Source organism: Ornithodoros turicata, chromosome 4 (assembly GCF_037126465.1).
Source record: "Ornithodoros turicata isolate Travis chromosome 4, ASM3712646v1, whole genome shotgun sequence".
Taxonomy (NCBI): Eukaryota; Metazoa; Arthropoda; class Arachnida; order Ixodida; family Argasidae; genus Ornithodoros; species Ornithodoros turicata.
Window position 1 is genome coordinate 66,104,056 of NC_088204.1, and position 142,566 is coordinate 66,246,621.

Consider the following 142,566-nt stretch of genomic DNA (forward strand, 5'->3'; position numbering starts at 1 on the left):
GATGAAGGACGTCACTGGAAATGTTAGCCAGCTGTAGGAGTCGAACCCACATCTTCTGGATTCTCACCACATCTCTTACCAGTTGAGCTAAGCTAACATACCTCCCCAGCGACTTCCAAGGTTGCCTCAACTGAAGAGACAAACCAACCAATCTCTCACTCATTCCACTTTCAGTCTTATATGTTTTCTCACTCATACACACGGTAATCCAGAAGATTTGGGTTCGAGTCGTACAGCTGGCTCACCTTTTCAGTGACTTCCTTCTTCATGACAGACCAATGGTGGTAGTGATGGTGGAGGTCATAGTTAGGAAACATAGTCACGTTTAGACAATAATTTAGCCCTGGCCATTGGTGGATGACAGCAAGAGACGAAAGAAGAAGAATCCAGTCAACATATGCTCACGTTCACCAGCCATTACGGAAGAAGAAGTTTTTCGTAGTTCTATCTCATTCCATTCGAAGCGACCGTGGTGTCGGTGCCTATGGATTCAGCTGCTGATAAACCGGCGAAAAAGCGCAAGGCTTCGGCTGCTTCCAAGAGCTCGAAGGCATCCTCAGGTTCACGGAAGAGCAAGTCGTCCGAAGCTTCGACGAAGCCTGACGATGTGCGCGGAAAATTGGCGGATCCTGCTCAGGTTAGACAGGACACCCTGACTGCAGCTGCATCGCACAAGAGTGAGTTGCAGTTGGCGAGGTCTCAAAAGTTCCTGTCGAAGGAAACGGGCCAGGCAATTCGAAGCAAAATGCAGAAAAACCAGCTGGAGGAGACTTCGAAACTGAAGCAAGTAGAAAAGCGCTTTGAACGCAAGCTCGGAGAACGTAGTAAAGAGGACCATACCCTTTCGACTGTCTCTACTCGTCACCCAACAGACAACACCGCTGAAAAGGAAGGCCGTAAGTTAGATTGTTTGTCAAGGTTGGTGTTGCAGAGGGTACAGATTCTCCTTCGGGAAACATTTCATACGATGCTCACATACATCGTGTGCGTGAGACGCCAGCGTTACGATAGGAGAAAAATGGCGCTCGGTATACCAAGGCCGCCTAGGTAAAGAAACATGGAGGAAACATGAAGTAAGGAGCAGATGTAATCGACAGGATTACATTCTGAGTCACGCTATCAGATTGTTGGTCAACGCTAGTGACATCCCTCGTTGTGGTCGTGCATAGATTTAGCGTCAACCACTCAGTAAAGCTCTTTGGGAAGACGTTCGCGTTACTCTCTCACACCCTTGTAAGTGTAAGTATACCACATAGCGCGTAGATGGCATGATATAGGGTGCTTTCACATGACGTCAAACAAACGCATTTGACCGCCATCGTGGTGGTCACCTTTCTGGCCCAGCTGCCGACATTATCTAGAATTGAATAGAAAATGAAGCCTCCCAAGCAGCAAAACCCACCAGTCGAGTGCAATAAGGGTGGACGTGTAGGTGAAAGGCCTTGAACAGATTCGTGAAGCTGAAGAACATTGATAAGACCATACCGTGCACCCGTATTGCACTGCATGGTGCTCCGTAACTTTCTTTTATCCCGAACACAATTCATTATCGGTCTGAAAGAAAGCTTCACTGTTAGCGATACAACCCAAGCAACACAGTGTACTGAAAGTCCAGTGCAATACGGGAGGACGGGTAGGTGGAAGGAACAGACTTGTGAAACTCGAGAACACTAATAAGACACATACCGTACACGCCTATTGCACTCGAACATTTCAGTACATTGTGCTGCTTGGGAAGTACACGTCAGCTGAGTGAGCTCTTAACACGTGTCGTGTCATCTCGTAACAGGCAGCAAGATAAGCAAGGTACCAGGGAAAACTCAGTTCTTCATATGCGTTCTTTTTGTGGCTGTCGTCATCTCGGTCACCATCACAGTTGTTCTTCTCTACCGATGGTTCTTCCCAGAAAAGGGCGTTCTATGCAACACAGACGAATGCAGGCACGTCTTATCCAATATCGAGCAGCTGCTCAGCCATAACATCGATCCTTGCGATGATTTCTATGGTTACGTCTGTGGCAAGTGGGCTGACAAATCCAATTCCGGTTTCCTTGGCGACGTCATCAGTATATACAACCAGACATTGATAGACGCCCTCTTTTCCCAACAGTCCCTGGAACGATCGAGGCTTGGAAGACACGTGTTTTCCGGAATTTACCGCAAGTGCGACGATTACATCAAGAGAGGTAAAGGTTCCTTCCAGGATGCCATGGAAGATATCAGCAGATTAATCGACATTGACAAGTTACGAGAAGCCAGAGACGCCTCAGCTTTATTCGCCTATCTTACGGGTCTTGTTTTGAAGACTGGCGTTTATACATTCTTTACAATCGAATTTGATATAGTCGGTAAGGTATCAACCATGTATATCTGCCTCGGTCGTTCCATCCAACAAAAAATTTCCGCCGGGCATGATTTGTCTGTCATCGACGTCACCACCATACCGAATTTGACTCGCAATTTTCTGGACAGGACCGTATTCGGTCTCAACCTGACTAACGAAACAAATGCTGACGACCTATTCAACATCGACGAAGAAGTCCATCAAAACTTGCTGAAGCCCGCCCTGTTGCCAGAAAAAATACGTTTCAGGAACATAGGCGCAGTGACCTTGATAACAACTCTAGTAGACGTCATCAACAGGATTGTGCCTTCAGAGCTTCGAGTAGGACTCGACGATGTGGTTTTGGTATCTGGGATTGATTCCATACAGAGTATCAACCTTGCCTTCAAGCGCCGACCGTTTCCAGAGCAGAAGTACTACTGCATCGTCAACCTGCTTGCCGAATTCCTTCGGTACAATATCTACAGGGAACATTTCCAGCACGACTACAAGCTCCACACAATGGTCTGTCTCAGCGCCACTAAGGCAGTCCTTATCAACACCTGGCAGTACTTGGTCGCCCAGTTGGCTGTGGAGTACAGCTACGCGGAGATAACGAGAGACATGGCGGTTATGGCGAAAAATGCTATAGCCAACGGAAGAGAATTCGATATATTTGACAGTTCCTTGCAATCTACCGTCAAGAGTATATTAAGCGACATGAAGATAGCCGTATACGACGGCCTGGGTTTAACGCGTTCCGACATCGACTACAACTCGTGGAACCCGCAGGGAACATTTTTTCAGGCTCTGATGGACGCGGCACGTTGCACACGGGCAATACTCTACAAGACGTTTTATAATCGGAACACGGACGTAGCGGCACAGTATCAGTACAACGCCACAATTGCGTACGCAGATCCCTTCTTGTACGTTCCGACGGCTTACCAGCGTAGTCCACTCTTGCACGCCGGCCAGGGGCTCCCCTTGTACATCAATTTGGTCTCTCTCGGTCCGTTGTTGGTGGTGGAGATGCTGCGAGGAATTGCTGGACCCCTTCGAGACTCAGCGAGGGCGGAAAAACAGTTGGGTAACGCGATGTCTTGCACGAAGAAAGTTGGTTCACTAATAGGCCTCGACATGGAGAACTTCACAGAGGCGCAACCTTGGGACAACGATGTTGTGCTGTGGTACTTTGCGTTTCGCTTCCTCTACTTAGAAGTGCAGAACGTGGTAATGTCACGGGGCAATGATGTCTTCAGGGAACACTGGCCCACTGCCCAGTGGTATTTCTTCGTTCGGTTTTGCATGATTTCTTGTACGTCGCGAGATGACGGTTCAAGCCGAGAGCCTCCAAGAAGCTTCAAGGAACGATGCTTGGTTCACCTGCTTGCACACAAGGATTTTTCAGTCCGTTTCAGATGCTCGGCGAGACCTAATTTCAGAACTATGGACTGTGCCAACGACTAGAGGTTCTCTAGTTTCTAGTTTTTGCTGTAATAATCCTGAGATATATTTGCTTGTATATATTTGAGATATTGAGACTTCGACGTTGAGACTTCGTGTTGTGTCTGTCCTTTCTTGATTCCTAGTCTCGGGGTTTTACATTATGCATATATTTGCTGTCCGAAAAAAAAAGTACATAAACTACAAACAGTACAAACTTTCCGTTTCGTTTTCGTTTCGTCTTGTTTATTATCAGAACAGACAACACTACCAGTCAGCGTGTACTTGAGACTTATTCCCATTATACATGTACGGGCCTGCTTTCTAAGAAAAGTCCTGGTTAGAGCAGCCTACAGTAAATTAGTTCTTGCTAAAGAGTCATGGCTGACATCAACGGCGTGTTCGCTCAGAAAACGAGCAGTTTTAGCATAGCCCTCGTGTACCAGGCATTGCTTGTGCGCAGTTCCTCGACATCCATTTGAAAACAGTGTTTCAAACTTTTAAAGACTGCCTTTGAATTTGTTCAAAGGAAGAGCCGCAAGACGTGAGAATCTCAATGCAGTCGAGAGAAGTGAGAATTTCCACGACTAGCCTAGAGCCGTCTTAATAGCAGTCTATAGGCGAGAATTGGATCGAGACTAAATGGCGGCAAGAAGCTATATATCCGGGAGTATTGGAACATGTATTAAAACACACCCAACGTGACCCAGTCGATAGACTTTTGAGGTTGGAACCGCAATCGCGCGCCGAGATGGACTCTATTAAACAATGTGTAGAAAAAAATGTTGCTGAAAATATTTCGACTGCTTTTTGTGAGATAGTACTGCTTGCGACACGGTTGTCAGAAATCATTGTCCCGCTGGTTATCACATCCTAAATCTCCTTTTGTTGCAAGACCATTCGTTTTGAGTAATAAACATGTGCAGGATGTGGCCTGCCTTCAAATACAATACTGACACAGCATTTCAGAGGGCAACCAACGAAGCGTGTACTGTGGACACACTGATCGGCAGTTCCAGACAACCGTCTCATGAAGCAGAAGCTACCCAAGCAGCACAATGTACTGCAATGTAGTGCAATAGGGGTGGACGGGTAGGTAGAAGGCCTTGAAGAAACTCGTGAAACTAAAGAACACTGATAAGACACATACCGTCCACCCCTATTGCACTTGACTTCCAGTACATTGTGCTGCTTGGGCATTGGAAGTACATAATACCAGTATAGGCCGCTTCAACCGGCAGCACCGGTCTGAAAACTCGAGCTCCTCCCGATCAAGGTTGGGCACTTATTTTTTCTCGTTCGTTTTCTTTCTTCTTTTCTTCTATTATTTTCGTGTCTGGGAACGTGCCCCGCACCAGGAAGTCGGGGCCTGGGCCTCAGTAGCACGTTCTTTACTGGCACTGTGGTACATAAGGGTAGCTTGAAACAGCATTTTCACCAGATTTTTTTCATTTTGTCTGGTAGTTTACCCACCTCCGTTACTTCAGCGACATGAAGGCAATACGGATTCTTTCAGTTTTGTTTGGTGACGGCACACGCATATTATGACGCCTCTCCTGATAGCACAATAGGTAAAACAGACAGAACAGCCCTTTTCTCGTCTGCTGATCCGGAACATACGTACCTTTGTTTACCTGCAGCCACACTTTCTTTTTCTTCTTCCTAGCATTGACAACTGCCGGGCAACTGCAATCATGTACTGCAGAATTGCAAAACTGCGGAAGATCGAACAACGTTTCTTGACCCCAACGTTGGAAACCAGTATAGCTTATCGTAAACCCTAGCAGCACCGTAAACAGCAACAACAACTTTATTGGGTGGCGACACACCTGGGGCGGCCACCAAGCTCTCGCTGTTGGTGTTACTGGTATTAGAACGCGCCCTCATCGGACTCTGCACTCGGCCAGCGGTGACATCGGCGAACGGCCTCCTCAGTTCATTTGTTCGGAATAAATTTAAATTTCCGATTTTCATTCGATTTCCACTTGCAGTATTTTTCGGCACTCGGGAATTTCATTTGTTCGAATTGGACGCGTTCCTTGAATTACTGCATTTTGGACATTGGCGTACGGCGTTCTTCCTAATCATATTACTTAATTTCAGAGTGATGATGTACCGTTGGTCGCCATCACGGTGTAAGATAAAGGTGTATCTTTATCTTACACCGTGGTCGCCATTACCCTCGTCAAAACTGCGAGGAGAAATCAAAAAGGTAATGCCTACTATTTCCAGCAGGGGCAGAGAAGTGGTGGGAAGACGGTGCACCTCATCATGGGCGTTCCCAGGATTTTTTTCAGGGGGTGGAGGGGTGGGCAAAGTGCTTCTAGGGGAGGCAAGAGTGCCCCCTATCACGTCTTTTCTGGAGGCGGCCTTTGCGCACTGTGTGATGGGGGGCACAGTCCTCCTTGCCTCCCCCCCTCCCGGTACGCTCATGGACCTCAGGTCCTTGAGCGTACCGGGAGGGGGGGGGGGGGGTAACAAGACCTCAGGTCCTTTTCTACCACCTTGAAGATCACATCGAGATCGACAATTGTGTCGATTTCATGCGGCTTAGTGCGTCTTGTTACTGGTTGTCGTGGAACAGTGGTAGCGACGTCGGGAACCGGCACTCGGCCGTAGGAAAGTGGCTACAGAGCAGGAGCGGCATAGTTAGGGTAGTGACCTCTTGACATTAAGAAGGGGCAAGAGGGATTAAGAGGGGTCTATTACGAAGCCATGCTCAACGAGAGAAGAAATGCTGAAAGGGAAAGTTCTTTCCGCATGGAGTGACTACGTCAACCACTCAGGCGGCTGGCCTGATGCAGGGACCATTCGAGGAGGCTATCGAGGAAGTGTAGTGGATTCAGGGGTGTGGAAAGGTTGGGCGATAGCCTTCTTTCAAGACGATGGCATATACGCTGGGCTCTCACCTACTTCCACTAGGCGCTAGACGAAGGACCGTTCACCTAAAAAAAAGAAGGTGAGTGTCTGGAGCCGCCCCTGCTGAGCGATGGATTCTGTGCTGGATAGATCTACGAGGGAACCAGAAACCCAGAGCCAGCGGAACTGCATCACCACTCCCCCTCCTGCGCCACCATTGTCATTCCCCTCCATTTCCTCCTTTTTTTCCCAGGATACATGGAGCCGCCAATTCCGAGTAGGCTGGCCGCATCTAATACCTCCACGTCCCATCGAACAAGCGCTTCAGAAACGACTTCGTGATGATGTTATCAAAACACGCGCAGTCACTGTAGAAAGTTCGGAACTGGGAACGAAGGTCTGGCTAAGAAGAGTTAAGGGAAGTGACGCTCGCCGACAACGACCAACGCCATCTACATACAGGAGGCCTGCACTGTAGAAAGTACTCAATAATAATAATAATAACAATACTACTAACAATAATAATAATACGTCCGCCAGTATGATCTGCCTATCCGACAAGGCTCCACCATTTATAGTATGAACTGATGACGAGGTCGCACTGTTTCACGGACACAGTTACAGTTCCACTTTTTTAAGGGTCCCGAATAAAGGATACATGGGCAATGCAACACTCTGTCCCATGCCTCATTGTGCATCACGTTCCCCTATTCTTCTGCCAGTGAAAGTGTAATTAAATCTAAGAGAAATAGAAGACACGCGCAAACAGACAATTTATGGAACACTGACAGCTGGTTCGCCCATTATATGTCGAAACCGAAACTTCATTCACGAGAACTGTATTCTCTAAAACGCAGTCGATGAAACGGGCCTTATACCTTTCGCTGACATGTAATTCGCGAAAGTATGACCTCTTCTCTAAAACGTTTTATCCACTAAGACCGGGCTCGCTAAACAGTAGGGGAACATTACGGGTTGTCAAATGTAGTCAGAATGTGAAATACAATGCAGGCACATCCAAACAGCTTGGTAAAGAGTAGCCTGTTTGATTCTCTCTTCTCTGTTATTCCGGCCTAAGCCTAGCTCGGTAAGGCCACCAACAACAACCTATCTCTCAAGTGGCATGCGCGGTTAACAGAAAAAAAGGCGCGCAGGTTGCCGTGTGTGTGGAGAATAAAATACGGGAATAGTGTTATTCAATACCACGTTATGTACAAGAGTCCTGTCAAGCAATGAATAAAGCTGCACGCATGCTTTCTTTGTGTAGCGAACGTTTATTCGATATCTGCATCCCCGTTCAACTGCCTGTACGCACAGATTCATCAGACAGACCATGTTGGTGGTGTTGAAGGCGGAGGCCACAGTTAGAAAACATAGCGACGTTTAGACAATAATTTAGCCTTGGCCATTGGTGGATGACGGCAAGAGACTGAAGAAGAGTCCAGTCGACACTGCTCACGTTCACCAGCCATTACGGAAGAAGAAGTTTTTTAGTTATCTCTCTCATTCCATTCGAAGCGACCACGGCGTCAGTGTCTATGGATCCAGCTGCTGATAAACCGGCGAAGAAGCGGAAGGCTTCGGCTGCTTCCAAGAGCTCGAAGGCATCATCAGGTTCACGGAAGAGCAAGTCGTCCAAAGCTTCGACGAAGTCGACCGATGTGCACGAAAAATTAGCAGATACGGTTCAGGGTAGACAGGACACCCTGACTGCAGCTGCATCGCACAAGAGTGACTTGCAGTCGGCCGCGTCTCAGAAGCTCCAGTCGAACCAAACAGGCGAGGAAATTCAACGGAAAATGCAGAAAAACCAGTCTGAGGAGACTTCGAAACTGATGCAAGTAGAAAAGCGCTATGAACGCAAACTCGGAGAACGTAGTAAAGAGGACCATACCCTGTCGACTGGCGCTACTCGTCACCCACATGACAACACTGGTGAGAAGGAACGCCGTAAGTGAGATTGTTTGTCAAGGTTGGTGTTGCGAGCCCAATTCTGCGACCCTACCTGTTGCAAGATGGCAAGTTTCGAATCTGTTAGGGTTAGCATTCCCGTGTTTCTCCTGCGCTGAAAGTGAATCAGATGGGGATGTTGAAATGCATATCAAAAACTTCTAGCCCACAGAATTTTATAATTCTTACATTTTTAGATTCAGTATATGACCTTCTTCCACTTCTATGCAATATTTACCTTCCGAACCCTTTCACTAATTTTGAAAAACGAGTGGTCCCGATACGGAACTACACCCATATAATATGGTAAGCTTAAGTGCAAAGTATTGTAGAAATCGGGGAAGCAATGATGGGGCCAATGAGTCCAAATGCGGCGCTCTGAAGGGGTGCCAATGGCATGGTCGCTATAATCTAGTAGGTCGCGTTTTTAGAGCATACTGCGCGTGCACGCACGTGTCACGCCATGGAACTGCCTTAGTGAAAAACGTAGCGTTGCGAAGCGGACAGGCGTCGCTGACCGAAGGACTTGAAGATAAATGTCAGTGGAACATTCGCGAGAACTCAGTGGCGTCGCTAGGGTACGCGTAACCCGGTGCGGGAGCTCTTTGCGTCACCCCCACCCCCACCCCACGCCCCCACTAACGGATACCAGGATTTCCGTAGCAGGCGATTCACGATGAATAATCATATTCCACCACACTCACAAAAAAAAGAGGCTCGCAGAAGGCTCCTCGTGTTATTTTTGGCGTCATCGTGCACAGAGAACGGGAGGAAGCGGCAGTATTGGTGCGGCGCGTCACCCCTTTCGTCGCTTCACCCGGTGCGGACCGCACTCCCCGCACCACCCTAGTGACGCCATTGCGAGAACTGCTGTGGGAAACGGTTCAGTGAATGGGTAATTGGAAAATGCAACAGCGCGCATCATCCCGCGCATGTACGGAACACTACAACCGGACCCGTTACGAATCTGCACGGCCACGATTGGTATACGCGCGCGTCTCCCGCTGTCTCATTGGATTCCAGCAACCTTTGCCTCCTGTGGATCCCGTTCCTTGCCGCCAAAGACAGCTGCCTTTACATTGTATTTCTCTTCTAAACCGTAATGTTTTGTGAACTACATTTGTTTGAACTCTACGAATTTGCATGTGAGGGTCAGTTGTTTTTGCATCTTAGTGCCCCTGTAAGTAAACATGCACTTGGAGCACCCAGACTGCTCTTCTAGTTTGCTGCGTTTTTTTCTTCTTCTTTGTTTTGTCTCCTTACTTTTCAACCGTGTAAAGAAAGCACGCCTCGTCTCACTCCTTCGATACGTTGCTGGGAAAGAGTCGGGACTCCTGCCGCGATTATCTAGAATTGACTTTAAAATGGAGCCTTCCAAGCAGCAAAATGCACCAGTCGAGTGCAATAAGGGTGGACGTGTAGGTGAAAGGCCTTGAACAGATTCGTGAAGCTGAAGAACATTGATATGACACATACCGTGCACCCCTATTGCACTCGAATTTCAGTACATTGTACTGCTTGGGCTTGAATGGTGCCCATCCGTAACCTTCTTTTATCCCGAAGGCAATTCATTATCGGCTTGAAAGAAGGGTTCACTGTTAACGATACAAGTACATGCCAGCTGAGTCAGCTCTGAACACTTGTCGTATCATCTCGTGACAGGCAGCAAGATAAGCAAGGTACCAGGGATAACTCAGTTCTTCGTATGCGTTCTTCTCGTGGCTGTCGTCATCTCGATCATCGTCATTGTTGTTCTTCTCTACCGATGGTTCTTCCCAGAAAAGGGCATCCTATGCAACACAGGCGAATGCAGGCACGTCTTATTCGAAATCGAGCAGCTGCTGAGCACTAACATCGATCCTTGCGATGATTTCTATGGTTACGTCTGCGGCAAGTGGGCTAACAAACCCAACTCCGGTTTCCTTGACGACGTGATGACTATATACAACGAGACGCTGATAGACTCCATCTTTTCCCAACAGTCCCTGCAACGATCGAGACTTGGAAGGCACGTGTTTTCAGGAATCTACCGCAAGTGCGACGATTACATCAAGAGAGGTAAAGGTTCCTTCCAGGATGCCGTGGAAGATATAAGCAGATTAATCGACATTGACAAGGTTACGAGAAGCCAGAGATGCCTCAGCTTTATTCGCCTATCTTACGGGCCTTGTTTTGAAGACTGGCGTTCATACCTTCTATACAATCGAGTTTCATCTAGTCGATAAGGTAACAGCAATGCACATCTGCCTCGGTCATTCTATCCAGCAAAACATTTCGGCCGGGCACGATTTGTTTGTCATCAATGTCACCACCATATCAAATTTGACTCGCAATTTTCTGAAGAGGACCGTATTCGGTCTCAACGTGACAAACGAAACAAATGCTGACGACCTATTCGACATCGACGAAGACGTCCATCAAAACTTGCTGAAGCCCGCCCTGTTGCCAGAAAAAAATATGTTTCAGGAACATAGACAGAGTGACTTTGATAAGAACTCTAGGCGACGTCATCAACAGGATTGTGCCTTCACAGCTTCGAGTAGGACCCGACGATGTGGTTTTGGTATCTGGGATTGATTCCATACAGAGTATCAACCTTGCCTTAAAGCGCCGACCGTTTCCAGAGCAGAAGTACTACTGCATCGTCAACCTGCTTGCCGAATTCCTTCGGTATAATATCTACAGGGAACATTTCCAGCACGACTACAAGCTCCACACAATGGTCTGTCTCAGCGCCACCAAGGCAGTCCTTATCAACACCTGGCAGTACTTGGTCGCCCAGTTGGCTGTGGAGTACAGCTACGCGGAGATAACGAGAGGCATGGCGGTTATGGCGAAAAATGCTATCGCCAACGGAAGAGAATTCGATATATTTGACAGTTCCTTGCAATCTACCGTCAAGAGTATATTAAGGGACATGAATATATCCGTGTACGACGGCCTGGGTTTACCGCGTTCCGACATCGTCTACAACTCGTGGAACTCGCAGGGAACGTTTTTTCAGTCTTTGATGGACGCGGCACGTTGCACACGGGCAATACTCTACAAGACGTTTTATAATCAGAACACTGACGTAGCGGCACAGTATCAGTACAACGCCACAATTGCGTACGCAGATCCCTTCTTGTACGTTCCGACGGCTTACCAGCGTAGACCACTCTTGCACGCCGGCCAGGGGCTCCCCCTGTACATCAATTTGGTCTCTCTCGGTCCGTTGTTGGTGGTGGAGATGCTGCGAGGAATTGCTGGACCCCTTCGAGACTCCGCGAAGGCGGGAAAACAGTTGGGGAACGCGATGCCTTGCACGAAGAAAGTTGGTTCACTAATAGGCCTCGACGTGGAGAACTTCACAGAGTCGCAACCTTGGGACAGCGATGTTGTGCTGTGGCACTTCGCGTTTCGCATCCTCTACTTAGAAGTGCAGAACGCGGTAATGTCACGGGGCAATGATGTCTTCAGGGAACACTGGCCCACTGCCCAGTGGTATTTCTTCATTCGGTTTTGCATGATTTCTTGTACGTCGCGAGATGACGGTTCAAGCCGAGAGCCTCCAAGAAGCTTCAAGGAACGATGCTTGGTTCACCTGCTTGCACACAAGGATTTTTCAGTCCGTTTCAGATGCTCGGCGAGACCTAATTTCAGAGCTATGGACTGTGCCAACGACTAGAGGTTCTCTAGTTTCTAGTTTTTGCTGTAATAATCCTGAGATATATTTGCTGGTATATATTTGAGATATTGAGACTTCGACGTTGAGACTTCGTGTTGTGTCTGTCCTTTCTTGTTCCCGAGTCTCGGGGTTTTACATTATGCATATATTTGCTGTCCGAAAAAAAAAAAAAACTACAAACAGTACAAACTTTCCGTTTCGTTTTCGTTTCGCCTTGTTTAATATCAGAACAGACAACACTACCAGTCAGCGTGTACTTGAGACTTATTCCCATTATACATGTACGGGCCTGCTTTCTAAGAAATAGTCCTGGTTAGAGCAGCCTACAGTAAATTAGTTCTTGCTAAAGAGTCACGGCTGACATCAACGTCGTGTGCGCTCAGAAAACGAGCAGTTTTAGCATAGCCCTCGTGTACCAGGCATTGCTTGTGCGCAGTTCCTCGACATCCATTTGGAAACAAGAGTGTTTCAAACTCTTAAAGACTGCCTCTGAATTTGTTCAAAGGAAGAGCCGCAAGACGTGAGAATCTCAATGCAGTCGAGAGAAGTGAGAATTTCCACGACTAGCCTAGAGCCGTCTTAATAGCAGTCTAATGGCGAGAATTGGATCGAGACTAAATGGCGGCAAGAAGCTATATATCCGGGAGTATTGGAACATGTATTAAAACACACCCAACGTGACCCAGTCGATAGACTTTTGAGGTTGGAACCGCAATCGCGCGCCGAGATGGACTCTATTAAACAATGTGTAGAGAAAAAATGTTGCCGAAAATACTGCTTGCGACACGGTTGTCAGAAATCATTGTCCCGCTGGTTATCACATCCTAAATCTCCTTTTGTTGCAAGACCATTCGTTTTGAGTAATAAACATGTGCAGCATGTGGCCTGCCTTCAAATACAATACTGACACAGCATTTCAGAGGGCAACCAACGAAGCGTGTACTGTGGACACACTGATCGGCAGTTCCAGACAACCGTCTCATGAAGCAGAAGCTACCCAAGCAGCACAATGTACTGCAATGTAGTGCAATAGGGGTGGACGGGTAGGTGGAAGGCCTTGAAGAAACTCGTGAAACTAAAGAACACTGATAAGACACATACCGTCCATCCCTATTGCACTTGACTTCCAGTACATTGTGCTGCTTGGGCATTGGAAGTACATAATACCAGTAGGCGCTTCAACCGGCAGCACCGGTCTGAAAACTCGAGCCCCTCCCGATCAAGGTTGGGCACTTAGTTTTTCTCGTTCGTTTTCTTTCTTCTTTTCTTCTATTATTTTCGTGTCTGGGAACGTGCCCTGCACCAGGAAGTCGGGGCCTGGGCCTCAGTAGCACGTTCTTTACTGGCACTGTGGTACATAAGGGTTAAGCTTGAAACAGCATTTTCACCAATTGTTTTTTATTTTGTCTGGTACTTTACCCACCTCCATTACTTCAGCGACATGAAGGCAATACGGATTCTTTCAGTTTTGTTTGCTGACGGCACACGCATATTATGACGCCTCTCCTGATAGCACAATACGTAAAACAGACATAACAGCCCTTTTCTCGTCTGCTGATCCGGAACACACGTACCTTTGTTTACCTGCAGCCACACTTTTTTTTTCTTCTTCCTAGCATTGACAACTGCCGGGCAACTGCAATCATATACTGCAGAATTGCAAAACTGCGGAAGATCGAACAACATTTCTTGACCCCAACGTTGGAAACCAGTATAGCTTATCGTAAACCCTAGCAGCACCGTAAACAGCAACAACAACTTTATTGGGTGGCGACACACCTGGGGCGGCCACGAAGCTCTCGCTGTTGGTGTTACTGGTATTAGAACGCGCCTTCATCGGACTCTGCACTCGGCCAGCGGTGACATCGGCGAACGGCTTCCTCAGTTCATTTGTTCGGAATAAATTTAAATTTCCGATTTTCATTCGATTTCCACTTGCAGTATTTTTCGGCACTCGGGAATTTCATTTGTTCGAATTGGACGTGTTCCTTGAATTACTCTGTTTTCGACATTGGAGTACGGCGTTCTTCCTAATCATATTACTTAATTTCAGAGTGATGATGTACCGTTGGTCGCCATCACGGTGTAAGATAAAGGTGTATCTTTATCTTACACCGTGGTCGCCATTACCCTCGTCAAAACTGCGAGGAGAAATCAAGAAGGTAATGCCTACTATTTCCAGCAGGGACAGAGAAGTGGTGGGAAGACGATGCACCTCATCATGGGCGTTCCCAGGATTTTTTTCAGGGGGTGGAGGGGTGGGCAAAGTGCTTCTAGGGGAGGCAAGAGTGCCCCCTATCACGTCTTTTCTGGAGGCGGCCTTTGCGCACTGTGTGATGGGGGGCGCAGTCCTCCTTGCCTCCCCCCCCCCTCCCGGTACGCTCATGGACCACAGGTCCTTTTCTGCCACCTTGAAGATCACATCGAGATCGACAATTGTGTCGATTTCATGCGGCTTAGTGCGTCTTGTTACTGGTTGCCGTGGAACAGTGGTAGCGACGTCGGGAACCGGCACTTGGCCGTAGGAAAGTGGCTACAGAGCAGGAGCGGCATAGTTAGGGTAGTGACCTCTTGACATTAAGAAGGGGCAAGAGGGATTAAGAGGGTCTATTAGGAAGCCATGCTCAACGAGAGAAGAAATGCTGAAAGGGAAAGTTCTCTCCGCATGGAGTGACTACGCCAACCACGCAGGCGGCTGGCCTGATGCAGGGACCATCCCAGGAGGCTATCGAGGAAGAGGAGTGGATTCAGGGCCGTGGGGAGGTTGGGCGATAGCCTTCTTTCAAGACGATGGCATATACGCTGGGCTCTCACCTACTTCCACTAGGCGCTAGACAAAGGACCGTTCACCTAAAAAAAGAAGGTGAGTGTCTGGAGCCGCCCCTGCTGAGCGATGTCTTCTGTGCTGGATAGATCTACGAGGGAACCAGAAACCCAGAGCCAGCGGAACTGCATCACCACTCCCTCTCCTGCACCACCATTGTCATTCCCCTCCATTTCCCCCTTTCCTTCCCAGGATACATGGAGCCGCCAATTCCGAGTAGGCTGGCCGCATCTAATACCTCCACGTCCCATTGAACAAGCGCTTCAGAAACGACTTCGTGATGATGTTATCAAAACACGCACAGTCACTGTAGAAAGTTCGGAACTGGGAACGAAGGTCTGGCTAAGAAGAGTTAAGGAAAGTGACGCTCGCCGACAACGACCAACGCCATCTACATATAGAAGGCCTGCACTGTAGAAAGTACTCAATAATAATAATAATAATAACAATACTACTAACAATAATAATAATACGTCCGCCAGTATGATCTGCCTATCCGACAAGGCTCCACCATTTATAGAATGAACTGATGACGAGGTCGCACTGTTTCACGGACACAGTTACAGTTCCGCTTTTTTAAGGGTGCCGAATAAAGGATATATGGGCAATGTAACACTCTGTCCCATGCCTCATTGTGCATCACGTTCCCCTATTCTTCTGCCAGTGAAAGTGCAATTAAATCTAAGAGAAATAGAAGACATGCGCAAACTGACAACGTATGAAACACTGACAGCTGGATCGCCCATTATATGTCGAAACCGAAACTTCATTCACGAGAACAGTATTCTCTAAAACGCAGTCGATGAAACGGGCCTTATACCTTTCGCTGACATGTAATTCGCGAACGTATGACCTCTTCTCTAAAACGTTTTATCCACTAAGACCGGGCTCGCTAAACAGTAGGGGAACCCACACAGCTCGCTAAACCGTAGGGGAACATTATGGGTTGTCAAATGTAGTCAGAATGTGAAATACAATGCTGGCACATCCAAACAGCTTGGTAAAGAGTAGCCTGTTTGATTCTCTCTTCTCTGTTATTCCGGCTTTAGCCTAGCTCGGTAAAGGCCACCAACAACAACCTATCTCTCAAGTGGTATGCGCGGTTAACAGAAAAAAGGCGCGCAGGTTGCCGTGTGTGTAGAGAATAAAATACGGGAATAGTGTTATTCAATACCACGTTATGTACAAGAGTTCTGTCAAGCAATGAATAAAGCTGCACGCATGCTTTCTTTGTGTAGCGAACGTTTATTCGATATCTGCATCCCCGTTCAACTGCCTGTACGCACAGATTCATCAGACAGACCATGTTGGTGGTGTTGAAGGCGGAGGCCACAGTTAGAAAACATAGCAACATTTAGACAATAATTTAGCCTTGGCCATTGGTGGATGACGGCAAGAGACTGAAGAAGAGTCCAGTCAACACTGCTCACGTTCACCAGCCATTACGGAAGAAGAAGTTTTTTAGTTCCCTCTCTCATTCCATTCGAAGCGACCACGGCGTCAGTGTCTATGGATCCAGCTGCTGATAAACCGGCGAAGAAGCGGAAGGCTTCGGCTGCTTCCAAGAGCTCGAAGGCATCATCAGGTTCACGGAAGAGCAAGTCGTCCAAAGCTTCGACGAAGTCGACCGATGTGCACGAAAAATTAGCAGATACGGTTCAGGGTAGAAAGGACACCCTGACTGCAGCTGCATCGCACAAGAGTGACTTGCAGTCGGCCGCGTCTCAAAAGCTCCAGTCGAACCAAACAGTCGAGGAAATTCAACGGAAAATGCAGAAAAACCAGCCTGAGGAGACTTCGAAACTGATGCAAGCAGAAAAGCGCTATGAACGCAAACTCGGAGAACGTAGTAAAGAGGACCATACCCTGTCGACTGGCGCTACTCGTCACCCAAGAGACAACACTGGTGAAAAGGAAGGCCGTAAGTGAGATTGCTTGTCAAGGTTGGTGTTGCGAGACCAATTCTACGACCCTACCTGTTGGAAGATGGCAAGTTTCGAATCTGTTAGGCTTAGCATTCCCGTGTTTCTCCTGCGCTAAAAGTGAATCAGATGGGGATGTTGAAATGCATATCAAAAACTTCTAGTCCACAGAATTTTATAATTCTTACATTTTTAGATTCAGTATATGACCTTCTTCCACTTCTATGCAATATTTACCTTCCGAACCCTTTCACTAATTTTGAAAAACGAGTGGTCCCGATACGGAACTACACCCATATAATATGGTAAGCTTAAGTGCAAAGTATTGTAGAAATCGGGGAAGCAATGATGGGGCCAATGAGTCCAAATGCGGCGCTCTGAAGGGGTGCCTATGGCATGGTCGCTATAATCTAGTAGGTCGCGTTTTTAGAGCATACTGCGCGTGCACGCACGTGTCACGCCATCGAACTGCCTTAGTGAAAAACGTAGCGTTGCGAAGCGGACAGGCGTCGCTGTCCGAAGGACTTGAAGATAAATGTCAGTGGAACATTCGCGAGAACTCAGTGGTGTCGCTAGGGTACGCGTAACCCGGTGCGGGAGCTCTTTGCGTCACCCACGCCCCCACTAACGGATACCAGGATGTCCGTAGCAGGCGATTCACGATGAATAATCATATTCCACCACACTCACAAAAAAAAAAGTGGCTCGCAGAAGGCTCCTCGTGTTATTTTTGGCGTCATCGTGCACAGAGAACGGGAGGAAGCGGCAGTATTGGTGCGGCGCGTCACCCCTTTCGTCGCTTCACCCGGTGCGGACCGCACTCCCCGCACCACCCTAGTGACCCCATTGCGAGAACTGCTGTGGGCTACAGTTCAGTGAATGGGTAATTGGAAAATGCAACAGCGCGCATCATCCCGCGCATGTACGGAACACTACAACCGGACCCGTTACGAATCTGCACGGCCACGATTGGTATACGCGCGCGTCTCCCGCTGTCTCATTGGATTCCAGCAACCTTTGCCTCCTGTGGATCCCGTTCCTTGCCGCCAAAGACAGCTGCCTTTACATTGTATTTCTCTTCTAAACCGTAATGTTTTGTGAACTACATTTGTTTGAACTCTACGAATTTGCATGTGAGGGTCAGTTGTTTTTGCATCTTAGTGCCCCTGTAAGTAAACATGCACTTGGAGCACCCAGACTGCTCTTCTAGTTTGCTGCGTTTTTTTCTTCTTCTTTGTTTTGTCTTCTTACTTTTCAACCGTGTAAAGAAAGCACGCCTCGTCTCACTCCTTCGATACGTTGCGCGGAAAGAGTCGGGACTCCTGCCGTGATTATCTAGAATTGGCTAGAAAATGGAGCCTCCCAAGCAGCAAAATGCACCAGTCGAGTGCAATAGGGGTGGACGTGTAGGTGAAAGGCCTTGAACAGATTCGTGAAGCTGAAGAACATTGATATGACACATACAGTGCACCCCTATTGCACTCGAATTTCAGTACATTGCACTGCTTAGGGCTTGAATGGTGCCCATCCGTAACCTTCTTTTATCCCGAAGGCAATTCATTATCGGCTTGAAAGTAGGGTTCACTGTTAACGATACAAGTACATGCCAGCTGAGTCAGCTCTGAACACTTGTCGTATCATCTCGTAACAGCTTCATTGTTGGCGATACAACCCAAGCAATGCAGTGTACTGAAAGTCCAGTGCAATACGCGAGGACGGGTAGGTGGAAGGCCTTGAACAGACTCGTGAAACTCGAGAACACTGATAAGACACATACTGTACACCCCTATTGCACTCGAATTTCAGTACATTGTGCTGCTTGGGAAGTACGCAGCTGAGCTCTTAACACGTGTCGTGTCATCTCGTAACAGGCAGCAAGATAAGCAAGGTACCAGGGATAACTCAGTTCTTCGTATGCGTTCTTCTCGTGGCTGTCGTCATCTCGATCATCGTCATTGTTGTTCTTCTCTACCGATGGTTCTACCCAGAAAAGGGCATCCTATGCAACACAGGCGAATGCAGGCACGTCTTATCCGAAATCGAGCAGCTGCTGAGCACTAACATCGATCCTTGCGATGATTTCTATGGTTATGTCTGCGGCAAGTGGGCTAACAAACCCAACTCCGGTTTCCTTGACGACGTGATGACTATATACAACGAGACGTTGATAGACTCCATCTTTTCCCAACAGTCCCTGCAACGATCGAGACTTGGAAGGCACGTGTTTTCAGGAATCTACCGCAAGTGCGACGATTACATCAAGAGAGGTAAAGGTTCCTTCCAGGATGCCGTGGAAGATATAAGCAGATTAATTGACATTGACAAGTTACGAGAAGCCAGAGACGGGTCAGCTTTATTCGCCTATCTTACGGGCCTTGTTTTGAAGACTGGCGTTCATACCTTCTATACAATCGAGTTTCATCTAGTCGATAAGGTAACAGCAATGCACATCTGCCTCGGTCATTCTATCCAGCAAAAAATTTCGGCCGGGCACGATTTGTCTGTCATCAATGTCACCACCATATCGAATTTGACTCTCAGTTTTCTGAAGAGGACCGTATTCGGTCTCAACGTGACAAACGAAACAAATGCTGACGACCTATTCGACATCGACGAAGACGTCCATCAAAACTTGCTGAAGCCCGCCCTGTTGCCAGAAAAAAATACGTTTCAGGAACATAGACAGAGTGACTTTGATAAGAACTCTAGGCGACGTCATCAACAGGATTGTGCCTTCACAGCTTCGAGTAGGACCCGACGATGTGGTTTTGGTATCTGGGATTAATTCCATACAGAGTATCAACCTTGCCTTAAAGCGCCGACCGTTTCCAGAGCAGAAGTACTACTGCATCGTCAACCTGCTTGCCGAATTCCTTCGGTATAATATCTACAGGGAACATTTCCAGCACGACTACAAGCTCCACACAATGGTCTGTCTCAGCGCCACCAAGGCAGTCCTTATCAACACCTGGCAGTACTTGGTCGCCCAGTTGGCTGTGGAGTACAGCTACGCGGAGATAATGAGAGGCATGGCGGTTATGGCGAAAAATGCTATCGCCAACGGAAGAGAATTCGATATATTTGACAGTTCCTTGCAATCTAACGTCAAGAGTATATTAAGCGACATGAAGATAGCCGTGTACGACGGCCTGGGTTTACCGCATTCTGACATCGACTACAACTCGTGGAACTCGCAGGGAACGTTTTTTCAGTCTCTGATGGACGCGGCACGTTGCACACGGGCAATACTCTACAAGACGTTTTATAATCAGAACACTGACGTAGCGGCACAGTATCAGTACAACGCCACAATTGCGTACGCAGATCCCTTCTTGTATGTTCCGACGGCTTACCAGCGTAGTCCACTCTTGCACGCCGGCCAGGGGCTCCCCCTGTACATCAATTTGGTCTCTCTCGGTCCGTTGGTGGTGGTGGAGATGCTGCGAGGAATTGCTGGACCCCTTCGAGACTCCGCGAGGGCGAGAAAACAGTTGGGTAACGCGATGTCTTGCACGAAGAAAGTCTGTTCGCTAATAGGCCTCGACTTGGAGAACTCCACAAAGTTGCAACCTTGGGACAGCGATGTTGTGCTGTGGTATTTCGCGTTTCGCATCCTCTATTTAGAAGTGCAGAACGCGGTAATGTCCCGGGGTAATGATGTCTTCAGGGAACACTGGCCCACTGCCCAGTGGTGTTTCTTCGTTCGGTTTTGCATGATTTCTTGTACGTCGCGAGATGACGGTTCAAGCAGAGAGACTCCAAAGAGCTTCAAAGAACGATGCTTAGTTCACCTGCTTGCACACAAGGATTTTGCAGTTCGTTTCAGATGCTCCGGGAGATCGAATTTCAGAACTATGGACTGTGCCAATGAGTAGATGTTCTCTAATTTCTAGTTTTTGCTGTAATAATCCTGAGATGTATTTGCTGTCCGAAAAACAAACTATCGGGACTTTCGTTTCGTTTTCATTTAGTCTTGTTTAATATAGAACAGACAACACTACCAGTCTGCGTGTACTTGAGACGTATTCTCGTTATACATGTACGGGCCTGCTTTCTAAGAAATAGTCCTGGTTAGAGCAGCATACCGTAAATTAGTTCTTGCTAAAGAGTCATGGCTGACATCAACGTCGTGTGCGCTCAGAAAACGAGCAGTTTTAGCGTAGCCCTCTCGTACCAGGCATTGCTTGTGCGCAGTTCCTCGATATCCATTTGAAAACAAGAGTGGTTCAAACTGCCTCTGAATTTGTTCAAAGGAAGACTCGCAAGATGTGAGAATGTCAATGCCGTCGAGAGAAGTGAATTTCCACGACTAGCCTAGAGCCGTCTTAATAGCAGTCTATAGGCGAGAATTGGAACGAAACTAAATCGCGGCAAGAAGCTATCTATCCGGGAGTATTGGAACATGTATTACAACCAACGTGACACAGTCGATAGGCTTTTGAATGTTGGAACCGCAATCGCGGGCAGAGACGGTGTAGAAAAAAATGTTGCTGAAAATATTTCGACTGCTTTTTGTGAGATAGTACTGATTGCGACACTGTTGTCAGAAATCATTGTCCCGCTGGTTATCGCATCCTAAATCGCCTTGTGTTGTAAGACCATTCGTTTTGAGTAATAAACATGTGCAGCATGTGGCCTGCCTTCAAATATAATACAGACACAGCATTTCAGAGGGCAACCAACGAAGCGCGTACTGTGGACGCAATGATCGGCAGTTCCAGACAACCGTCTCATGAAGCAGAAGCTAGCATTGAAGTACGTAATACCAGTAGGGCGCTTCAACAGGCAGCACCGGTCGGAAAACTCGAGCCCCTCCCGATCAAGGCTGGGCACATATTTTTTCTCGTTCGTTCTCTTTCTTCTTTTCTTCTATTACCTTTTCGTGTCTGGGAACGTGCCCCGCACCAGGAAGTCGGGGCCTGAGCCTCAGTTGCACATTCTTTACTGGCACTGTGGTACATAAGGGTTAAGCTTGAAACAGCATTTTCACCAGATTTTTTTCATTTTCTCTGGTACTTTACCCGCCTGCATTACCTCAGCGACATAAAGGCAATACGGATTCTTTCACTTTTGTTTGCTGACGGCACTCGCATATTATGACACCTCTCCCGATAGCACAATACGTAAAACAGACATAACAGCCCTTTTCTCGTCTGCTGATCCGGAACATACGTAGCTTTGTTTACCTGCAGCCTTTTTCGCAGCCTTTTTTTTTCTTCTTCCTAGCATTGACAACTGCCGGGCAACTGCAATCATGTACTGCAGAATTGCAAAACTGCGGGAGATCGAACAACATTTCTTTACCCCAACGTTGGAAACTCGTATAGCTTATCGAACCCTAGTAGCACCGTAAACAGCAACAACTTTATTGTGTGGCGACACACCTGGGGCGGCCGCGAAGCTCTCGCACTGGCTCGCCGTTGGTGTTACTGGTATTAGAACGCGCCCTCATCGGACTCTGCACTCAGCCAGCGGTGACATCGGCGAACGGCCTCTGCAGTTTGTCCAGGCCAGGATTTGTTCGGAATAAATTTAAATTTCCGATTTTCATTCGATTTCCACTTGCAGTATTTTTCGACACTCGTGAATTTCATTTGTTCGAATTGGACGCGTTCCTGGAATTACTGCATTTTCGACATTGACGTACGGCGTTCTTCCTAATCATAGTACTTAATTTCAGAGTGATGATGTACCGTTGGTCGCCATTACCCTGGTTCCTTCAGAAGCGACCTTCTCACTTATTGTATTGCCCGTGCAACATGTTGGATCCCGTTAAATCCATTGGAAAGCAGTTTCTCATTGATACACATTAGGTCGATTCCTCCCACTGACTCCTCATTAAATCAATTGGAAGTCAGAGTTTCTCACTGACGACCATTAAACAAACGGTCATTTGGTTCCTTACTCCTTGATGTGGTCTTCGCCACGCAACACGGCAGAGCGGTTTCGCGAAGGCAGTTCCCCTGCTTATCTTCCAATTCAGTCAACGTGAAATAGTCCGCTTTGACATGTTGAACGAATTCGTAGTGAATCTCATCAAAATTGCGAGGAGAAATCAAAAAGGTCACGCCTGCTATTTCCAGCAAGGGCAGAGAAGTGGTGGGAAGATGCACCTCATCATGGGCGTTCCCAGGATTTTTTTCACGCCCCCCCCCCATGAAAAGTGCTTCTAGGGGAGGCAAGAGTGCCCCCTATCACGTGTTTTCTGGGGGTGGTCTTTGCGCACTGTGTGACGGGGGGCACATTCCTCCTTGGCATATACGCTGGGCTCTCACCTACTTCCACCATAGGCGCTACGACAAAGGACCGTTCTCCTAAAAAAAAAAAAGGTGGGTGTCTGGAGCCGGCCCTGCTGAGCGATGTCTTCTGTGCTGGATAGATCTACGAGGGAACCAGAAACCCAGAGCCAGCGGAACTGCATCACCACTCCCTCTCCTGCACCACCATTGTCATTCCCCTCCATTTCTCCCTTTCCTTCCCAGGATACATGGAGCCGCCAATTCCGAGTAGGCTGGCCGCATCTAATACCTCCACGTCCCATTGAACAAGCGCTTCAGAAACGACTTCTGAGGATGTTATCAAAACACGTACAAACACTGTAGAAAGTTCGGAACTGGGAACGAAGGTCTGGCTAAGAAGAGTTAAGGGAAGTGACGCTCGCCGACAACGACCAACGCCACCTACATACAGAAGGCCTGCACTGTAGATAGTACTCATTAATAATAACAATAATAATAACAGCAATACTACTACTACTAATAGTGATACCTCCGCCAGTACGATCTGCCTATCCGACAAGGCTCCACCATTTATAGAATGAACTGATGACGAGGTCTCTCTGTTTCACGGACACGGTTACAGTTCCGCTTTTTTAAGGGTCCCGAATAAAGGATATATGGGCAATGCAACACTCTGTCCCATGCCTCATTGTGCATCACGTTCCCCTACTCTTCTGCCAGTGAAAGTGCAATTAAATCTAAGAGAAATACAAGACACGCGCAAACAGACAACCTATGGAACACTGACCTCTGGTTCGCTCATCATATGTCGAAACCAAAGCTTCATTCGCGAGAACCGTGTTCTCTGAAACGTCCCACCTATTCTCTACAACGTAGTCGATGAAACGGGCCTATTTCTCGCTAAAATTTAATTCGCTAAACTATGATCTCTTCTCTAAAACGTTTCATCCACTAAGACCGGGCTCGCAAAACAGTAGGGGAACATTATGGGTTGTCAAATGTATAGCCAGAATGTCAAATACAATGCTGGCACAGTTCCCACTGAAGCCATCCAAACAGCTTGCTAAAGAGTAGCCTGTTTGATTCTCTCTTCTCTGTTATTCCGGCCTTAGCCTAGCTCTGTAAAGGCCACCAACAACAACCTATCTCTCAAGTGGTATGCGCGGTTCACGGAAAAAGGGCGCGCAGGTTGCCGTGTGTGTAGAGAATAAAATACGGGAATAGTGTTATTCAATACCACGTTATGTACAAGGGTTCTGTCAACTAGTGAATAAAGCGGCACGCATGCTTTCTTTGTGTAGCGGACGTTTATTCGATATCTGCAGGCTTCGACGAATACTTGGCGATGTCATGGCTGTAGCAGTGGTGCTACAGCCATGGAGGTCTTCAGTCGTGTGCACTATCACTACGGCGAAGCAGGAGGTATACACGTGTCGATATTTATGGACTGTTGATGGGCTTCACTTTGAACATCCACTTGTCCTGCAAATAGCAGCGAGAAAATTTGGTGTCAAGGTCGCGAAGAAGTTGTAGGCCTAGTCCGCAGCGGTTTAAGCCATTCGGAACGTTCGGTTCGATGTACGGCGTTTGCAGAATGCCAGGTGATATCGTAGGACGACGTTGTCGACAACGTCGTTCAGGAGACATTGACGCGGATTGGATCTGTACAGGAGCACATCTTTTCTCGTTGCAGGAAAGATATGAAAGTCCGGGCCTTTGAGGTTGATGCTGTCCGTTTATTGATATTTCCTCTTCCCGCGCTGGGAACTTGCAATGAGCTCCGCTTGGATTTCGAGGGCCCGGAAGCCTTTGTTCGCGAAGGGTGCTCTCGCGTTCACGAGCAAGGATGCTGTCCATACTAGTTGGGGACACTGACACGAAGTGGATCTGTACAGGAGCACATCTTCTCTCGTGACAGGAAAGATGTGCAAGTCCGGGCTTTTGAGGTTGATGCTGTCCGTTTATTGATCTTTCTTCTTCTCGCACTGTGTAAAAGCGATGAGCTCTGCTTGGATTTCGAGAGCCCCGAAGCCTCTGTTCGCGAAGTGTGCTCTCGTGTTCACAAGCAAGTCGAAAAAGCGGGCGTTTTACTGATGGAGAGAGAGACGGTCGTAGCAGGTCATTGGGGAGAAGGATATCGTTTGTCATCCTAGGTGGTATGCTGACCATTGTTCGGATCGAATTGACGTGGCCGTAAATGATCTGGTGTTCCCCAATAGTGATGCAAGCGGTTTCGAAGAGCAGTTTGAAACTAAAGAGTACACCACGTGCCAGTCCATTGGTCTTAACGACTATCTTGACTCCAGTCTGCATTTTAACGTGTATTGCACCAACAGCCACGTCTGTGACTCCATAGTTCTCCATGATACGCTCACTCTGCCCACGTCGTGCGATGTCTCCGACTTCACTAATTGCTCCGCGTACACTTGACGCGCTCGGTGCACAGAAGCGGATAAAACGCCAGCCGATGTAGTTAACAGCCCGTGTGTTCTTAGATCCTTGTCTCAAGCAGACCACGTGGGGTATGTAATTATTTGCCAGTACAAGTAAGTTGGTCCTTGTAAGCAGCTTAAACGATGACCCCGTTCTAATAATCTCATTCGACAAAGAGAGCAAGGTGATGACATGTATGTTGTTACTCAACCGAGTAACGGTGAGTTGCTTGATGGAACGTTTATGGACGACACCCTCGCCCTCCTGGACCGGTAGCAGTGTATATCTATTAGCTTCACGGGTTCCCATGGTGCATCTGCTGATTCCATGACGCGTGCAGGAATAATAAAGATAATGCGTGCTCTGCAATTTGACCTCTGTGTAAAAGTACTGAGACATGTGGAACGCAAGGCTATTCAAGGCGAAGTCCGCAGGTTTTAAGGCCAAACGTCTACTGTCTTGGATGTCACGTAGGAATACAGGTGCAATGCTGATAATACCGCAAGCAAATGCTTTGTATTGCCTATTTTCTAGACAGTGCACACTGAGGGGTATTTCCGTTGGATTCTTGGCTTCGTACTCCACCCTGTGTCGAAGGCAGCTGTGGTAGAGTCCAGGTCTCATATGAGTGGTGCTTAGAGTGCCAGAAACAATGGCAATGTTCAACTGTGGTTTCCCAAGGAGCTTGAAGGCGTCACTTCTTTGCATACATCGTAGTTCGTTCCATGTTTGCCCTTCTGGGATGGCCTGTGTCGTATGAGCCACTGTAGCTTGATGGTCGTAGCGAGAGCGGAGGAGGATGAGAAGCACGACGGCGAACGTGCTCCAGAGAAGGGGTGGGAAGAGGATGGACCACAGGTCCTTCGCTACGACGTTGAAGAACACGTCGAGATCGACGAGGGTGTCCTCGTCGATCTCGGGCGACCTGGTGCGCCTTGGTACTGGCTGTCGTGGAACAGTGGTGGCGACTGCGGGAGCCACCACTGTCCTCCTCCTGTTTCTGCGGGCGCGGCAGTGTTTGCGTCCCATGACTGTTCGTTCTTAGCAAACGTCGTCGTTTATTACGCTATCTTCTGCTTCTTCTTCGTAGTCCTTTACGACTTCGTCTTCTTCTTCCGAGATTATCGGTAATACGGTGAGCTGGAATGGAGCTAACCACATATAGGAGCGGGATACAGTAATGCGGGGTAATAGTAGTAGTAGCGGGTTTGTAATGGGCCATCTCAGGTCAAGGTAACGACGCATGCCCGAGAAGGTGGCGGGTCGTAGCGGGATTTCGCCGAAGCAAATTGGTTGACACATGACGGAGAAGATAGCGTTCGGAGTAGGGCGCTGCAACAGACACCACTGGCCCGAAAGCCCGACTCGATTAGAGTCGGGCACTGATTTTTTTTCGAGTCTAGGAAAGTGCCGCACATAAAAGAAACTAGAGCTTGCTGGTCGGATTTTGATACCACAGTTATTTTGCCCATGGACGCGGACCAGTCTCCGGTCTAGACCCAGGACACTTGTCGTCAATTCTTTATTGCACAATTTTTATTCCCAATTAACTTCGTGCCTTTTAATTCGTCGTAGTGTCAAGATCATTGATAGGTTGAAGCGCTGTCGTGTTGGTGTCGACAACATCAACGCCAAATTCTTAAAAAAGTTCCAAAGTTTAGACATCCTTGCTGCTGTTTGAACAGCGGGTGAGTTCCCAGACGCTTGGAAGACAGAGAAAGTTGTCACAATTCGCAAAGGTGGAGGTATAACAGCATAACTTGTAACTACCTCCCATATCGTTCACCAATGTCTTATGGAGCACATAATCTATCCGCACTTAATTCGTTATCTTGAGTCTTTCTTCACAGCTTACCAGCACAGTTTTCGTAAGCACTTCTCGTATGAAACATATATTGATAATTTAATCACGATGGTCACTCGACGCCCGCTTATAGAAGCTGACTGCATATTTCCGGTAAGCTACTTATCAAGCTTTCGATTCTCAACATCGACCCCGCGATCCTCGCATGGATTCAAGCATCTCTTATATCTCCCGGTCGCAGTTAGTCGCTGTAAATGATACTAATTCTGCACTAACAGCGGTACCAGCTCCCGTGGCATAGTGGTTAAGATTGGATCGCTTTCCAAGCCGAGACTGGGAGGTGACACGGGTTCGGGTCCTGTCACCGGCTGTGCTGTTTGAGGTTTTCCCTGGGTTTTCCGAAGACTACAGATTAGGCCTCAGGGGTCCTGTCAATAGGGCTTGTACGAACACCTACCGTAGATTCGTCCTGCGTACCTGCTGACTGGAAAGGTGATATACAACTACTTGCCCATGCCATGACTGATGGTGAGGCTGCTGAGTGGTTTCTCACCTGAAATGTGAACAGAATAGAACACGTTAGACATATCGAGATGGAATACTTGAAAAAGCATTATTTCATTCAGTGCAATATCATCGATATTTCCAGACGAATGTCGACACCGTAGCCCCTGAAGTCGGCCCAGGACGCTGTCCCCTTCCTGCTGTCCCCTCTGCATCTGTCCACGTCTGTACGCCGCTCATAGCCACAGCTGCTTCGCGGCGCTAACACGGAACTAAAAAAATCGAACAGGGGTCTCAACTGGTGTACCCCAAGGATCCGACCTTGTCCACGGCAAGTAAAAATCTGGGCAATCGTGCCAGCGCAAGCAACCGCCAATCTTTCTACTTGGAAACATATACTTCGGTATAATGGTGTAAATATTTAAATCCCTGAGAGAATTTTGATAAGCGGAAGCGTTAACGAGTTAAGAGGCATAAAACTTCCTCGTCCACCGTTCCTGCACAAGGAACCTGCGGTTTTCTACCTATAGAAACGAATATATTGGTAGAATGGTGCAAATATACCTCTAGCACATAAATCATCAAACTTGATAGCCTTACCCACGGCAAGTAAAAATTTGTGTAATCGTGCAAGCGCAGGGAACCGCCAATTTTCTACTTAGAAACAATTACTTCGCGGATACTTTTTAAAATAATACCTAATAAAATAACACTTTTGCTTACCCCTTTTCACCAGTAGTGTGAATAAACTTATTATTATTATTCTTAAAAGCCGAACCGTCCACGAGTTAAGAGGCATAAAAGTGGGTGTCCTCGTCCACCGCGACTGGACGAGGAACTCGCGGTTTTCTACCCACAAACGAATATATTGGTAGAATGGTGCAGGTATGTGTGAATATATTGGTAGAATGGTGCAGCTATACCTCTAGTACTTAAATCCTGGAGAGAGCTTTAATAAGCGGAAGCATGACAAAGGGCATGAGAAACTTTTCGAAAATGGGTATTTGTTAGCACCCCTAACCGCACATTTTGCTTCCACAACACTCAGAATGCGTACAACGCAACGATAGAACCCCCACAGTTTCTATGCAGTTATTTTCTGTGTAGAACAATGCTTTGTTGAACACGAAAGAGTGATGTAGCACAGAGTCTGCGGTTTCAACTTTTTAACAGGCCCTTGTAGAGTGACACTGCGCGCAGACAACATCGTACCGCCCCTGGATATGGCACTCTCTGATCCTCGTTCCGCAGGTATTCTTCAAATGTCACTCTGAAAAGAACTTCCTTGTCGTATCGTCTACTTCAGACTCAAATAATAAATAAATAAATAAATAAAATAAAATAAAAGGTTCGTAGAACTCGTGTTCACCGAGTCATTGCTGTAGATTAGGCAACATAACAATAGCCTGTTGTGTCAGTTCACACTCGAAATTGATGGGGTACTAATGTAGCTGAGATTACCGACCATTTCTGCTAAGTCCTGACGTGAGCGAACGCCATGAAAAAGCAATACTGCCTGTCAGATTATGCTAGAATCAGGAACGCTCTTTTTGCACTTAAACTCAACTCAAGTAAGACACACTGTATATGACAGGTATGCCGCAGGGATATCCCAATGAGCCCCTTGGATCCTGATATGTGCCTGTGGATGCTATGACCTTAACGATGATGGCCACGGGCGGTTTCTGCTTTTCTGGGAAAGTGTCGGAATTCTCTTGTGATCAGAAACAATACCTGTTCCAGAGATATTTCCTTTTCTCTAGCAGGCTGTTGGCGTAAATTGAACATACAACGGGTATTTTTTGGCTTAACAACTCCTGACGCTCCTAAAGGTGTCACACGCGTTGCACGTCACACGCGTAACACGCGCTCTGTTGCCGCCATGTGCGCCTACCCTAGTTATTGCAAAATTCGTTTGGACTGCATGCGAATGACACTTACATTACTTAAACTGCGAAAGCCCAGTCTGGAACTGTGTAGTGTGCACTCCAGACAGATTTTATCCAACATATAGGTTACGGCAAATATGCCGGGAACAGAGTTAGCAGTCACTTGCACAGTAAAATTGCGGAATTCTTTTCTTACAGCGTGCACCTCTGTTCTCAGTTGCATCAATCATGGTGAACTCCATTGGTATATTTCACTTGAACGTAAAAGAGGGTGCTGCGTTGAGGATACTCCAGGCTATGTTGGCGTGTCATCTACATCGCTTTTCCAATCACCTTGTAATTGAAACAGAACAGACTCGCCTGTGTCAGAGGAGCGGGCTGGTTCGAGCCGCTGTTTTCCTCAGTTAGACTTCCAGCTTCCCCTACGCGGGGCCGGAGTGAGAAATTGAGGGCCACGGAAATGGGTCATGCCCGGGTCCCCTCCTCACGTCTCGATAACATAGTCCAAATATTTATTCTTTAAATGATTACGACGGGCCTTGGGTCGTGCGGTCCCTTTAAGAGACTCCGCAGAGACTACAGCAGGCCCCTGGTAACTTTGGGCAACGCACACTTGCTGTTAGATTCCCTGTCACTAATATCTGCCACCTCCAGCTCCTCAAACGTACATTTTTGTCTCTCATACCCAGTCACACATGGGTCCCCGTGGGTTTCCCCTCGAAATTCCACAGCGGACAGCGAAATATACTGCCATTTCGATGACCGCCATATGCCTCAGTCATCCAGGTCCCCGCAGGCAACATGAGGTCTTTGTTGTATTCGTCTGTCTCTTTCGGTGCCATTTAGTTCCGCTCAGTTTCTACATGCATAGTGCAGGAACTTGCACATTTCCCATGTGCACAGACAGCGGGCAGAATGAGACAGTCGAGCATATCTTACCACACTGTAGAACATTTGATCATTTGAGGCAGTTCACACGGGAAGGTGGAGTCGGTCCGTGGCATCTTGCATCAGATCATTAATTATTCTTCGCTTCTATACGTCACATACAGAGGTGGGGAGTAATGCATTACTTTTGAGTAGTGAGTAATGGCAATGCAGGGTGGCATTACTCATTACTTTCGTCGATTGTTCATTGCGCCACGTGAAGCTTGGGAACATCCACGTTTTTTTCAACCCGCCTTTAGCAACGAGCTCAGGGCAAGAAAGACAGAGAAGGGCTCGTTCTGGGGAATTCTGCAACTGCCGGCGGTGTGTGTCACAGGTGTCCACATTATGACATCACCGACTTTCTCCTGTACGTACCTATTTGGGATAAACGAGAATCAACGAAACATACTGTGGGTCATTTCTTGTAGGTCGACGTGTAAGCGAATCATGGACTTCTTGGAGAAAAATTGGTTGATTACCATGAACAGTGAAATTCAAACGGCTTCGTAACGGATATGTATTTTCGTCTATGATGTCTTTTCCTGAGACCTTAGCACCAGTGCTCGTTGGTGTCTGTTGCCGTGTAAATGTTCGGACTGCCGGCGATTTGCCGTGCAACTTCTGTGCCCCGTAGCTTGGCAAGTTTGTTTCCTTGCAAGGTATCAGCTTTTAGTCCGTTGCGCAACTCGTATCAGCAGCGAAGAGGAACGACAATTTCTTCTTTGTCATTGTTGTTGCGGCTGGCACTATCATCAATGCGCATAGAAGCCAAGATGCGGTACCCGGCATGATAAGATGTCTGCGTGATTTCGGGTGGAGCGAACCATAGGGTGGTATATCTATATGGATACATATCTCCGCGAAGTGTGCTTCCGCGCTCACGCGAAATCTCGTAAGCGCGAGCTCGTAAGCGCCAATCTCGTATCGGGAAATCTCATGAATTACAGGGGAGTGGTTGATAAAATTCAGGGGGAGTGTGCACCTCCCTGGGGAGTGGGGGTAATGAACCTGGAAAGGACCGCAATTATAGCAAAGTACCATAGCGTAAACAGCTGAGCGGTATAGTTATTAGGCATTCGCATATACAATTCGTCAATGAAAACTCCACTTGACACACCAGCAGAAACAAATGAGCTTCTTTTCCAAATGATACATTGACAATTTGAAAGGCGTTGCAAGTTCTTCGTACACAGTTCTTCACGAACGATTATCCCAACGTTCAGGAGCACTGAAATTGTCGGTTTACACACTGTATTGTTGATTTTGCTTGCATTTTCATCGTGAAAAAGAAAAAAAAATCAGGGAAAGAGAAATAATTAAAAATTTTCACACAATGACCCTCGTACATAACTACTCCATCGATTTCTTTTTCTTTTTTTCTCTGCGCCTCTCTGTGCTCCGTATATAGTTTTTCGCGCATGATATCCGGAGAGGCTTCTGCTATGCTGTAAGCCCATAAACTTAGTGTAATAATTAAGATGTCATTCTATGCACTTGTCTCCACTATTACTTCCCAGTTATCATATTACTTACAGTGTAGTTTATCAAAATACACGTTCAGACCACATCGCTATAACTACTTGCTGAGGTTCATGAGTCACAAGAACTGCTCGAATGTGAATGTACTTCCTAACGTTGACAGGAGCAGCACTACATCGAGCAAAGATAAAAACAATGCCTGAAAACCTGGTTTCACTCCAAATTCTTCAGTATTGGTGTGTGCGTGCGTGTGTGTGTGTGTGTGGGGGGGGGGGGGGGCAGCTTTATTCTATTTAGTGGTCAAGAGCCCTCGGAACACAGAATAACTAACTTAAAGCCATGCACATGCGGCCAGCGTGTGTGAGAGCCCTGATCTAAGCATTGATTCATCTTAAGCGAGAAATAAATACTGTACCCGAGGGCGCGTAGCACTTGTTTAGCGTTATCTCCAAATATGGTATTTAGTTCTGCTGTTCTGAAGAAGTCGCGTTTGATCAAATCATTGCCACTCGCAGACGCCAAATTGTCCATATCTTCCATTTCATTTAGTAATAACTCTGGATATAAACATGATATCGAAGATGTCATCACTTAATTACGTAGTCTGTATATCCATGCTTAATAGCTATGAGTCCGCGGCCCATACCTGTTTCCCTAGCTAGAACCTGCGAAGTAGCGTTTGGTCAAATCAATCATTTTCAAGCGACCAAAGGACAAACAGAAGACAAGATCACACACAAGTCGCTCTGTTGTTGTTTCGTGTTTGTTCTTTGGTCGCTTGTGGATTTACACCAACCAGCCCAATCTATATACTTGAGACATTTTGCCAAATCGTCGCCCAAGTGGCACTCAATGGCGCCAATTTGTCAGTTTCCTCTATTTTAGCTTGTAATAACTCTTGATACCAGTTTGATACTGACGGTATCATCATAAAATTACGCAGCCTGTGTGTCGTCTGCGGACCGTAGCTGATGTTCTTGCTGCACTCTTAGAACTCGCATTTAGTCAATTTGTCGTCCAGAAGGCTATCACAGGCGCCAACCTGCCAATTTTATCCGGCAATCTCCCGATGTCTGTCTGGAAAGTCTCATGCTCGTTCCCACAGTTATACATCACTTCTTATTCTTTATTTACGCGAATGCTCCCGGGCGCGCTATCGGTGTTGTTATCAGGTCGGGGCGCGAAAAGGGAATTATTCGCCTCAGATATGTCCTCCTCTCCCTGCCCAGATCTGTTCCTCCTCACGTACTCACGCACCACCCTGTAAACTTAGCTTCCTTGCGTAGTCATCTGCTGTCAGGTCAAGCCGAGTTTCAGAGGGGGGTGTCCCTGAATGCTGCTCTTATAAGGCATATATATAAACAATGAAGAACACTCATGCGTTGGACGTGTGAGGCTTATGCCTTGAATCATAAATGTAATGCCTTCGATAATGTAACTTCGATAAGGTAATTGGATTACTAACCTCGAAAAACTAATGATTAATGTAACGCATTAGTTTTTATAGTTAGTTTTTATTTCCCCTATAGTCCATGTAACGTATGTACCTTCTGGTTTTTCACGTGCTCTGTCTCACACTCACACACACTGCTGTACTGCATCTCAGTTCCTCTTTTTTCCCCACTGCCTCTACGCACATATTCATCAGACTCGTAGAACAGGATGGCAGTTGATGTTCCGAGGTTGGAACACATAGAAAGGACAAATACATACAAAGCCTCTAGTGTCAAAGAAATTAATGATGAGGGAAGTCACTGGAAATGTTAGCCAGCTGTAGGAGTCGAACCCACATCTTCTGGATTCTCACCACATCTCTTACCAATTGAGCTAAGCTAACATACCTCCCCAGCGACTTCCAAGGTTGCCTCAACTGAAGAGACAAACCAACCAATCTCTCACTTATTCCACTTTCAGTCTTATATGTTTTCTCACTAATACACACGGTAATCCAGAAGATTTGGGTTCGAGTCGTACAGCTGGCTCACCTTTTCAGTGACTTCCTTCTTCATGACAGACCAATGGTGGTAGTGATGGTGGAGGTCATAGTTAGGAAACATAGTCACGTTTAGACAATAATTTAGCCCTGGCCATTGGTGGATGACAGCAAGAGACGAAAGAAGAAGAATCCAGTCAACATATGCTCACGTTCACCAGCCATTACGGAAGAAGAAGTTTTTCGTAGTTCTATCTCATTCCATTCGAAGCGACCGTTGTGTCGGTGCCTATGGATTCAGCTGCTGATAAACCGGCGAAAAAGCGCAAGGCTTCGGCTGCTTCCAAGAGCTCGAAGGCATCCTCAGGTTCACGGAAGAGCAAGTCGTCCGAAGCTTCGACGAAGCCTGACGATGTGCGCGGAAAATTGGCGGATCCTGCTCAGGTTAGACAGGACACCCTGACTGCAGCTGCATCGCACAAGAGTGAGTTGCAGTTGGCGAGGTCTCAAAAGTTCCTGTCGAAGGAAACGGGCGAGGCAATTCGAAGCAAAATGCAGAAAAACCAGCCGGAGGAGACTTCGAAACTGAAGCAAGTAGAAAAGCGCTTTGAACGCAAGCTCGGAGAACGTAGTAAAGAAGACCATACCCTTTCGACTGTCTCTACTCGTCACCCAACAGACAACACCGCTGAAAAGGAAGGCCGTAAGTTAGATTGTTTGTCAAGGTTGGTGTTGCAGAGGGTACAGATTCTCCTTCGGGAAACATTTCATACGATGCTCACACACATCGTGTGCGTGAGACGCCATCGTTACGATAGGAGAAAAATGGCGCTCGGTATACCAAGGCCGCCTAGGTAAAGAAACATGGAGGAAACATGAAGTAAGGAGCAGATGTAATCGACAGGATTACATTCTGAGTCACGCTATCAGATTGTTGGTCAACGCTAGTGACATCCCTCGTTGTGGTCGTGCATAGATTTAGCGTCAACCACTCAGTAAAGCTCTTTGGGAAGACGTTCGCGTTACTCTCTCACACCCTTGTAAGTGTAAGTATACCACATAGTGCGTAGATGGCATGATGCTTGGATGATATAGGATGCTTTCACATGACGTCAAACAAACGCATTTGACCGCCATCGTGGTGGTCACCTTTCTGGCCCAGCTGCCGACATTATCTAGAATTGAATAGAAAATGAAGCCTCCCAAGCAGCAAAACCCACCAGTCGAGTGCAATAAGGGTGGACGTGTAGGTGAAAGGCCTTGAACAGATTCGTGAAGCTGAAGAACATTGATAAGACCATACCGTGCACCCCTATTGCACTGCATGGTGCTCCGTAACTTTCTTTTATCCCGAACACAATTCATTATCGGTCTGAAAGAAAGCTTCACTGTTACCGATACAACCCAAGCAACACAGTGTACTGAAAGTCCAGTGCAATACGGGAGGACGGGTAGGTGGAAGGAACAGACTTGTGAAACTCGAGAACACTAATAAGACACATACCGTACACGCCTATTGCACTCGAACATTTCAGTACATTGTGCTGCTTGGGAAGTACATGTCAGCTGAGTGAGCTCTTAACACGTGTCGTGTCATCTCGTAACAGGCAGCAAGATAAGCAAGGTACCAGGGATAACTCAGTTCTTCATATGCGTTCTTTTTGTGGCTGTCGTCATCTCGGTCAGCATCACAGTTGTTCTTCTCTACCGATGGTTCTTCCCAGAAAAGGGCGTTCTATGCAACACAGACGAATGCAGGCACGTCTTATCCAATATCGAGCAGCTGCTCAGCCATAACATCGATCCTTGCGATGATTTCTATGGTTACGTCTGTGGCAAGTGGGCTGACAAATCCAATTCCGGTTTCCTTGGCGACGTCATCAGTATATACAACCAGACATTGATAGACGCCCTCTTTTCCCAACAGTCCCTGGAACGATCGAGGCTTGGAAGACACGTGTTTTCCGGAATTTACCGCAAGTGCGACGATTACATCAAGAGAGGTAAAGGTTCCTTCCAGGATGCCATGGAAGATATCAGCAGATTAATCGACATTGACAAGTTACGAGAAACCAGAGACGCCTCAGCTTTATTCGCCTATCTTACGGGTCTTGTTTTGAAGACTGGCGTTTATACATTCTTTACAATCGAATTTGATATAGTCGGTAAGGTATCAACCATGTATATCTGCCTCGGTCGTTCCATCCAACAAAAAATTTCCGCCGGGCATGATTTGTCTGTCATCGACGTCACCACCATACCGAATTTGACTCGCAATTTTCTGGACAGGACCGTATTCGGTCTCAACCTGACTAACGAAACAAATGCTGACGACCTATTCAACATCGACGAAGACGTCCATCAAAACTTGCTGAAGCCCGCCCTGTTGCCAGAAAAAATACGTTTCAGGAACATAGGCGCAGTGACCTTGATAACAACTCTAGTAGACGTCATCAACAGGATTGTGCCTTCAGAGCTTCGAGTAGGACTCGACGATGTGGTTTTGGTATCTGGGATTGATTCCATACAGAGTATCAACCTTGCCTTCAAGCGCCGACCGTTTCCAGAGCAGAAGTACTACTGCATCGTCAACCTGCTTGCCGAATTCCTTCGGTACAATATCTACAGGGAACATTTCCAGCACGACTACAAGCTCCACACAATGGTCTGTCTCAGCGCCACTAAGGCAGTCCTTATCAACACCTGGCAGTACTTGGTCGCCCAGTTGGCTGTGGAGTACAGCTACGCGGAGATAACGAGAGACATGGCGGTTATGGCGAAAAATGCTATAGCCAACGGAAGAGAATTCGATATATTTGACAGTTCCTTGCAATCTACCGTCAAGAGTATATTAAGCGACATGAAGATAGCCGTATACGACGGCCTGGGTTTAACGCGTTCCGACATCGACTACAACTCGTGGAACCCGCAGGGAACATTTTTTCAGGCTCTGATGGACGCGGCACGTTGCACACGGGCAATACTCTACAAGACGTTTTATAATCGGAACACGGACGTAGCGGCACAGTATCAGTACAACGCCACAATTGCGTACGCAGATCCCTTCTTGTACGTTCCGACGGCTTACCAGCGTAGTCCACTCTTGCACGCCGGCCAGGGGCTCCCCTTGTACATCAATTTGGTCTCTCTCGGTCCGTTGTTGGTGGTGGAGATGCTGCGAGGAATTGCTGGACCCCTTCGAGACTCAGCGAGGGCGGAAAAACAGTTGGGTAACGCGATGTCTTGCACGAAGAAAGTTGGTTCACTAATAGGCCTCGACATGGAGAACTTCACAGAGGCGCAACCTTGGGACAACGATGTTGTGCTGTGGTACTTTGCGTTTCGCTTCCTCTACTTAGAAGTGCAGAACGTGGTAATGTCACGGGGCAATGATGTCTTCAGGGAACACTGGCCCACTGCCCAGTGGTATTTCTTCGTTCGGTTTTGCATGATTTCTTGTACGTCGCGAGATGACGGTTCAAGCCGAGAGCCTCCAAGAAGCTTCAAGGAACGATGCTTGGTTCACCTGCTTGCACACAAGGATTTTTCAGTCCGTTTCAGATGCTCGGCGAGACCTAATTTCAGAACTATGGACTGTGCCAACGACTAGAGGTTCTCTAGTTTCTAGTTTTTGCTGTAATAATCCTGAGATATATTTGCTTGTATATATTTGAGATATTGAGACTTCGACGTTGAGACTTCGTGTTGTGTCTGTCCTTTCTTGATTCCTAGTCTCGGGGTTTTACATTATGCATATATTTGCTGTCCGAAAAAAAAAGTACATAAACTACAAACAGTACAAACTTTCCGTTTCGTTTTCGTTTCGTCTTGTTTATTATCAGAACAGACAACACTACCAGTCAGCGTGTACTTGAGACTTATTCCCATTATACATGTACGGGCCTGCTTTCTAAGAAAAGTCCTGGTTAGAGCAGCCTACAGTAAATTAGTTCTTGCTAAAGAGTCATGGCTGACATCAACGGCGTGTTCGCTCAGAAAACGAGCAGTTTTAGCATAGCCCTCGTGTACCAGGCATTGCTTGTGCGCAGTTCCTCGACATCCATTTGAAAACAGTGTTTCAAACTTTTAAAGACTGCCTTTGAATTTGTTCAAAGGAAGAGCCGCAAGACGTGAGAATCTCAATGCAGTCGAGAGAAGTGAGAATTTCCACGACTAGCCTAGAGCCGTCTTAATAGCAGTCTATAGGCGAGAATTGGATCGAGACTAAATGGCGGCAAGAAGCTATATATCCGGGAGTATTGGAACATGTATTAAAACACACCCAACGTGACCCAGTCGATAGACTTTTGAGGTTGGAACCGCAATCGCGCGCCGAGATGGACTCTATTAAACAATGTGTAGAAAAAAATGTTGCTGAAAATATTTCGACTGCTTTTTGTGAGATAGTACTGCTTGCGACACGGTTGTCAGAAATCATTGTCCCGCTGGTTATCACATCCTAAATCTCCTTTTGTTGCAAGACCATTCGTTTTGAGTAATAAACATGTGCAGGATGTGGCCTGCCTTCAAATACAATACTGACACAGCATTTCAGAGGGCAACCAACGAAGCGTGTACTGTGGACACACTGATCGGCAGTTCCAGACAACCGTCTCATGAAGCAGAAGCTACCCAAGCAGCACAATGTACTGCAATGTAGTGCAAAAGGGGTGGACGGGTAGGTAGAAGGCCTTGAAGAAACTCGTGAAACTAAAGAACACTGATAAGACACATACCGTCCACCCCTATTGCACTTGACTTCCAGTACATTGTGCTGCTTGGGCATTGGAAGTACATAATACCAGTAGGCCGCTTCAACCGGCAGCACCGGTCTGAAAACTCGAGCCCCTCCCGATCAAGGTTGGGCACTTATTTTTTCTCGTTCGTTTTCTTTCTTCTTTTCTTCTATTATTTTCGTGTCTGGGAACGTGCCCCGCACCAGGAAGTCGGGGCCTGGGCCTCAGTAGCACGTTCTTTACTGGCACTGTGGTACATAAGGGTAGCTTGAAACAGCATTTTCACCAGATTTTTTTCATTTTGTCTGGTAGTTTACCCACCTCCGTTACTTCAGCGACATGAAGGCAATACGGATTCTTTCAGTTTTGTTTGCTGACGGCACACGCATATTATGACGCCTCTCCTGATAGCACAATAGGTAAAACAGACAGAACAGCCCTTTTCTCGTCTGCTGATCCGGAACATACGTACCTTTGTTTACCTGCAGCCACACTTTCTTTTTCTTCTTCCTAGCATTGACAACTGCCGGGCAACTGCAATCATGTACTGCAGAATTGCAAAACTGCGGAAGATCGAACAACGTTTCTTGACCCCAACGTTGGAAACCAGTATAGCTTATCGTAAACCCTAGCAGCACCGTAAACAGCAACAACAACTTTATTGGGTGGCGACACACCTGGGGCGGCCACGAAGCTCTCGCTGTTGGTGTTACTGGTATTAGAACGCGCCCTCATCGGACTCTGCACTCGGCCAGCGGTGACATCGGCGAACGGCCTCCTCAGTTCATTTGTTCGGAATAAATTTAAATTTCCGATTTTCATTCGATTTCCACTTGCAGTATTTTTCGGCACTCGGGAATTTCATTTGTTCGAATTGGACGCGTTCCTTGAATTACTCTATTTTGGACATTGGCGTACGGCGTTCTTCCTAATCATATTACTTAATTTCAGAGTGATGATGTACGGTTGGTCGCCATCACGGTGTAAGATAAAGGTGTATCTTTATCTTACACCGTGGTCGCCATTACCCTCGTCAAAACTGCGAGGAGAAATCAAAAAGGTAATGCCTACTATTTCCAGCAGGGGCAGAGAAGTGGTGGGAAGACGATGCACCTCATCATGGGCGTTCCCAGGATTTTTTTCAGGGGGTGGAGGGGTGGGCAAAGTGCTTCTAGGGGAGGCAAGAGTGCCCCCTATCACGTCTTTTCTGGAGGCGGCCTTTGCGCACTGTGTGATGGGGGGCAAAGTCCTCCTTGCCTCCCCCCCTCCCGGTACGCTCATGGACCTCAGGTCCTTGAGCGTACCGGGAGGGGGGGGGGGGGTAACAAGACCTCAGGTCCTTTTCTACCACCTTGAAGATCACATCGAGATCGATAATTGTGTCGATTTCATGCGGCTTAGTGCGTCTTGTTACTGGTTGTCGTGGAACAGTGGTAGCGACGTCGGGAACCGGCACTCGGCCGTAGGAAAGTGGCTACAGAGCAGGAGCGGCATAGTTAGGGTAGTGACCTCTTGACATTAAGAAATGGGCAAGAGGGATTAAGAGGGGTCTATTACGAAGCCATGCTCAACGAGAGAAGAAATGCTGAAAGGGAAAGTTCTTTCCGCATGGAGTGACTACGTCAACCACGCAGGCGGCTGGCCTGATGCAGGGACCATTCGAGGAGGCTATCGAGGAAGTGTAGTGGATTCAGGGGTGTGGAAAGGTTGGGCGATAGCCTTCTTTCAAGACGATGGCATATACGCTGGGCTCTCACCTACTTCCACTAGGCGCTAGACGAAGGACCGTTCACCTAAAAAAAAGAAGGTGAGTGTCTGGAGCCGCCCCTGCTGAGCGATGGATTCTGTGCTGGATAGATCTACGAGGGAACCAGAAACCCAGAGCCAGCGGAACTGCATCACCACTCCCTCTCCTGCGCCACCATTGTCATTCCCCTCCATTTCCTCCTTTCCTTCCCAGGATACATGGAGCCGCCAATTCCGAGTAGGCTGGCCGCATCTAATACCTCCACGTCCCATCGAACAAGCGCTTCAGAAACGACTTCGTGATGATGTTATCAAAACACGCACAGTCACTGTAGAAAGTTCGGAACTGGGAACGAAGGTCTGGCTAAGAAGAGTTAAGGGAAGTGACGCTCGCCGACAACGACCAACGCCATCTACATACAGGAGGCCTGCACTGTAGAAAGTACTCAATAATAATAATAATAACAATACTACTAACAATAATAATAATACGTCCGCCAGTATGATCTGCCTATCCGACAAGGCTCCACCATTTATAGTATGAACTGATGACGAGGTCGCACTGTTTCACGGACACAGTTACAGTTCCACTTTTTTAAGGGTCCCGAATAAAGGATACATGGGCAATGCAACACTCTGTCCCATGCCTCATTGTGCATCACGTTCCCCTATTCTTCTGCCAGTGAAAGTGCAATTAAATCTAAGAGAAATAGAAGACACGCGCAAACAGACAATTTATGGAACACTGACAGCTGATTCGCCCATTATATGTCGAAACCGAAACTTCATTCACGAGAACTGTATTCTCTAAAACGCAGTCGATGAAACGGGCCTTATACCTTTCGCTGACATGTAATTCGCGAAAGTATGACCTCTTCTCTAAAACGTTTTATCCACTAAGACCGGGCTCGCTAAACAGTAGGGGAACATTACGGGTTGTCAAATGTAGTCAGAATGTGAAATACAATGCAGGCACATCCAAACAGCTTGGTAAAGAGTAGCCTGTTTGATTCTCTCTTCTCTGTTATTCCGGCCTAAGCCTAGCTCGGTAAGGCCACCAACAACAACCTATCTCTCAAGTGGCATGCGCGGTTAACAGAAAAAAAGGCGCGCAGGTTGCCGTGTGTGTGGAGAATAAAATACGGGAATAGTGTTATTCAATACCACGTTATGTACAAGAGTTCTGTCAAGCAATGAATAAAGCTGCACGCATGCTTTCTTTGTGTAGCGAACGTTTATTCGATATCTGCATCCCCGTTCAACTGCCTGTACGCACAGATTCATCAGACAGACCATGTTGGTGGTGTTGAAGGCGGAGGCCACAGTTAGAAAACATAGCGACGTTTAGACAATAATTTAGCCTTGGCCATTGGTGGATGACGGCAAGAGACTGAAGAAGAGTCCAGTCGACACTGCTCACGTTCACCAGCCATTACGGAAGAAGAAGTTTTTTAGTTATCTCGCTCATTCCATTCGAAGCGACCACGGCGTCAGTGTCTATGGATCCAGCTGCTGATAAACCGGCGAAGAAGCGGAAGGCTTCGGCTGCTTCCAAGAGCTCGAAGGCATCATCAGGTTCACGGAAGAGCAAGTCGTCCAAAGCTTCGACGAAGTCGACCGATGTGCAGGAGAAATTAGCAGATACGGTTCAGGGTAGAAAGGACACCCTGACTGCAGCTGCATCGCACAAGAGTGACTTGCAGTCGGCCGCGTCTCAAAAGCTCCAGTCGAACCAAACAGGCGAGGAAATTCAACGGAAAATGCAGAAAAACCAGCCTGAGGAGACTTCGAAACTGATGCAAGTAGAAAAGCGCTATGAACGCAAACTCGGAGAACGTAGTAAAGAGGACCATACCCTGTCGACTCGCGCTACTCGTCACCCAAAAGACAACACTGGTGAAGAGGAAGGCCGTAAGTGGGATTGTTTGTCAAGGTTGGTGTTGCGAGCCCAATTCTACGACCCTACCTGTTGCAAGATAGCAAGCTTCGAATCCGTTAGGCTTAGCATTCCCGGGTTTCTCCTGCGCTAAAAGTGAATCAGACGGGGTTGTTGAAATGCATATAAAAAACTTCTAGTCCACAGAATTTTATAATTCTTACATTTTTAGATTCAGTGTATGACCTTCTTCCACTCCTATGCAATATTTACCTTCCGAACCCTTTCACTAATTTTGAAAAACGAGTGGTCCCGATACGGAACTACACCCATATAATATGGTAAGCTTAAGTGCAAAGTATTGTAGAAATCGGGGAAGCAATGATGGGGCCAATGAGTCCAAATGCGGCGCTCTGAAGGGGTGCCTATGGCATGGTCGCTATAATCTAGTAGGTCGCGTTTTTAGAGCATACTGCGCGTGCACGCACGTGTCACGCCATGGAACTGCCTTAGTGAAAAACGTAGCGTTGCGAAGCGGACAGGCGTCGCTGACCGAAGGACTTGAAGATAAATGTCAGTGGAACATTCGCGAGAACTCAGTGGTGTCGCTAGGGTACGCGTAACCCGGTGCGGGAGCTCTTTGCGTCACCCCCACCCCACGCCCCCACTAACGGATACCAGGATTTCCGTAGCAGGCGATTCGCGATGAATAATCATATTCCACCACACTCACAAAAAAAAAGTGGCTCGCAGAAGGCTCCTCGTGTTATTTTTGGCGTCATCGTGCACAGAGAACGGGAGGAAGCGGCAGTATTGGCGCGGCGCGTCACCCCTTTCGTCGCTTCACCCGGTGCGGACCGCACTCCCCGCACCACCCTAGTGACGCCATTGCGAGAACTGCTGTGGGTTACAGTTCAGTGAATGGGTAATTGGAACATGCAACAGCGCGCATCATCCCGCGCATGTACGGAACACTACAACCGGACCCGTTACGAATCTGCACGGCCACGATTGGTATACGCGCGCGTCTCCCGCTGTCTCATTGGATTCCACCAACCTTTGCCTCCTGTGGATCCCGTTCCTTGCCGCCAAAGACAGCTGCCTTTACATTGTATTTCTCTTCTAAACCGTAATGTTTTGTGAACTACATTTGTTTGAACTCTACGAATTTGCATGTGAGGGTCAGTTGTTTTTGCATCTTAGTGCCCCTGTAAGCAAACATGCACTTGGAGCACCCAGACTGCTCTTCTAGTTTGCTGCGTTTTTTTCTTCTTCTTTGTTTTGTCTTCTTACTTCTCAACCGTGTAAAGAAAGCACGCCTCGTCTCACTCGTTCGATACGTTGCGCGGAAAGAGTCGGGACGAGTGCCGAGATTATCTGGAACTGAATAGAAAATGGAGCCTCCCAAGCAGCAAAATGCACCAGTCGAGTGCAATAGGGGTGAACGTGTAGGTGAAAGGCCTTGAACAGATTCGTGAAGCTGAAGAACATTGATATGACACATACCGTGCACCCCTATTGAACTCGAATTTCAGTACATTGTACTGCTTGGGCTTGAATGGTGCCCATCCGTAACCTTCTTTTATCCCGAAGGCAATTCATTATCGGCTTGAAAGAAGGGTTCACTGTTAACGACACAAGTACATGCCAGCTGAGTCAGCTCTGAACACTTGTCGTATCATCTCGTAACAGGCAGCAAGATAAGCAAGGTACCAGGGATAACTCAGTTCTTCGTATGCGTTCTTCTCGTGGCTGTCGTCATCTCGATCATCGTCATTGTTGTTCTTCTCTACCGATGGTTCTTCCCAGAAAAGGGCATCCTATGCAACACAGGCGAATGCAGGCACGTCTTATTCGAAATCGAGCAGCTGCTGAGCACTAACATCGATCCTTGCGATGATTTCTATGGTTATGTCTGCGGCAAGTGGGCTAACAAACCCAACTCCGGTTTCCTTGACGACGTGATGACTATATACAACGAGACGTTGATAGACTCCATCTTTTCCCAACAGTCCCTGCAACGATCGAGACTTGGAAGGCACGTGTTTTCAGGAATCTACCGCAAGTGCGATGATTATATCAAGAGAGGTAAAGGTTCCTTCCACGATGCCGTGGAAGATATAAGCAGATTAATTGACATTGACAAGTTACGAGAAGCCAGAGACGGGTCAGCTTTATTCGCCTATCTTACGGGCCTTGTTTTGAAGACTGGCGTTCATACCTTCTATACAATCGAGTTTCATCTAGTCGATAAGGTAACAGCAATGCACATCTGCCTCGGCCATTCTATCCAGCAAAAAATTTCGGCCGGGCACGATTTGCCTGTCATCGATGTCACCACCATATCAAATTTGACTCGCAATTTTCTGAAGAGGACCGTATTCGGTCTCAACGTGACAAACGAAACAAATGCTGACGACCTATTCGACATCGACGAAGACGTCCATCAAAACTTGCTGAAGCCCGCCCTGTTGCCAGAAAAAATACGTTTCAGGAACATAGACAGAGTGACTTTGATAAGAACTCTAGGCGACGTCATCAACAGGATTGTGCCTTCACAGCTTCGAGTAGGACCCGACGATGTGGTTTCGGTATCTGGGATTGATTCCATACAGAGTATCAACCTTGCCTTAAAGCGCCGACCGTTTCCAGAGCAGAAGTACTACTGCATCGTCAACCTGCTTGCCGAATTCCTTCGGTATAATATTTACAGGGAACATTTCCAGCACGACTACAAGCTCCACACAATGGTCTGTCTCAGCGCCACCAAGGCAGTCCTTATCAACACCTGGCAGTACTTGGTCGCCCAGTTGGCTGTGGAGTACAGCTACGCGGAGATAGCGAGAGACATGGCGGTTATGGCGAAAAATGCTGTAGCCAACGGAAGAGAATTCGATATATTTGACAGTTCCTTGCAATCTAACGTCAAGAGTATATTAAGGGACATGAATATATCCGTGTACGACGGCCTGGATTTACCGCGTTCCGACATCGACTACAACTCGTGGAACTCGCAGGGGACGTTTTTTCAGTCTTTGATGGACGCGGCACGTTGCACACGGGCAATGCACTACAAGACGTTTTATTATGAGAACACTGACGTAGCGGCGCAGTATCAGTACAGCGCCACGATTGCGTACGCAGATCCCTTCTTGTATGTTCCGACGGCGTACCAGCGTAGTCCACTCTAGCACGTCGGCCAGGGGCTCCCCTTGTACATCAATTTGGTCTCTCTCGGTCCTTTGTTGGTGGTGGAGATGCTGCGAGGAATTGCTGGACCCCTTCGAGACTCCGCGAAGGCGGGAAAACAGTTGGGGAACGCGATGTCTTGCACGAAGAAAGTCGGTTCACTAATAGGCCTCGACGTGGAGGACTCCACAGAGTCGCAACCTTGGGACAGCGATGTTGTGCTGTGGTATTTCGCGTTTCGCATCCTCTATTTAGAAGTGCAGAACGCGGTAATGTCACGGGGCAGTGATGTCTTCAGGGAACACTGGCCCACTGCCCAGTGGTATTTCTTCGTTCGGTTTTGCATGATTTCTTGTACGTCGCGAGGTGACGGTTCAAGCCGAGAGCCTCCAAAGAGCTTCAAAGAACGATGCTTGGTTCATCTGCTTGCACACAAGGATTTTGCAGTTCGTTTCAGATGCTCTGGGAGATCGAATTTCAGAACTATTGACTGTGTCAACGAATAGAAGTTCTCTAGTGGTTTCTAGTTATTGGTGTAGTGATTCTTATATAGCTTTGTAGCTCAAAAAACAAAAACAGTACAGAAGTTTCTTCGTTTCGTCTTGACTCATAGAACAGATCACACCACCAGCCACCGTGTGCTTAAGATGTATTCCCATTATACATGCACGGGCCTGCTTTCTGAGGAATAGTCTTGGTTAGAGTAGCATACAGTAAATTAGTTCTTGCTAAAAAGTCACGGCTGACATCAACGTCGTCTGCACTTAGAAAACGCAGGACGTCGAAAGCTCAATGCCGTCGACAGACGTGATAATTTGCAGCATGCTGCATGCTGCATGCTGCATGAGAGCCGTCATAGTAGCAGTCTAGGCGAGAATTGGAACCAGACTAAATGGCGGCACTTCCGGTTAGGCCGCCAAGAAGCTATCGCATAAGCTATCTATCTGGGAGTATTGGAACGACCGGCTGTTGAGGTTGGAACCGCAACCGCAATGTGTAAAAAAAGTTCTTGTAAACAATGTTCCTGAATATGTTTCGACAACGTATTGTGACATAGTACTGCTCCCGACACGGTTGTCTGAAATTAGCGTTACGCGGTTTATCCCGTCCTAAATCTCCTGGTGTTGCAAGACCATTCGTTTTGAGTAATAAAGATGTGCAGCATGTGGCCTACCTTTAAAGAACCAATCGCTTCTATAGGTCACATACAGAGGTGGAGAGTGATGCATTACTCGCCAGCAAGTAATGAGTAATGGTACATTTCGACTCAGTAATGCAGGGTGGCATTACTCGTTACTTTCGTCGAATGTTCATTGCGCCACGTGAAAGTTGGGAATATCCAGATTTTTCAGCCCGCGTTCAACAATGAGCAAGGGGCAAGAAATACAGAGAAGGGCTGAGTCTGAAGAATTCTGAAAGAATTTACCTAGTTACTAATACTCCTAGTACTACTCTAATTTACCTAGTGACTCTAATCTCTAATCTAATTTCTACTAATCTACTAATCTAATCTCTAATCTCTAATCTAATTTAACTACTATACTACTCTAATTTACCTAGTGACTCTAATTTACCTCTAATTAGCTATTTAGTGACTCTAGGGTAAATGAGAATCAACGAAACAGAAACATGGCCTCAATGTGGGCACAAGTGACAGATCCACTAGTGAATGGTTGTTTTGGTATGGTACCGTGTTGGTTTCTCTTGTGCTGTCAGAGGAGGTCATTTTTCTCCCAGCTCAAAGCTGGGTATAGTGGAAAGGCTTCATGGAGCAGGCAGGTGGGGACTTGTCTCATTTGTGAGCCGAATTGAGTGGGTATAACGAGGCAGTTAGTTGCGATGGGAGACATATACGGTTTGGTGAAAGTTATAAGGATCTCAGCCGCTAGATGATTTCCCCGGCAATCAGGAGACTGTTCGTGCAGTGCGACACGAAAATTCCGTCATCCGCTTCTGCTGAGTGTTCAGAACGGCAAAAGATGCTGATGACAACTTTGAGCATCTACTGCTATACTACGCTGCAATTAATCTTATTTATAGTTCTTGCCTGTACCAGACCCGTTTCTGTAGCGGCACCCATTTGGGGGATACTCGGGTGAGTATCGCGTATATATATATAAACACTGAAGAATACTCATGCGTTGGACGTGTGAGGCTTATGCCTTGAATCATATATGTAATGCCATTACTTCGATAAGGTAATTGCATTAAAAACCTCGAAAAACTAATGATTAATGTAACGCATTAGTTTTTATAGTGAGTTTTTATTTCCCCTAGTCCATGTAACGTATGTACCTTCTGGTTTTTCACGTGCTCTGTCTCACACTCACACACGCTGCACTGCACTGCATCTCAGTTCCTCTTTTTTCCCCACTGTCTGTACGCACATTTTCATCAGACTCATAGAACAGGATGGCAGTTGATGTTCCGAGGTTGGAAGACATAGAAAGGACAAATACATACAAAGCCTCTAGTGTCTAAGAACTTAATGATGAAGGAAGTCACTGGAAAGTTCAGCCAGCTGTAGGACTCGAACCCACATCTTCTGGATTAGCGGTCCAGGTCTCTTACCAACTGAGCTAAGCTAACATACCTCCCCAGCGACTTCCAAGGTTGCCTCAACTGATGGGACAAACCAACCAATCTCTCACTCATTCCACTGTTACACTGTCTTACATGTTTTCTCACTCATACACACGGTTATCCAGAAGAGTCGTACAGCTGGCTCATCTTTTCAGTGACTTCCTTCTTCACGACAGACCAATGGTGGTAGTGATAGTGGAGGTCATAGTTAGGAAACATAATCACGTTTAGACAATAATTTAGCCCTGGCCATTGGTGGACGACAGCAAGAGACGAAAGAAGAAGAATCCAGTCGACATCACGTTCACCAGCCATTGCGGAAGAAGACGAAGAAGAAGAAGAAGAAGAAGAAGGTCGTTTGGATCCTCCAGCACTTCCAGTGGGGTATGTCGGTAGCGGTTGGGCTTGCATACTTCCTTTCTCGCTCGCGCCGCTTCTAGCCCACATTTGCATCATCCCACCTTTGCATCCACCCATTCACCGTCAAGTCATAGTACCGTTGGACATCCTCATAGCCCTGGCCGATCTCCCTTGGGGCTAATGGCCATTCTCCGCGGGACGAAGTAGAAGAAGTTTTTTTTAGTTCTCTTTCATTCCATTCGAAGGCGACCGTGGCGTCAGTGCCTATGGATCCAGCTTCTGATAAACCGGCGAATAAGCGCAAGGCTTCGGCTGCTTCCAAGAGCTCGAAGGCATCCTCGGGTTCACGGAAGGGCAAGTCGTCCGAAGCTTCGACGAAGTCTGCCGATGTGCGCGGAAAATTAACGGATCCTGCTCAGGTTAGAAAGGACACCCTGACTGCAGCTGCATCGCACAGGAGTTAGTTGCAGTTGGCGAGGTCTCAAAAGTTCCTGTCGAAGGAAACGGGCGAGGCAATTCGAAGCAAAATGCAGAAAAACCATCCGGAGGAGGCTTCGAAACTGAAGCAAGTAGAAAAGCGCTATGAACGCAAGCTCGGAGAACGTAGTAAAGGGGACCATACCCTGTCGACTGGCTCTACTCGTCACCCAACAGACAATACTGCTGAAAAGGAAGGCCGTAAGTTAGATTGTTTGTCAAGGTTGGTGTTGCAGAGGGTACAGATCCTCCTTCGGGAAACATTTCATACGATCCTCACACACATCGTGTGCGTGAGACGCCAGCGTTACTGTAGGAGAAAAATGGCGCTCGGTATACCTAGGCCGCCTAGGTAAAGAAACATGAAGGAAACATGGAGTGAGGAGCCGTGGCGCTCGCTTTGCCTCGCTCGGAACCTACGTCCCCGGAGATCGCTTTGAGGCAATGCAATGTATTTCCGCTTTAATACTCTATGCGCTGAAGCGTCCTGGAGTCGTCCTGAAGTGTGGAGCTTGTTAAAGGGGCACTAAAATTCAAAAATAAGTTCACTTCAATCTACTTTACACGCTATGTTAATTTCGTACTTACTATAATTCAAAACTTTGGATTCCGTTACAAAGCTACAATCGAAATTATACCGCACTCTTTCTTGCTTCGGCGCTAAGCAGTGAACGTCGTTTCAGCACATGCATCGTGGTGTTTTTTGTCAACACCTACTAGATTATAACGACTGTCATAATCGGCAACCACTATAAGGAGCCCTTCCGCACGTCCACGTATAGGACGGCAACACATCGACTCCGAATATCTACTCCATGATTGGACAATGGAAATTTGAACTTTGAACGCACAGAAGCAGACGTACGATTACAGTAGCAGACGACAGCTCCAGCTTCTATGAAAATGTGTAGAATTATGATGATAATCAACTTTATAAAGAAGCACCTCTCCTGGGACATCCACCGCTTGTACAAATATCATACGGTAAACTGCCACCAATCTTTGCCTCCTGTGAATCCCGTTCCTTGTCGCCAAGGACAGCTGTCCTTACGTTGTATTTTTCTTCTAAACAGTAGTGTTGTGTGAACAACTTTTGTTTGAACTATACCAATTGAAACACGAACTTTCATGTGACAGTCAGTTGTTTTTGCATCTTAATAGTGCCCTTCTAAGTAAGCATGCACTTGGAGCACCAGACTGCCCTTCTAGTTGGCTGCGTTTTATATTTTTATTTTTTATTTTTTGTGGTCTCCTTACTTCTCAACCGCGTGAAGAAAGCACGGCTGGTCTCACTCCTTCATCCAGTTGCGCGGAAAGAGTCGGGATGTCGTGTGCCACGGCATAAACGGCTCTGCCTTCGGAAAAACACCGCAGACGATTTCAAACACAAGAAGCTCTCTTTCTGGCTACCAGTAGCTGTCTGCGCAGCTGGTGGGGTCTCGCTTGACCAACAGAGAATATAGATCGTTGGCAAGGGTTGCAGATAACACTGTCGGGATTGACGAATTGTTACTGCATCCGTCATATACGTCAATTGCTACCGTCACATCGCTCAAGCGGTCAGGCCCTCTTTGCTCTAGGTGGCACTGGCAACGCCAGTGCGCACTTGTTAGAAATAAGCCACGCATAAATTTTAGTGAATCGACAGGATTACACTCTGAGTCACGCTATCAGATCGTTGGTCAACGCTAGTGACATCCCTCGTAGTGGTCGTGCATAGTTTTAGCGTCAACCACTCACTAAAACTTCATCCGAAGACCATTCGTTTTGAGTAATAAACATGTGCAGCATGTGGCCTGCCTTCAAATACAATACTGACACAGCATTTCAGAGGGCAACCAACGAAGCGCGTACTGTGGACACAGTGATCGGCAGTTCCAGACAACCGTGTCATGAAGCAGAAGCTAGCATTGGAAGTAATACCAGTAGGGCGCTCCAACCGGCAGCACCGGTCGGAAAACTCTAGCCCCTCCCGATCACCGGCTGGGCACTTATTTTTTCTCGTTCGTTTTCTTTCTTCTTTTCTTCTATTATTTTCGTGTCTGGGAACGTGCCCCGCACCAGGAAGTCGGGGCCTGAGCCTCAGCTGCACATTCTTTACTGGCACTGTGGTACATAAGGGTTAAGCTTGAAACAGCATTTTCACCAGATTTTTTTCATTTTCTCTGGTACTTTACCCGCCTGCATTACTTCAGCGACATGAAGGCAATACGGATTGTTTCACTTTTGTTTGCTGACGCCACTCGCATATTATGACACCTCTCCCGATAGCACAATACGTAAAACAGACATAACAGCCCTTTTCTCGTCTGCTGATCCGGAACATACGTACCTTTGTTTACCTGCAGCCACACCTTTTCTCTTTTTTTTTTTCCTTCTTAGCACTGACACCTGCAGGGCAACTGCAATCATGCACTGCAGAATTGCAAAACTGCGGAAGATCGAACAACATTTCTTGACCCCAATGTTGGAAACCCGTAGCTTATCGTGAACCCTAGCAGCACCGTAAACAGCAACAACAACTTTATTGGGTGGCGACACACCTGGGGAGGCCGCGAAGCTCTCGCACTGGCTCGCCGTTGGTGTTACTGGTATTAGAACGCGCCCTGATCGGACTCTGCACTCGGCCAGCGGTGACATCGGCGAACGGCCTCTGCAGTTTGTCCAGGCCATGATTTGTTCGGAATAAATTTAAATTCCGATTTTCATTCGATTTCCACTTGCAGTATTTTTTGGCACTCGGGAATTTCATTTGTTCGAATTGGATACGTTCCTCGAATTACTGCATTTTCGACATTGACGTACGGCGTTCTTCCTAATCATATTACTTAATTTCAGAGTGATGATGTACGGTTGGTCGCCATTACCCTCGTTCCTTCAGCAGCGACCTTCTCACTTATTGTATTGCAGGTGCAACATGTTGGATCCCGTTAAATCCATTGGAAAGCAGTTTCTCATTGATACACATTAGGTCGATTCCTCCAACTGACTCCTCATTAAATCAATTCGAAGTCAGAATTTCTCACTGACGACCATTAAACAAACGGTCATTTGGTTCCTTACTCCTTGATGTGGTCTTCGCCACGCAACACGGCAGAGCGGTTTCGCGAAGGCAGTTCCCCTGCTTATCTTCCAATTCAGTCAACGTGAAATAGTCCGCTATGACATGTTGAACGAATTCATAGTGAATCTCATCAAAATTGCGAGGAGAAATCAAAAAGGTCACGCCTGCTATTTCCAGCAAGGGCAGAGAAGTGGTGGGAAGATGCACCTCATCATGGGCGTTCCCAGGATTTTTTTCACGCCCCCCCCCCCATGAAAAGTGCTTCTAGGGGAGGCAAGAGTGCCCCCTATCACGTCTTTTCTGGAGGTGGTCTTTGCGCACTGTGTGACGGGGGGCACATTCCTCCTTGGCATATACGCTGGGCTCTCACCTACTTCCACCATAGGCGCTACGACAAAGGACCGTTCTCCTAAAAAAAAAAGGTGAGTGTCTGGAGCCGGCCCTGCTGAGCGATGTCTTCTATGCTGGATAGATCTACGAGGGAACCAGACACCCCGAACCAGCGGAACTGCATCACCACTCCCTCTCCTGCACCACCATTGTCATTCACCTCCATTTCCCCCTTTCCTTCCCAGGATGCATGGAGCCGCCAATTCCGAGTAGGCTGGCCGCATCTAATACCTGCACGTCCCATTGAACAAGCGCTTCAGAAACGACTTCGTGAGGATGTTATCAAAACACGTACAGTCACTGTAGAAAGTTCGGAACTGGGAACGAAGGTCTGGCTAAGAAGAGTTAAGGGAAGTGACGCTCGCCGACAACGACCAACGCCACCTACATACAGAAGGCCTGCACTGTAGAAAGTACTCATTAATAATAACAATAATAATAATAACAATACTACTACTACTAATAGTGATACGTCCGCCAGTACGATCTGCCTATCCGACAAGGCTCCACCATTTATAGAATGAACTGATGACGAGGTCGCACTGTTTCACGGACACAGTTACAGTTCCGCTTTTTTAAGGTTCCCGAATAAAGGATATATGGGCAATGCAACACTCTGTCCCATGCCTCATTGTGCATCACGTTCCCCTATTCTTCTGCCAGTGAAAGTGCAATTAAATCCAAGAGAAATAAAAGACACGCGCAAACAGACAACCTATGGAACACTGACCGCTGGTTCGCTCATTATATGTCGAAACCGAAACCAAAGCTTCATTCGCGAGAACTGAAATGACCCCCCTATTCTCTAAAACGTAGTCGATGAAACGGGCCTTTCGCTGAAATGTAATTCGCGAAAGTATGACCTCGTCTCTAAAACGTTTTATCCACTAAGACCGGGCTCGCTAAACAGTAGGGGAACCCACACAGCTCGCTAAACCGTAGGGGAATATTATGGGTTGTCAAATGTAGTCAGAATATCAAATACAATGCTGGCACAGTTCCCACTGAAGCCATCCAAACAGCTTGGTAGCCTGTTTGATTCTCTCTTCTCTGTTATTCCGGCCTTACACTCTTAAACCCGTACCTTTTATTGTAACTTTTAGAAACATGTAACTTCTGTATAGACGTAGATTTCGAGATTTCTTATAGGTTACACCACTGTAAAGTATATTTAGAGGTTAAAAGCGACCAAGGTCATGTCTTTACAACACGAATAGAAGTTACATCTCGGAAAAAACAAAAACAGCTTGTTGTAACTTATAAATGTACCCTCTACTCCGACACAGTAACTTCTAAGCGAAATCTCCAACGATAATCTCTTTGTTAGTTTCTTATCGTTTGTTTTCCTTTTGTTTTTCAGCATAATGCCGCGTTTCAGCCTCCCATTCGAGACGACAGTTGCGAATCTACGCTGTTATTTTTTATCTGTTTCAGCGTCACCTATACGTCAACTACATGTTATCAATGCTGTATGAACACAGATTATAAGTTCGCAGTCTGAAATACTGATAGTATGTTTCTTTCTAAAGGGTGGAAAACAATTGTCAATGCCGCAACCACCAAGATTTCCGATTTCGCTGCGTAGCCGAGCCTGGTCTAGGTCTATCCACACTGAGAGCGGTTTCCTTGAAACGCTTAACGCTCGTCGTCCGTCCGTTAACAAGTGTAATCTGTTTTAATCAGTGGTTTTCCTCGCGTTTATCATAGTGTCGTCAGGAACAACGGAAAAGCTAGATGTCGCTAGCAAACAAGTATATTTTCGGTGTTCTCAGGGGAAAGTGTAGTGAGTGCGAAGATTGCAAAGAATATATAACCGAAAACGAACGTCACCACCGCAGCCCTAATTCACACACTTCATACACTGGGTAAGTGTACATTTTGTGCTAGGTACGTGCGTTATTTTGATAGCAAGAGCTCTTAGCGCAGGTTTGTTGTGATTATGGCAAGCGTTTTGCGGTCCTGCATATGAACGCCACTTACGCTTGCTACTTTTCTGCTCTTACTTGGTCGCCAAGTCAATACACCGGCGTGCATTTTGCGAGCTGCTGATATATGCATCAAGATATATAATTCGCAGCTTCCTACTTGTTGTATTCTTACGATATTCTAAGACTCAATCGCGGAGTGAACGCCTTCCCGCATTTATGCTGCTTTGTACCTTGTGCTTTGTACGGATTTGAATGGTTCCGTAAATGTTACTCTCATTGCCCAAACTTTTGTTCCCAGGATCCCACATGCAGGTTCACATACCGTCACCAGCGCAATGCAGTACCTCACAAACTCGTCCCAGAGCGCCTCCAACGCTGATAACGCAGTAATGTAGTGTCTCCTGCGTTATTGTACACTCATATTCCTCAAGGTTGTGTGCGTTTTATGTAATACTGTATTGCCATTTGCGCTCGCCTCTGCAACACGAATGTGGAATAAATTTTTTTCTGCTGCAGTTCTCCATTTCGTTGGGTGTGTTCAGCTTAGCAAACATAGGTCAGTTGTTTTGACTCGCTAGCTTCCTCGCACTTTTATGCATTGCTTCTCACTTAGAAGATAGTTCTTTTTTCCACAAGCATGGTAAAGCGACCATGGTTTCTCCTCACACCAGAATCGCACTTGTGCACAATGTGTCACCTCTCGACAGACTTCTGTTTTTGTAATATACATATGTTCAAGATCTCCTTTTCTGCTGGTTCATTTTGGTACCTTGGTGTGTTCTGTAAATGTCTGTCCATATCCCACGCACAGGGTGTTTGTTTTTATTCGCATCACACCAGCGCTCATTTGACAGGTGGGTTATGTTAATTTTCGCAAATTAACCCATCCGTAGTTACAAACATTTCCGACATTTCCTGACGCATGTGTTTGTAACTACGGATCGACTAATTAGCAAAGATTCACATAACCCACCTGCCAAATGAGCGCTACTCTGTTGCGAATAAAAATGAACATCCTGTATAAAAAGCCGCACGTTGGCGTAACCTTTACGGGCAGGTGCTGGATTGAAGGCCGTAACCTCTAGTTAGTGGGTTTCCTTGTAACTTTTATAAAAGGTGTCACTCAGAGGGTACCTGGTAGCTTCTGAAATAGAGGGTAAAATATTGAGATTTTTTACCCTTTACTAAAGGGTACGGAGTTAAGAGTGTAGCCTAGCTCGGTAAAGGCCACCAACAACAACCTATCTCTCAAGTGGTATGCCCGGTTCACAGAAAAAAGGCGCGCAGGTTGCCGTGTGTGTAGAGAATAAAATACGGGAATAGTGTTATTCAATACCACGTTATGTACAAGGGTTCTGTCAAGCAGTGAATAATGCCGCACGCATGCTTTCTTTGTGTAGCGGACGTTTATTCGATATCTGCAGGCTTCGACGAATACTTGGCGATGTCATGGCTGTAGCAGTGGTGGAGGTCTTGAGTCGTGTGCACTATCACTACGGCGAAGCAGGAGGTATATACGTGTCGTTATTTATGGACCGTTGATGAGCTTCACTTTGGACATCCACTTGTCCTGCAAATAGCAGCGAGAAAATTTGGTGTCAATGTCGCGAAGAAGTAGTAGGCCTAGTCCGCAGCGGTTTAAGCCTTTCGGAACGTTCGGTTCGATGTATGGCGTTTGCAGAATGCCAGGTGATATCGTAGGACGACGTTGTCGACAACGTCGTTCAGGAGACATTGACGCGGATTGGATCTGTAGAGGAGCACATCTTCTCTCGTTGCAGGAAAGATGTGCAAGTCCGGGCCTTTGAGGTTGATGCTGTCCGTTTATTGATATTTCCTCTTCCCGCGCTGGGAATTTGCAATGAGCTCCGCTTGGATTTCGAGGGCCCGGAAGCCTTTGTTCGCGAAGGGTGCTCTCGCGTTCACGAGCAAGGATGCTGTCCATACTAGTTGGGGACACTGACACGAATCGGATCTGTACAGGTTCACATCTTCTCTCGTTGCAGGAAAGATGTGCAAGTCCGGGCTTTTGAGGTTGATGCTGTCCGTTTATTGATATTTCCTCTTCTCGCACTGTGTAAAAGCGATGAGCTCTGCTTGGATTTCGAGAGCCCCGAAGCCTCTGTTCGCGAAGCGTGCTCTCGTGTTCACAAGCAAGTCGAAAAAGCGGGCGTTGTACTGAAGGAGAAAGAGACGGTCGTATCAGGTCATTGAGAAGGATTTCGTTTGTCGTCCTAGATGGAATGCTGACCATTGTTCGGATCGAACTGACGTGGCCGTAAATGATGTGGTGTTCCCCAATAGTGATGCAAGCAGTTTCGAAGAGCAGTTTGGAACTGAAGAGGACACCACGTGCCAGTCCATTGGTCTTAACGACTATCTTGACTCCAGTCTGCATTTTAACGTGTATTGCAACAACAGCCACGTCTGTGACTCCATAGTTTTCCATGATACGCTCGCTCTGCCCACGTCGTGCGATGTCTCCGACTTCACTAATTGCTCCGCGTACACTTGACGCGGTCGGTGCACAGAAGCGGATAAAACGCCAGCCGATGTAGTTAACAGCCCGTGTGTTCTTAGATCCTTGTCTCAAGCAGGCCACGTGGGGTATGTAATTATTTGCCAGTACAAGTAAGGTTGTCTTTGTAAGCAGCTTAAACGATGACTCCGTTCTAATAATCTCATTCGACAAAGAGAGCAAGGTGATGACATGTATGTTGCTACTCAACCGAGTAATGGTGAGTTGCTTGATGGAACGTTTATGGACGACACCCTCGCTCTCCTGGACCGGTAGCAGTGTATATCTATTAGCTTCACGGGTTCCCATGGTGCATCTGCTGATTCCATGACTCGTGCAGGAATAATAAGGATAATGCGTGCTCTGCAATTTGACCTCTGTGTAAAAGTACTGAGACATGTGGAACGCAAGGCTATTCAAGGCGAAGTCCGCAGGTTTTAAGGCCAAACGTCTACTGTCTTGGATGTCACGTAGGAATACAGGCGCAATGCTGATAATACCGTAAGCAAATGCTTTGTATGGCCTATATTCTAGACAGTGCACGCTGAGGGTTATTTCCGTTGGATTCTTGGCTTCGTACTCCACCCTGTGTCGAAGGCAGCTGTGGTAGAGTCCAGGTCTCACATGAGTGGTGCTTAGAGTGCCAGAAACAATGGCAATGTCCAACTGTGGTTTCCCAAGGAGCTTGAAGGAGTCACTTCTTTGCACACATCGTAGTTCTTTCGATGTTTGTCCATTTGGGATGGCCTATGTCGTATGAGCCACTGTAGCTTTATGGTCGCAGTGAGAGAGGACGAGGATGAGAAGCACAGCGGCGAACATGCCCCAGAGAAGGGGTGGCAAGAGGATGGCCCACAGGTCCTTCGCTACGACCTTGAAGAACACGTCGAGATCGACGAGGGTGTCCTCGTCGATCTCGGGCGACCTGGTGCGCCTTGGGACTGGCTGTCGTGGAACAGTGGTGGCGACTGCGGGAGCCACCACTGTCCTTCTCCTGTTTCTGCGGGCGCGGCAGTGTTTGCGTCCCATGACTGTTCGTTCTTAGCAAACGTCGTCGTTTATTACGCTAGCTTCTGCTTCTTCTTCGTAGTCCTTTACGACTTCGTCTTCTTCTTCCGAGATTATCGGTAATACGGTGAGCTGGAATGGAGCTAACCACATATAGGAGCGGGATACAGTAATGCGGGGTAATAGTAGTAGTAGCGGGTTTGTAATGGGCCATGTCAGGTCAAGGTGACGACGCATGCCCGAGAAGGTGGCAGTAGTAGTGGTCGTAGCGGGATTTCGCCGAAGCAAATTGGTTGACACCACGACCTACTAGATTATAACGACCATGCCACAATCAGCAAACCCTATGAGGTGCGTGTCCGCACGATCCGCCAGGGGCGCTACTGACGCGCCCTGGTAGACTGGCGCACGATTGGACGATGGAAATTTCAATTCTGAACTCACAGAAGCGTATGTACGACAACCGTAGCAGACGACAGCGATAGCTCCTATGTAAACGCGTAGAATGATGATAATAATCAACCTCAGAATTAAACATCTGTGGAAGTCCACAGCTTGTACAGAAATACTAAGGTATGCTGAAGTACAAAGTATTGTAGAAGTTGAGGAAGCAATAACAAGGACGATCAGAAGCGCCACCGCTGCCTTCCAAAAATGGCGCATGGGAGGGGTGCGCCTGACATGGTCGTTATAATCTAGTAGGTCGTTGTTGACACATGACGGAGAAGATAGCGTTCGGAGTAGGGCGCTGCAACAGACACCACTGGCCCGAAAGCCCGACTCGATCAGCGTCAGGCACTGATTTTTTTCGAGTCTAGGAAAGTGCCGCACATAAAAGAAACTAGAGCTTGTAGGTCGGATTTTGATACCACAGTTATTTTGTCCTTGGGCGCGGACCGGTCTCCGGTCTAGACCCAAGACACTTGTCGTCAATTCTTTATTGCACAATTTTTATTCCCAATTAACTTCGTGCCTTTTAATTCGTTTGGTAGTGTCTTGATGATTGATAGGTTGAAGCGCTCTCGTGTTGGTGTCGACAGCATCAACGTCAAATTCTTAAAAAAGTTCCAAAGTTCATACATCCTTGCTGCTGACGAAGCTGTTTGAACAGCGGGTGAGTTCCAGAGACTGTTCTTCTTCTGGGCACCGTCCTCATCATTGGCATGGTATTTAAACGGTTAGGTGTGACGTGTTTAAAGGTTCATGCGAATTGTGTGTCAACAGCCCGGAGGGAAGAAAGGGTCCGTACGGGTTTTTACGGCCGGAGTGAATGGCCGCTTTGTTAGAGTGTGCAGGGGATTATGTGAACGAAGTCGACTTCGTGTAAGTAATCGCTGTAATTGTAATCGCTGTAAGTGATACTAATTCTGCACTAACAGCGGTACCAGCTCCCGTGTCACAGTGGTTAAGATGCTCGCACTTGCAAATTGCATACAGGCACACACACGAAACACGACACGGGTGACATACCAAAATACAATGACCATGGGCTTTCCTGGGAACGTATTGTATTGTGAATATCAGGAAAACACAACACAGCATTGGCAACGTAAGATAAAGAAGATATCGTTTCTCAATGTGGTGGCATATGTGAGACTATGTAGAATGAACACAGCTCCTAAGGGGCTTTGATGTGTTCACAGAATCGCGTGAAATATTGTATTGTGTAAAATTGCAGGGGCGGCATCCATGCATACGGACCTTGTCCTCATTCTTGCTTGTTGCTGTGGGGACGGTGCCGCTTTCACCACCATAAATATCTAAAATGGAATGGGCACTCCTTATTTATCATTCTCACGTTGTTTGGGTACATCATTAATAGCAAAAGCAGATCTTAATTACACTTGTGCAAGCACGAGTAATGAATGCAAAAAATGTAGATACCTCATATGTTGGAAGACTCGGTGTTCGGTATCGTAGCGTCGTTTGCTGAAAACGGGGATTTTCCAATTCACGAGTTTCCATATTTGTATATGTAGCGGCAGTGATGAAACCAGCCACAGTATGGAGTTCACATTGAACTTCCTCAAGGCAAGGTGTAATGCAGCATAATTGTGAGGCCAGCGATACATGCATATAAAAAGAAGAGAGTACTGAAATGCTAACTTCCAACAAATACAGACGGCAAAATATTTTGTGGATGGCAGGACGTTATATGTAAGAAAATAAATACCATGGAAAACGTCACAGCTATGCCCTGTTTCCTCCTGTGGCTGCAAGTTCACGTCCTGAACATGTTCTTCACCACCTGAGGGAAATCAGTCGACATTAGTTTGCAGGCCCTTGACATATTAATTACCACCAGCCCACCCGCTCCTCCACTGCCTGACTCATCGGGATGGGGATTTAAGTTGCATGGTAGATAAATTCATCTGAATGTAATTCAGTAGCAGATGTGATCGATTTCTTATTTTTTAACAGTTTACTGACTAGTCGGTGTTATTGACTGATGGATTGTCTTGACTTTCTCCATTGGCATAATTCGCGAGATGCTATCTAGTGGTCATTTGAACTAGCAAACCACTGATAACAACCAATTAAAGCATCAATGTGGTCAACCATTCCGATCAATTAACCACGTCGACCAATCACAGTGGCTCAAGTCATCAGTCGACCCATTCAGCACGAAGTCAGTGAAATTTAGGAAGGCAATCAGCCAGAAAATGACTGAGTCAATTCATCAACCAGCCAGTAAGACGACGAAATAACATGTCATTGACAACACGACCCTGAACAAGTCAAAATCAAGCCGTATCAAGAAGTAAAGAAAATACTAATCGCCCACACACACACAGCTGGGCATAAAGAAACGCGCAATCATAAAATTACTGTAGTAGTCAATCAGTTGCCTATTCATGAGGAATTCCATATCGCGCATCGTTTCATTAGTGAGTGGACTAGGCTTTAGTTTGTTAGCAATTAGCCCATACACCAAAATCGATTAAATCCTCCAGAAAAAAAAAACGAAATGAAAAGTATAACCCCACGATAAGAGAACTAAATACTTCTCAGAACAATGTGCTAGGAAAAATCCAGTTTCTTTTCGTTGTAATTGCTACGACACACAGACTATAGCGCTTATCACTCGTCTTCAACGCTGAATGGAAACAATTTGCTCGTAGTTAAATTTCATTACACAAAACCCAATGTCAAAATGGCTCTATAGGTATCGTATACCTTTCAGCGTATGAAAGATGCTGGGACAAGAAGGCGACACGGAGAGATACAAAGTAAAGTCGATGTAGAGAGCGAAGCTGACAAGAGTAAGCAGAATGCGCTAAGGCCGAGCGTTGACAACCACGAGCGTGATTTAAGTTGTCAGCCACAGAGGCGTCGCATTTCAAAAGATGCAACAGACGCGATGTAGTGTCCCTTCTTCTGTGATACTGTAAACTGTTGCCAGATGAGCGACCAAAAGCGATCAAAAGCGGCTGTGATTGTTTGCGAACGCATTGCGACGTAGAAGTAACTGACTCCCACTAGAAGTAACACGTACAAGTAACCAGGAGAAGACAGGGGTTTTCCCCACAGGTTACCTCTGCCCCAGCTTTTCGAGACCCAATTTACCTCTAAAATTCGCAATTTCCTGTGTTACCTCTTCCTTTAAGCCGATGTTACTTCTAAATACACGTAACAACGGTCTAAAAGTAACAATAAAAGTAACTCAGGTAAGAGTGTACAACAGGATGGCAGTTGATGTTCCGAGGTTGGAAGACATAGAAAGGACAAATACATACAAAGCCTCTAGTGTCAAAGAAATTAATGATGAAGGAAGTCACTGGAAAGTTTAGCCAGCTGTAGGACTCGAACCCACATCTTCTGGATTAGCGGTCCAGGTCTCTTACCAATTGAGCTAAGCTAACATACCTCCCCAGCGATTTCCAAGGTTGCCTCAACTGAAGGGACAAACCAACCAATCTCTCACTCATTCCACTTTCAGTCTCACTCATACACACGGTAATCCAGAAGAGTCGTACAGCTGGCTCATCTTTTCAGTGACTTCCTTCTTCAGACCAATGGTGGTATTGATAGTGGAGGTCATAGTTAGGAAACATAATCACGTTTAGACAATAATTTAGCCCTGGCCATTGGTGGATGATAGCAAGAGACGAAAGAAGAAGAATCCAGTCAACATCACGTTCACTAGCCATTACGGAAGAAGAAGTTCGTTTGGAGCCTCCAGCACTTCCAGCTGGGATATGTCGGTAGCGGTTGGGCTTGCATACGTCCTTTCTCGCTCGCGCCGCTTCTAGCCCACATTTGCAATATCCCACCTTTGCATCCACCCGTTCACCCACCCACCCACCCACAATCACCCATTGAGTGTTACCACGCCGTGTGTTACGTGCACGCCAAAGGTGTCCATTAGGTCTGCTCCGGTGGCTCCCCCGCACGAGGCGAGTCAAAGCAACGTAAGTCTGCAAAGGGTGGCCGAAGGTTACAATGGCATCTGATTGCTTTGGTTTACCCAAGTATAACTTCGTGCCACACTTTCAGTGTTGAGTATCCAGCCCCGCGGGCTCCTACTTACCTGGAATAGAAAGCTACGGCCAAACACACAGCCACGCATCTACACTGACTACTACACAATGACTCTACTACAATGTCTACTGCTAATGAATACTACAATGCCTCTACATGTCAATTATGCAAATAACCACGACATGCACGATGCTTGCCCTTGTGCCATGGAGCCAAAACATGCGAACTTCACCACCTCCACCACTTCAACCATTACATTCTCCACCAACCTTCACATTCCCCACCCAAATTGTCACCGTCAAGTCATAGTACCGTTGGACATCCTCATAGCCCTGGCCGATCTCCCTTGGGGCTAATGGCCATTCTCCGCAGGACGAAGAAGAAGAATTTTTTTTTTTTAGTTCTCTCTCATTCCATTCGAAGCGACCGTGGCGTCAGTGCTTATGGATCCAGCTGCTGATAAACCGGCGAATAAGCGCAAGGCTTCGGCTGCTTCCAAGAGCTCTAAGGCATCCTCAGGTTCACGGAAGAGCAAGTCGTCCGAAGCTTCGACGAAGTCTGCCGATGTGCGCGGAAAATTGGCGGATCCTGCTCAGGTTAGACAGGACACCCTGACTGCAGCTGCATCGCACAGGAGTTAGTTGCAGTTGGCGAGGTCTCAAAAGTTCCTGTCGAAGGAAACGGGCGAGGCAATTCGAAGCAAAACGCAGAAAAACCAGCCGGAGGAGACTTCGAAACTGAAGCAAGTAGAAAAGCGCTATGAACGCAAGCTCGGAGAACGTAGTAAAGAGGACCATACCCTTTCGACTGGCTCTACTCGTCACCCAACAGACAACACTGCTGAAAAGGAAGGCCGTAAGTGAGATTGTTTGTCAAGCTTGGTGTTGCAGAGGGTACAGATTCTCCTTCGGGAAACATTTCATACGATCCTCACGCACATCGTGCGCGTGAAACGTCAGCGGTACTATAGGAGAAAAATGGCGCTCGGTATACCAACGCCGCCTAGGTAAAGAAACATGAAGGAAACATAGAGTGAGGAGCCGTGGCGCTCGCTTTGCCTCGCTCGGAACCTACGTCCCCGGAGATCGCTTTTAGGCAACGTAATGTATTTCCGCTTTAGTACTCTATGCGCTGAAGCGTCCTGGAGTCGTCCTGAAGTGTGGAGCTTGTTAAAGGGGCACTAAAATGCAATAATAAGTCCACTTGAAGCTACATTACACGCTATGTTAATTTCGTACTTACTATAATTCAAAACATTGGATTCCGTTACAGAGCTACAATCCAAATTATACCGCACTATTTCTTGCTTCGGCGCTAAACAGTGAACGTCGTTTCAGCACATGCGTCGTGGTGTTTTCTGTCAACACCTACTAGATTATAACGACTATGTCATAATCGGCAACCACTATAAGGAGCCCTTCCGCACGATCCACTAGACGGCAACACATCGACTCCGAATATCTATGTCATGATTGGACAATGGAATTTTGAATTTTGAACACGCAGAAGCAGACGTACGATTACAGCAGCAGACGACAGCTCCAGCTTCAATGAAAATGTGTAGAATAATGACGATAATCACCTTTATAAAGAAGCACCTCTCCTGGGACATCCACCGCTTGTACAAATATAATACGGTAAACTGCCACCAATCTTTGCCTCCTGTGAATCCCGTTCCTTATCGCCAAGGACAGCTGTCCTTACGTTGTATTTTTCTTCTAAACAGTAGTGTTGTGTGAACAACTTTTGTTTCAACTATACCAATTGAAACACGAACTTTCATGTGACAGTCAGTTGTTTTTGCATCTTAATAGTGCCCTTCTAAGTAAACATGCACTTGGAGCACCAGACTGCTCTTCTAGTTGGCTGCGTTTTATATTTCTGTTTTTTATTTTTTTGTTGTCTCCTTACTTCTCAACCGCGTGAAGAAAGCACGCCTGGTCTGACTCCTTCACCCCGTTGCGCGGAAAGAGTCGGGATGCCACGGCATAAACGGCTCTTCCCTTCGGACAAACACCGCAGACGATTTCAAACACAAGAAGCTCTCTTTCTGGCTCTCTAGGTGGCACTTGTTAGAAATAAGCCACGCATAAATTTTAGTGAATCGACAGGATGGCATTCTGAGTCACGCCATCAGATCGTTGGTCAACGCTAGTGACATCCCTCGTAGTGGTCGTGCATAGTTTTAGCGTCAACCACTCACTAAAACTCTCTCTTTGGGAAGACGTTCGCGTTACTCTCTCACACCCTTGTAAGTGTAAGTACGACATAGCGCGTAGGTGGCATGATATAGGATGCTTTCACATGACGTCCAGCGTGTACTTGAGACGTATTCCCATTATACATGTACGGGCCTGCTTCCTAAGAAATAGTCCTGATTAGAGCAGCATACAGTAAATTAGTTCTTGCTAAAGAGTTATGGCTGACATCAACGTCGTGTGCGCTCAGAAAACGAGCAGTTTTAGCATAGCCCTCGTGTACCAGGCATTGCTTGTGCGCAGTTCCTCGACATCCATTTGAAAACAAGAGTGGTGAAAACAAGACTGCCTCTGAATTTGTTCAAAGGAAGACCCGCAAGACGTGAAAAGCTCAATGTCGTCGAGAGAAGTGAGAATTTCCACGACAAGCCTAGAGCCGTCTTAATAGCAGTCTATAGGCGAGAATTGGAACCAGACTAAATGGCGACAAGAAGCTATCTATCCGGGAGTATTGGAACACGTATTGAAACACATCCAACGTGACACAGTCGATAAACTTTTGAGGTTGGAACGACAATCGCGGGCCGAGATTGACTCTATTAAGCAATGTGTGGAAAAAAATGTTGCTGAAAATATTTCGACTGCTTATTGTGAGATAGTACTGCTTGCGACACTGTTGTCAGAAATCATTGTCCCGCTGATTATCGCATCCTAAATCTCCTTTTGTTGCAAGACCATTCGTTTTGAGTAATAAACATGTGCAGCATGTGGCCTGCCTTCAAATACAATACTGACACAGCATTTCAGAGGGCAACCAACGAAGCGCGTACTGTGGACGCAGTGATCGGCAGTTCCAGACAACCGTGTCATGGAGCAGAAGCTAGCATTGGAAATTAATACCAGTAGGGCGCTTCAACCGGCAGCACTGGTCGGATAACTCGAGCCCCTCCCGATCAAGGCTAGGCACATATTTTTTCTCGTTCATTTTCTTTCTTCTTTTCGTGCCCCGCACCAGGAAGTCGGGACCTGAGCCTCAGTTGCACATTCTTTACTGGCACTGTGGTACATAAGGGTTAAGCTTGAAACAGCATTTTCTCTGGTACACTCTAAATCGTTTCACACCTTTAAAGGTGTAAAATAGGTGTATTAACAAAGATCACACCCCTTTCACACCCTACAACTTTGTTTTGGAAGTTCCTGAGGGTGTAACAATGGTGTACTACACCCTCAGGTGGTGATAAGTGTGTCGCCTGGGTGTAGGAAGGGGTATGTTTATTCTCGTTCACATGAACAAAAGTACGGGCAATCCCAAAAGTAAGGTCTCCTATTTTTTTGAAAGACAAAGAACTGTTTATTTTCTGTGATATTTACATCATTTTGAAGCTTGAGCAATTATCTATTTTTCTACATAATCGCCGTTTCGGTCGATGCATTTCTGAAGACGCTGTGGTAGTTTTTGGATGCCCATGTCGTACCAGCTCGCCGCCTTGTCCTTGAGGAAGCGTTGAACCTCATCTTTCACGTCTTCGTCGTTGCTGAATCGCCTTCCTGCCAAATGTTCTTTCAACTTAGGGAAGAGGTGGTAGTCGCTTGGTGCCAAGTCCGGACTACTATATGGTGGGTGGGTGATGATTTTCCAACCGAAGTCTTGCAGGAGAGCGACGGTTTGACGGGCGACGTGTGGGCGAGCGTTGTCGTGGAGAATGCTTACGCCCTTGCTCAACATCCCTCTTCTCCTGTTCTGAATTGCCCGTCTGAGCTTCTTCAGTGTCTCACAGTACCTGCCAGCGTTTACTGTGGTCCCTGCAGGTATAAAGTCGACCAGCAATACCCCCTTCCGGTCTCAAAACACAGTTGCCATCACTTTACCAGCGGATTGTGATTGTTTGAATTTCCGCGGCTTGGGCGAATAGGGGTGCCGCCACTCGCGTGATTGTTGTTTGGTTTCAGGTGTGAAGTGAAACGCCCAGGTTTCGTCTCCCGTGACAATCGAGTCCAGGAGGTTGTCCTTTTCTTCTGCATAGGTGCGAAGAAATTCGCGGGAAGAATCAACTCGCTGCCGTTTGTGGTCTTCCGTCAGCATCCGTGGCACCCATCTTGCGCACACCTTCCGATATTGCAATTTTTTGTTAGAACCCTGTGGATGGTGCTTCGGGAAACCTCAGGAACCAAAATGTTGAGATCATCCAGAGTGACACGCCGATCTTCACGCATGGCTTGCTCAACCTTCGTGACTGTCTCGTCGGAAATTGACGGTCTGCCGCTCCTCTGTTCGCCATGAAGTTCAGTACGGTTGGCTGCAAATTCTCTGCACCACTTGCGGACGTTTTTGACACCCATGCATGAGCCTCCATACACTTCCACCAACTGGCGATGGATTTCGATCGGTTGAACGCCTTTTGCGTTCAAAAATCGAATAACTGCGCGAAGTTCGCACTTCGCGGTAGCGTCCAGCGGGAGCTCCATTCTCAACGGCCGCCAAGCCAATACTGTGCGTCCTAGTGAGACGCGTGCATGAATGAATAGGAGAGGAGGACGCGCCAATCACAGCAGTGCGGCCAGCAGCCGCACGAACAGCTTCTCTGGATCCCCAACGTTTCGGAGACCTTACTTTTCGGATTGCCCTCGTAAATGTATACAACAACCGGAAACGGGAAGTTACATTACAAAAGTGTATGGCGTGGATTTACAACACGTCTACCATCTACAGATTTAGAAGATCTGTTGAGATAGTGCCTAAATTTCTTAAAACACGTTGCTCCTCATTGCAAGACAGAACAAATGCATGATAGTGCTCATACTCAACTGTAGTTAATGTTTGTATAAGAAAAATGCTATCAGAGTTAATATCGTATATGTCTGTAATCTCAACGAACACGGGTAAGTCCTCCTCGGAAGATTCTTTGGCAACAGCACAGCCAACAGCAAATGTGTTATCATTATGATCTGCACGTTTTACATAGACAATAGATTGTGCGTGAATATCACGGTCATGAATATAACTCTGAATTGCTTCTGGGGCATGTTGAAGTAGTATCTCCTTGGAACCATCAGTAGATGTGGCATTTCTGATGAAGGGGTGCGACCACACATACTTTTGATAAAATTGATGTCTTCTTGCTAATGAAAGGGTTATGTTCTTAAAATGTCGAGTTTTTCTAGCAACATCTTAAAATGCTGGTGTTTCCCTTCGAAACGCATACACGATATACGCATAAACATCCTGATGAGTCGCGGATAATGAACAATGTACAGGGGTTAGGTATTTGTGGGTACAACACTGCAAAGCCTTGAAGAAACGCATAAATGCAACGTTTTAAGTAATGAACATGCATATGCGGAAGGTGCCTGCTCATGAGAAGGTCTAAGCTATATACTAAAGCTATATAAAGCTATATATAGCTGCCATGCTTCATTGCCATGCACAGCTGCCACGCCATACATGATTTTCTGTATGTCGGCTGCGCATGTCTACACACACATTTAATCAGCTTGATATACATACATATATGGACCTCGATGTGATTATATGCAATATGCTGGTAATTGTGAATACACGGTTACCAGCATATTGCCACGAACCCAGCAGTTTTATTCGGCGTTACAACCTTTACACCCCAGTTGCCACGAGGGTGTTAAAATACACCTTAAAAGGTGTGCGCCATGAACATTTTGATTTACACCCTTTAAGGTGTAAAGGTTTAGAGTGTACCTTACCCGCCTGCATTACTTCAGCAACATGAAGGCAATACGGATTCTTTCACTTTTGTTTTATGACACCTCTCCCGATAGCACAATACGTAAAACAGACATAACAGCCCTTTTCTCGTCTGCTGATCCGGAACATACGTACCTTTGTTTACCTGCTGCCTTTTTCGCAGCCTTTTTTTCTACTTCCTAGCATTGACAACTGCCGGGCAACTGCAATCATGTACTGCAGAATTGTGAAACTGCGGAATATCGAACAACATGTCTTGACCCCAACGTTGGAAATCCGTATAGCTTATCGTAAACCCTAGCAGCACCGTAAACAGCAACAACAACTTTATTGGGTGGCGACACACCTGGGGCGGCCGCGAAGCTCTCGCACTGGCTCGCCGTTGGTGTTACTGGTATGAGAACGCGCCCTCATCGGACTCATGCACTGGGCCAGCGCAGACAAAGGCGAACGGCCTCCTCAGTTCAGTTGTTCGGAATAAATTTAAATTTCCGATTTTCATTCGATTTCCACTTGCAGTATTTTTCGACACTCGTGAATTTCATTTGTTCGAATTGGACGCGTTCCTGGAATTACTGCATTTTCGACATTGACGTATGGCGTTCTTCCTAATCATATTACTTAATTTCAGAGTGATGATGTACCGTTGGGCGCCATTACCCTGGTTCCTTCAGCAGCGACCTTCTCACTTATTGTATTGCCCGTACAACATGTTGGATCCCGTTAAATCCATTGGAAAGCAGTTTCATATTGATACACATTAGGTCGATTCCTCCCACTGACTCCTCATTAAGTCAATTGGAAGTCAGAGTTTCTCATTGACGACCATTAAACAAAGTCGTTCATTTGGTTCCTTACTCCGTGATGTGGTCTTCGCCATGCAACATGGCAGAGCCTGGTTGCGCGAAGGCAGTTTCCCTGCTTATCTTCCAATTCAGTCAATGTGAAATAGTCCGCTTTCACATGTTGGACGAATTCGTAGACTGATTTCTCATTGAATCTCATCAAAATTGCGAGGAGAAATCAAAAAGGTCATGCCTACTATTTCCAGCAGGGGCAGAGGAGTGGCGGGAAGAGTATGCACCTCAGCATGGGCGTTCCCAGGATTTTTTTCAGGCGGGGGTGGGGGTGGGGGGGCAAAGTGCTTCTAGGGGAGGCAAGAGTGCCCCCTATCACGTCTTTTCTGGAGGCGGCCTTTGCGCACTGTGTGACGGGGGGCACAGTCCTCCTTGCCCCCTCCCGTTACGCTCATGGACCTCAGGTCCTTTTCTACCACCTTGAAGATCACATCGAGATCGACAACTGTGTCCCCGTCGATCTCACGCGGCTTGGTGCGTCTTGTTAATGGTTGTCGTGGAACAGTGGTAGCGACGTCGGGAACCGGCACTTGGCCGTAGGAAAGTGGCTACAGAGCAGGTCTATAACGAAGCCATGCTCAACGAGAGAAGAAATGCTGTAAGGTAAAGTTATCTCCGCATGGAGTGACTACGCCAACCACGCAGGCGGCTCGCCTGGTGCAGGGACCATCCCAGGAGGCTATCGAGGAACACTAGTGGATTCGGGGGTGTAAGGAGGTTGGAGGATAGCCTCCTTTCAAGACGATGGCATATACGCTGGGCTCTCACCTGCTTCCACTACGCGCTACGACAAAGGACCGTTCACGTAAAAAAAAGAAGGTGAGTGTCTGGAGCCGCCCCTGCTGAGCGATGTCTTCTGTGCTGGATAGATCTACGAGGGAACCAGAAACCCAGAGCCAGCGGAACTGCATCACCACTCCCTCTCCTGCACCACCATTGTCATTCCCCTCCATTTCCCCCTTTCCTTCCCAGGATACATGGAGCCGCCAATTCCGAGTAGGCTGGCCGCATCTAATACCTCCACCTCCCATTGAACAAGCGCTTCAGAAACTACTTCGTAAGGATGTTATGAAAACAAGCTGGGACCTTCGTTCCCGGAACTGGGAACGAAGGTCTGGCTAAGAAGAGTTAAGGAAAGTGACGCTCGCCGACAACGACCCCTACATACAGAAGGCCCGCACCGTAGAAAGTACTCACTAATAATAATAATAATAATAACAATACTACTACTACTACTACTACTACTAATAATAATAATAACAATACTACTACTACTACTACTAATAATAATAATACGTCCGCCAGCACGATCTGCCTACCCGACAAGGCTCCATCATTTATAGAATGAACTCATGACGAGGTCGCACTGTTTCACGGACACGGTTACAGTTCCACTTTAAGGTTCCCGAATAAAGGACACATGGGCAATGTAACTCTGTCCCATGCCTGAGTGTGCATCACGTTCCCCTGCTCTTCTGTCAGTGAAAGTGCAATTAAATCTAAGAGAAATACAAGACACGCGGAAGACAACCTATGGAACACTGACCGCTGGTTCGCTCATTATATGTCGAAACCGAAACTTCATTCGCGAGAACTGTGTTCTCTGAAACGTCCCCCCTATTCTCTGAAACGTAGTCGATGAAACTGGCCTACCTCTCTCTGAAATTTAATTCGCTAAAGTATGACCTCTTCTCTAAAACGTTTTGTTCACTAAGACCGGGCTTGCTAAACAGTAGGGGAACATTATGGGTTGTCAAATGTAGTCAGAATGTCAAATACAATGCTGGCACAGTTCCCACTGAAGCCATCCAAACAGCTTGCTAAAGAATAGCCTGTTTGATTCTCTCTTCTCTGTTATTCCGGCCTTAGCCTGGCTCGGTAAAGGCCACCAACAACAACCTATCTCTCAAGTGGTATGCGCGGTTCACGGAAAAAAGGCGCGCAGGTTGCCGTGTCTGTAAAGAATAAAATATGGGAATAGTGTTATTCAATACCACGTTACGTACAAGCGTTCTGTCAAGCAATGAATAAAGCCGCACGCATGCTTTCTTTGTGTAGCGGACGTTTATTCGATATCTGCAGGCTTCGACGAATACTTGGCGATGTCATGGCTGTAGCAGTGGTGGAGGTCTTCAGTCGTGTGCACTATCACTACGGCGAAGCATGAGGTATATACGTGTCGTTATTTATGGACCGTTGATGGGCTTCACTTTGAACATCCACTTGTCCTGCAAATAACAGCGAGAAAATTTGGTGTCAAGGTCGCGAAGAAGTTGTAGGCCTAGTCCGCAGCGGTTTAAGCCATTCGGAACGATCGGTTCGATGTACGGCGTTTGCAGAATGCCAGGTGATATCGTAGGGCGACGTTGTCGACAACGTCGTTCAGGAGACATTGACGCGGATTGGATCTGTAGAGGAGCACATCTTCTCTCGTTGCAGGAAAGATGTGCAAGTCCGGGCCTTTGAGGTTGATGCTGTCCGTTTATTGATATTTCCTCTTCCCGCGCTGGGAACTTGCAATGAGCTCCGCTTGGATTTCGAGGGCCCGGAAGCCTTTGTTCGCGAAGGGTGCTCTCGCGTTCACGAGCAAGGATGCTGTCCATACTAGTTGGGGACACTGACACGAAGTGGATCTGTACAGGAGCACATCTTCTCTGGTTGCAGGAAAGATGTGCAAGTCCGGGCTTTTGAGGTTGATGCTGTCCGTTTATTGATCTTTCCTCTTCTCGTACTGTGTAAAAGCGATGAGCTCTGCTTGGGTTTCGAGAGCCCCGAAGCCTCCGTTCGCGAAGTGTGCTCTCATGTTCACAAGCAAGTCGAAAAAGCGGGCGTTGTACTGATGGAGAAAGAGACGGTCGTAGCAGGTCATTGAGAAGGACATCGTTTGTCATCCTAGGTGGAATGCTGACCATTGTTCGGATCGAATTGACGTGGCCGTAAATGATGTGGTGTTCCCCAATAGTGATGCAAGCAGTTTCGAAGAGCAGTTTGAAACTAAAGAGTACACCACGTGCCAGTCCATTGGTCTTAACGACTACCTTGACTCCAGTCTGCATTTTAACGTGTATTGCACCAACAGCCACGTCTGTGACTCCATAGTTCTCCATGATACGCTCACTCTGCCCACGTCGTGCGATGTCTCCGACTTCACTAATTGCTCCGCGTACACTTGACGCCGTCGGTGCACAGAAGCGGATAAAACGCCAGCCGATGTAGTTAACAGCTCGTGTGTTCTTAGATCCTTCTCTCAAGCAGGCCACGTGGGGTATGTAATTATTTGCCAGTACAAATAAGTGGGTCCTTGTAAGCAGCTTAAACGATGACTCCGTTCTAATAATCTCATTCGACAAAGAGAGCAAGGTGATGACATGTATGTTGTTACTCAACCGAGTAATGGTGAGTTGCTTGAAGGAGCGTTTATGGACGAAACCCTCGCTTTCCTGGACCGGTAGCAGGGTATATCGATTAGCTGTACGGGTTCTCATGGAGTGCCTCGTGCAGGAATAATAAAGATGACGCGTGCTCTGCAATTTGCCCTCTGTGCAGAAGTACTGAGGCATGTGGAACGGAAGGCTATTCAAGGCGAAGTCCGCAGGTTTACATAGGTCACATAGGAATACAGGTGCAATGCTGATAATACCGCGAGAAAATGCTTTGTATGACCTATTTTCTAGACAGTGCACGCTGAGCGGTATTTCCGTTGGACTCTTGGCTTCGTACTCCATCCTGTGTCGAAGACAGCTGTGGTAGAGGACAGGTCTCATGTGAGTGGTGCTTAAAGTGCGAGAAGGAATGGCAATGTCCAAGTGTGGTTTCCCCAGGAGCTTGAAGGGGTCACTTCTTTGCACACATCGTGGTTCGTTCCATGTTCGTCCTTCTGGGATGGCCTGTGTCGTATGAGCCACTGTACCTCGACGGTCGTAGTGAGAGCGGATGAGGATGAGAAGTACAACAGCGAACGTACTCCAGAGAAGGGGTTGGAAGAGGATGGACCTCAGGTCCTTCGCAACTACCTTGAAGAACACGTCGAGATCGACGAGGGTGTCCTCGTCGATCTCGGGCGACCTGGTGCGCCTTGGTACTGGCTGCCGTGGAACAGTGGTGGCGACGACGGGAGTCACCGCTTGGACCACTGTCGTCCTCCTGTTTTTGCGGGCGCGGCAGTGTTTCCGTCCCATTACTCTTCTTTCTTAGCCAAAGTCGTCGTTTATTACGCTAACTTCTGCTTCTTCTTCTTCGTAGTTCTTTACGGCTTCGTCTTCCTCTTTCGAGATTATCAGTAATACGGCGAGCCGGAATGGAACTAACCAGATATAGGAGCGGGATATAGTAATGCGGGGTAATAGTAGTAGTAGCGGGTTTGTAATGGGCCATCTCAGATCAAGGTGACGACGTATGCCCGAGAAGGTGGCGGGTCGTAGCGGGATTTCGGCGAAGCAAATTGGTTGACACGTGACGCAGAAGCTAGCGTTCGGAGTAGGGCGCTGCAACAGACACCACTGGCCCGAAAGCCCGACTCGATCAGAGTCAGGCACTGATTTTTTCGAGTCTCGGAAAGTGCCACACACAAAAGAAACTGGAGCCTGCAGGTCGGATTTTGATACCACAGTTATTTTGCCTTTGGGCCTTTGGACCGGACTCCGGTCTAGACCCAGGACACTTGTGGTCAATTTTTTATTGCACAATTTTTATTCCCAATTAACTTCGTGCCTTTTAATTCGTTTGGTAGTGTCAAGATCAAGTTGAAGCGTTCTAGTGTCGGTGTTGACAACATTAACGCCAAATTCTTAAAAAAGTTCCAAAGTTTATGCATCCTTGCTACAGATGAAGCTGTTTGAACAGCGGGTGAGTTCCCAGACGCTTGGAAGACAGAGAAAGTTGTCACAATTCGCAAAGGTGGAGGTATAACAGCATAACTGGTAACTACCTCCCATATCGCTCACCAATGTCTTATGTAAGATTATGGAGCACATCATCTATCCGCACTTAATCCGTCATCTTGAGTCTTTCTTCACAGCTTACCAGCGCAGTTTTCGTAAGCACTTCTCGTATGAAACATATCTTGTATCATTTATTCACGATGATCACTCGACGCCCGCTTATAGAAGCTGACTCCATATTTCCGGTAAGCTACTTATCAGGCTTTCTAATCTCAACATCGACCCCGCGATCCTCGCATGGATTCAAGCATCCCTTATATCTCCCGGTCGCAATTAGTCGCTGTAAATGATACTAATTCTGCACTAACAGCGGTACCAGATCCCATGGCACAGTGGTTAAGATGATCGCTTTCCAAGCCGAGACTCGGAGATGATACGGGTTCGAATCCTGTCGCCGGCTGTACTGTCTGAGGTTTTCCCTGTGTTTTCCGAAGACCACACATTAGACCTCAGGGGTCCTTTCAATAGGGTTTGTGAATACGAACACCTACCGTAGATTCGTCCTGCGTACCTGCTGACTGGAAAGGTGATATAAAACTACTTGCCCATGCCATGACTGATGGTGAGGCTGCTGAGTGGTTTCTCACCTGAAATGTGAACAGAATAGAACACGTTAGACATATCGAGATGGAATACTTGAAAAAACATTATTTCATTCAGTGCAATATCATCGATATTTCCAGACGAATGTCGACACAGTAGCCCCTGAAGTCGGCCCAGGAGGCATGTTAATCCCCCCCCCCGACTCCTTCCTGCTGTCCCCTCTGCATCTGTCCACGTCTGTACGCCGCTCATAGCCACAGCTGCTTCGCGGCGCTAACACGGAACTAAAAAAAACGAAAAGGGGTCTCAACTGGTGTACCCCAAGGATCCGATCTTGGCCACGGCAAGTAAAAATCTGGGCAACCGCGCAAGCAACCGCCAGTTTTCTACTTAAAAACGTATACTTAGGTATAATGATGTAAATATTTAAATCCCCGAGAGCATTTTGATAAGCGGAAGCTTTAACTAGTTAAGAGGCATAAAACTTCCTCGTCCACCGCTCCTGCACAAGGAACCTCCAGTTTTCTACCTACAGAAACGAATATGTTGGTAGAATGGTGCAAATATACCTCTAGCACATTAATCATGAAAGTTGATAGCCTTGCCCACGGCAAGTAAAAATTTGTGCAATCGTGCTAGCACAGGTAACTGCCGATTTTCTACTTAGAAACAACTACTTCACGGATACTTTTGAAAAGCGGAAGCGTTAACGAGTTAAGAGGCATAAAACTTCCTCGTCCACTGGTTCTGCACAAGAAACCTGCAGTTTTCTACCTATAAAAACGAATATATTGGTAGAATGGTGCAACCATACCTCTAGCACATCAATCATCAAAGTTGATAGCGTTGCCCATGGCAAGTAAAAAATCGTGCAATCGTGCAAGCGCAGGGAACCGCAAATTTTCTACTTAGAAACAATTACTTCGCGGATACTTTTGAAAAGCGGAAGCGTTAACGAGTTAAGCGGCATAAAACCTCCTCGTCCACCGCTCCTGCACAGGTAACCTGCGGTTTTCTACCTATAGAAAGGAATATATTGGTAGCATGGTGCAACCATACCTCTAGTAGTACTTAAATGCTGAGAGCGCTTTAACAAGCGGAAGCGCTGATTAGCTAAGATGCATCAAAGCCGTGCCCAAAGCCGTGCAAATGCCGTGCCCTCGGCAAATAAAAGTTCGGGCAATCGCGCCAGCGCAGGGAACCGCCAGTTTTCTACTTAGTAACGGATACCTCGGTATAATGATGCAAATATACCTCTAATATTTATATGCCGGAGAAGATTTTGATAAGCGAACCGTCAAACCGAGTTAAGCGGCATAAAAGTGGGTGTCCTCGTCCACCGAGACTGGACGACGAACTCGCGGTTTTCTACCCACAAACGAATATATTGGTATAGAATGGTGAAGCTATACCTCTAGTACCTAAATCCTGGAAAGCGCTTTAATAAGCGGAAGCATGACAAAGGGCATGACAAACTTTTCGAAAATGGGTATTTGTTACCACCCCTAACAGCACATTTTGCTTCGACAACACTCACAATGCGTACAACGCAAAGATAGAACCCCCACAGTTTCCCCCACAATGTAGTTGTTTTCTGTGTAGAACACTGTTATGTTGAACACCAATGAGTGATGTAGAACAGAGGCTGCGGTTTCAACTTTTTAACAGGCACTTGTAGAGTGACACTGCGCACAGACAACATTGTACCGCCCCTGAACATGGCACTCGTGTGTTATCTATGATCCTCGTTCCACAGGTATTCTTCGATTATCTCTCTGAAGATAACTTCCTTGTCGTATCGTCTACTTCAGATTCAAAAAATAAATAAACAAATAAATAAAATAAGAGGTTCGTAGAACTAGTGTTCACCGAGCCATTGCTGTAGATTAGGAAACATAACAATGTTAGTAGCCTGTCGTGTCAGTTCACACTCGAAATTGATGGGGTACTAATGCAGTTGAGATTACCGACGATTTCCGCCAAGTCCTGGCGTGAGCGAACGCCATGAAAAAGCGATACTGCCCGTCAAATGATGCTAGAATCAGCAACGCTCTTTTTGCATTCAAACTCAACTCAACTCAGACACGCTGTTTACGACAGATATGCCACAGGGATATCCCAAGAAGCCTCCTGGATGCTGAGATGTGCCTGTGGATTCTATGACCCTAACGATGACGGTCAGAGGCGGTTTCTGGTTTTCTGGGAAAGTGTCGGAATTCTCTTGTGATCAGAAACAATACCTGTTCCAGAGGTATTTCCGTTTCTCTAGCAGGCTGTTCACGTAAATTGAACATACAACGAATAGATTTTGCTTAACAACTCCTGACGCTCCTAATGGTGTCACTCGATGCCTTTCTCCACACTGTAAAAAATTCCGTAATCTTATTTACAAGTGACTGCTAACTCTGTTGGCGGCATATGTGCCGTAACCTAGTTATTGCAAAATTCGTTTGGACTGCATGCGAATGACACTTACATTAAAGGTATATTAAACTGCGAAAGCCCAGTCTGGAACTGTGTCGTGTGCACTCCAAACATATTTTATGCAACATACAGGTTACGGCACATATGCCGGGAACAGAGTTAGCAGTCACTTGCACAGTAAAATTGCGGAATTCTTTGCTTACAGTGTGCACCTCTGTTCGCAGTTGCATCAGTCATGGTGAACTCCATTGGTATATTTCACTTGGACGTAAAAGAGGGTGCTGCGTTGAGGATACTCCGAGCTATGTTTACGTGTCATCTACATCGCTTTTCCAATCACCTTGTAATCGAAACAGACTCGCTTGTGTCAGAGGAACGGGCTGGTTCGAGCCGCTGCTTTCCTCAGTTAGACTTCCAGCTTCCTCTACCCGGGCCCGGTGTGAGAAGTTGCGGGCCACGGAAATGGGTCATGCCCGGGTCCCCTCCTCACGTCTCGATAACATAGTCCAAATATTTATCCTTTAAATGATTACGACGGGCCTTGGGTCGTGCGGTCCCTTTAAGAGACTCCACAGAGACTACAGCAGGCCCCTGGTAACTTCGGCAATGTACACTTGCTGTTAGATTCCCTGTCACTAATATCTGCCACCTCTAGCTCCTCAAACGTACATTTTTGTCTCTCATTATACCCAGTCACACATGGGTCCCGTGGGTTTCCGCTCGGAATTCCACAGCGGACAGCTAAATATACTGCCATTTCGATGACCGCCATATGCCTCAGCCATCCAGGTCCCCGCAGGCAACATGAGGCTTCTGTTGTATTTGTCTGTCTGTTGTTTGTATGTTCCAGCCTCAGAAAAATTACTTTCCATCAAGATATCCCTGTCTGGACAGATAATTGAAGTCTCGCATGAACTTGTAGAAATCGCACGAGCCAGATTTAGGCGGTTGCTGGTGTTATCTTGATGTCGTATACTCCTCGCCCTGTCCTGTACTCCTCCTGGCTGCCGGGTTGTTTGTTTCGGTGCCATTTCGCTCCGCTCAGTTTGGATATGCATAGTGCACACTCAGAGAAAAATCTATACCTTTAGAGGTATAGATCGCCTGCTCAATAACTTAGCCCTTCTTAGGTATTATTTTATACCCCGCTTACAGGTATAAAAAAATAGTCCTCAACAAAGGGCTATATGCCATACCTTTAGGGGTACAAGCTCTATACCCCTGTGAAAGTCTGCACGAGTGCCACCATAGTATTAAATCACACCTAGGCATAGGCATTTTTAGAGGAGGGAACTAGAAAAATCACCTTTGAAGGGAAGAAAGTTTTTGACATACACACACACACACACGTACTACAACCACGTACACGCAAACGCATATGTGCACGTTAAGTGATATTACGGTCGATGAAATATGGCGCGAATTTCAGCGCATTGTGTTTCAATGCCTCCAAGCCATACCGAAGTGCTGCAAGAAGACTGCAAAGCACAACCCCGGGATTAACCGGAAAATCATCCATTTAAAACGTAGAATAGCCCGAACTCGAAAGCGACTTAGGCAGGGAGTGAATTCGGCTGTACTAACATCAAGAATGATCTGCCTTGAGAATCAACTTTTTTTTTCTTCAATCAATTTTTCAATCAATCATCAAAAATCAATCAATTTTTCTTCACCACTACGCTTAGCAACTTTATGAAAAATGAGCCTTCTAAATTTTGGCGACAATTGTCACCAAAACGCAAAGATGGCATCAGACTTCGCTGTGATGAGGAGGTGACTGAAGACCCACAGAGGATAGCCTATCTGTTCAATAAATATTTTCAGAGTGTCTTCACTAAAGAGAATCACAATTTAAGAATCTGTTGCGAATCGTCAGCTGCCCCCATTTCAAATCCAGAGTTTACCGTTGATTGCGTTCTTAATCTTCTTCTAAATGTAAATACTAAAACGTGTAGCGGTCCTGACAATATTCCTAATGAGTTTCTGTTCAGATACGCTCCGTGGTGCGCTAGATATTTGCAGTTAATTTTTTCCAAATCACTCGAGACCGGACAGTTTCCAGATGACTGGAAATTAAGCAAGGTTATACCGATATTTAATTCGGTGACCCGTTACTTCCTTCTAATTATCGACCAATATCACTGACATGCAATTCTTGTAAATTAATGAAGCACGTGCTCTATAAACACATTATGTCATATTTAGAGGAACATGGCATACTATGCTTCAGGCAACATGGCTTTAGAGAAGGTTTTTCGACAGTTACATAATTAACAGCATTTCATCGCGACTTGGCTGAAACTGTAGATAATGGAGAACAGGCTGACGTCATATTCATCGATTTCAAACGCGCCTTCGATTCATTTCCGCATTTCAAATTACTGACCCAATTGAAAAACGGAACTCTTTTAACCTGGGTCGAGTCTTATCTTGCCTACCGGAAGCAGTTTGTACAAGTAGGAACGTCAAATTCATACCTACTGGATGTAACTTCCGGGGTGCCGCAAGGATCTGTGCCCGGTCCGCTTTTGTTTAACTTGTACATCAGTGATATTCCCGATGTTAGTAGTTATGGAGTGAATTTGCGTCTCTATGCAGACGACACAGTCTTCCTCTATAGAAAAATTACTTGCCCTGATGATCTGATTGCATTGTTCGGAGCTTTAGACTGTGTAGCAGGGTGGTGCAAACTTGCTCAATTAACTATAAATGTTAACAAAACAGTATATATGTATGTGACAAGACAACAACGCCGGCTATCCTGTGACTACTATGTCGATGATGTCTTGTTAAAACAGGTCAGTTCCATCTTGGGGTCTATTTCCAGTCGGGGTCTATTTCTATTGGGGTCTATTTCATGGAGTACTCATGTTGACTTTGTTGCCTAGAGAGCGTTGCGAAGACTGTTCCAGCTCAGACGTAAGTTATGGATAAGCACACCGCAGGTTAGACTAACGTCGTATAAATGCTTAGTTCTCCCGTTGGTTCAGTATGCCTGCACAGTTTGGGACCCACATATTGCCATTCATAAGAAACTGGAAAGTGTGCAACGTAAAGCAGCAAGATTTATTTATAAGGATTTCAGATCAACAACCTCGGCATCTGTTTTATGTAGACGGGCGGGGCTGCCCCCAATTGAGTTATATTTCAAGGTACAGCGACTTAAGCAATTGTTTTTGTTATGTAAACGCAACCCTTACTCTCCCTATCTAGCTGCAGACACTCAGCCTTCAAGAGACAAACATAGTATGCCCCTATACAGGAATTTCAGGCCCGTACCGATGTGTCTAAATACTCATATTACCCTAGGACAGTACACGACTGGAACATCCTTCCTGAGCCAATTGTTGCCGAGCAGAGCATGCCCACGTTTTTAGGGAAATTGGAAAGGCACGTGTATACAGCTCACTCCTGTAACGATCCAAAGCTGGATCAACAGTATTGTAAATAAAATAACAAATAAAATAAATACCGGACGATAATTTTCGTTCCCGTTTCTATTTCCGATAATGGAGGACAGTGGTATGCGTTTTCGTTTCCGTTATCGTTACCACCTCCAATTTCGGTAATATACCGTTTCTATTTCCGTTACCATTACCGATACCCTTCCCTGCAGCCGAGGCAACAATGCAAAGTGTAGCCGTCGTGTAGCACATCGTGTACATCTCGAGTCACAAAAATGTACAGGGATGTCGTGAACCTTTTGGAGGTGAGGCTGTAGGAGATGCATGGACTCACCACTTCTTGCTTTGCCAATTTGTTATATCCGCTCTATGAATTCGGCAAGATTTCGAGCGATGCAGGGAGGGGGTGGGCGGCAGTCGAGTGGGAAGGTGTAGGCGTTTTTACCGTCTGCCGAACAGGTCACCGCATCATGTTTTTTTTGGTTCAGTTCCGGTTCGTTCAAGGGGAGAGAAAAAATGTTTACAGTTCGGTTCAAAAAATGATGTTTTTTTTTTTTTTGCAGTTTTCGGTTACAGTTCAGTTCCAGTTTCGAACCCTGCCTGCAGTGCGACACAAAAATTCCGTCATCCGCTTCTGCTGAGTGTACAGTATGGCAAAAGGTGTCCTGTCGCCAAAGCCTGCAAGGCTAGCGGATGACAACTGTGAGCATCAACTGCTACTATACGCTACAATAAATCTTATGTATAATTTTTGCCTATCAGTCTCGTTTCTGCTTGTGGCACCGATTTGGGGGATACTCGGGTCACTATTGCCTATAACAAAAAGGTAAGGAAGAAAACTCATGCGTTGCACGTGTGAGGCTTATGCCTTAAATCAGAAACGTAATGCCAGAGTAATGCCATTACTTCGTTAAAGTAACGACATTACATGGTAATGCATTACAAAATAAAAGTAATTTCCCCTAGTCCATGTAGTCTGTACCTTCTGGTTGATACGTGTTCCATCCCACACACACTGGACTGCGTCTAGGTTCCTTTCCTCCCCCCCCCCCCAACTGCCTGTACGCACAGATTCATCAGACACATAGACCATGTTGATTGGTGGTGGTGATGGTGGAGGCCACAGTTAGGAAACATAGTCACGTTTAGACAATATTTTAGCCCTGGCCATTGGTGGATGACGGCAAGAGACGGAAGAAGAAGAATCCAGTCAACACTGCTCACGTTCACTCACTTATTACGGAAGAAGTAGTCACGCCACGGCCATTATCTCATTGGTAGAAGAAGAAGAAGTTTTTTTAGTTCTCTCTCATTCCATTCGAAGCGACCACGGTGACAGTGCCTATGAACCAATCTACTGATAAACCGGCGAAGAAGCGGAAGGCTTCGGCTGCTTCCAAGAGCTCGAAGGCATCATCAGGTTCACAGAAGAGCAAGACGTCCGAAGCTTCGACGAAATCTGCCGATGTGCACGGAAAATTAGCAGATCTTGCTCAGGTTAGAAAGGACACCCTGACTGCAGCTGCATCGAACAAGAGCGACTTGCAGTCGGCCACGTCTCAAGATCCCCTGTCGAAGAAAACGGGCGAGGCAGTTGACCACAAAAAAACCGCTGCAACTGAAGCGGATTCGCAGCCTCCCGTATCTTCACTACCATCTGAACGGAAACCTTCAAAGTCGGTGGCTATTTGCACCCCAGTTGTGGTACCCGCGTTTTCAGCTCAGGATGCCAGTGCCGTCAACCGGGAGGGAGCTCCAGCACAGGACAGAGGAACACCAGGAATCGCTAGCTTGGCAACTCAATCCATTATGTCGACCAGGATGCGTTTCTTGGCTTCGCTTATCAACAAAATGCCGGAAAACCAGCCAGAGGAGACTTCGAAGCTGAAGCAAGTAGAAAAGCCCATCGAACGCAAACGTGCAGGACGTAGTAAAGAGGACCATACCATGCCGACTGGCGCTACTCCTCACCCAAAAGACAAGCCTGCTGGAAAGGATGACCGTAAGTGAAATTGTTTGTCAAGGTTGTGTTGCAGAGGGTACAGATTCTCCTTCGGGAAACATTTCATACGATCCTCACATACATCGTGCGCCGGAAACGCAGGCGGTACTGGGGAAAAATGGCGGCCTAACACCACCTATAGATGATAACACATGAGGAGAATTCAGGGACATTCCCTCTGAACGCTGGCTTCACCTTACTTGAGAAATGCCTTGTAAGATAAGCAATGCCACGGGTCACAACAGCTGAAAGGAGTAACTGTTGGGTAGGGTGGGAGGGTAAGCCGGAGGCAGCGTGAAACGACTTGTCATTGTTCCGCTATCCTTCCGCCAGCGCGGTTATCAGTTTATTAACGGTGAAAGATGAAAGTCACTGAAAAGGTTAGCCAGCTGTAGGAGTCGAACCCACATCTTCTGGATTGCCGGCCCAGGGTTCTGCCAATTGAGCTAAGCTAACACGCCTTCTCAGTGACTTCCAGGGTGCGTCATCTGAAGGGACAAACCAGCCACTCTCTCTCACTCATCCTCCTTTCACTCTTACATTTTTGCTCACTCACAAACACATCCATACGACGGGATCGACGCAGGCGGCAACTGTTGAACTTGAGAGAACTGATGTTCTGAGGCAATGTTCTTCTTCTATGTTGTTCCAGCCTCAGAACATCAGTTCTCTCATGATCAGTTTATTATTTTTGTTTCGCTTGGAACAAGCACATTGAATTCATTGCTGGCAATGCTAACCGGACTCTTGGCTATATTCGACGTAACCTGAAACTCGCACCCCGGGAAATTAGGAAACTAGCATACTTATCACTAGTACGTTCAAAACTGGAGTATGCCTCAGCTTTGTGGGACCCTCCTCAACAATACTTATCCTCCGCTCTTGAAGCCATCCAGAATAGAGCAGCCCGTTTCATCGTTGGTGATTACTCACGTCATTCTTCAGTCCCGGTAATTAAACCACAACTTCCTAACCTAGAAAGACGTCGATACATTGCAAGGTTGTCTCTGTTTCACAAGTTCATTCATACCATTCCGCCTAGCGTTTCCCCTATCACTCGTTCCTCCACAATCTTTCCCCGCTTCGACCATTTGTACAATGTAACTCGTTTCGTCTGCCACACTGATATCTTTGCTAAATCATTTTTTTTTGTAAGACTACTATTAACTGGAATGATCTTCCCTTGAATATTGCGGAGCTCACTGATCACACCACGTTTCATAGGAAGACATCATCTACCATTTAACCATTCACTAACAACCAATTGATTCCTTTCTTTTCGCACCGTTATTTGTCAAGTGTATTTATTGTTATACCTAATATCTGTACAACCCCACTCCCCCATGCAATGCTCGCAAGAGCCTTTGGGGTATTGTAAATAAATAAAACTAAATAAATAAATAAGTGACAAAACCGATAGAAAATTTTGGCGGTTTTTACATACTGCTCCATGCACCTGAATTGTGTAAACAAATGATCGTCCCCTTGGAGAACTTCGCAGAACTACGTTAGATAAGGGTTCCGCACGTAGGGATTATTCAGTTTATTTCACAGATTAGATGGCCCGGAATTCATTTCGCAGAGAGTGGTGCCATTTAAGAATAGCGACGAGGTTATCGGTTGGAAAGAAGGCTTCGCTGTTGGCAATACAAGTACCCGTTAGCTGAGTCAGTTCTTAACACTTGTCGTGTCATCTCGTGACAGGCAGCAAGGTAAGCAAGGTACCAGGGACAAGCAAGCAGTTGCTCGTATGCGTTCTTCTCGTGGCTGTCATCTCGGTCGTCGTCACGGTTGCTTTTCTCTACCGACGATTCTTCTCGGAAAAGGGCATCCTAGTGGAATGCAACACAGACGAATGCAGGAACGTCTTATCCCAAATCCAGCAGCTGCTGAGCCCTAACATCGATCCCTGCGATGATTTCTATGGTTACATCTGCGGCAAGTGGGCCGGCAAACCGAACTCCGGTTTCCTTGACGATGTCATGAGCAGGGATCGGAACCGGAACTGAACCCGAACCAAAAACCGGAAAAAAACGTTATTTTCTGACGAACCCGAACCGAACCGAACCCGAACAATTTTTTTGCTTGTCCTGAGCCGAACCGGAACTGAACCGAAAAAAATTGATACGGTTACCGGTTCGGGAATCGGTTCAGAGGTGAATTAATTGTACTACTGACCGACCTTTTTTTTGCTCACCTGAAACGGTTATCTCACACCTTTCTCTTACAATCGTGTACGGTGAGCGTAAGCTTGCTTGCATGTAGCAAAATTACTGCCCGTGGACCGGTTAAACCGAGGCCGAGAAAAGTAACTGTTCCAATCCCTGTAAATGCCCCGACCGCTGACAGATTTTTTTTGTCTGTGCATGTGCGGGGGGGGGGGGGGGGGTTCTCCCTGAGCCGAACCCGAACCGAACCGATATACCTGAACCGGTTCAAGCTGTTAATTTCGGTTCAGCGGAGCTAAACCCGAACCGAACCAATATGCCTGAACCCGAACCCGAACCGGACCGAAAAAAATACCGGTTCCGATCCCTGGTCATGAGTACATACAACCAGACGCTAATAGACGCCCTCTTTTCCCAACAGTCCCTGCAACGATCCAGGCTTGGAAGGCACGTGTTTTCAGGTCTTTACCAGAAGTGTGACCATTACATCAAGAGAGGTAAAGGTTCCTTCGAGGATGCCATGGAAGATATCAGCAAATTAATCGACAGTGACAAGTTACGAGAAGCCAGAGACCAGTCAGCTTTATTCGCACATCTTACGGGCCTTGTTTTGAAGACTGGCGTCCATACCTTCTTTACAATCGAATTTGATCCAGCCGGTAGGGTAGCAGCCATGCGTATCTGCCCCGGTCGTTCCATCCAGCAAAAAATTTCCGCCGGACATGATTTGTCTGTCATCGATGTCACCACCGTATCGAATTTGACTCGCAGTTTTCTGGAGAAGACCGTATTCGGTCTCAACCTTACGAACGAAACGAATGCTGACGACCTATTCGACATCGACAAAGACGTCCATCAAAACTTGCTGAAGCCGACGTCGACACGAGGAGTACATTTCAGGGACATAGGCACAGTGACTTCGATAAGAATTCCAGTAGACGTTATTAATAGAATTGTTCCTTCACGGCTTCAAGTAGGGCTCGACGATGTCGTTTTGGTGACTGGGGCAGATTCCATACAAAGTATCAACCTTGCCATAAAGCGCCGACCGTTTCCAGAGCAGAAGTACTACTGCATCGTCAACCTGCTTGCCGAATTCCTTCGGTATAATATCTACAGTGAACATTTCCAGCACGACTACAAGCTCCACACAATGGTTTGTCTCAGCGCCACCAAGGCAGTCCTTATCAACACCTGGCAGTACTTAGTCGCCCAGTTGGCTGTGGAGTACAGTTACGCGAAGATAACGAGAGACATGGCAGTTATCGCGAAAAATACTGTAGCCAACGGAAAAGAATTCGATATATTTGACAGTTACTTGCAATCGAACATCAAGAGTATATTAAGGGACATGAAGATAGCCGTTTACGACGGCCTGGGTTTACCGCGTTTAAGCTCTGACATCAACTACAATTCATGGAACTCGCAGGGAACGTTTTTTCAGTCTTTGATGGACGCGGCACGTTGCACACGGGCAATGCACTACAAGACGTTTTATTATGAGAACACTGACGTAGCGGCGCAGTATCAGTACAGCGCCACGATTGCGTACGCAGATCCCTTCTTGTATGTTCCGACGGCGTACCAGCGTAGTCCACTCTTGCACGTCGGCCAGGGGCTCCCCTTGTACATCAATTTGGTCTCTCTCGGTCCGTTGTTGGTGGTGGAGATGCTGCGAGGAATTGCTGGACCCCTTCGAGACTCCGCGAAAGCGGGAAAACAGTTGGGGAACGCGATGTCTTGCACGAAGAAAGTCGGTTCACTAATAGGCCTCGACGTGGAGGACTCCACAGAGTCGCAACCTTGGGACAGCGATGTTGTGCTGTGGTACTTCGCGTTTCGCATCCTCTATTTAGAAGTGCAGAACGCGGTAATGTCCCGGGGTAATGATGTCTTCAGGGAACACGTGGCCCACTGCCCAGTGGTATTTCTTCGTTCGGTTTTGCATGATTTCTTGTACGTCGCGAGATGACGGTTCAAGCCGAGAGCCTCCAAAGAGCTTCAAAGAACGATGCTTGGTTCATCTGCTTGCACACAAGGATTTTGCAGTTCGTTTCAGATGCTCTTGGAGATCGAATTTCAGAACTATTGACTGTGTCAACGACTAGGAGTTTTCTAGTGGTTTGTAGTTTTTGCTGTAATGATTCAGATATTTTTATAGATCAACAAAAAAAAAGTACAAATTTTTTCGTTTCGCTTTGTCTCGTAGGAGAACAGAGAACACCACCAGTCGCCGGGTGCCTGAGACGTATTCCCATTATACTTGCAAGGGCCTGCTTTCTAAGATATAGTCCTGGTTAAAGTAGCACACAGTAAATCACGGCTGACATCAACGTCGTGTGCACTCAGAAAACGAGAAGTTGTAGCATTGCCGTTGCCGTGTGTACTTCATGGGAGTAACCACCCAGCGTAGCAGGTGTTGCTGGTGTTGGTGGCGCTTTTGAGAACAAGAGCCCCTGAATTTGTTCAAGGGAAGACCCGCAGGACGTGGACAGCTCAATGCTGTCGACAGACGTGACAATTTCCACGACTAGCCGAGAGCCATCTTAAGAGCAGTCTAGGCGAGAATTGGAGCGACACTAAATGGGGGCGGCACGTCCGGTTAGGCCGCCAAGAAGCTATCTATCCGGGAGTATTGGAACCTGTATTGAAACACACCCAACGTCACACATTCGATAGGCCCTTGATGTTGGAACCGCAATCGCGGATGGCGAGACGCATGCTATTAAACAATATGTAAAAAGGAAATGTTGCTGAATATATTTCGACTGGTTATTGAAATAGTACTGCTCGCGACAAGGTTGTCTGAAAGTTCCGCTGTTTATCCCATCCTAAATTAACTGGTGTCTCAAGACAATTCGTTTTGAGTGATAAACACGTGCATGTGGCCTACCTTTAAATACAATACTGACACAGCATTTCAGAGGGCAACCAACGAAGCGCGGAATGTGGACACACTGATCGGCGTTCCCAGACAACCGTGTCGCGAGCAGTACATGCGCTCTGCGCCATAGTACGTAAATATTGGTTGGCAAGTGACACAGAAGATAGGATTGGAAGTAATACCAGTAGGGCGTAGGGCGCTGCAACGGACAGCACTCGTCGAACTCGAGCCCCACCCGATGAGGGCTGGGGACTTATTTTTTCTCTTTTTTTTTTTCGTGTCTGTGAACGTGCCCCACACCAGGAAGGCGGAGCATGAGCCTGCGTTGCGCATTCTTTATTGGCAATCTGATACACAAAGTTCACGCTTGAAACAGCATTTCCAACAGATTTTGTTCATTTTCTGGGGTACCCTACCTACCTGCATTACATCAGCGACACAAAGGCAATACGGACTTTTTCACCTTTGTTTGCTGACGGCACACGCATATTATGACACCTCTGACGATGGCACAATACGTAAGACAGACAAAATAGCCCCTTTTCTGTTCTACTAATGCGGAACATACGTACCCTTGTTTACCTGCAGCCACACTTTTTTTTTTCCTTCCTGGCATTGACAACTGCCGGGCACAACTGCAATCATGTACTGCAGAATTGCAAAAATGTAGGAGGTCGAACAACATTTCTCGTTCTCGACGTTGGAAAACCGTATAGCTAATTATCCTAGCAGCACCGTAAACAAGAATAACTTGATTGCGAGATGATGAATGGGGAGTTTCATCGCCAGGGGCGATACTCTACCACCATTGCTGGTGGTGATGCGGGGAATGAAATAATCAGCCCCTTCACAATAATGATCGAAGTCCTATGGTATCTAGAAAAGTGAAGAGAGCATTGAGGCAAGAGCGTTGGTGGGCTGGATGTGGCCAGGGACCAAGCCATTTTGTGAGAGAGAGGGTGCGAGAGTGCAGCTCGTTAAGGCACTGTAAAAATCGTCGTACAATGTCTATATGTCACTGCTTCATATATGGATGACAATGTACAGTTTACGCTGTTACTGACCGGTGTCATCTTCCGTTTTCCGTTCCGTTTCGGTTTTCGTTTCTGTTCAAGGAAAACGGTTCAGTTCCAGTTCAGTTCCGCAGGAAAAAGAATAGCGACTCGAAACCGGTTCGAACCCCTGCGAAACTAACCCCTTTTATTCTCTCCAAGATGTCAAACAGAGGGAGAAAAAAAGAGCGGGGTTACAATTATTGGTCCCATCAAGTGGCTTAGAGAAAAACAACGAGGCCCTCTTGCTGAGGCTCGTTACTCAGGCGCGTTGTTGCAATGTGTGGGTTCGTGCACAAATAACTACAATGTAGTTTACCTAAGTACAAGCAAGTCGTCCAACATTTGCAGACGCAATCATTGTACTTTTGACGAGAACAAAAATAAAAAAATGAAGAAACACGCCACCGCTCGCTTATACTTTTATAAATTTGGCTTAGCGCACTTAGTGAAACCGTCAACAAGTATTTCAATTTCTGCTGTTCTAATGCGAATTTCTTTTTCGCTTCAAGGTAATCAACAATGCGAGATGGTCTTCCCTAGTCTTCCATACCTGCATTACAACTTCCACGTTCCACACCGTCACCGGATTGCCTGCACCAGTCATTTCTAATGAGCGCGTCAATGGCCCCCATTTTTGTATTTGCCGCACTTCTCAATTTATGTTAATTCTGTGCACCGTGGTGCTCTCCTCTGTGTTAGGTTAGGTTGGGTTGGGTTGGGGCTCGCCCGCCCTGCCGTGAAGGACTTCCAATGCCTCTGCAGACACTAGATAGCTTTCCTTGTTGTTCTTTAGAATTTCATTGCTTTTCGTAGCAGCTTCTCGATGCCAGATAGTTGAGCCGTCATCAATAATCGTAGTGACTAAGGACGAATATTTTCACCGAGATGCCTATGACATTGAAATGGTTTGATATACAAGGTGTTTCATTTAAATCCCCGGGGCAAATAATTCACGAACGGGTGCACCAATCGAAGAAGTATCATCGAAGTATCAATCCGATACGATCTACAAGCCGCGCACCGTGTGAATCAGTGGGAGGCGCTCATTTAAGTAAAAAATCAAATGAGTTTCGTGAAAAACAACTTCTGGAGCAGGGCGCCGTTGGCATTAAAATGAGTAATACCCCTTTTTTGGAATAACAAAAGACGTGCACGTGCGCCGGTGTTGTCCCCATCCCGTTCGTCCTTGTCTTTTGTGCGCATTCCAGAACGTCATAATGTCTACCCCTTTTGGGACCTTCATGAGACACCTTTTAGAGAAAAATCATGATTGTCATCGAAACGGGTAATTTGCTAAAGTAGTTAATTGGTTTCGGTTTACATATTTTTGTCGCGGCTGGGCACCGTGAGCGCAAAAGAATGCTCTTCCACTTCCTTGTCCACCAATGAATTACGTGTTCTTGAGCTAACTTGGCAAGGGGGAGTGCTGAAGAAAAAGCAACAGCGTCAAACAGGCTTCGCCAGTCCCCCACCCCGTTTATCTAACTGATATGCGCACATTATCTGTCATGATCGCGCGGACGAAACCACTGATCTCGATTGTAAAAGGCTGGATCGCGGATGGGGAGCGCGAGCGTGAGGAAACCGGCCGCCATCTTACTGTACCCACAACAGTCGCCGCAGCGATCATGGCAACTTCTTGCAATTACGGTCGTACCAACCGTACTGGCAAGGATACAGGGCCTAAATTTCTACAGGTGAGTAATTCTTTATCAAGGAATAAATAGGCGTCCATTCTGTATATTTAGTTGACCATTATGAAGTGTTTTTTTGTTCAAAACGAGCACTGGATGCAGGTTGTTTGATCGCTCTTCCGAGGTTCAATCGAGCACACTTGCATGTTACCTGGTGGCAAATACAGTTTGAGTGCATAATGTGCTTGAAAGAACATGTTATAGTACACTGGTAGTGTTGTCATCAATATATGTGCGAGCACTCGAGCGCTTTTTTGCATGCATTGCTAGCATGGTACACGGTGTTCTCTACGGAAGCGAGTGCACATTCATTTCTTTGAATTACCTTCACGCACAAGTTCGGTATTACGTCGTAACTAGACCAAGATTGTCACCTTTTTTGCCTTGGTTTGATTTGTGACACAGAATGCTACGTGACGGTGGTGTGGCGCGACTTGGATAACGCCTTGTGTCTCACCTGTACCGTCAGCTTGTTACGATAATAATAATTTGTAGCGTGCCGTGCTATTTGTGGCAGTTTTTAAGGCAAAAGTGGTGTCTCGTCAATACAGGTTTCGTCATGTGGACTACCCAGTGAATAATCTGTGCAGTGTGATACGACTGGGTGTACAGATAAGTATCAAGTTCCTCATCCACTGGTTTCTACTTTACAGGAAGGAACCACCTCAGTGCACGCACTGTGGTTAGCCTCTCTCAAATTTGCACATTTTCATACATGTTGACATCAGAAACACACCTTAGGCTCCTTCACCCAGCAATATAATAATTATAATTATTTTTAGAAGAGTTCACCATATTCTTTTTAGAATAGGTTTTAATATTTTCAATTTTTAGAAGATACAGGGATTGTAAGCCATGTTTTAAACTGATGTTTTAACATTTGTCCAATGCATTTATTAAACAACATTCATTTTTAACTGGCTGCACCCAAACCAATGTTCTTATGTATTATATTGCCTTTGTTGTCGATGCACCATAAAAATTGGAATAATCATCAATACAGGTTACTTCACAGCTGCCTCGACATACTCAAGAAATGGGTGCAGAACCTGCGTAATGCCCACAAACTTTGACTACCACAGCACCTCCAGAAAGTAAAAGCATATGTGTCACATGGGATTTTTAAAGGCATTCACAGTATATAATACCTTGTGTGAACTGTTGTAGATCTAAGCAGCCTCTACAGTACACTCTCAGAAATTAAAACATGTCAGGGTTTCAGTTAATAGGCATGCACATATATGCTATAAGAAAAAATTTATTTATTGAGGATGCATTTCTCTGGTACTGATGTTGTTTACATCTACCGTTGATCACATTAAATTTAAAATTCAGCATATATGAGAAAATATCAGGAGGGAAGTTGCTATTCTTTGCTCATTCCAACCTAAAATTGAGTGCTACAAATTTAGAGAGTGTACCTGTCCATTGTCATCCCTAAAATATATATTGTCATTGTAGGAAGGTCACAAAACAATAAATGTAGTCTTTTGCGACCTCCCTGCACGTTCATTGTATCCTGAAATGCATAAGTGCAAGAAATAAATGTTGAACTTGAAAAATGTATACTCTCTTTACTCATCATCAGTGATCTTCTTTACAAAAGCATATCGTGTTAGACTTTTTTGTTTACGCTTCACAGACAGGATATACGAGGTCCAAAATGACAAAAGCACAACTGTTTCAAGCTCCAAATCGTTCTGGTGCAATTTGCAGACCATACGTGTGTAGTGCAAGAGGGCCCCTGCACATCAAAGGGTAAGATGGGAGTCATTAATTAAAGTGGTTCCTATGAGAGACTTCGATGCTGAAGAAAATTGTGCAAACTGCGGAAAGTGCCATAGAAGATCTCCAGAAAGCGTGTCTGGTCTCACAACGGTGCCCCTTTTAGATGACGATGATACTGATTGGTGTTTCAGATGTGGAGCTGCATTTTTTGTAACGTGCTTCACATAACAAGCATGACAAAGCCAGTGCTGGATGGACATTCAGTTTGGCACAACCGCGCCTGCAAATACGCAGAACAAATGAAGGAAGCAACAAACAAACATAGAAGGGCTATACATCAAAAAGAGATAAGTCCTGTGTCTCAAGCAGGTGTCACCACTTCCTAAGTAAGTTAATTGATTAAGCTTACATCACAACCTGACTAACTGTTCTAACGAGTGCGAACGAGTTGCGTGAAGTAATTATTTGAGCTGCTTGACGGTGTGTCCATATGTGCGAGGCATGGCACCCATGTCGTTCACTAAAAGACTCTTTCTGCGGCGATGCTTGATATAAATCATACTAAACGCATACACGGCTAAAACAACGGCTGAGAGTCTGTACAGAACGATATCTTTCTGTCATGCGAGTATATGAGTATATATTTTCCCGGACCGTTCGTGACGGAAAAATATTTGTCCAGAACGCAGCACAGGATATTATATACATGGTTGTTGTTAACCTCACATCGTTTCTGATTGAAATATTGGCTGGGAAACGTGCTGTAGTACAATTCCCAGCGCTGCACTGCAGTGACAGTCTAGTTTCGGAATGCAAAACATAACGTTATTAAGAATCGAAAAGCAGGGCACCTGCAAAACACTGTTAGGATACATCAGTATACTGGCACCTTACAAAATCGCGTGACGACAAACAATGATCAACGCCTGTAGCGCAATAAATACTCACAATCTCTGTTGCCTCCCATTGTTTCCAATGGGCACACACAGCGTTTTAGGGCCCACCAACATGGCGGCCCGAATGCGTACCTCTCTCCCACGAGCCCCTCTCCCATACGCGATCCAGCCTTTATACATAGAGATCAGTGGACGAAACACAGTTAATCACATAGTAGCTTGATATCACATGCATACTAGCACAGCACTGGCCAAAACTTTCTCTTCAGTACTCCCCGCTACGAAGTAAGCTCAAGAACACGTAATTCATGTATAAGGGAGTGGAAGAGCGTCCTTTTGCGCTTCACCGCGACGAAAATATGTAAACCGAAACCAATTAATAACTGCAACGAATGACTCGCTTCGGTGGCAGAGTTTTCTCTAAAAGGTGTCCACTGAAGGTCCCAAAAGTGGTCGTACAGTTTTAATGCCGACGGCACCCTGCTTTAGGAGCTATGTTTTTCACTAAACTCTTTTGAATTCTATTTAGCGCTTCCCACTCATTCACACAGTGCGCAGCTTGTAGGCGGTATCGGACAGATACTTGTAAAAGACAAAGTTGTTCAATTGGCGCACCCGTTCGCGAATAATTTAGCCCGGTGATTTAGCTGAAACACCCTGTACAGCCTGCTCGGCCCTCATCTCCAAGAAATACCAAAAGTTAACTGTGAGCCGTCAGGGTATAAGACAGTTTGGTGCTGCTGCTCGTGGAACTACTGGTGACTCTGACGGCTTATCTGCTGACGTGCCATCAATCAGTAAAATGAGTTTACCACTTTATTGATTGATTGTCCAGGTAGAACAACTTTTCATTCGTGACTCGAGGTTGTCCTAAAACAAAATTTAGGCAACATGCATCCCTTGTAGTTTCCTGGTTACCCTGTTATCAAGAGAAAATGCAATGTGTTCGCGTTGGGAGGTCACACACTCACGACCGAGGTTGACTGAAAAATATTTATTCGTACAATCAGAGTGACTCACTATGAATACCCTTATATGATTTTGATATTTCGACCACGTAATTCGTATGGAATGCCTTTCTATTTTTTATGTGTGGTGTTTTCTTTTTTTAGGCAGACACCAAGGCTGCAGTAAGTGGAGACATCTGTCTACCATGTTCCCTGCAAGCCCCCATGTAGTCGTCGAGATCCATGTCGAAAACGACGATGCACATATCGGCGAGCCCGCCGACGTACGAGTGTTGTATTCGGTGGCGGACGTTGTCGGGAGTGACGTGAGTGGCAAGAAGGAACTTTCCCGCCACTTCGTCCAACTCGTACCTGAGCGAACATTCCGGATCTCCCGTCGATACGACACCGGTTAGCTTGCAGACCTGCCAATGAGAATGCAGACGACAGAGGGATGCAGACGATGAGAGGAGATTGCAGATGACATACGTACAACATTTTGAAATACGCAACGAATCGAGAGAAGAAAAAAGCGATAACAAAAAAGCTAACAGGTGAACCGTAACATTCCATGTCTACAGTTTATAAGAAATAGCGCTGTACTGAAATGTTTGGTCGACAGCAGACGGCACAGCTGGATCATTCCTTTCTGGTGTCATCAAACGATCATAAGATCCATGACGGAGGAAGGGTTCTACAACAGAGAGCATCCAACACTCTTCAACTGCCATTCAGATTGATGTCGTTCTCCACTTCGTGATCTGTTGAAAATGAGAGGCGCATGCCTTTTTGTGGCAATTTGAGATATATGTTAACTGACACAAATAGACGTACGCCCATCTCATTTCTTCAAATCAAAAGTGATACCTGTGTCATTTGGCATGAGTGTGTTATATGTTCCTTTCTTAGTAAAGATGAGGAGAACTCCTTCCGTTTCTCACGTATTACTTATCACCAAAGCGCGGACTTTCATGTATATGCGTGATTTTTATTTTTATTTTTTATTTTTTGTCTCGACATGATTGGGACTGCTCCGAGGAGTTTATGATGCATATAAATCAACGTTTTGCACGTTCTGGCTTTTTTTTTTTTCGCATGGAAAAGCATGCAGAATGCATATTTTGCCATAGCAGCAAGGTGTGAGAGCATTGTTGTTCATCGGGTAACTTTGCCAATATTCCTGGTGGCTACCGTGGCACAGGGAGCATTCCAATCAAGGCCTACTGAGGGATGCTCGCATGTTTTCTGTGGTGGGTAGTCCTCTTGCTCTTGGACTACCCAAATCTCAACGCAAGAGGGTTAGCACACCCCTCCCTTTCCTGTGCCACCATCATCTCTCTTCTCTCCCTCTTTCACCTTCCTCTCTCTCTCTTTTCCCCTTGGTGCACCGAACCGCCACTGTGGAGCAGGCTGACCGCACCTTTCCCCTACATCACCCCACCCACCAGCCCAAGGTTTTGCTGGTTTCAGGAAAGGCTTTGGTCCTCCTTGGCGAAAATTCCGGTCCGAATAGAATAGTATCGATGTTTCAGCGGGACCTGGTGACCCAGCGGATCCACAGCGCGGAATACTAACCCACAATAGTTCGTACAGCGACACTCAATGCTCGCGCCTTCGCCTTGTGTCGGAGTGCGTTTGGTGCGCGTGCAATAGACTATTTGGCATGCAGCAGCGCCGCGTGTGGCTGAGACAAGGTATTGTGGGAAATTTGAGGGAGAGAAAACCCGCCCAGTCTCTCAGTCGACATATGAGTCGAGTGTGAGTCGCTGACCTTGTTTTCCACGTGCTTTACTACAGCAGCCAAAGAAGTGAGTAAGAGAGGAAAGCGAAGAAGAGGCAGAAAGCAACAGGGCGAGTTGGAGCCGCCATTTCTTTCTGGTTGATCTCCAGCCCCACCTCTACTTCGGGAGTAGAAATAGATGAAGCTGAAGTTCGGCTGTGGAACAAGACAACACTAGAGCGGTCCATGGATGGCGCTGGAGGTCAAACGGAAACAACATGGCGGCTCAAACGAACCCTTTTGCCTCAGTGTTGATACTCTGAAGCGTAGCTTATTTAGCGACTCTATGGGTGACCGTGTTGCGCGCCCAGACGTTGACCAGACCAACACGTTGAGTAGCTGCGCATAGAGGACCTTGTCCTGTGTGCAGTCTGTGCCCCTCGTCCCATCCTGTTTGTGACTCCTCTGCAGAGCCAAAACTTTTGAAATATGTACACTGTAAACTTTTTCACGCCTTTAAAGGTGTGCGCTATGAACACTCAACCTGGTTGCGTAACATTGCATCTCCAGGATGATATTTTACAAAATTTGGAAAGCATTACTAAAGATCAAGTGTCAGTGCAAATCTTGCTTTCATTATGTCTTGGATATCGTAGGTACGAGCTAATGCATATATGCATCGCTATCGATAATCGAGCACGCGCAAGTGTCTACAATACTGTTGAACAATGTTGAGATGTTGCAAGACTGAATTTTTGGAGGACAGACAACACTCGAGTAAAGAAAATTTGTGCGAAACCGTGCTCCATTACGGTGTTACGAAAATTACACCTAAAAAGGTGTGCACATGCACGTTATTACACCTTTAAAGGTGTGAAAAGATTTAGAGTGTACTTGTGTGAGCTAGCCCACCGTCAAGCTCAGTGCGTAACAGCGTTTCAAACTGCGCAGGTGCACTGTCATAAGGAGTTAGCAGACGACGCTGCTTCGCCCCTCAAGGTACCCACAGTGCCTTGCGCAGCTCACTTGAGGGCGCGCGCAACCGCGTGATACCGTCTCTTGTCGATGGGCAGTACTTTGCCTTCAGCACCTCCTTTGCCGTTACCATACCGTTACGACGACAGACGGTGTTCGCACTGTAATACGCACACAGTGCAGTGCTGAAGCAAAGCCTTCAGCCGCATGCCGCGCTGTGTGTCGCGCGAGTCTGCTATGCTGAACGAAGGCAGCCTAATTTTACTCTGTGATCCTTAATAAAATACTCAAATTGTGTCGTCAAATATCCATTGTATACATTGCTTCCGCGCCACAAACAATGGAAAACATTACATGTATTCAGTGTTTTTTTTTTACTGAATACTGCAGATTTTCAGTGCATAGTTGCGTTCATATTTCAGGTGCTTTTAGTGCATATATGTCCGCGAACATAGCATATTCATAGAATGGGATAATTGAGAAAACATCCATCTGGCGTAGTTTCTAACGCATAAAGTTCCAAGTGCCAAATTTTCTGACAAATATCCCAAGACAAAACGAAGAATGCAGCATTCTCATTGGGAGATACAGCCACTGCAGCACACTACCTCGTAATAGCCAGCCTTGCTGGGTTGTAGAGTGTATTTGCCGATAGTGGCAGGTCCGGAACTGCTCACTCCCAGCTTGGCCGTCCTTGCCGTGAAAGTATCAGGACCCAGTGAGATGGAGTAGCACAGCTGGAGGTGTTATGAACACTAAATTAGCTTCACTCACGTGTATGACAGCAGTGATGGGCAAATGTCCCAAAAATTCGAGTTAACGTAAAGTCCCCGGCATCATTAGTAGTTTAAGGCGGACTCATGCGGTCTAGTTAGTTAACGTTCGCTTCGGGAGAGAGTTGGCTGCACCGTCGCAAAATTGTTTTCTTCGCTTTGCTTTGCTCCCGCACAATGCAATCGGCGCCAGCGTGCAGAAGATGACAGCAAACGACAAGGTCATTATTTTCATTCGCACGGATCCTGAAAACTGCAATAAACTTGTCGAATTTGTTGATTGTAATCAGTTCGCCGACTGTTAATGCAGGGAATGACATCATTTTGGCCCAAATATCGCAGGTGTGCGTGCGGAGAGAAGCGATTTTGTTGCATTTCCCATAGGCGCCCATATATTAAAAACTCCACAAACTTTAATTCGCCGAAAATCAGTGGATCTCGCCAGGCCTTCAAGAATATGTCATTCCCTAGATAAACACGAGGGGAACACGCCTCTGCCTGCATCGTGTAGAAATCTAGCGATGTTTACGAGAACCGTACGAACAAAAATTGCCCATAGATTTCTTAAAAAGTGAGTCCGCCTTAAGTACAGTACAGTGCCATTGCATATCTACTTCAAGTAAGTACAAAGTACTAGACAAAGTGTTCATGAAGTACATGGCAAATTTAATTTGACTCCTTTGCATTACACTGTTTTTTAGCTATGTCTTGCTATTCGACACCTTAGCCAGCACTCTTGGCAATTGTCAGAATCGTACGTACGTCGTTACCCAGTAACCAGTTACTTTTTTTGGTAACGAAGTAACGACCTAGTTACTTTGCCATAAATTGCAACTAATAACTTATTCAGTTACAAAAATCAGTAACTGGTTACCTACGTTACTCGTTCCTTTTCTTCGTTTACAATCAGCTTCACCATGGACGACATTGTCAATATGTGGAATTTCCGTAAACCTTCTAACAGGTGGCGACCTGACCTGAATGTTCAGCTCCTGGGAGCATCTGGTCAACAGTCATTCTCTTCTTATGTCCTAACGTGACCGGCAAGTCTTGTGTCCAAAGATGAGTACCACAACACTATCCGATGGTGTCACTGACCATGTAAAGCATTCTTGGAAGATACCCTGGGACTTTGTTATTGTTGTTGTTATCTCACAGCTGCTGCCAGTCCCATACTCGACTACAGTCCCAAACTCGACCAAACTCAGATCATTCGCCGTGACGTTGTAAAATGTGTCTACCTGTGCGTCGTAATCGAATTTCAATAGCATGTTCAGATAAGCATAATTCATATTTTGGTTGGGTGTTGCAGTTAGCATATCGATAATTATACTGCTTTTCACTACTCAATCAAAGCCCTTATATGAAGCTAATACCAGGTCGTGAAGTGGTAGCCGGAGAAGTCTGGCCGGTTTTATGGTTTAAAACTGCTTATAGACGTTGGTGTAGCGTTTATCAGTTCACGTAAACGCAAAATCCCGATGATGTTGTGTACCTTCCCAGCAGTGGGCAACAAGAAGTCGGGTTTAGATCGGAAGTGGATATGCGGAAGTCAAGTATAGACGGGAAAAGGCATTAATGCCAACGTGTTTCTCTCGCATTTACCGCTAATTTTTCTTCGAATGCGGTCTCTAAAAGCACGAACATAGTTTCCGGTACTTCTTGTTTGCTTGGGTACTTGATGGGAAAGTACTGGGAAAAGTAATATTTGAAGTAGAGTATAAAGTGCACTATTTGAAATGTACTTAAAATAAAGTACTAAGAAGTGTACTTAAAGTGCTACTTGAGTACTTTATGCTACAAGTACTTCCTGTACATTCCTGTACAAGTACATTACTGTAATGATGCCACATTGTGTGGAATCTCTAATATCTTGTCTTCTGACGTGGTTTCGCAGACGACCTCCTGCTATATGTCCCGTTTACCTTGTACGACACATGCCTAAGCTTTCCAGGCTGTGGGTAGTACGCAGGTTTGGCACCAAATGAGAGTTAAAGGGGCATAAAAGTGCAAAAACATCGCACTCTTAGACAAAAGGGTGTGAAAATGTGGTAAAAGAAATTTTAAACGCGATGGAAGGCCACAGTTTTTCTTTTCCGCTTTTCTCGTGCTGCCTAATCATCGCTGCGATCGCGTGCGGCGACCAATGAGAGACCTCGCGGTTTACAACAGGTGAAGCGGAATAGGCGCTTTCATCCGAGCTTAATTCACGAATGACACGACTCACGAATGACACAACAGTGAGTCCCGTTCCTTTCGCCATGACATTTGGAATCGAACTTCTTGAACTCGTCAAGCCGCCTTCTTGTTTAAATATTTTCGAACATTCCACGCGTACCAAAGAACCCTGATGGAAATGTTTTACACAGAGACTTGTTACTTGGCATTGGTTAAGAAACTATCCTTTCCTTTCATCATATCGTCGCTTTCACAAGCTCAGGTACCTCGTCGAGTATCCTTCCCTTTTAAGCATAACCCTCATATCCCTTCATAGTGAAATTGATACAAATACAAAAACAATAATGTACACACTAGCAGAACCTCACCACGGTGAAGGTCAATCATTGTAAATGATATCATTATCACTCCTGATCTCTGGCGAGAGCGGGAAGTACACCTTTCTGTGACAATTAACATAACTGCATAATACCCTAGTCAGACGGCAAACCGAAGGTTGTTAGCGGAACGGTCGTAATTCCACCTGTAGCCCGACCATCATATCGAATGACATCGTTTTCTGCCCTTCTTGAAAATGGGAGGTGTATACCCTTTTTGTGACACTTATGCAGTTCATAATTGTCATAAGAAAGGCGTACGTCTCCTGTTTTCAACAAATCAGGGCAGAGAACGATGTATTTCAAAATAATGGTTGGGCTACGGGTACAGTTACGGCTGTTCCTCCAACGGCCTTCAGTTTGCCGTCTGTCTAGGGTGTAAATGTCACAAATGGCATACGTCTATGGCTTTTCAACTTATTCAGGGAGAGAATGATGTGATTCGGGATTATGGCTGACCACACGCTCTGCGTCAGTCACTGTTACGAATGATCTGGTTATCGCTTCTAATTTCAAGAGAGAGCGGGGCTTAGACTTTTTTTGTGTGTCATTATGTATCATTTTGGATCATTAGAGAGTGGATTTTTAGGCACTAACAGATGGTGCTCTTGCCCACGTAGCACATAGTATGCCAATCGTCATCGTGGATGCTATCGCTCTGTCTCCCGATAAGCTGAGAAAGGGGACGTACACCTTTTTGTGTATCAACTTTCCTTCCAATCGGAAGATAAAATGATACACGAGTCTGAAGGTTTGTTGGCCCAGAACGATTTGTGGGACGAAGACCGCTCCCCTGTTAGTGCCTGTAACTATCACCTACCCAAATTTACACAAAGGACTTACGCCCCCCCTCTCTCTCTTACTCTCTTGGAATCAGAAGTGATATCATTCGTGGCAATATTGGCCTATCATTCGCGGTAATTGTTGGCGCGGAGCGTGCTATGCGGTGGATGCACGGGTAATTAACATGGAGGCTTGCACGAACGTTGAGAAAACTCCTCAAGGCTATCCTCAATAGCTGTGCCAGTGTGTTCCAGGAAAGAACACGATCGAGGACAGCAGCGTGTGCCCGACACACTATACTACTCAGGATGACAGGAATTTTCTTAGATGTTCGTGAAGGCACCCAAGGTTCAGCAAGCAATGGAATAGCGCATTCAAAACGCAGTACTGCATCGTTACCTGCACTCTTAAAAATGAACTTCGCCGCATAGCACGCTCCTAGCCAACCATCATCTCGAATGATATCGTTATCTGCCCTGATTTGTTGAAAACGAGAGGCGTACGCCTTTTTGTGACACTTATGGTGTTCATAATTGTCACAGAAAAGGCGTACGCCTCCCGTTTTCAACAAATCAGGGCAGATAACGATATCATTCGAGACGATGGTTGGCTAGGAACGTGCTATGCGGTGAAGTTCATTTTTAAGAGTGACGATGCCCACTTGAGTGCGGCCAACAACGGCAAGCTACCTCGACCCCCCCCCCCTCATTTTTAAGAGTGTGCCTCCAAATTGTACCTTTTTAGCAGCGAGCTTGCTGAGGTCGCCCTCTATCTGCTTCAAGGCGTTTGTAGTGTCCTGCCTTCGTCCTGGACAACCGACTATGCGCCGTCCCAAGTTAATCTTGTGCGTGGACACGAAGATATGGTCGAGCAGGGAAGCGTACGTGTCTATAGCGTAGCTCTTGGCTTCTGTCTTCTTTGCAGGAATCGTCAACGCCACAATGAGATCGGCCGGAAGGTGAAGCCCGCTGCAGCAGTTTGTACCAAGGCAATTTTCAAGCAATGGTTCTGTACGAGCTACAGTACTCATGTAAACGTTATGTGGGATATTGCTGACTTCATATAAGGTATGCGCCCTGAAAGAAAACAGAAAACTCAAGAGGTAATGCTAACTTCTCGAGTATTTTTAAGGTTGTGAAGCTTATATGACAGACAGCAAACACAATTAACATTTCTGCTGAAAGTCTGATGATTCCTTGAAGGTATTAATAATAGCAGCTCCATAATCATGCGCTTGAAGTAACGACAACATAACATTTTGGTGTAAACATAAACAAGACCCGCGTCACAACTTCCGGTGCCACGAAGACTTCCGGTCCTTCCCCGACTAAGGACGCTCGGAACCAGCCACCATGCAGAATGACTATTACTTTCCCGATTTGTTGAAAATAGGATGGTACGCCTCTTTGTGGCAATTCGAATTGCCATAAAAAGGTGTATGCGGCCCTCTCTTTCCTCAAATCAGAAGCGATAGCAGTACCAGTTGGCATAGTGGTTGGCCCAGAGCGTGCACTCTTAAAAATGAACTTCACCTCATAGCACGCTCCTAGCCAACCATTATCTCGAATGATATCGTTATCTGCCCTGATTTGTAGAAAACGGGGGGCGTACGCCATTTCTGTGACACTTATGCTGTTCATAATTGTCACAGAAAAGGCGTACGCCCCGTGTTTTCAACAAATCAGGGCAGATAACGATATCATTCGAGATAATGGTTGGCTAGGAGCGTGCTATGCGGTGAAGTTCATTTTTAAGAGTGTGTTTGCTGTGAAATCGGATGTCGTCTTGCCAATACTCTACTTCACCACATAGCACGCTCCTAGCCATCCATCATCATGAATGATATCGTTACCTGCCCTGATTTGTTGAAAACGAGAGGCGTTCGCTTTTTTGTGACACTTATGCCGTTCAATTGTCACAAGAAAGGTGCGCGCCTCCCGTTTTCAACAAATCAGAGCTGATAATGATATCATTCGAGATCATGGTTGGCTGGGAGCGTGCTATGTGGTGAAGCTCATTTCTAATAGTATAAAATAAGGCGACCATTGAACAGAATGATACATTTATCACTCCCGCTTTGTAAAAAGCGCCGGCCGTACGCCGTTTTTAGAACTGCAAAAGTGTTCCAAAAAAGCGTACGCCGTATGCTTTTTAACCAATCGAGGGGAAGAACGATGTCACTCGGGATGGTGATTGGCTAAGAGTTTGAAATTCTGTGTTTAGAGTGCAGAGATAACTTATTTCCGCCTCAGGACGGTTGTCCTGCGCTCTAAAAGCAGAGTTTCACCGCATAGCACCCTCCTAGCCAACCATCGTGCTGAATGACAACGTCCCCTCCCTTGATTTGATGAAAACGGGGGCGTACGCCTTTTTTGTGGCAATTGTGAACTGCATAATGCCACAGAAATGGCGTACGCCTCTGTTTTCCGAAAACCAGCGGAAAGAACGATGCAACTCGGGATTCTGGTTCTACGAGCGTGCTATGTGGTGAAGCTCTGCTTTTAAAGCGCAGGAGAACCGTCATATACATACCGTCATATAACGCTACTTGCACTCTTAAAAATGAATTTCACCTCATAGCACGCTCTTAGCCAACCGTCATCTCGAATGATATCGTTATCGAACCTGGGGGCTTAATCGCTTCATCGTCGTTACGGTCGTTACAAGTTAACGAGTGGCGGGAAATTCAAAAAGGTGGGCACGTGATACATTGCGCGTGACGTGTACCGCGCCCTTCACGTATCGCGCGAAGAGCGCCGTGCACGTGTTTTTTCACGTGCCCAAATTTTTAAATTTCCCGCCCGCCTTTTTGAATTTCCTGCCACTCGTTAGCTTGTAACGACCGTAACGACGATGAAGCGATTAAGCCCCCTGATTTGATGGAAACGGGAGGCGTACGCCATTTTTGTGACACTTATGCTGGTCATAATTGTCACAGAACAGGCGTACGCCCCCCGTTTTCGACAAATCAGGGCAGATAACGATATCATTCGAGATGATGGTTGGCTAGGAGCGTGCTATAAGGTGAAGTTCATTTTTAAGAGTGTGGAATACACTCAGACTTTTGTCACAGATTGAGGCCGTTTGCATTCGTGTCACGCACTAATTAAGCTAATGTAGTCTTATCATTTGTTTTTATGTTAAATCTATTTTTGACGAATTTAATGACACCTCTCGTGGAACATACTCCTTGTTCTGCTGAAGGAGCTTGAAGAATTCGGCTAAGTTCTCAGCATCGTTCGTTCGACCGCAGCGGCCAGTCGGGTGGTCCCAGTCCAGGTTGATGCCCTGCAGCATTTTATAAAGTTTGAATGAACGTTCGAAATTAAAGAAGTGCATATCGGGTGTCTGGTTGTACACTGTTAAAATGGAACTTCACCACACAGCATAGGTGGGGAGTAACGCGTTACAAAGTAGTGCGTTACCGGTAACGCGTTACATTCGTGTAGTGAATTATGGTAACGCATTACATTTGGGAGAAAAGTAATGAGTAACGTAACGTCATTACATTTTTGACAACTAACGCGTAACGGCGTTATGCGTTACTGCGTGTTCGGGAACTTGAAAGCTTGAGCGAGGACCGTGCCTGCAGAATCCGGGAAAATCCCAGATTTTTTCTATTCATCTTCAACAATAACAAGAAGGTCACATCGACACCCACGAAGAACGCAAAAGAAGGGTTGTTGACCTACCCTGGTTGAGGTGTCACCTTTGTTTACCACCTCTGTTTTTCACTCCCTCTGGTATTTTTCGGACGAATGGGGCAAAAGCGGCAGAAAAATAGCCTCTACCCTCTGAACAAGTAACAAAGTACCAAGGAATTGGCTGTTTGGATTTGTACTATAGGAGATAAAAGGTCACCGTCTCTATCAACCTTGACAAGGAGCACTCACTGGTCATTAGGCGTCCTCTCAGCCCAACGGGCGCAGCTCACCGATGAAAATTTTGAACATCAACTACTTCTGCGTTGCAATAAATCGTACATGTAAGTTGTGTTCATGCGTGACCCTTGTTTGTGCCCAACATTGCTTGTATTGATTTGCGGAATGCACCTGTGTGACTCAACCAAAAACGGTACATATTACAAGGACAACTGGTGAAGTAATGTAAAAGTAACGGCATTACTTATCAGCGGTAACGGCGTTAGTAACGCGTTACCTACTACCGCAACAGTAACGAATAACGTAACGCGTTACTCTTCGAAAAAGTAGTGAGCAACGGTAGTGCACTACAAAATAAAAGTAACTTCCCCACCTATGCCACACAGCGCGCTCCTAGCCAACCACCATTCTGAATAATATCATTCTGTGTCATGAAAAATGATTCGTTCAAAACAGGGGGAGGAGCCTATCTGCGACATGCATAACGTGTCCCAGATAGGCGCCTCCTCCCATTTTCAGCAAATAAGGACACCGAATGGTATCATTCGGAATAATGGTTGGCTAGGAGCGTGCTATGTGGTGAAGTTCTGTTTTAACAGTATATGTTTGTGGAACTTTTTAAAATCATGAATCCCCCTATACTGTAGTGCCTGTCAGCGTCGTAGGTCAAATAACATATTCTTTATTAAATATGTTTACGCCAGGCCCTTGTACATAGATTTGGTGCCACTGAAACGGGCCTTTTCATCGTTAGCGTAGAGTTACGATTTCACGATGATGGGTGTTGTGGTTACTTGGTTTACGTCTACTTTCGAAATTACTACATCAATTCAGTGCACCGTAGTGACCCTTTTTCTACGTTTTTTATATTCTGCGGTGTTCTGCAACAAATAAAATGACCTCCTGTGAAAGAACGATGAGCGCAGGATGCCCCTGTTCGGCAGGCCTGAAAAGAATAAAGGAAACTCTACACCTGAAAAGAGCGTACGGGAAGACGGGGTGGAGCGTCGAGCCGTAACGCGTGGCACATTTTTGTCTAAAAGAGGTCCACTGCAGGTCCTCAAAGGGGTGGTACCCATTCTAATACCGACGGTGCTCTGCTTTAGAAGTTACGTTTTTTTCACGAAACATATATAAATAATGAGCGAATGAGTGGGAGGCGCTCATTATTTAGCTTGTAGGTGGTATGCGGCAGATACTTGTGAACAGAAAGTTCTTAGATTGGTACACCGGCTCGAGAATTATTTAGCCAGGGGATCTAATTGAAACACGCTGTATATAGATTCCTGCGAGGTAGATCGCGGTATCGCTGTCACCGAGACATTGCCTACCTGCATTTGATACAAGTGTACAAACTGGCCAAGCATAGTGACAAGTGTGAGCCGAGTGAAAGACGACCGCAACGCCCTGGAGATGTTGCGGGAATCGGAGGATTCTCCACCCAATGTCAGAAGCAACGGAATCTGGTCCTTCAAGCCGTGTATAAAGGTCCCTGCTGTCTTCAAGGACTAGAAGGAAGTATCCCATTGATTGTGAACAAATCTAAAAGCCATTTAGCCTGTGACGTCACTAGGGGGTGCGAAGGGTGCGGTCCGCATTGGGTGACGCGCCGCGCCATGCAGTATACCTCCGCGGTGACACGGGAAGCAAACTGCGAGCACGTGATTTGTTTTTCTACCTGTGGTATGATATTGTTATTTATCAAGTACCGTCATGGAAATTGATCCATTATATGGGGAGGGTGTCGGGATTCATGACGCAGAGAGCTCCCCCGCACGTGCACTCTTAAAAATGAACTTCACCACATAGCACGCTCCTAGCCAACCATCACCCCGAATGACAACGTTCTCGCCCTAGATTTGTTGAAAACGGGAGGAGGAGCCTATTTTGTGCCCATTATGCATGGCACAAAATAGGCTCCTCCTCCCGTTTTCAACAAATCAGGGGCGAGAACGTTGTCATTCGGGATGGTGGTTGGCTAGGAGCGTGCTATGTGGTGAAGTTCATTTTTAAGAGTGTGGTGACGCGTACCCTAGTGACATCACTGCATTTAGCGACTAGAATACCAAGTACTACTACACTCTTAAAAATGAACTTCACCGCATAGCACGCTCCTAGCCAACCATCATCTCGAATGATAACGTTATCTGCCCTGATTTGTTGAAAACGGGAGGCGTACGCCTTTTTGTGACACTTATGCGGTTCATAATTGTCACCAAAAAGGCGTACGCCTCCCGTTTTCAACAAATCAGGAGAGGCAACGATATCATTCGAGATGATGGTTGGCTAGGAGCGTGCTATGCGGTGAAGTTCATTTTTAAGAGTGTAGGCTCTAAGGAAAAATGGTGTGAAAAGGTGGTAACTCCAATAGTTACCACCTAGGGCCAGCATAGCGTCTGATAAGGGGTGTAAAAGGGTGGTAAAAGCAATTATCATATATCCAAATTGCCACAAAGAGGCGTACGCCCCTTCGCTCTCCGAATCAGAAGTGATAACCCTGTCATTCGTGGGAGAGAGTGAGGTAGCGGGTAGAACTTTGCAACGTTTTAGGCACAGCATATGCGACAACTATTACCTCCTAAAACTCCTCCACCCTTTTTCCAAGGGTGTACCGACACGCCAGTGTGTGGTTGAGAATATTTCATCGCACATGTCTTTGTCACCATGAAAACCGTGTCACAGTGAAATGGTGCTAACTCTCCAACTCTAGTTGTTTTGTCAGGTTTGTACAAAAGACTCCGTTTGCTATTTGTGAAAAATATTTTCCTAATAAATCTGACTAAATACGAACGAGGGTAACATTGCAATAGATGGCGTACTGTCTGGCATACGGAAACTTCACGGCAGCCTCACCACGACATACAAAGAGTGCTTGCCATTTCAACGATGAAAGATGAAAATCACTGAAAAGGTTAGCCAGCTGTAGGGATCGAACCCACATCTTCTGAATTGCCGGTCCAGGGCTGTACCAATTGAGCTAAGCTAACACGCCTCTCCAGTGACTTTCGGGGTGCGTCATCTGAAGGGACGACAAACCAGCCACTCACTCTCACTCACCCTCCTTTCACTCTTACATTTTTGCTCACTAATACACACATTCATACGACGGAAATCGACGCAAGCGGCACCTGTTGAACAAGAGATAAACTGATGTTCTGAGGCTGGAACAACATAGAAGGGACAGATACAAACAAAGCCTCAAATTGCCTAAGAAATTTTTGAGGCAATTTGAGGCTTTGTTTGTATCTGTCCCTTCTATGTTGTTCCAGCCTCAGAACATCAGTTTATCTCTTGCCGTTTCAACGTCAAAGTAGCATATCATTGGTATCGTACATACGTTCAACGATTGGATGAGTACGGGGTCCAGGCTGGGTCGCTTGAAGTAGACTCCATACTCGTACAGAGCCACGGAATAAAATACAATGTAGGAGCAATAGGAGTAAGGGATCAATTTGGGAGCGTACGGCAGTGACCTCCTGTAGTACCTGTGCCAGGATTGCGAAGGGCAGAATCAGTTTATGGGATTCATTGTGTGCACAAATTTGCGTGACTCGGTATATTCGTGTACCTTCAAGTACTTGTTGTGTTATCACCTGTTTAGCGTAAAACTGTGGTTACACATTCTGTACAATTTATCGGTTTGCCGTTGCTCTGCAGTCAGTTGCGAGAGAATCAAATCAAGGCTCCATAGAACATAGGAGAAAGCAAGTTAGCCGGTGTATATTACTTGTAGTCGAACCTGAGTTTGGGGTAAAGGGCCGTGTATTCTACAAGGCTAGTTGACTAGAGTTCCGCTTCAATCGAATTTCTTCAAGAAAATTTCACTTCTGGTTACATTCGAACAACTTTGGATATGTCATTTCAGAAGATAATCTATATTGCCCGGTTCATTCTGTTGATGAGTACCCCTCCGATTGATGAGTCAGCCCCCTCTCCCATTCTAAATTATGTCCAAAACGGCAATGTTTCCAACGGAGCATCTGTGCTTTGGAAGGCTTCGCAGCGCAAACATATCCACTGATTTCAGTAACACAAACTTCTTTTCAAATGTCGTCACGTCAAAAGCTGATAGGTCCCTCCATGAAATTCTGATTGCCGCTCTTACTTGCTATCGAAGACACAGTACAGGTGCCTGTGCTGTCTGGTGGCAGTGTCCCGTTTGAAAGCTATGGTAACCGAAGAGTCCGGAACAGCCTGGACCTCGTCAAGAGCCTGGCGCACGTCGCATGGTTCCAACGGAGCACCCCTAGCCTACAAACAGGGAGAAACATAATGACGTAATGACATAATTCGTTGAGACGACCTCATCACCTGCTTTGAACATAAGCGGCTTCCCGCTGTTTTTTTTGTTTTTTTTTTCGCATGCTCTGGTATTGGTCGTTCTGGAATTGAACGTTCTATTGCCTTAGTCCTCGGCATTCGTTAATGAAACACTCAAAAGAGAATCCACAGCGCCTTCTGCCCTCAGCTGAGTCACCAAATGAAAATATGTTGCACAGAACATCTTGAGGGATCTACCTAGAGTGGTATGAAGAGTAGGGCTGAGGAAGCCATTATCTCCCTCAAGGCAGCCTTTCTGCCATCCTCACCGCTATGGCTAACAATACAGCCCCCGTGAATCGCGTATACGTGGCTGTGATGTCGCCACCGGCTTGCGCTGTCGTTGTCACTGGGGCGAGTGTACAGAGGTCACGAGAACCCGCTAGAGCACATCGACGCCGTTTAGCTCCAACCTCGATTTCTAATTACGAGAAGTGCACTCTGAGAAAAGGGAAGTAACTTCCCATTTGACTCCATTTTCACTCCCCTGTCAGTGAGCTACTCCCTCATGCTCTCTGTATTTGCAAAGCTACTCCCTCACTGTAAATAGTTACTCCCCATTCCTGTCCAAATTTTAATGAACAGTGACAACGAGTGACAACGCCCTGCTTCTCGTATGGCGAACTTCTGTTTATAAACACGAGGTACCACAGCTCAGCTATTCAATTATTGTATCGTGGTGATGATTAAGTGATTAGTTTTGCACTAAATTGTCAACCGGGGATCATTTCACCCTTATGGTTGGATATCGCGTGACATGTGACCTTCTGACAAACCACGCAATTTCTTTAATTATTAATTCCGTCGTTTACCGCGGTCGAGGGTGCTGCCCAATGAAGGACACTGAAGGCAGCTCGCATGTTTTCTTTTATAAGTATTGGAACTACCAAAATTCCCATCCTCCAGGTGGCAATGCATGACTTCACACCTTCCTTTTTTGTACCACGATAACGCTTCCCTTTCATGTCGTACCTTGCGAAGTACCCAAGCAGCACACAATATTGGGCCCATATTGGCTGTTCATTGGCGATACGGGTCCAATATGGGCAACCCATTTCGCCAAGATTTCCCCCAAACTCAAACTGGGCAATATGGGCCCCATATTGCCCAGTTCGAGCCAGTATGGGGAAAGTCCTGGCAAGATGGGGCCCCATATTGAGTGAAAGTGCAGACAATGGTACGTACCCGTGTTGCACAAATGCCCAAGCAGCACGGCAAGATTCGACGTTGAAACGTGTGAAATGCCCAATTCAATACGTCGTTACATCCAACAACTTCCCGCAGATGATACACATTGTTCGAAACAGTCAACGTACGTGGCAATCCCATTATAACATTCACTATAACTCAGCAACGCAACTTTCCACTTGCTGAAAGCAGCCGTCATCTTGCTTCGCGATGCCAATGCCAATGCCAATCGGTCGGACCGACTGAGAGCGTGATCGTGGTAGTTTGAGCGAGCAGTCACGCGTCCTACAACTAATGTGCATGCGCGACAGTCGGATCAGACGCTTTATACGGGCTAAAATGTCGCTGGTTCCTCTAATGATAACGGAATTGCGGCAGGTCAAGCAAAGAACACACTGTTTGATGGGAAGGGTCGGTAAAGTTAGGTGCTTTCAATTTACTGTAGGCAGTGTGAGTTGCTGAGGCGTATGTCCGTCACCGTCACGACAGTGCTTCGCTCCTTCGTACTCTCGGGACGGGTAGGAAATTTTGGGTGCATACACTATTACGACCACAACGAAGACTACTTCGGGATGTTTGGCATTGGTGGCGCTAGTTGGTCCTGTTTTTCGTTTTTACGGTGAGTGCAGTATTATTTTGAAATGTGATTTGGGCAAGCTTGCGCTTGTGCCATACTACAGTTGGCAGTACGACTGCGTGGGTCCTTCGGCGAGACGGGCATAGCACCTGTTCTTCGTTTTCCGTATTGTGGGGTATTTTGCATAACATCTATCGTCACTCCAGACATACAGCCTGCGACCCTTGATAGCAAGACTCTCCCGTTGTCGCTGCAGGTACTGCTAGTACTGCAGTTCCTCGCTTAACAATAACACCGGACGACGTGGTCAATATTCACCTAGCGATGGCGTGTCGCGTGCTACACCATGGTTGCAGCGCTGTGCAAGCGGGTCGTTAACTTGGCAGGGTGTGAGTATGTACACCGATCTTTTCCCCCGACTCATTGGTAGTTTCCTATTAGCAACAGCGGTTCACTGCGTAACATGCTCTGCACCAACCACAAGGCCGAGCAGTTGGCGTAACAGGAGTGGTAAAAGGCGTCGATCTCCCAGTTTCAACAAATCGATAAAGAGAACATTTTGACAACAATTTTGAGTGACAGTTGGTTCCATCGTGTGATTATTAGGGTGGAGTGCAGCTTTAAGAGTGTACGCTCGAGTCTCCTTTCTCACTTCCACTTTCTGGCATTGTGATGTCCACCATTTGACACCACGCGCCATTTGGCACGTGGACGTTGACAGAGCTGCGTAAGTACCTCTGCTTCGTCGTCTGGAAGGACAGTTCGCCATGGACGAGGCGAAGAACGACGTGCCAAGGATGACGGGGTAAAGGGGAGGAGGAAAATGGCCAGAGGAACCACCAGCATGATGAAAGTTACCGATACCATTGTCCACGCGTAAAACCACAGGCCACGGAAGTCATGCTCCCCTTCTTCATGCAGGTGCTGCAACATATCCATGATCATTCAGCGCTAGCTCTTGAGGATGTCTAATACCACACGGCCATATTCATGGACATTGAAATGAACGACGATTGGTCTGAATGGCCATTGGCTGCCACACGTACATTTCCAATCACCATTAACTTGGATTCTCCTCGACTCGATGGAGGTGTCGTGAAGTGCCGGTGGCATCGTCGTACTCAGTGAACAGCTAAGCACCGAGTAAAAGAAAACTGCAACAAACTTAAGGAGGCGCTAAAGTGCAACCATTTCTCCTCGCAGTATGAGGGATACAGTTACCTTGACACCGATACAAAAGGAACAGCACCCGTTGCGACGTTCATTATCTTATTTGATTCGAAATAAGCCTCATGCACACACATAGCAACTGGGACTGCAGAGAAAGCCCGTGAGCTGAGCGTGAACAACCGTTCGTGAGCTAAACGCGAAGGAAATCGCATTTTACGCTTTCCCTCCACTCTCTTTCCGAAGGGGCCTCCCATTGGTGCCCGAAAAAGATTCCTCGAGGTGATTGGACAAATCGTTTGCGGACACTAATGGGAAGCCTCTTCGGAAAGAGAGGAGATGAAAAACGTAAACTGCGGTTTCTTTATGTAGAGGGATGCTCGCAGCGCGATCCAGCGTGTTCTCTGTCAACCTCAGTTAGCGGCGTATTGTAAGTGGCACTCGAGATGCTCAATGGTCGTTAGTTTCAATTATCTTTGGAATGGCCGTGCGCAAAAGACACTGAAGACGACGGTTGTGAACATGATTGACAAGAGGTACCTCATCGCTGCCCGGACTGGGCGCTTGTGGATGGCCCTGTGGCTGAGAAGATGCTTTGACTCCTTTTGATGGTCCTTGAGCAGAAAGACGCACTTCTGGTAGGCTCGGTAGTTCAGGAAGGGGTTGCACATTCACTTCTGGTTTTACTTCTGGTTTCACTTCCGGTTTCACTTCCGGCTCCGCTGGCGACTGAGAAAAAAGGGGACGAATTTGGCCCAGATCCTGAGCATATCATATCGCATAGCGTATATCGTAGCATACCGTATCGCGTTATCCCGAAAGTTTGGGATTTGGAGTACAAGAGTGCAAGTAGCTGTACAGGTGGATTCAATACTATATACGACATCCTGGAGACAGTTGCGAAAAAAATCCCGATCCCGTCCTGGGATTCCGGGATTGTAAAAAAGGCTCGGGATTCCGAACCCTGCGTCAGAGCGATACAAATTAAGCAGGTGACGCGGGTGGAGTAGCTTATATCCGGTTAGATCCCCTTCCCGGAATGTCCACGCGCTCCAGGCGATGTCGTTATTAAATTGTGCAGTGAGGCCTTCGAAAGTCGTCGCTAACTTGAACGGGATAGATGACGACTTTCATGATCTAAAGTCGTGCACGACCGACTGCTGTAGGGAACGCGTTAGAAGTCACACAAGTCACGACAGCTGTTGGCGCGTTGCAAACAGCAGATGCAAGTCACAAGCTCTGCTAAGGTGTGGTGACAAATTTACCGGCTTGGGTTGTTCAACCTTGGCGGACGGACTTGCCGTTTTCGGAGCAACTGGCGGAAGCACAGGTGGAGCAGTGATCACTACAACTATAGGAGCTGGGGCTGCTACATCCGTAGGAGCTGGGGCTGCTACATCCGTAGGAGCTGGGGCTTCTACAGTCGTAGGAGCTGGGGCTGCTACAGCCGTAGGAGCTGGGGCTGCTACAGTCGTAGGCGCTGGGGCTGCAACAGCCGTAGGAGCTATAGGGTAAGGTCCAACTGGCTGTGCGTGTACAGTTGGCTGGGGTACTCGATGCTCCAACTCAGTGAAGGTCTGACCATGGGTCGTAGCTTCAGTGTCCGCGAACGTTTGCAAGAAGGTAGTTCCGGTAAAGCCTTCGAAGGATTCGTTAGAGTGGCCAGCTTCTTTTGACATGGCTGCGGTGCTTCTTCTTTTACTTCTTCCAATGAAAAGATGGCCGTGAGCCACTAGGAGAGTGGATTGGCGTCTTCCCGTGCCTTCTTCTACTTCTTCTTTTTCTAACTGCTATGGCGCACGGCCAAAGATAGTCAAAGGCAACGGACCACTGGTCAGGGTGTCGGTGCAAGGAAGAGGGGGATATGTTTATTAACACACAAAAAAAAAGATAAAGGAAAGATGCACGAAAGGATAAGGGGTTGAGGTTCCGTGTATTCACACCTTCTCCTTCCTCCTCGTCCTCTCAAAACATGGTTAAAATAGCATTCCCCTGAGTACTTCAGCGGAAGATTCGAAAATGCCATGGCTGGAAATAAAACTATTAAAAAAACGTGGCACACGTTGGCAGTTGGCCAAGAAACACAGTGATATCCCATCACGAAAATTTAGTAGACAGTGAAGAACGCTGAGTAGATTATACTGTGAGGAGGAAGATCACCGATCCCAATCATCCCCATGGCTCTGATCATCGCGCGAGACCGCGCCCAATTCATTCTGGTCTCGGCCTCCATCCTTTCCTGCTGCTTATAAAGAACCTTACCTCCATTGGCTACACCTGTCTCGCTTTTCTACCTAACAATATGTAGGAGATGATTGAGAAAAAGATGGTATGAGATAGGCAGCGCCCCGAAGCACGACAAGACGAGGTGTGGGGAGGGAATTTACTGGCAGAAACACAAAAAAGGAAAAGGAACGATGAAGAGGAGGGGATGCACAACGCCTTCCGCACGAAAGGGAACGAGAATGCCAACGAAAGAAGGAAGCTCTTCACTGCGCGAAGCTTTCTTTCTGTTATTGGCGTGCGCAGAACCATCAACGCTATCCTTTACGTACGCAAAGGGGGTAGCGTACGATGTACTAAGACTCTCGACTCCAAAGGTTAGCCAGCTGTAGGACTCGAACCCACATCTTCTGAATTGCCCGTCCAGGGCTCTAGCAATATGTTTATGCACATGACGTCACGCGCAGCCTTTGAGCGCATTTTTGAGCCACGTGACATGAGAAAACAGGGGGATGCGTCACATGCGTCTGACTGCGGGCCACATTAAGCACCAAGTGTGCTTTTGCAATTTCCTCTCATAATACACATCTACCCGAGAAATGTCATGACAACGTTGGTAGACAGACTGAAACCGAAATAAATCGAAAGAACACTGGAACACTGAAAGAGGGGATGGCTGGGTTCCACGAATGGGTATTTGTTAGCTGCGTAGGACCGAAGGCCGCGTCCCTTTCAGAGACCATCGTGATCTCCTCAAGACCGTGGCTTTCGGGCGCGATCTTGTTGCCTCCTTAGCTTCGAGCGTAGTTCAACTCTACCAAACTGGTGGCGCTGTCGAACACTATGACGTCATTTGTTTACAAGCAGGAGAGGTCTATTGCACGCATACCGCGACAACTCACGGCATATACCCTCCTACTGTGACTCCTGGGCGGCAATACACTGCCCTCTGTTTACAAACATGTGATGTCACGAGAAGACCGGTTCGAGGTTATATTTTGCTTTGGTGGACTTTGGTGGACAAGAAGCTGGGAAAATGCTGCGGCTGATAGGCTGATAAAGCTGACAATGCCCACCAGCATGCTTTGCGCGGCGACATAATGGGATCGATGACGTAGGGGCTCTGGTCGTCTATTGAGCAGCATGAATCACAATGGGGAGTTTTAGTGCTCCCAATGAATCGTTTTCCCACCCATAACAGCTCCGGAAAAGGTTAACGACTCATGAGTCATGATGCGGGAAGAATTTTGGGTGACTCCTACTTCCGTGGTTTAGCTGGCGGCGCGAAAATTTAACGATATAGCACACAGGGCTCAGTCCAGGGAGGTTAAGTGGCTAAGTTCGTTCAGTGTAGAGATAGCTTGATGCGTCTAGGTAAGTAATCGCAACGCACCTATTGGACAGCGCTGCGCACGGTGCTGCCCGCCGTCCAATAGACGCGTTCCGATAATTTTTCTCGATACATCAAGTTATCTCTACACTGAACGAACTTATGGCGAATACGGGTGGTCATTTCGTGGCAACATTTTGTTTCTTCTTCTTTTTTCTTCTTTTTTTTTTTTTGCCAGATCCCGAGCAGTCATGTGCGCTTGGTGAAAGCAAAGCAATTTCGCATGTTCGCGTGGCCCTTTACGCTACGCGAATTGCCAGCCAGCTCTTTTTTCGCCCGCTCTCGGAAAGATCGAGCAGCGGGTTGCCCAACTATACAGGGTGTTTCAGTTAAATCCCCGGGCTAAATAATTCGCGAACCGGTGCACCAATCGAATAACTTTCTTTTTTACAAGTATCTGTCCAATACCGCCTACAAGATGCGCACCGCGTGAATGAACGGGAGGCGCTCATTATTTAAATAAAAATGCAAATGAGTTCGTTCGTAAAAAAGCGTAACTTCTAAAGCAGGGCGCTGTCGGTATTAAAATGGGTACTACCCCTTTTGGGACCTTCAGTGGACACCTTTCAGAGAAAAATCTGCCACCGAAGCGGGTCATTTGTTGCAGTAATTAATTGGTTTCGGTTTACGTATTTTTGTCGCGGCTGGTCGCGGCGAAGCGCAAAAAGACGCTCTTTCACTCCCTTATCCATCAATGAATTACGTCCTTACACCAATGAATTGCACCAATGAATTACGTCCTTTTGCGCTTCGCCGCGACCAGCCGCGACAAAAATACGTAAACCGAAACCAATTAATTACTGCAACAAATGACCCGCTTCGGTGGCAGATTTTTCTCTAAAAGGTGTCCACTGAAGGTCCCAAAAGGGGTAGTACCCATTTTAATGCCGACGGCGCCCTGCTTTAGAAGTTAGCTTTTTTCACGAAACTCATTTGAATTTTTATTTAAATAATGAGCGCCTCCCGCTCATTCACGCGGTGCGCATCTTGTAGGCGGTATTGGACAGATACTTGTAAAAAAGAAAGTTATTCGATTGGTGCACCGGTTCGCGAATTATTTAGCCCGGGGATTTAACTGAAACACCCGGTATACGGCGTTGCCACATCCGCACTGCAACGGTGGCGAGTCATTGGTCCGCACGTAAAAGTTGAACGTGGTGTAGCAGACGACGGAACCCGAAGACGGTCGACCGCGATGCCCCTAGCGTGATCCAAGTGACTAAAACAGCTAGATTCGTGGCACTCACGTTGCGGTGGCAACGGTCACGTGATCCAGCTCGGGCGCCGACCTAGCCATTTCCGAGCGCTAGGTCGTGTTGCCATGAAATGACCACCCGAATTCGCCATTAACCTCCCCAGGGTGTCGGAGCGAACCGAAAACCAGAAACGAAAACATAAAAAAACGCTATTTTGGTGCGAACCGGAACGGAATCGAAACCGCATACCTTTTTTTCGCTCAAGAGGGAAACCGAAAAAAATATTTAACGGTTTTCGGTCCAAGAAAAAACTTCGCCGGTTTGGACTACGAATAGGCGAATGAAACTGACGTCGCGTGTTCTGAAGTCATGTCGTGGATACTTTACGAGAGTTGCGGTTACGGTGGAATGTATGTCGGTATACTATTACCCTTAGGCTCCCTTTGTAACGTTTTATCGTTCGCGCACATAGACTCATAGGTACATGTGACCGGTTGTGACTCTCTACCAATGTGCCGTGTTCATCTTAATTTCATCCGCCCAAACTCTTCTATCTGGTTACTTTCCCCTTAAGAGGAAACACACTCAACTAAACAGTGACCCAAGGAGGCTGCGTAACGGCTTCTCTATCTGTAATGTTGCGCAACGCGTCCCTTGTTTGAGAGCAGCGAAGTTGAATACATTTACGTATCCGCGAGGGCAAGCGCGTGCGAAGCGGCGCCTCTTTTCTGGACAGGACACGAAGAAAAAAAAGACGGAGCCCTCGAGCGCGTTTCTGAGTGAAGGTGTTCTTCCATTTGCGTCGTACTGGTGCGGTGGTGCTTGCTGGCTAGGAAGCAGTAACAGACATTCGGATGGGACGCGATCACACCAATCCAGCAAGAAAGTACTTTACGTATGACATCACGACAAACAAGTGCGTCTGTATCATGCCCTTCAAGAAAGGAGAAAGCCTATTTGAACAGACAGTCACCTACAGGAACCAGGAGCTACCAATTTCACTGCTGCCTATTAATATTGAATACCATGTATGCGGAATAAACGGGTTTACATTTTGCAACATTGATTTTTTTCTGGGAATGAATATGGACACCAGAAGCGGAACCGGTTAAAACCGGTATGAACCGTTATATTTTTGCTCCGGAGCAGAAACGGTACCGGACCGTTTGTGATAGAACCGGAACGAAAAACGTTTCGGTTCGACACCCTGAACCTCCCTACTCGTACATTGGCCTAGAGCTGTACACGAAAGGCTTCTGAAAAATCCCGAATGAGTGGGAGCGCGATAGCTTTTCGTGCACGAAAGCCTCTCCCACGCAGTCGAAGCATGCACAGTCGCGACGGCGCTTAGTCGGAGACTTATCGGAAGTTCCAAACGGGGCAACTAAAACTTCCGTTCGTCGGCGGAACTCTCGACAACTAAGATAACATCCTAGACAGGGTAGAAAACACGGGTGAACCCGGGTGCTTTGCAAATAAATACGCGCCGTCAAATATGCCCCTCAGATGTATTTCATTATCCGCTTCTGGTCTTTTCTTTTTTTTTCGCTTGATCTTAAATCTTCGCAGGAGGTCCATACTGACAAGACTCTGAGTGCACATACGCTACGGCAGTACGACTCTGAGCATGGGAGAAAGAAAAGGTTGGAGAAAGCACGTGATAAAGCGTCTGTCCTCTCAGAAAGCAGCAATACTAAATAGTAACCGTCCTCGGTAGCTCAGTCGGTAACGTGCTGGCTTGCTGAGCTCAAGATCGCGGGTTCGATCGTTCGGTCGGTAGCAACGTGGGGGAGGTATGTACCTTGCTGCTAGCACCGTGTGTCGGAGGTTTCCGGCGCACGTCAAAAGAACCCCAGGTGGTCCAAATCCTACCCTGCGACACGTGCAACATGTCGCCACACTACGCAGACAAACCTTACATGCAACCTCACGGTACCATTATTATTCTTATTATTTATTAATAAAGGGTATTCGCCCACGGGCCACAACACATTATCAGCTTGCGTTGTAATGTATGCGTCAAGCCTGCGTGGCTCGGTAGCTAGCGTGCGGACCATGCACGTCGAGACTGGGGTGGTACCCGGGTTCGAATCCCGGTGCCGGCTATGCTGTCTGGGGTTTCTCCTGGGTTTTCCTCAGACGCTTTCAGACATATGCCGGCACAAATGGGGTAGAAGGCGGCCCAGGACGAACATTCCCCCAGTGCGTCAGTCGTGACGTTGCCCACTGTTGACATTGCTCTGTGAGGCCGACCAAGGCGAGCCCTTTCACCACCACCACCACCACCACCGGGACACAACACTATGTTGAAAAAGATGAAGCAACGTGGACCTCACGTGCAGTTGTCGTGGTACCCTATTCGAGAGCGATCCAACGAGATCGTTCTACGTGCACGAGGGGAAAGGGAAAAGCTGAGGTAAGGCTGATGAACCGCCCTCACTACCGCTACGTGAGCTACCGCCCGCGTGACCTCCCCCGGCGCTCCTTTTCTTTCTCCTTCCCCAGTGCACGCGTGATATCGAGAGGATACGCAGAGCCATTTTTATAGGCTCTGAGGGTACGCAAGCTTTAATCTTGTAGAACCATACGCCGGGGACGCAATATTTCTCGCCGCGATGGAAGTGGCTGTCCTACCACCCAGAGCTCGAGGTAGAGGTAAGTGTTGCCGTTTTAGAGACACTTCTGTAGCGAGTGCACTTCTAATGAAGCAATACGTTGAGAGTTTGGTTGTCCAGACAATAAATCGTCATCCCGTTACAAAGTGTCACCATTTCACTTTCTGTCTGCATTGCATCCAACACGTGGGGCAGTTTAAATCACTGCGCCGTCGGAGGTCGGACTCGCTCAAAAAAGCGTGACCACACGGGAGCTGCCATCCGTTGGTCATGGAAGGCGTTGCTTTCCGTTGGCTGCTTCATTCCGCTAAACTTGACGTACTCGTTTTCCTAAATTCATCACTTGCTATCTAAATTCGGCGTACAATGTGCGTATTTCATATGTATTCGTTAAACAAATAAGCAGTGAATATTTTCCCACTACATCACTCGCTTGTGTGCTGTCGTTCGTTCGTAACTTTATTATCACGAAAGTTGACAGATGAGAGCATGGAATGGCGGGTGGTTTCGTTTTTGCTATTTCCGGTTCCCGTTGGTTCGCAGAGCAGCATGAAAATGGCGGTTTACCGTGTGCATTCATTTTTGGAATAAAGTTGCCTTCGGAAATGCATGCATACGTTCGTTACGATGGATAACGATTTATTGATTTCGCTCGCAGAGGCATACAAACGCCACTTCAACACGTCATAGGCGGTAAACATCTTCATCCGTGTCGGTGGAAAGCGAAGGGTTGACGGTGTGGCAGGTAATCTCATAGGTAAGATATGGTTCACGTTTGATATGACAACGTTTACCTTGTGATTCCGATAGCATTACTCAATTCTGCACGTATCCCGAAGATTCGTACGTTGTTGGACGTCGTTCCCTCCATCGGCTCGTTCCCCCGTTTGTCATCTCACGTGACTGCACAAGGTTGGCAAACGGAGCAGCTCCGCTGTAGTAAGGGGGCTGAAATTCGTCCACTAACCCTGTTCATGACCAACGGATGGCTGCGCCCGGGCGGTCACGCTCGGGGATAGGAGAATCTCATTGACGGCGCGCCAAGTTCGTTCTCTAGAGTCTTCCTATATTAACTCTATGGGCGGTGTGACTGTCGGTTTCTGATAACGGTGTGGGCAAATGTCCAGTGCGCAATTCTCCGCTCCCCGAAACGAGCTTCAAGATACAAGCTCCTCATCAGATGCACTTAGATTTTGCACGTTGATCCTTTCATTCATTTCCAGTGCGAAATATATTGATGAAAATATTTGCGCCGCTACACCCCTGTAAAATCGGTGTCCAGCCAACAAAGAAAAATCCCAAGCAGCACAACATATTAGCCCAATATTGGGCTGGTATTGCCGATATTGTGTCAATAGTGAACCAAGATGTTGGGCTGCTTACGTTCGCCGTGTAATTGCGCGCAGATTTTATTATCCACTGGCATATAAAAAAGCCTACGTCCCCCAATTTCAACAAATCTCGTGAGGGAATGGTAACATTCGGCGGGGCTGTGATGTACAAAGCGGTGCGTACAGCAGACGACCAGCCTGCTCCTGCACTCGCTTCCCGCTCGCTCGTTTTGTAAGCGACCGAGCAGCGCTAGTGCTGAACTTACACTTCCACTGTACCAGTCGGCGCCGCACGCGCTAGCACCACATCGGCACTCCTCTGAACTGAACCACGCCGGCGAGTGAGATCGCCATCTTGGATCCGGCGCCTGGCACGTCCGGATCCTGCGTCGCCTAGCAACGGGACGTCAATCTCCCTTTCTTCGCCGGGCTGGAATGCTGCGCGCAGCCGAGCCAGCTCGCAAAACCGGTTTTGGATGGAGGTGACTCAACATGGACGGCGCGCGCGTTCTTGGAAGGAGAAACCACGTGACACGATCGACCCAATCAAGGACACCGAACGGCTGCTCCGGCGCGGAAAATGAATGTGGTACTCTGTACCCCTATTTAGTAACTCTATCCTGAACTACTGCCGAAGGTACTGGGCAAATGGAAGAGACCTTCTGTTTTCTTTCTGCATAGTGCGTAGAAGCGAGGAGGATTTTGGCACACGGACACTGCGATCTCCCTGAACCTCTCCGTTAACTGCAGCCGCGGTAAAATTATGATGGCCCCACAGCGTAAAGATTACGGAATCTATTTTCGCGCACATACAGAGTGTGGAGCACGAGCATGCGCACAGCACAGAAAGGGGAAAAAATGGCAGAGTAGTCACACTTTCCGTGTCCACAAAATAAAGATCCCAGTACTATCACGTGCAGTAGATATCTACACGAGCTAAGGCCGGTGTTTGGTGAGTGGCGCCATCACGGACCCCAGCCCCCAGTTCCAAGGTGTTAGCCGTACCGTGCCGAGGGGATGAAAGGCGAAGGGTAGAAACCTTGAACGGTGGCGGTCGGGGTCTTGATCAAGCTTCGGCCGATGGGTTTTCCTTAAAACTCCGGACCCCTCTCACGCGTATGGACGTGCAACGTGACCGACTTGTTGGGCCGTCCATTTCCTAAAGCCATGAATGGTTAAAAATTCTTCAAACTCTATAATCGGGAACTCGAAGCGTCTCCAGACCGAAGTCTCCAATTCAGATTCTACAAACTTTACAGAAAAGTACATAGTGCTTGCAGCGACAGGAGATGACAAAAAAATGTAGTACCCTTGGGTAGGATGTCAACGTTCTTCATTCAGAAGGCGGTGGCATCTCTCTCTAAGCATGTACCAGAAATTACACGCATGCGATCAGGTGACTTGTTGATCAAGTACACCTACAAAACAGACTGTGACACCATCTTGAACATTCACAAAATGTTAGGCAAAAGAATAACAGCATCTCTACACAGGACTTTAAACACTAGCCGAGGCGTCGTCGCCCTGTCCCACCTCACTGACGTGCCTGTTGAGGAAATTCTTCTCAACCTGAAAGACCAGGGCGTCATATACGCACGAAAAATAAAAATCAGAAAGAACAATGAGTACGTCACGACCCGAAATATCCTCCTTACTTTTGATTGGCTTACTATTCCTCAAAAGTTCAAAAGGTGATATCTGTCAGGTGGAGTGCGACCATACATCCCAAACCCTTTGCGCTGCTTCCGTTGTAACAGGTTTGGTCATGCTGCGTACTCGTGTCATGGCTCTGCCTGTTGCGCACGGTGTGGCAAGTCTGACCATGAGACTAAAGAGTGCAAAGGGCCAGACTGCTGTATCAACTGCTCTTCCGATCACCCGTCTTACTTCAGATCCTGTGCGAAATGGAAACTTGAAAAAGAAGTGTTACACATCAAAGTTACACATAACACCAGAATCCAGGCGAGGAAAAAAGCTGGTCCCAAATACAAACCAAGACCACTGGTGGACTGGTGGACCATGGGGACCGGGAATTGGAGGTGAAGGGTCACCTCCAATTCCCAAAACTCCCGTGGTGTCACTAACACCGACGCCACTTCCATCTACTGCAGCAGTAACTGCAGTCTCTCAAACATCCTCTGTGGCGTCCTCTTCAGAGGCGCCACCTTCGTCATCACTGCCCTTGGAGCCTAGCTCCATGGAATGTGATGAACGTGGTGGAATGTGATGAATATGACATGAGCTCACAAGGCTCGTTCGTGAGCAGGAGCCCCAAGCCCCAAAGAAAATCAAAAAGCATCCTTTCGGGGGCCAATCTTTCACTCCACGGAGAAAAGCTCCGAAGCAGCCCATAACAGGCGCAAAGAAGAAATAAGTACTTCTTTGAGCAGCTCCAAACAAATAGATAATGCAGTATAGTTTTCCTGGTCGGCAGAAGTTTACTGTACACATCTTATTTATTCTTGGTACTGGCATAATTATGGTGGAAAGATCCTTCAGTGGAGCTGCTGTGGGCTAATTTCGAATCTGGATGATGTGAACGATCTTTTCGACAAGTACAGTGCGGCATGCTTCTGTCTTCAAGAAACATATTTAAACATACATATACCAAATCCACTGCGCAGACGCGACATTTTTCGGAAAGATCGATCAGATAAATCCTGATCACCTGGAGGTGTAGCGATCGTAACACGAGGTTCTTTTCCAACGAAAGAAGTTCACCAGACTACAAACTTGGAGGCTGTGGTTGTGCAGGTGTGTCTGGACATAATCGTCACCATCTGCTCAGTTTATCTGCCACCATCAGAACCTTCACACAAAGCGACGTAAAAGATATATTCACCCAGCTTCCAATTCCTTTTATTCTTGCAGGTGACTTTAATGCCCATAACCCGCTTTGGGGCAGTGCAAGAACAGACGCAAGAGGACAAATGACACACAGACTTCTGTTGACGTCCTCGATATGTCTCTTGAATACCGGAAGGCCCACATACATGCATTCATCTAGCTCAAGCCTTGTCGGCCGTAGATCGCTGTTTTTGCAGTCCATCACTGCTGCAAGGTATAGAATGGACCGTAGAGGAAAACTCACTGCGAAGTGACCACTTTCCATATAACCGTGTATAACATATAACTACGCTAACGACACGTCCTCGCAAGTGGAAACTCGAATAAGCCGATTGGAAGCAATTTGCAGAAAAGTGTGACTTATCGCTGATTCCTTCTCATACGCTGACGATCGACGGAATTAAAGATCTTGTCACCAATGTAATCCTTGAGGCAGAAGAAAAATCCATGCCACAAACATGTGGACAACTGCCAAAGGGCCTGCCTTGGTGGAACAGTAAATGCAAGGATACGCACAAACTTCAAAATCGTGCGTGGAGTAGGTTTCTACAGTGCCCCACGTCACAAAATCTTTTGCTCTTTAGAAAAGCAAGAGCAAAGGCCAGGTGAACACGAAAGCAAGCAGAGCTCCTGGCGCAGCTTTGTATCTTCTTTTTCTTTGAACACACCAACAAAAATTGTTTGGGATAAACTTCGAAAAATCAGAGGGGAACATATTGGTCACTCTGTCCCTCTTTTAGAGAGAGAGAGAGAGAGAGATACATGATGACGATGATATGTCCCTCTTCTAGAAGTTAATGGTCAGGTATGTGAAAGCCTGCAAGAACAGGGTAATGCCCTTGGGAAACACTTGGAAAAGATTTGAAGCTCTTCACACTATAGTAGTACAGAGTAGTCACACTATAGTAGAACAAAAATCTGTGAGATAGATCGTCCTCAAAAATTCGTGAAAGGACACCTTTTCCTCTTCTTTTTTTTTTTTTCTTTTTGTTGTGCATCTTCGGAGACGCGTCTTTCTTTCACCCCTAGTGTGAGAGAATGAAAGAGCACATCATCGCCTCTTGCGTCCTGGAAAAAGATTAAGAGAAAGAAGAAAATGCAACCCAAGATAAGGGCAGTTCGGATAGCGTCACCCGATACACTTCTTTTTGTTTTGTTTCCGCAAGTTAGAGCTCATCTTCGACGCATGAGGCGGGACTGTGCTCCTTCACTGTCTCGCAATGGGGGTGAAGGAAAGACGCGTCTCCGCAAATGCGCAATGTACAAAATAAAGAAAAAAATGTGTTCTTTCACGAATTTTTTGCGGGCGATCTATAGAACAGATTTCTGTGCTGAAAACGGTAACGGTATCAGGTGACTGAAGGGACCAGATGTTCTCATTGAGACGACCTTGTAGCCTTTATTATTAAAAAGTTAATTAACGATTTTTAGGTAATTAGTCATTCGACGGTTGAGCAGCAGGTGGCCAAGAACGTCTACGGCCCAGAGATGATAGAAGTGAAAACAGGATGTCTATAGCCCTTATAGCTTATGAAAACTCTGTATCGACCAAAAAAGACACCCTGTATACAGACGGCTCAAAGTCCAGTACTGCAGTAGCATGTGCGATGGTGTCAGGCGCATGTACACGATCTCATCGGTTGAAGAACGTGGATCAATATTTACAGTAGAGGTTTATGCAGTCATTTTAGCTTTAAATTTCATATTGCAAACTCACATAAAATCCTCTATAGTATATACAGACTCTCTTCCCACCCTCCAGGCCGTATGCAACGTACACAAACAGAAAAACCACCTGGTACAACGAGCACGATATTTGGCTAGCGCGGTGCTAAACCGGGGTTACCACTTTAAGCTCTGTTGGGTGCCAAGCCACACTGGCACACAGGGCAATGACAGCGCAAGTCGTGCTGCGGCTGCAGCAGCAGCCCATTCTGCTGACATCACTCCCTTCGAAATGCTCTGTCAGGATCTTAGGTCAGCTTGGAGTAAGGCAGTCAACCTCAAACGGCAAGAATTTTGGGAACGGCAGACAGATAATCAACTGCTGAGAGCAAAGCGCAATTATTCAATGCACCGAGTACCTAGAGAACCGGCTGCAATGCGTGGTGCGATCACGCCTAAGGATCCGCCATACATTTTTAACCCACGGGTTTCTGCTTCGAGGGGTGGAACCACCTGAATGCACTCATTGTGGCGAACCTTTGTCCGTTTTGTACATACTCATCGCATCATAACACACACAGTAAAGTTCATTTCAGTGAGTTTTACAAATACTTTTTACCACTACACCCAGCGCTCTTGTGGGGTGACGAAGCTATCATCCCTTTCAGTGCAGTATTTAATTTCCTGAACACGTCGGAATTCTTAACCTTTCGTAGTTTTAGATTGACGGATTTTACACAATCATGACATATTTTAACAAACATCGTATTTTCTTTTAACTAGTTCATTCGCATCATTGCTGTGGCGCATTACGACCGTATAGTTGTCAATGCGCGCCAAAAAACCTGAATCATCATCATCATCAGCTAAGTACGATTTCGTCGGCTGCATTACAGGAAAGGAAGACCGTAGTCAAGATAATTCGGTCGTCACCTATATGTGCACGTTTTCATGGAAAGCCCCGCTTATCTTCCTCGTCCATCTATCTCTCATGTGCTCGATGTGGAAACTATCATCAACCGGCCAAATGTACTTTGTAAACCTGCTGGGTTCAACGCCGAAGCGGTCATTATACCGCTTAGAAAGCTGTTTCCTTTCTTTAAATGTCTTTTTACAAGAAGAGCGACGGTAGTTACGTACTTCATAAACAAAGCAAAAGAAGCCGAGGGGTAGCGAAAAACAATTTCTCCCCGTGATATCCCTTGTACGAACCAAGCATTAAAACGCAAGCAAGCTGGTGTAATGATGTTGGTGTCATTTCCTTGAGACTGAGGCGTGGCAGGCTGAGGCTGGTTTGAGTCTATTTATGTCTACTTGAGTTCTGTGTTCCTGTCCCTCAATTCCATTCGGAATCCGAACGTTGAATCACATATTTGCTTCGGAAATAATAGAATATGCTAATAGAATATGCTATTACTCGCTTCGAAAAATTCGAATATTCACTCTGTCCTAGTAAAGAGTCAACGTCCGAAATTAACTACACCACGCGTATAAAAGTGGATGTTCCTCAGGGGACATTTTTTCCAGGGGACGCTTTTTCCGGAACAGTTCTTTCTGGTCCCGAATCCCAGAACTGCGCGATAACACAGCGACCCCACAACGGCACGAGGAACCTGTGACAGAACACCGAGAAGAGGAGTCAGTCTCTGGGGGAAAAGTAACTGATTACAAGAAAAATTACTATAAGTAATTGCTTACAAGTAACTCAATTGCCAGTAACGCGTTACGCACAATTAAGTCTGAATATGATACAGCTTTGCAAGCCTTGGAGACTGTAGGTAATGGATGAGACAGTGTTTCATGCAGTAATTGTCGAAATACAAAGTGAAAGGTCATGCATAGAGCTCCATGTGTATAGTCGACTACTCTATAAATTAATAAAAAAATATTGATTACAAGAAACGCAATTACTACTCACTGGCTACGCACAAGTAATCTCAGTGACTGTTCGTTGAACAGTAATACACGCAGTAACTCACGCAGAGATAGTTACTTGACAATAGACCGATCCCTGTTTGTAAACAAATGACGTCATAGTGTACGACAGCACCACTAATTTCGTAGAGTTGCACTACGCTCGAAGCTAGGGGCAAACAAGGTCACGCAAGAAAGCCACAGTCTTGAGGGGATTACGATGGTCTCTGAAAGGGACGCGACCTTCGGTCCTACTTTTCTTTCAATAGGAGGCAGCAATTAAGTGCCCATTCGTGGATCCCAGCCCTCCCCTTCCGATTTGTTTCGGTTTCAGTCTGTCTACCAACGTCATGATGACGTTTCTTGGGTAGAGCTCTTTCAGAACAACGCGTATCAGAAATGACACAAGGGGCGTTACAGAGGTCGTCAGGGTGTATCACCTGGGCTAGAAACCATCACGCCATCTATTCTATTCGGCTTCTATTCGGCTTGTTTGTTGGACCTGAGGGTCCGCTACCGCGAGCTTTTTTGTGTCGCATAATAGTCGTCAGAGCATGGTCCACGGACATAATTTGGTGTCCCTTCCTTCAGGTTCTCGAACCGTTCGAACCATGGGGATCGCGATCTTCACTTTGGGAAACAGTCGTCTAAACGTTTCCAAACAGCTCTTCTGGCTGGGGAGGGGTATGACTCACCTGCCCCGGACGAGATTCGCACCGACACTGATAAACGTGAACTTTGTACGCAGGAGGTCCTCCTGGAGTGCTCCTGGGTCACGTGGCGCCGCTGCAGTACAGAGCCCAAGAATCTTCGTTCGCTCAAGCGATCCAGCATCACGTCGCAAGGGGACAGCGCCGAAGTCAGCAGCAGACAGGTGACCCTCGTACGGTGGCTCCAACTGAGGGGCCCCGCTCTGCTGACGGCACTTCTCCGCACCAGAACGGAGGCTCTCCGCGTACGTCCACCCTCAACTTGTCCATCAAATCTGCCGATGAGATGAAAATTCAGGAGCTGGAACGTAGCTTGCCGTCGCACTTCCCGAGGCGACCGGCACAAGGAAAGCAGGGCAGGGTCATCCAAGTGACTGCAAACCACTTCAGTATAGAAATTCCCAGCGGGAACGTGTTCCACTACGACGTCGAGATATTCTCCGAAGCGCGCAAGGAAGCCAAGGTACCCGAAAAGCGGAAGTATCGATGTATGAGCACTAAGATCAACCGGATGATTATTGAGCTGCTGGCGAAGAAATATCGTCATGAACTCAGCAACTGCATCCCAGCCTTCGACGGTCGAAAGAACCTTTATACGAGACGGGAGCTCAAGTTCAGGGAGCGCACCTTCTCGGTCGACTTCGAGGAAGACCAACGAGTGCAGAAATTTATTGTCAAAATTCAGTACGCGGCCACTGTCAACCTGGACGCTTTGCACGCGGTCTTCGACAGCCGCGTCAACACAGTGCCGCAAGACGTGATTCAAGCCGTGGACATCATCTTGCGTCACGGACCGTCCATAGAGTTGACACCCGTGGGCAGGTCTTTCTTCAAACCGCCCCAAAACAACAGCAGCCTCGGTGGCGGCCGAGAGGTATGGTTCGGCTATTACACCAGCGTCCGCCCTGCTCAATGGAAGCCTATGCTCAATATTGACATGTCAGCTACGGCCTTCTACGAGCCCATTCCGGTTCTGACCTTCATGTGCCGTATATTTAGTGACGGCCGTCGAGGGCTCAGCCCGACAGACTACAGAGAACTGCGCGACTCCCAAGCTGTTCGTCTCAGTAAGGAGCTCAAAGGGCTGCGCATCAAGGTAGTAAAGTTGGAATTCACTGAAATTCTTCGTAGAAGATAGTGAACAAGTTTGTGCATTTTGGTTCTGTTGTGACATACACTATACAGTCAGCAATAATTGTAGCTAAGACGCTTTCTCCATTCTCAGTCCACGTTCCCTTGATTTATAGTTGCTTATTTGCTCAGTACACAAAATGTGTGTGTACTTGTTGCTCTTGTTTGTTCCTCCAGCTGCACGGTGTGCACATACACAGGTGAAAATGTTCGCAAAACAAGTTGTTTATGTGACAATTTCAAATGAAACCACCTTGTAAAATCTTCTGCAAACAGAAATTGTTTCATAAAAATTGTAATTGCAAACATTCTTACATGGGTAGTCGGGTTTTATTATGTGTAGCACAGATATTCTGAACCCTCAAAGCCTCTTGTAAAGATCCTCTTTGGACAACAGAAAATGTTATTCTATCAACCTGACGGATTATCTATTGCAGGTAAATCACCTCCCTTACCCTCGTCGCTACAAGGTGGTGAGGGTGACCAAGGAACCCGCTAGGAAGCTATATTTTACCATGGAGGACGGCTCTCGCAACAACGTTGCAGACTACTTCCAGAGCAAGTATGGCCGACTGACATACCCGAACCTGCTGTGCGTGCAGAGTGGCAGCTCATCTCACCCAGTGTTCCTGCCCTTTGAAGTGTGCGAGATTGTGGAAGGTCAGCACTGCAAGAAGAAATTGGACGAGAAGCAGACATCTGAGATGATAAAGCGCACTGCGCAGCCACCGTCCAAGAGGTTCCTTGAGATTAGACAGTCCGTCAAGGACTTCGTCACCAGCAATGAGCCCTACCTGAAAGAGTTCGGCATCAAGATCAGCACGGACCCGACGCAGCTGAACAGTCGTGTACTGGACCCACCCACTCTAGTGTTTGAGAACAGTAGCGTTACCAAGCCACACAAAGGCTCTTGGGAACTGCGTGGTAAACACTTTTACAAAGCTGCCTCTGTCAGCCGCTGGATTGTCCTGAATTTGAGCAGGCTCCCACAAAAGCATGACATTTACAACTTCGTCAAAATGTTGGTACGAGTGGGCCAAGAACTGGGAATGAAGTTTGAGATGCCAGCCGACATTGTAGCAGGTGACGCTCATAGAAAACCAATGAAGAACATCTTCGCCGACGTCATGCGCAGGTATTCTGGGCTGGAGATTGTACTTGTCGTGCTTGCAAAGAACAGCAACTACGCAGAGATCAAGCAAGTGTGTGAGACTGAACTGGGCCTGCGGACACAATGCATCAAGGACAAGAATGTGAACGAGGAGTGCAGTGCAGCTCTTGTCACTAATCTCTGCCAGAAGATCAACGCTAAAATGGGAGGCACCAACAACAGCCTGCTTTCGCAGGAAAAGCCGTCCATCTTCCATAAGCCAGTGATCATAATTGGGGCTGACGTGACCCACCCTGCCCCAGGGGACAAACTTCGCCCGTCCATCGCAGCCTGCGTGGGCAGCCTGGACTCTATCCCTTCCAAGTTCCACGCATCCATTCGCGTGCAAATGGAAGACGCCGCTGCTACATCCAGAGTCGAGATAATAAAGGACCTGAAGGACATGATGAAAGACATGTTGAAAGCATTCTATCGCGCTACTAAGCACAAGCCTGAAAGCATAATCTTCTACAGGGACGGTGTCAGCGAAGGACAGTTCATGGAGGTTCGCAACCGAGAAGTGTCTGCCATCCGACTTGCATGCCAGGAGTTGTCCCCAAACGAGACTTATGAGCCAGCGCTTACGTTCATCGTTGTGCAGAAAAGGCACCATACGAGATTCATGCCTTCCAGTGACCGTGATGGCGTGGGCAAGTGCGGCAACGTTCAGCCGGGAACCACGGTGGACTCTGTTGTTACGCACCCGTTGCACTTTGACTTTTTCCTCTGTTCCCATTTCGGCATACAGGGCACCAGCAGGCCGTCTCATTACTACATCGTGTGGGACGATTCAAGCTTTACCGCGGATGATGTGCAGAAGTTGAGCTACTACCTATGCCACACGTATGCGCGTTGTGCTCGCTCTGTCAGTATCCCGGCACCTGTCTACTATGCACATTTGGCTGCCTACAGGGCTAAGGACCACGTGGCTAGCAAGGTGGACGTGTCGAGTTCAAGCAGCGACTCATCAGGGGACAGTGGGGACTCAGTATCCACCCGTCAGTACGTAGAGGCTGTCAAAGTTCTCGACTCCCTGCAAACTGCCATGTATTTCGTTTGAGTTTTCGTTTTCTGTGTTCTCTTCGTTTGTCGTGAAATAAAGTTGCATTTTCACCATTCTACAGAAGGTTTTCAGATGCAACTAAACTTCTAGACGCGGACAGAACACTTTATACTATACATGCCCTAAATGGCACATGTTGAAGTATCAAGACTTGTGTGTGCACACAGGCATTCAGGTTTCCGTTATATTATGGAAGACTGCATCCTAGGTCTTCAACTAAAACACTAGGGTAATGACTGTCCCGAAAGTGAAAGTGCTGGCTACAAAATTCGAATACAGGGGGCTCGAAACTGATAATGACAAAAACATCACGGGAAAGCTCTGGCTCTGCTGAAAAAAAAAGGCTATGTATGGAACCCAGTCGTAGCATAAAAGCTAGTCATATGGGGTCCAAAGTAAATCACAAATAAAAAAATGCAATGTGCAGTTCAATTGGTACAGTAATGTATGTGATTTGTGTAACATTTTCACCCCTGGTGGCAGGGCTCCTTCGGGGCTGTGACCCCGGTATCCACGGGTTTCTTCTGCATTTTTGTCCTATCTTTGAGCTGTTTTGGCCCTTTTGGCAGGAGGAGGAAGTGGAAGGGGGTGAAGCCGGAGTGCTGGGAAAACCCCAAAGCCAAATTGATCAGTGACCAATTCACGAATCACTGGAGTAAAGAACTTCCAGTGTTTCTTTTTTTTAGCACTCTGATACCTGCTGAGATGATTTCAACACCACCTTTGCGCACGAAGGAAACTATATAGTAACACCAGCTCACAGTACATTACAGGACGCCAGGTAAAATACTTGCAGCAGACCTCTCCCTGTTTGTAAACAAATGACGTCATAGTGTTCGACAGCGCCACCGGTTTGGTAGAGTTGAACTAGGCTCGAAGCTATGGGGCGAACAAGGTCGCGCCCGAACACCACGGTCTTGAGGGGATTACGATGATCCCTGAAAGGAACGCGACCTTCGGTTCTACTTTTGTTTCAATAGGAGGCGGCGAACAAGTGGCCATTCGTGGAACCCAGCCCTCACCTTCAGATCTGTTTCGGTTTCGGTCTTTCTACCAACGTCCTGATGACGTTTCTCGGGTAGAGGTTTACTTAGTAGACTTGAACTACGCTCGAAGCTAGGGGGCGGACAAGGTCGCGCCCGAAAGCCGCAGTCTTGAGGGGATTACGATGGTCCCTGAAGGGAACGCGACCTTCGGTTCTACTTTTGTTTCAATAGGAGGCGGCGAACAAGTGGCCATTCGTGGAACCTAGCCCTCACCTTCAGATCTGTTTCGGTTTCGGTCTGTCTACCAACGTCCTGATGACGTTTCTCGGGTAGAGGTTTACTTAGTAGACTTGAACTACGCTCGAAGCTAGGGGGCGGACAAGGTCGCGCCCGAAAGCCGCAGTCTTGAGGGGATTACGATGATCCCTGAAAGGAACGCGACCTTCGGTTCTACTTTTGTTTCAATAGGAGGCGGCGAACAAGTGGCCATTCGTGGAACCCAGCCCTCACCTTCAGATCTGTTTCGGTTTCGGTCTGTCTACCAACGTCCTGATGACGTTTCTCGGGTAGAGGTTTACTTAGTAGACTTGAACTACGCTCGAAGCTAGGGGGCGGACAAGGTCGCGCCCGAAAGCCGCAGTCTTGAGGGGATTACGATGATCCCTGAAAGGAACGCGACCTTCGGTTCTACTTTTGTTTCAATAGGAGGCGGCGAACAAGTGGCCATTCGTGGAACCCAGCCCTCACCTTCAGATCTGTTTCGGTTTCGGTCTGTCTACCAACGTCCTGATGACGTTTCTCGGGTAGAGGTTTACTTAGTAGACTTGAACTACGCTCGAAGCTAGGGGGCGGACAAGGTCGCGCCCGAAAGCCGCAGTCTTGAGGGGATTACGATGGTCCCTGAAAGGAACGCGACCTTCGGTTCTACTTTTGTTTCAATAGGAGGCGGCGAACAAGTGGCCATTCGTGGAACCCAGCCCTCTCCTTCAGATCTGTTTCGGTTTCGGTCTGTCTACCAACGTCCTGATGACGTTTCTCGGGTAGAGGTTTACTTAGTAGACTTGAACTACGCTCGAAGCTAGGGGGCGGACAAGGTCGCGCCCGAAAGCCGCAGTCTTGAGGGGATTACGATGATCTCTGAAAGGAACGCGACCTTCGGTTCTACTTTTGTTTCAATAGGAGGCGGCGAACAAGTGGCCATTCGTGGAACCCAGCCCTCACCTTCAGATCTGTTTCGGTTTCGGTCTGTCTACCAACGTCCTGATGACGTTTCTCGGGTAGAGGTTTACTTAGTAGACTTGAACTACGCTCGAAGCTAGGGGGCGGACAAGGTCGCGCCCGAAAGCCGCAGTCTTGAGGGGATTACGATGATCCCTGAAAGGAACGCGACCTTCGGTTCTACTTTTGTTTCAATAGGAGGCGGCGAACAAGTGGCCATTCGTGGAACCTAGCCCTCACCTTCAGATCTGTTTCGGTTTCGGTCTGTCTACCAACGTCCTGATGACGTTTCTCGGGTAGAGGTTTACTTAGTAGACTTGAACTACGCTCGAAGCTAGGGGGCGGACAAGGTCGCGCCCGAAAGCCGCAGTCTTGAGGGGATTACGATGATCCCTGAAAGGAACGCGACCTTCGGTTCAACTTTTGTTTCAATAGGAGGCGGCGAACAAGTGGCCATTCGTGGAACCCAGCCCTCACCTTCAGATCTGTTTCGGTTTCGGTCTGTCTACCAACGTCCTGATGACGTTTCTCGGGTAGAGGTTTACTTAGTAGACTTGAACTACGCTCGAAGCTAGGGGGCGGACAAGGTCGCGCCCGAAAGCCGCAGTCTTGAGGGGATTACGATGGTCCCTGAAAGGGACGCGACCTTCGGTCCTACGTTGCTTTCAATAGGAGCCAGCGAACAAGTGCTCAGTCGTGGAACCCAGCCCTCCCCTTCCGATTTGTTTCGGTTTCAGTCTGTCTGCCAACGTCATGATGACGTTTCTGATGCAGAGGTCTATTATCCAGACACATCTTCGATACATACCGACGGCAAAGCCTACTCGTTGGGTTGTCTACTGCGACAGTAATGTAGTTCTGTCTGCGCTTCGTGCACGTAACTCGTAGTCGTCGTGCGCTTCGCTGATGTATGACGCCCTTTTACAGCTGTAAAGTGGAGGTATAAAGAGAGAGGATGGGGAGGAGATTCTGGAATCGGCGGAAGAGTGTATAAAGCTTCCGGTAAAGCGCTTCCGCCTGCGCCTCAGGCTCACGTTGGGCGCTATGACGTTGGGATGAGCCTGCGTAGCATGGAGGAAAGAAGAAAAGGTGGCGCCCCAACGGCTCTTCGACAGAAGAGAGAAGCGTGTGGCAAGTGACGTGACGATAGGAGGTGCTGTAGCTTCTTTGGAGCCACGCGGGGTCACGTTACCTGAATAGCCCAATGAGGTCGCTTTGGGGGCCACTTCAACGCGCTACCACCACACCTCTCCAACCGTCCTGTTATGACACGTGACGACGTGCGCATGACTTTGCCTTCGCAGGGTTGCTCCCAAACGGAGCAGCTACGCTGTAGTTAGGTGAGAGAAACTCGTCAACTAACACCACAGGGGTGGCATCAAATGTATTGCTCCGTAGACGAAAGCGTGCTGGGCGAACGCAATGCATTCTGTCCAGGTCATGGTTACACGTCACAACTGTGGCTATGAGCGGCGTACAGATGCGGACAGATGGAGAGAGGACATCGGGAAAGCGTGGGGACAGGGGTGATTAGCATGCGCCACGGGCCGACTGGAAAAGAATGTCACATTAAATCTGCTACACGCAACATTGTAAACAGGCAGTTGATGTATCCCATTCAAGTAGTTTCTGTTATCTTTAAACTAAATAAACAGATAAAGGATGCACGTATCAACGTCTGAAAGACGGAGAGAAAACGAAAGCTGCAAGTGCCCTGATGCGAGCGAGTAGATTGGGATCAAACGCAGACGAGATGCGGAAAGAAGACAGGACGCTACACAGAAATCCGCTTTGTATGTTTTGTGAGCTGCACATTGGAATTTGACGCACACACTTCCATCTATACCCGGTGTGTGCCCGATATAGTCGCAGAGTCACGTTCTTCACCGTGCAAATGCTACCTAGCTTTGGCAATTTTTCAGTCTGGAATCGTTTTGGAAGACGTGGAAAGACATCGCACCTGTAATCTAAGAAAGAAAAAAAAGGTATAATTTCCTACCCAAGCTGGTAGAAAGACAGCACTTCTACCATTTCGGGCCAATCCACGCGCGCCTTCTCCCCGGCGCGTATAAGCGGCGACGTCCCTTTCCCTTGCTCCTCTCTCTCACGTTTGCTCTAAGGAAAAAAGGGTAGAATTTCCTACCCAAGCTGGTGGAACGGCAGTTCTTACTCTGTAGTTTGTTTCTACTCTGCAGTTATACCTAAAAGGTAAAAGTGGTCTGAGTAGAAATGTGGTTGCAATCCAGTTCTACCGAGATGGGTAGAAATTTCTACCTTTTTTTCTTAGAGTGTGGGGCTGTATTGCTCAATGACCTGTAACTCCCGTTTTACACCCGATTCTTATGGTGACCAAAAAATTGTGACCTGAACTGAGCAAATTCCGGAATTGCATTCGTAAAATCAATGATCATAAAGATGAAATGGAAAAGAAACGGAACGCATGTCAAAAAAGAATCCGCGCATAACGTGCGCGGCGAAAAGAGCCGCATCCGATGGCACTTCCCTAACTCTAGCGCTGTCCATGGCGCTGCAGTCCAGGATAGCGACTATTCATCCGCCCATCCACATCGCACGCGCAGACGTGCTGATCCTCTCCGCATACGCAACTGTAATGTATCACAGATAGACCCGACAGCTATCGCTGCTGGTGAAATAGCGCGAAGGTTTCGCGTTAATTTCTGCCATATTCATGACGCTGTTGTTCAGTGTGGTCACCAGGTTGTATTCCAGTGGTTACCCGGTCACTGTGGCATATCGGGAAATGAAAAGGCGGATTCCCTCGCAACATAGGCACATCGCACGCGAATATTACACCCCGTTCCTTTCCCACCATCAGGTGCTCATCAATTAGCGCGCAGCGCTGGACCTCACCTATCTCTGCTACAGCAGCTGGATCCATACTTGCGATTCTGCATCGGCAACCGTCTCCCGTTCGGCCGAGACGCTCATTCATCGTTTGCTTTTCAGAATGGGCATGGTATAGTCTTCAATGCGCCTCGCGTGTGGTGTAGTGGACGGTGTCAATCACATATGGTCGTAGTATAGTCAGCATAGGTCGGCGAATTCATTCATGATGGCCTTCACCGACTTCATTCACCATCACCTCATAGAGAATGATGTGAAGTTGAATGAAGGGCATGATGTGATGTGAAGTTGAAGTTGAATGAAGGGCTATGATGTGATGTGAAGTTGATGTTGAAGTTGAATGAAGGGCTATGATGGGATTTGAAGTTGAAGTCCGCGTGATGGGTTTTGAAGTTGAAGTCCACGTGATGGGTTTTGAAGTTGAAGTCCGCGTGATGGGATTTGAAGTTGAAGTCCGTGTGATGGGTTTTGAAGTTGAAGTCCGCGTGATGGGTTTTGAAGTTGAAGTCCGCGTGATGGGTTTTAAAGTTGAAGTCAGTGTGGTGGGATTTGAAGTTGATGTCCGCGTGATGGGTTTTGAAGTTGAAGTCGGTGTGGTGGGATTTGAAGTTGAAGTCAGCGTGTGTGGGTTTCGAAGTCGAAGTCCGTGTGTTGGGTTTTGAAGTCAGCGTGATGGGTTTTGAAGCTGAAGTCTGCGTGATGGATTTTGAAGATGACGGATAGGTTTTGAAGTCCTCATAATAGGTTGTGAAGCTGACAATGTTTAGTCGATGTCTGACGTTCACGTGTCGTGACTGTTACTTGTGCGAACGCGTGCGGAGTGAATGGCAAATGTGTATTGGAGTGCACCGAGCGCACATTAACGCTTCGCGTTTCGTGTCTGGTGTGGGCGTATGGGCCTGACACTGCAGATGCCTGGCGGACTTCCTCCACCCCACCCCCCCTTGTTGTGTATCGGCGGTCGCAGGGAGGGAAGTGTTTGGAACGCGTTACTCTCTGGTGTAGTGGGGCGCGGAGGCAACTGTAGGCCGGAGGCAACTAGCCGGAGGCAACTGTATGTTGCGAATGTGAGCGGTAGATTAGATCGAGATGCGATTTGGCGTTCTGCGGTCGCGCGGTCTGCACGTTGCGGTTGTTCTGTTTGACTCATTTGCTCGCCTACAGCTATAATGTGCGTGTATATCTATATTGGATGGTTTGGATTTGAGCCTCTGCCTTCGGTCGCGTACGCGCGTTTTACTAGATGACAGTAGATTGCTGTCGTGCTGACGAAGTGTGTTTTATTAGGCTTATTTTGTGTCTTCTTAGATTGCTTATTTTTCCTTTGTGTGATTGGGATCCAAATAGGACAAGATCGGGCTGGCATTGTTTTTGTGGACGTCTTTTATTTTAAATGTAATACACAGAGGTCACTATAGGTCTCTTATTTATCTGAGGTGCATAGGTCATGTTTTCGGGAATTATGTGTTCGGCATGCATGTAGCATCCATCGGACACAAGTGTTCCATCAGAGCACATAGCTGCTATTTCTTAGATATTCATCGCCAATAAAGTACATTTCAGCAGAGGCGGGGAAGTTAATTACCACCCAAAAGTCGCTAGTTACGAGTTACGTCATTAAGCTAAATATGTAATGAAGTTACAACCTTCAAGTTATCAAAATGAAATTAAGTGAGAAATGAAAGTTCTAGCAACCATGCCGAAATTAAGTTCGGAGCGGAGTTCCGAATATACCTTGTCAATTGGGCACAAAGTGAGAATTGGAATTCCAAGTTCTACGAGTTCCCATTTTCCGCGCACATTTCATAGAACGTTGCCAGTGGCCTTATCACCTCCAAGGCGACCGCACCCTCTAAACAGCATACCCCTCCTCCGCTTACATTTTCGCCGCCACTACCAGGAAATCCACGCTAACAGGGGCGATTAAGACGCCAACGTCGTAATCCTCCAGCAGCGAGCAGCCGGGCACACCAACGTAGGCCTTCGTTGGTATTCAACTTCAAAACCCCATCAGCGGTCACCCGAAGCCACATGAACGCGCAATGTGCTATGCGCTCACCTATCTGTCAACAACGGGCGCAATATTGTGCAACAACCCTACCGCGCAAGCAATACACTTTCCGCAGTTCACATGCGACAGCGGAGGTCAAACGTGGCATCCCTCCCTTTCCTCCTTCATTGGTAAACCCTGCTTCCAAGTCCAACCGAGTGCAGGCTGACCGCACTCTCCAAACAGCATACCCCTCCTTCGCTTACGCTTTTGTTGCCACTACCAGGAAACCCACGCAAACACAGGCGAGCAGGACGCTAGCGTCGTAATCCTGCAGCCGGGCACACCCCACGTAGGCCTTTGTTGGAGTTCAACTTCAAAAACCCCATCACTGACTTCAGCACCCATCATAGGAATTCAACTTCAAAACTCCATCACAAACTTCAACTTCAAAATCCATCACAGACTTCAGAACCCATCATAGGAATTCAACTTCAAAGCCACACCACAAACTTCAACTTCAAAATCCATCACAGACTTCAGAACCCATCATAGGAATTCAACTTCGAAGCCGCGATTGGATGTGAAGTTGAATTCTGATGATGGGTTCTGAAGTTGAATGATGGGTTCTGATGTGATGGATTCTGAAGTTGAAGTTCAATGATGTGGTGTGATGTGATGGGTTCTGAAGTTGAAGTTGAATGATGGGTTATGATGTGATGAATTCTGAAGTTGAAGTTGAATGATGGGTTATGAAGTGATGAATTCTGAGGTTGAAGTTGAGTTACGGGCTCGTGATGTGATGGTTTATGACGGTGATGTGATGTGATGGGCTTTGCGGAAAACTGACCATGATGTGATGTTGAATGAATTCTTAGCAAAATGCCGACCTATGATAGTCAGTTTACGTCTGAAAGAGAATAGCTCCTGGCTGGTGTTTCGCACATGAGAGACCACCCCGCTTCTCTCGCTCAGCTCTTAGGTCCTGTGGGAATCGCCTCACGGCCCGCCCAGGGCCCGACTAGCTCAGTCGGTAGAGCAGGAGACTCTTAATCTCGGGGTCATGGGTTCGGGCCCCACGTTCGGCGCCAATTGTGGGAATCGCCTCATGGCCCGCCCAGGGCCGGCAATTTCCACTCCCAGGGCCGCACCACCCGCTCGCTACCGGAGTACCAAATGCACCGCCCAGACCAAGTCGGCCAGACTCAGTTTATTGTCATACCTTTTACCGAAGCCAGAAATCCGCACCCAGCAGCCCGGCGAACACCAAAAGGCAGCCCCAGCATTGAACGGAACAAACTCAAGAAGACCGCTCGAAAACAGAGCGCTACTTTTAAACCAAACAACCCCGCCCACAGTTATCTCTAGAAGGGAAACCATCAAGAAAACAAGTAAGGGGCACAGATATCAACGCACAGATCAACGCGAAATCAAACTCGGAAACAATCTTTATCGCGAAAAGGCGAAAGTTCCACATCTTCGAAAAGGCGAAAATTCCACAGTCCCTGGGATAATCCCCGCAATCAAAGACAAACGATCTCCCTTCTGCCTTCCTTAAAAAGTAATAATAATTGGGTGTTTACGTCGCGAGACAACTGAGATCTCCTTAAAAAGTCTGGAGTAAGAAGTGAATTATGAATAATGAAAATGAACTGCCCTTGCGCTGATTTCTGATATTTGACGATGTATTTTTCTTCTATTTTTTTATTCTATGTTCTTGCATTTTTTGTTCTAGTCTCGGAGTGTGCTGCGGTTACGCATATCTGGTAATTGACCAAGGTAGCGCCTTTAATCTTGTTCGAGCAGAAAGCCTTCAAGATACGATCACTTCCAGTCCACGAATTGAAAGAGACTTGAAGCTGGTTCCCTTGGCCAGCATCCCGGGTTTCGGCACCAAAGCTGTTAGGAAGTAGGAGACCAAAAAACGAGTAAAACCGTTTATTACGGACGTCAATATTATAATAATAATTATTATTATTATTCCCAAAAAGAGTGCGCGACCAGGAGGCCCGTGCTCATGCTTTCTTATTCTTCTTCAGCCACAAAGGAAATGGCTTTAGCCACACAGGGCGATTGGCCAGGAGTATGAGAGGGGAGTGTAGTTGCAGGGGTACGGGCGGGCGTTGTAGAGACTGGGACGGTGGTGGGGGTTAGGTGGTCAGGCTACTCAGGGTGGGCGAATCAAAAGCGGCCGCAGGTAGCTAAGAAGGCAACGACGCTTGCCGCCACTTCGGGGATCCATTTCTTCGTGTGTGAGGCTCCGAAGGAGAGTAAGGACGATAAGGAGAGAGGGATGCCTTGTCTGGCAAAGGGCAGGGTGAAAGGGTTGCGGCGGGACCTGTCGTACATGCGACAGTGCAGCAGCAGATGCTCAGTGGTCTCGTCCTGCCCGCAGTGAGGGCACGCTGGCGATGGATGGGTACCCGCGCGGTGAAGGTAAAAGTTTAGAGGCAAGGCGTGGCATCGAAGGCGCGTCGGCAGGACTTCAACACGGCGCGAAGGGCGGCGGTCAGTGTGTCACGCGAAGGAAGGGTGGTCGTAATGGGGGTCAGGCAAGCGGCGTCCAGACAGCTCCAGCAGCCTCCTATATCTGGCCCGAGTTACTGCGGGCAATGGAGGTAAGAGGTCGATGAATGGCCCAGCGAGGGATGCCTTGGCCAGGTTATCAGCCAACTCGTTGATAGAGAGGCCACGGTGTCCTGGAATACACGTCAAATCGACGTCCGTGATATGACTCGGAGTAAGGGACAGGAGGGTTTTCCAGGCGTCGGCAGAGGGGTCCGGCAGGGCTGCGATGACAGACAGTGAGTCTGACAGGAGCAGAACCTTGCAGAGTTGAGGAGGGACCATGCGGAGAGCCAGTATCATGGCGAGGAGCTCGCTCTCAAATACTCGAGTGAAGTCCGGGAGGCGAATCGGGAAGTGCGCATCCAGCTGCGGGAAGACAATTCCAGCACCCGCCAGCCCGGCGGACACGGAAGCGTCTGTGGCAACAACCAGGTGAGACTGGAACCGGCTGACGTGGTCCGTGAGGAGGGCCTCGAGCCTAGCCGGAGGAGCTAGGACACGTCCAGGGAGGAAGGCCTCGGCGATCAGCAGCGACAGATCCCTCAGCGGGCAGGTGGTTGTGGCCAGATCAGACAACGATATCTTCAGGGGTACCAAAAGGGAGTCGACGAATACAAGTTGGGGGGTGTTGGACCTGCGCCACCGCCGAGAGACTCACCGAGTCACGTTCCTGGGGGACTCATTGTGTCTGAACGCCATTGGGCTCTGGCAGAGGGAAAGGAAGCAGTTCACTGACAGCAAGCGAAACCGGGTCTTGAGGGGAGGGATACGAGCTTCCGCATAAAGCGTCTGGTTGGCTGCATACTTAGGGAGACCCAAGCATAGGCGCAAGGCTTTCCTCTCGATAACAAAGAGCCTGTTTAGGCGATAGTCCGGGAGGTGGGAGAACAAAACGCACCCGAACTCCAGAATGGGCCGCACATAACACTTCTAGATGAATAGTAAGGCGGTCCGCCGCATACCAATGCGGGGGCTGGAACAGCGATGGAGGATGCCAGTTGCCTTTGTAGCTTTTTGGCTCACTACCTCAATGTGATGGTCCCAGTGGAGCTTGTAGTCGTACCAGACACCCAAATACTTCAGCAGGTTTGTCTGCAGGATAGGCTCTGCGCCAATTTTCAGGTCGATGGTTAGGAGCCCCACAGGTTGGCTGCTGGGTTGGAATAAGATCACTGCGGATTTCTGGGCGTTCAAGGAGAGGTGAGCGGAGCGCATCCATGCGGATAGAGCAGAGAGGTATGCTTGGAGCACCTCGTACAGCGCATGGAGAGAGGTGGAAGAGGCGAAGAAGGCAATATCATCCGCATAAGTCATGGTAAGAATGCCAGGCTTCAGAGGAAGGGAGCTCATCAAGATGTTAAACAGCAAAGGGGACAAAACAGCTCCCTGAGGGAGACACCTGAGTTGAGTGTGCGACGAAGATGTAAAACGGCCATCAGAGCAGAAAAAAGAACGTCCGGAGAGGAACTTGCTAACCCACAAGATGACATACGGGGGGATGCTGAGGGCAGCCATGCACTGAACTAGGATGCAGTGCTCCACGCTATCGTAGGCCTTGGCAATATCTAGGGCAACCAGAGCGGACAATTCCCCGTTCTCACGCGCAAGGCAAATCAGGCTTTCAAGGTTCGCGTGGGCCATCCAAATTGAACAGCGGGGGCTGAAACCCAATCTGGCTGTCATTAAGAGCAGCAGTATTCTCCAAGAAAGAGGAAAGACGGCGATGCAGAATGCCCTCGATGGTCTTGC

The 142,566-nt window shown here is 47.1% G+C and overlaps 8 protein-coding genes and 2 long non-coding RNA genes across 13 annotated transcripts; 8 read left to right on the plus strand and 2 right to left on the minus strand.

Annotated features, from left to right (window-relative positions):
• The first annotated feature begins 480 nt into the window (after nucleotides 1–480).
• Nucleotides 481–3,883, plus strand: LOC135393335 (uncharacterized). The gene is made up of 2 exons (XM_064623804.1): nucleotides 481–896; nucleotides 1,790–3,883. The coding sequence occupies exons 1-2, from the start codon at nucleotides 485–487 to the stop codon at nucleotides 3,790–3,792; spliced, it is 2,415 nt and encodes an 804-aa protein (XP_064479874.1). The 5' UTR covers nucleotides 481–484; the 3' UTR covers nucleotides 3,793–3,883.
• A 4,204-nt stretch (nucleotides 3,884–8,087) lies between these two features.
• LOC135393337 (uncharacterized) lies at nucleotides 8,088–10,813 on the plus strand. The gene is made up of 2 exons (XM_064623805.1): nucleotides 8,088–8,577; nucleotides 10,240–10,813. Exons 1-2 carry the CDS (start codon nucleotides 8,166–8,168, stop codon nucleotides 10,800–10,802), a joined length of 975 nt encoding a protein of 324 aa, XP_064479875.1. The 5' UTR covers nucleotides 8,088–8,165; the 3' UTR covers nucleotides 10,803–10,813.
• Nucleotides 10,814–16,499: 5,686 nt separating this feature from the next.
• LOC135393338 (uncharacterized) lies at nucleotides 16,500–20,952 on the plus strand. Its single transcript, XM_064623806.1, has 2 exons — nucleotides 16,500–16,989; nucleotides 18,862–20,952. Exons 1-2 carry the CDS (start codon nucleotides 16,578–16,580, stop codon nucleotides 19,773–19,775), a joined length of 1,326 nt encoding a protein of 441 aa, XP_064479876.1. The 5' UTR covers nucleotides 16,500–16,577; the 3' UTR covers nucleotides 19,776–20,952.
• A 13,491-nt stretch (nucleotides 20,953–34,443) lies between these two features.
• LOC135393339 (uncharacterized) lies at nucleotides 34,444–37,902 on the plus strand. The gene is made up of 2 exons (XM_064623807.1): nucleotides 34,444–34,904; nucleotides 35,809–37,902. The coding sequence occupies exons 1-2, from the start codon at nucleotides 34,493–34,495 to the stop codon at nucleotides 37,809–37,811; spliced, it is 2,415 nt and encodes an 804-aa protein (XP_064479877.1). The 5' UTR covers nucleotides 34,444–34,492; the 3' UTR covers nucleotides 37,812–37,902.
• Nucleotides 37,903–42,104: 4,202 nt separating this feature from the next.
• Nucleotides 42,105–46,337, plus strand: LOC135393340 (uncharacterized). The gene is made up of 2 exons (XM_064623809.1): nucleotides 42,105–42,594; nucleotides 44,252–46,337. The coding sequence occupies exons 1-2, from the start codon at nucleotides 42,183–42,185 to the stop codon at nucleotides 45,748–45,750; spliced, it is 1,911 nt and encodes a 636-aa protein (XP_064479879.1). The 5' UTR covers nucleotides 42,105–42,182; the 3' UTR covers nucleotides 45,751–46,337.
• Nucleotides 46,338–59,259: 12,922 nt separating this feature from the next.
• On the minus strand, nucleotides 59,260–63,510 carry LOC135391728 (uncharacterized). 2 transcript variants are annotated; one of them, XR_010422084.1, is made up of 5 exons: nucleotides 63,358–63,510; nucleotides 62,871–63,295; nucleotides 60,250–60,324; nucleotides 59,961–60,097; nucleotides 59,260–59,836 (listed from the first exon to the last, which is right to left on the minus strand). It is a non-coding gene; the product is annotated as an uncharacterized LOC135391728 (long non-coding RNA). The 2 variants fall into 2 exon arrangements; XR_010422083.1 differs by having other exon boundaries at nucleotides 62,871–63,510.
• Nucleotides 62,658–81,395, plus strand: LOC135391727 (uncharacterized). The gene is made up of 2 exons (XR_010422082.1): nucleotides 62,658–63,413; nucleotides 81,206–81,395. It is a non-coding gene; the product is annotated as an uncharacterized LOC135391727 (long non-coding RNA).
• Nucleotides 81,396–81,750: 355 nt separating this feature from the next.
• On the plus strand, nucleotides 81,751–87,499 carry LOC135393341 (uncharacterized). 2 transcript variants are annotated; one of them, XM_064623810.1, is made up of 2 exons: nucleotides 81,751–82,644; nucleotides 84,349–87,499. In XM_064623810.1, exon 2 carries the CDS (start codon nucleotides 85,129–85,131, stop codon nucleotides 86,782–86,784), a length of 1,656 nt encoding a protein of 551 aa, XP_064479880.1. In that variant the 5' UTR covers nucleotides 81,751–82,644; nucleotides 84,349–85,128; the 3' UTR covers nucleotides 86,785–87,499. The 2 variants fall into 2 exon arrangements, with proteins under 2 accessions (XP_064479880.1, XP_064479881.1); XM_064623811.1 differs by having other exon boundaries at nucleotides 84,349–85,533.
• Nucleotides 87,500–94,054: 6,555 nt separating this feature from the next.
• On the minus strand, nucleotides 94,055–113,638 carry LOC135393343 (uncharacterized). 2 transcript variants are annotated; one of them, XM_064623813.1, is made up of 10 exons: nucleotides 113,221–113,638; nucleotides 112,496–112,684; nucleotides 111,524–111,712; nucleotides 108,809–108,954; nucleotides 108,041–108,188; nucleotides 106,035–106,211; nucleotides 104,010–104,110; nucleotides 101,559–101,790; nucleotides 97,320–97,448; nucleotides 94,055–94,441 (listed from the first exon to the last, which is right to left on the minus strand). In XM_064623813.1, the coding sequence occupies exons 1-10, from the start codon at nucleotides 113,632–113,634 to the stop codon at nucleotides 94,178–94,180; spliced, it is 1,989 nt and encodes a 662-aa protein (XP_064479883.1). In that variant the 5' UTR covers nucleotides 113,635–113,638; the 3' UTR covers nucleotides 94,055–94,177. The 2 variants fall into 2 exon arrangements, with proteins under 2 accessions (XP_064479883.1, XP_064479884.1); XM_064623814.1 differs by lacking the exon at nucleotides 106,035–106,211.
• A 5,606-nt stretch (nucleotides 113,639–119,244) lies between these two features.
• On the plus strand, nucleotides 119,245–131,253 carry LOC135393342 (protein argonaute-4-like). Its single transcript, XM_064623812.1, has 3 exons — nucleotides 119,245–119,419; nucleotides 127,885–128,942; nucleotides 129,415–131,253. The coding sequence occupies exons 1-3, from the start codon at nucleotides 119,380–119,382 to the stop codon at nucleotides 131,185–131,187; spliced, it is 2,871 nt and encodes a 956-aa protein (XP_064479882.1). The 5' UTR covers nucleotides 119,245–119,379; the 3' UTR covers nucleotides 131,188–131,253.
• Nucleotides 131,254–142,566: the final 11,313 nt, after the last annotated feature.

What these genes read in the sequence shown, in the direction of transcription:
- LOC135393341 (XM_064623810.1), top strand. Translation starts at nt 85,129, where the DNA reads ATGCCTGAACCCGAACCCGAACCGGACCGAAAAAAATACCGGTTCCGA.
- LOC135393338 (XM_064623806.1), top strand. Translation starts at nt 16,578, where the DNA reads ATGGATCCAGCTGCTGATAAACCGGCGAAGAAGCGGAAGGCTTCGGCT. An exon ending in CACTGGTGAAAAGGAAGGCC is followed by an intron (nt 16,990 to 18,861) that starts GTAAGTGAGATT and finishes ATCTCGTAACAG; the next exon opens with GCAGCAAGATAAGCAAGGTA.
- LOC135393343 (XM_064623813.1), bottom strand. Translation starts at nt 113,634, where the DNA reads ATGTCAAAAGAAGCTGGCCACTCTAACGAATCCTTCGAAGGCTTTACC. An exon ending in AGGTTGAACAACCCAAGCCG is followed by an intron (nt 112,685 to 113,220) that starts GTAAATTTGTCA and finishes CTTTTTTCTCAG; the next exon opens with TCGCCAGCGGAGCCGGAAGT. An exon ending in TACTGTGTCTTCGATAGCAA is followed by an intron (nt 108,189 to 108,808) that starts GTAAGAGCGGCA and finishes ATCCTGGCACAG; the next exon opens with GTACTACAGGAGGTCACTGC.
- LOC135393342 (XM_064623812.1), top strand. Translation starts at nt 119,380, where the DNA reads ATGGAAGTGGCTGTCCTACCACCCAGAGCTCGAGGTAGAG. An exon ending in ACCCAGAGCTCGAGGTAGAG is followed by an intron (nt 119,420 to 127,884) that starts GTAAGTGTTGCC and finishes CTTTGTACGCAG; the next exon opens with GAGGTCCTCCTGGAGTGCTC. An exon ending in TCAAAGGGCTGCGCATCAAG is followed by an intron (nt 128,943 to 129,414) that starts GTAGTAAAGTTG and finishes TATCTATTGCAG; the next exon opens with GTAAATCACCTCCCTTACCC.
- LOC135393339 (XM_064623807.1), top strand. Translation starts at nt 34,493, where the DNA reads ATGGATTCAGCTGCTGATAAACCGGCGAAAAAGCGCAAGGCTTCGGCT. An exon ending in CACCGCTGAAAAGGAAGGCC is followed by an intron (nt 34,905 to 35,808) that starts GTAAGTTAGATT and finishes ATCTCGTAACAG; the next exon opens with GCAGCAAGATAAGCAAGGTA.
- LOC135393337 (XM_064623805.1), top strand. Translation starts at nt 8,166, where the DNA reads ATGGATCCAGCTGCTGATAAACCGGCGAAGAAGCGGAAGGCTTCGGCT. An exon ending in CACTGGTGAGAAGGAACGCC is followed by an intron (nt 8,578 to 10,239) that starts GTAAGTGAGATT and finishes ATCTCGTGACAG; the next exon opens with GCAGCAAGATAAGCAAGGTA.
- LOC135393340 (XM_064623809.1), top strand. Translation starts at nt 42,183, where the DNA reads ATGGATCCAGCTGCTGATAAACCGGCGAAGAAGCGGAAGGCTTCGGCT. An exon ending in CACTGGTGAAGAGGAAGGCC is followed by an intron (nt 42,595 to 44,251) that starts GTAAGTGGGATT and finishes ATCTCGTAACAG; the next exon opens with GCAGCAAGATAAGCAAGGTA.
- LOC135393335 (XM_064623804.1), top strand. Translation starts at nt 485, where the DNA reads ATGGATTCAGCTGCTGATAAACCGGCGAAAAAGCGCAAGGCTTCGGCT. An exon ending in CACCGCTGAAAAGGAAGGCC is followed by an intron (nt 897 to 1,789) that starts GTAAGTTAGATT and finishes ATCTCGTAACAG; the next exon opens with GCAGCAAGATAAGCAAGGTA.